Source organism: Haliotis asinina, chromosome 5, assembly GCF_037392515.1.
Source record: "Haliotis asinina isolate JCU_RB_2024 chromosome 5, JCU_Hal_asi_v2, whole genome shotgun sequence".
Taxonomy (NCBI): Eukaryota; Metazoa; Mollusca; class Gastropoda; order Lepetellida; family Haliotidae; genus Haliotis; species Haliotis asinina.
The window spans coordinates 65,532,388-65,676,566 of record NC_090284.1 but is presented as its reverse complement, the minus strand read 5'-3'; the positions used below and the strand labels follow the sequence as shown (position 1 = coordinate 65,676,566).

The window sequence follows — 144,179 nt, the reverse complement described above, 5'->3', positions numbered from 1 at the left end:
CTTATCATAACACATAAATTAATGAAAAACGTCAATGTTGTTTCCAACTTTAAATATGAATTGACCACCAGCTCAAAAGTATGTTCGAAATTATCCAGTTTTTATAGGAATAATGTAATGAACCACCCTATATATATAAAAGCAAAGTATGTGAAGGAACGTGCTTTTTTCAGGATACAGAGGAGGTAAAAATGAACAAACACTGTTCCTCACTGGAACCTAGCAAGATGGAGGAGGTCAGACATATTTCTCTTTACATTAGTTTCTCAACAAAATCCGATATTAATGGAATAGTTAACGTATATTATGAACGTCACATGCAATAGCTGAGGCACTAGTTGGCTTTATCTTTTAACCATTTGCTTCATTACCATCAGAAAGAGCATCGTTGTTTCCAAAACATGTTACATGTGGGTATATGTGACATAAACAATTAGGTAATGAAAGCGAGTCAGCAATCATAATGTCTCGTTTTCATGCACAGCAATGTGAATGCATATTTTTGTCAGTATTGTTGAGGGTAACATTGTAAAAAATGTGTATTTTCAGTGTAAGAGAAAAGTTGAGGAAATATGTCAGGAGAAGAAAGACAAGGCCAACAGTCAGGTAACTGTTTCCATTCTTACCATCAACAAACCTTCTTCTTTCAATAAACTTGTCCAGAAATACAAGTTGCCGTTAGTTCACGTTTGTTGATGGGACAGCAATTAATGCCAAATTAATGCAAAATGATCAACAACGTGCGAAATGAAATGGAATTTGGATAGTTGGGGAAACGCCTACCTGACAATTTAGCCCTTGTTTCTTTTAAGAGTATAAGATGTACACATGTATAATAATATAATTATTGTGTACAGTGCGTGTAGGGCGGGGATTTCCAATAAGACATCTGAACGCGTTCCTTTACAGAGCCCTAAAGCCATCTGTGAAGCCATCAACTTCTGTCAGTCGCCCGAGACCGTGAATAAGAACAAACCCATAAGCAAGGCAAGATAAATACCTAGTGCTTGTTCATAAAATACAGTACTGTTGCCTCGAGATAAAAAAAAAATGTACTGTCGAGATTCTGGACTTGGGTCCAACGACTGTTGATGTTTACAGGCTGTCGTGGCATTGCAGCCGTCCTGGTGTGAGACAATATATACAAATATTTTTATGCAAACTGAGCGAATTGTTAACATATGATGTTTAAACGTTTGGTAAACAGCTGGTGTCTACACCGATTTTTAGTTATCCATGCACAAGATCGTCTCGGCTTGTTTATGTATATTTGTGTCAAACACACAGTTTGGCGGAAAATCTAGGCAGTAGTTTTGATTACACACCTGTATATATAAAAGTAATGGGATTAATATTTCAATTTGCCGTTTCATGTATCTACAGGGTAAGGGAAAACGCCGTTGCAAGGACTGCAAGAACTTTCTCAATGACGTCAAAGAAAAAGAAATGGCCAGTGTTGTAAGTGATTACGTTTTACAAGATTTATTCACTTATATCATAGAGTGGCAAATTTGCACCATTGACCAAATATCTGAAAGCATGCAGCGTGGTTTTGTGTGCATTAGTCGTAGAGAATGAAATAAAGTTATGGCAAAGTCGTGACTATCTCTTTTCAATAACTTTATGACTCTTTATACTCACAGGCTTCTGTAGGTGAGCTGATAGAAAGCCAGTTCTGTGGAAAACTTAGTGAAGATCGCCAGGAGAAGGTATACACAGAGACGTCAATGTTTTGTTTCCGTAATTGCTTCTTGCATTTTCTGTTTTAACGTATTTTCTATTGTAACGTATAAAAGCTCCACCAAGACATCCTTCAACTATCTGAAGCAGACAGTTATGGGATTGGCACTAAGAGCATCGAATGTGATGACATACATGAAGCAAGCCAGTCCCTTTGTACTCTTTGTGACCAATAAAGTCTGTAAAAGTGAAATTGTAATGGTGATAGGGTTGGGGATTGGATGTGTGAGCACGCATGTGTGACTATGTATCCAAATTGATCCTTTTGTATTTGAACTTTCCATGTTTCAGTGTGAAGGCTTCATAGCGACAGCTACCGAAAAGGAAATCGAGCTACTAGATTTGGTAGTAAGTAAATTGGGGGTAAATATTTGATGTAAAAATAGTTATTACCAGTGTGTATATGACTGTGTGACTGATCAAATATAACAACCTATTGTATCAAATTAAAATATACATATTGAAATGACAACTTATCTTGCTTATAGAATGTGGAAAACACGTGCAAGCTCCTCGACATGTGTGGTGGCAACTAATTGTAAGGTGAGTGTATTATTGAACGTGATACGGGCGAGGTAAGTTGAAGGGTAATATTTTCATACCATGACACTGTTCAGTATTGATGCCCCACCTTAACATATTATTCTGGTCAACTGATGATATAGTTAGTGGTTTTGTTTAGTAATATTAAAGCCATTCCAGCCTGTAAACACTGATCCACTTTTCGTCATTTGGTCTTTCTGTGAGGTGCGGCTGTAATGGTTTCCTCATGACGAGTTATACTATGTATATGACCCAGTTAATTTCATTTCCAATCTTTATTTGCAGATGCCAAAGATGCTGCCTGTAGATCCTTCATCCCCAGCAGACAATGTCATATGTAATATTTTGTTAATAAAACTTGCTATCTAACCACATATCTCTTGTTGGACTAATTACTTTAGATAAGATAGGGATAGTAGACGGAATATATCAATGTCATGATTCTCACTGTCGTTTCAACTGCATTTCAGAATTAAGCCAAGATGGTGTAACATATCGATAAGGATCTCTACTGACTTGATGAACATACGGAATTCTTATATCCACAAATGAACTGTTCAGAATCAACATTCTGCAGAAACATCCAATTCACTGTTGCATCTTTGTAAAACCTAGCCTCCTTATGGTCTTTATGTTAAGAACTTCAATGTTGTGTAGACATTACCGAATGAATATTTTCAGGTATTTATCCAAAGATATTACTGATCATTCCTTTCACAGAATGAGTATGAGTTATACAGTGGTTCATTGCAGGCATCACTTTTCAGAGAGATATCCGGTCAGATTTGAACCAAAATGATAGCATGAAAAAATTAAGAGTGTGGTGATGCAGTATGACGATCTGCAAACACACAAGAAAAAGATGCGAGACCAATATTGCTTGTCCTTTGTGAAATAAAGTAACAAGGATTCTTCTGATACGACAGCGGATAATAAGATAAATTACATTAAGCAGCAAAATTAAGGAGATACTTTTGTGGTACGAATGGGTCAACGCTCACCACAAGGTATATTTTTGTATTTCATTGTCGAGAGGACAATCAGTCGAGCTAATAAGGAACGTGTACACATCACTGTTCGTGATATGTTTCTGGGAGTGTAGTGAGTGTTGAGTTCATGTGCATCTACATCAACATTCGATCACCTGTCAGGTGCAGAAAGAATCGCCTTCTTCCAGATTAGTGGATCCATCGATTCCTAAATGGTCCGCCCTACACAGAGCACGTCCAACTCTACGATGTTGAAGAGATGCATCTGATGACCCTTCTGAGAGAACATTGCTATTTAAATGTTATTTAAAGGGACAGTGATATTAGGAGAAAACGATATTTAGACCCTTATTATTCAAGATTGGAAAGGCACAACGACTAAAAATCTATCATGCAAACATTCACTTTTAACTGAAATTATTGAATTGTATAAGGATCTTGCTACTGGCCAATACGAACCGTCTTTTGTTGGTTACCCAGCCATGTTGGCATTTCTGGGAATAGAATGGCCAATCATTCTGCCAATGCAGCACTCAACAAATCTTTGACGCCACTTCTTATTCCATACACTGATTACAAAGCTAGCATTAGAACTCATAGCCATGATCTGATGCAGTGGTACACAGAAGTAGGTGTCAATAAATTACACGCTATAAAACCCTATATCGGTTACACCTACTTGGGTTGTCAGTTCAGAATTGAAGAGGTGATTATGCGATGCATTGGCCACATTAGATATACTCAGGAATATTTCTTGAAAGGCGACGATCCTCCGGATCCTTTCAACACTGTAAAAGAATTAGATTTGAAGAATCATTTGTAAATAGATATTTAACTGTTTCATTATTCGTACTTTAGATTAGTTACTTAGATTGGTGGTGGCGGTACCAACAAAGTTGAAGTACTGTAAAATTATTGTCGCCCTGAGAGGAAATAGTATACAGCAGGTTACGTTGTGGTATGGGATGCATTTCCTCAAACTCACATACAAACCCAAACTCACACTCGAAAACTCACACAGACAAACACAAACTGAGCTTTCGTACCCAAATTATAGTGATTCATAATAACAATGGTGTTGATGATAAAGTCAGAATGGTAGTGCCACAGCCTGTAAGAAAGTGAGAAATATGTTAGGAATAGTGTTACACCAGAGATGTATTGGAAACGGAAAGCAATATCATTACTATTCTATGCTGTATTAACACACAGGAAAACAATATCACAGTAAAATATTTATCCCATTATTACAATGACGTCGAAAATGATGATAAATGCGTTGCTGACTCATTACAAACATTTTCCACATATGACGAGAGAGTTTGCCAAGGAATGTGTTTGCGTCAAAGCACATACGCACACACTCACTCAGTCTGAACCATACGTACAATACATCAATGGTCATGCTTGTGTCAAATGATTAATGAGCAAACAAATCAAATGTATGACACCATTCAGCAGGAATCGAATCCATTTCAGACGGATTGTTTACCAAATCAGATTTTATTTGAAGAGAAAGTGAGAATAGTGAAGCGAATATGTTTTGATTGCGGAGATGTCACAGTGAGACAACTCAAAGAACATTCTCGCTATCAAACAGTCAACGCAGTCCAACTGCGACGTTAAGTCAAGATTACAACGTTAGGCACATAGATCACACCGTCATATATGAATGATTGGTGTTCAATTATTTCTCTTTCAGGATCCTGAGGATGTTTGCACTCTAGCTACTTTATGTCCAGAGAAAAGTGAAGATTTGTTGCTGAGAAAGATCTTTGCCCAACAGGTAGCAATTAAAGATGAAGATGTGAAGTGCCTCAATTCCTAAACTCTGAAGATCAGGGTTAGCGTTGGTCTTCAGTATCCAGTTCTCGTAAGAGGTGCCGCATAGTCAGGTTCGCTGACTTCGTTCACACGTGGCATCGTATCCCACTTGCGTACATCGATGTTCATGCTATTAATTCCTGGATTGTCTATTTACAACCCGTCACCATAGCGCTAGAGTATTGTTGAGTTCGGCGTTGAACAACAACCCACCCAAAATAGCCAACCTAATGCCTAAATGTCATTTTGTTGTATCACCTTGTACAAACCATGGGTGACAACCACTCGTGATACTTGTTTCAGATTATATGCGCAAGTTCTTCAAATGAACATAAGCTTAAAACGCCAGGCGTATGACATGCATTGCGAAGCTGGTAGTTTATACAAATGGTAGTGTGAGAGACAGAGGTCGAGGGCTAGACAAAGCCTACTTAAATCTATGTGAACATCTGCTCATGACATCACTGATTTTTTAATGTGTAGGAGGAATACGGGATTGTAATCCAGATATTGTTGTTACATGTGAGTGCACCTTTATTAATTCCATCATACTTGGTTGTTTCTCGTAATGTCAGTTCTATCCTGGCTCTACATGGCTACACATAATTGCATACAGTCACGAATCAGTGCCAACTGCATGAGTTTGCGCCTCCTCATCTGAACCCTTAAAGTGTCTGGAAGTCTGGTGCTTGTCACTTGTGAAAGTTTTGAACAGAATATAACTCTAAGGAATAGTGAAGATTATTCGCGTGTGTACACTGGCAGTGCTCTGTATTAAGATGAGCCGCTTGCAAGTCCCAGCATACAGTCTTGAAGTAAGCTGGATACTAGAGTTACCTCCGTTTCGATGACTTTGTGGATGCTACAGTAAACGAATAGGGGGATTGCAACTATTCGGCAGTTGGCTGATCTTCGTGGGACTCAATTTATAGTAAATATACAAAATGTACCATACCCGTGATAATTCGGAAAGCGTGGGTAAAGATATCATCTGACGTAACCTGAAATCTCACCATGACACCACGTTTTCTATTGTCTCCTGTGTGACACCCAGCGTATGTAAATGGATCAATAATTCTTCAACACTTCATGCAGTGTTTCTTTATATAACTCTCTGTGGGCATTTCGAGGTGAACGAGAGGGTGCTTACACTGAACGCGTACACTACATACCCAATTAAAGTTCAAGGAAAAGTGGAACTTGTGAAAGTGTAGGTGGATAAAACCTATGAAGGACGTGTTGATAAACAAGATATGTACATGATATGTATACCTTATACGTGCTGTTAAATAAGATTTACTCTGTCATTTGAAGCATCACTCTGAACATACAGCTTGAAAATAACACATCAGCAGACAAAACGGTTTCCTATCAAAGCCTCTACAGTTTGTTTTCAGTTTCAGCACAGTCATCGAGACAATCACATATATATTTGTTATTTGAAATGAAAGCCAGCAACGAAGCAATGAGTGAGTGAGTGTGTGAGTGAGTATGGTGTTGGTAAATTCTGGTAATATCACGGCTCGGGGACACCACAGAAATCGGCTTCACACAGTGAACCCGGTGTAGAATAAAGCCGGGTATGACGAGAGAACATTTTACACACCCCGTCGTATCCCTCATCAACGAATGAGTGAGTGTATGAGTGATCATGGTTTTACACCACTTTTAATAAATTCCAGCAATATCAAGGTGGGGAACACCAGATATGTGCTTCTACATTGCACCCACGAGTGCACTCAAACCCGGGTCTGACGACGGAACGCTTTCAGTATCCCTCATCAACGACAGTTGTCAGACATTGTTATTAGTCTGCCAAAGAAAAATTAATTTGAATTGTCACATCTATGTCCTGGCACCACGTGAGGTCTTCTAATTCGTGCAGCTAACGGTGGTGTAGCTCCATTTTAGTCGAAGTAAGGAAAGAATATCATTTCGAAATATCCCCACCCCACCCCCACCCCATTAAGAACACTTGACGAACATTACTGAGGCATGCCAAGTGTCATTTCCCCCGTTGAGAAAGTTTGCTATGGCATGCGTGGGCGTCAAAGCACATACGCACGCACTCAGTCTCAACCATACGTACATTACATTAATGGTCACGCATTTGTCAAATAGTTACGGAGCAAACAAGAACGATATCCGAGACATGTACACGCATTACAGATAAAATATTGATACAACAACATGACGTTGTCACATGATGATGGTGCAAGTTAAGACGAATATAAGTTACCAGACAAGCAGTCAAAACAAACAGGGTGAATTCTTTAAAGGACAATCAGTGACTACTATACTACTATGTACAGCTTGTTCTTGTAGCTCATCTGCACAGAAACGTATCCCCCGCAGTCGATCTACACGCGGTGATCATACACAATTTGGTTTCGGTAATGTATCTAGATTCAACACGGCTGAACCTATCCATTAGCACGCGAAATTCATGTTGAAGTTGGATGTTGTTTACTTAACTTTTAGGGGATCATAACATCAAACTAAAAGTGCTTTAAGATCATAACATGTTGGGTCTTTTTACTCAAAACAATGCTGACTTGAGGAATTGAATTAAAGCTATGTGTCAGTAGTCATCAGTCAAAGTCAACAAACACTTTGTCGACAGATAATATACTGGGCACCATTTGATCAAATTACATTTTGCGAATGTTGATATAGGTACATTATATTACAGTTGTTACTCATGCCACAGAACTTTTTAATAGTTTATAGCAGCAGACGTTAGTACATATGTAATCCGAAAGTTTCAGTTCTTTGTCTATCCCCAGAAATATTACACTCTTTACACTTCTAGATAGTCCTAAAGGTGTTTGATAGGGTTTTTGTGGGCTCGTTGTAGGTCATGGTGATTTGTCGATACGTTGATCTGTAAATGAGCGATGACTTGCTACTAAGGGTATAATCATTTATCACAGTCTTTTAGGGATACGTAAATCCTAAAGTATCAGTTCTTGGTCTAGTGTTAGAAATACGGCATTTTATACACTCTAAGATGGTCCAAAGGATGTTCGATAGGGTATCCACTGCGGTTCCTTACACATGATGGTAATGTGGCCATACGTTGATCTGTAAATGGGTAATAACGACTTGTGAACGGTCAGGCCAAGCGTTGTCATCCATGATTGTCTATTGACTCGTAAGAAAACGAGTTGTTCTTGGAGATAGCGTTGACCATTGATTGTCAGAGATGCTCTTGTGAGATCCAGTTGGCAGTCATGAGAAACAGCCTACCATCCCGACGCCACCACTGAAGAGACAGTTCTAAACCTTCTTACGACGTCTCTAAGTCTGTGCAACTATGGATGTTGGGTATATATATTGACCGTTTTTCACATCAATGATGCCCGTAGCCATGACGTTGATGACTATTTGTAATTCCAACACTAACTAGGATGCATTAGATCATCCCGCTCATTTGTAGTCTCAGTTCTTGAATGATCCATTTACTTCCATGTGCTTCCTCGAGCCGCTTTATATCTGTGTGGTTAACGTGCATATTAGCATGTTGTTGCGACGGCACATTGCTGCTTTATCAATGCCGACAACTTGCAATGTGGTTTCTTCTCTGTTTCGTTTGTTGTTTGTGAGTTTTTTTCGCATCTGAAGCAGATTCCATTTCTTACTAGTGTCGTTTTCAGCAAGCCAAGCATGTTTTGCACTATATTTTGTCTGGCATTGTGCATGTCTTGAACAATGCTCAAGAAGAACATACGTACATACGCAAGGGATTTCTTGATAAAAAAAGGTTAACTGGCATAAATTAAAATTTAGTAATTACACGTTTGCAGCCGGACTTCATCAACTGTCTACTAATTACAGATATTCAATATTTTCATTATTTACTTTCATTTCAGTATGTATCACCATGTCCCACAGTAGGTGTCTGAAAGGTCCCATCAACACAGCATATGTTGGCAAGATCGTGACAATTAGTTTCCAAACAAGTGAAGGATGCAAACAGAGAATATTTGTTCTGGACAGTAAGCCAAATGAATCATTTTGATATTAATTATGACCCTCCCATTGTGTGTTTTAATTGAAGTTGTCATTAGCTGTAAATTTGGTGGATGGGGACATATATAAAGCTTTACATTTGAACACATTTCAACAGTTTACTTTTACAGTTTCAAGTACAATGAATACCTTCGTCGCATTTGTCGTTGCGGTTGTAGTAAGTCACAGTGAGTGTTTAAATGACCATGCCATTTTCCGTTCTCAGCAAATACGTGAATTTGAATTTTTGGCTCATGAATTTGGCTCATGAATTTGGCGTTCCAACATTTTTTTCAAGCTATTCATGCATCGAAAGACCCGTTTGCCAATTATTTTATTTGAAACTATTTTCTTAAATTTGTCATCAACTCGAATTCATTGTGAATGTTTCTCAATCACTAAAACATTGACGTGACACATTTTCAGCTTTGGCCTTGTCGATACAGGACGGAAGTGACACATGTGCTGATTGCACTGCATTCTTCACTGATCGGCAGGAGATGTCACTCGAGAGGATTGTACGTACATAATACTAATTACTATCGAAGGTTGGAAAAGACAACGTTCTTTAAATCGGGTTCATGCTTTGACGATTCACTCTCTTATCTTATCATAACGCATAAATGAATGAAAAACATCATCGCTTTAATATGTATTGTCCATTAGCTCAAAAACATATCTGAAAGCATCCAGTTTTTATAGGAATAAAGTATTTGTATTTTGAAGGCGGGGTGGGCGAGCTGGGTAAAGCGCTAGGCTAGTGATCCAGAGAGCTTGAGGTGACGGGATCCAGCCCACATGTGACCCGGTGTGAAAACCCTGGAGTCAACTTTGTGTGCAGACTCTTTAAGTGTTGTCTCAACCCGTAGTGCACATTACACACCCCTGTCCACTTACAAGAACCCACGAATCCGTTCATTTATGACCAGGTGGTGGCCACATGAATACATGCAAATATGTGAATGGGTACCTCGCCTCGGAAGGATGGGAATGCCACATTAACTCTGTGCGCCTAGTGGCTGCAAGATTTATATAATCCTCAGGGAGCTGAGATTGATATCTAATGGTGCAGTTTGACATCCAATGATCGAGAGGAAAAGAAAGCACAGGTGATCTGGATATTGGCGCTATATGTAGTAAGAGAAATAAATAGAAATATAATATGTATGTATTGCACCAGCCTCTATATATTGGGCAGTATTCTAACACAGATGTGTTATAAAACCTGTATACATGCCTAAAAAGCATGTGAAACAACATGTGTTTCAGGATAAAGAGGAGGCAGAAATGAACAAACGCTGTTCTTCACTGGAACCTAGCAAGGTGGAGGAGGTCAGATATATTTCTCTTTACATAACAGTTCCTGAAAAATCCGGTATTACTGGCACAGCTAACGCATGGTATGAAACACACATGTAATAGCTAAGACACTACTTGGCTTTATCCTTTAACCATTTGCTCCAATACCATCAGAAATATTAACTAGATACGTGTGGTATACAAAATTAGGTAATGAAAATGCTCTGTCTGTAGCATAATATCACATTCTCATGCTCAGCACTGTGTATGTATGTGTTTGTCAGTACTGTGGAGGGTAACTTTGTGAAAACATCGTGTATTTACAGTGTAAAAGAAGAGTTGAGGAAATATGCCAGGAGAAGAAAGAACAGGCCAATAGCCAGGTAACTGTTACCATTCATATCATCAGCAAACCCTTCGAGGAACTTATCCAGAAATACAAGGTGCCTTTAGAGCACGTTTGTTGGAGGAACAGTAATTATTGCAAAATTAATGCAAAATTAATGCAGAATGGTCAAGAACGTACGGAATGAAAAGGTATTTGGATAGCTAGGGAAAGCGCCTGCCTAACAGTTTTAGCTTTTGTTTAATTTAAGAGAATGCGATATATACATGTATAACAATATCATTATTTTGTACACTGCACAAAAGACTCAATTCCAACATGACATCTGATTGTGTTCCTTTACAGAGTCCTAAAGCCATTTGTGAAGCAATCCACTTCTGCCAGTCGCCTGATTCCGTCAAGATGAAGAAACCTATAAGCAAGGCAAGATAGCTTGTCCTTGTTCATAAATTATAATACTGCTATCGTGGTTCATCGTTTTTGCCAAGTACAGTTAATGTTTACTGGCTGTAGTGACATTGCAGCTGTCTTGGTATAAGACAATATACACACACATTTCTATGCAAACTGAGCGGATTTATTTTCTGATAATCTCGACATTGCTTTTTGATGCATTTAGAAACCTACATACAAACAGCAATGGAATTAATAATAAAATCTGCCGTTTCATGTTTCTGCAGGGTGAGGGGAAACGCCGTTGCAAGGACTGCAAGAACTTTCTCAATGACGTCAAAGAAAAAGAAATGGCCAGTGTTGTGAGTGACAAATATTGAAAAGACTTATACACTCGTGTGTTAGCGTTGAATATTTACACCACTGACCGAAACTCAGAAAGCATGTACCATGGTTTTGCGTGGTCAAGATATTGAGATAAAGTTATTACAAAATTGTCACTATTTCCTTTCAATAACCTCTCTATATCCACAGGCTTCTGTAGGTGAACTGATAGAAACCCAATTCTGTGGAAAACTTAGTGAAGATCGCCAAGAGAAGGTATACAAAGAGATGTCAATATTTTGTTTTTGTAATTGTTTTTCGCATTTTTACCGTTTAGCACATAAACACTCCACCCAGCAACCTTCAAACTATATGAAGGAAAAAATCGAATCTTTATCAGACAATTCAGTGACTGACACTACGACCATCTAATGTGATGACATACATGAAGCAAGCCAATCCTTTCGTACTGTTTGTGACCAATAAAGTCTGTATAACTGGAACTGTGACCAGATTGTTCGCATTGCATTTATCACAATGATCAAATTGACAACATGCTTCAGGTTCACATTAAATGTGTATTGAAATGACAACTCCTCTTGCTTATAGAATGTGGAAAACACCTGTAAGGTTCTTGACATGTGTGGTGGCAACTAACCGTGAGGTGAGTATATTATTGAACGTGATACAGGCGAGTTAAGGTGAGGTGTAATGACGCTGTTTATAACTGATACTCTACCTAGACATGTTTCTGATGCACTGATGCTTTAGTTACTGATTTGGGTATAGTGATACTCAGCCCATTCCCGCCTGTAAACACTGATCCACGTCCATGTGCAGTGCTGATGGAACGCGTTTCTCATAACCAATTATGCTATGTACTTGACCCGGTAAACATGATTTTGTATCTTCATTGCAGATGCCAAACATGCTGCCTGTCTGTCCTTCATTCCCAGCAGACAATGTCATATGTAATACTTTGTCAATAAAAGTTATCATTTAACAAAAAAAACTCGTTTTGTTGGGTTGATCAGATTAGATACGGAGAGTAGACGGAACATATTAATATGAGGATACTCTCTGTTGTTTCAGTGGCTTAATTAAATTAAGCAAAGATGGTAAAAAAAACGATACGGATCTCTACCGACTCGTTAACTGACTGAAAAGTTTAAACACACGAAATTCACAAACGAAACTTGATGACATTCTGAGGAAATATTCAATTCGCTTTTCTCTTGTTTCCATGCTATCTATATAAGCAGTACCCTTATTCCCTGTCTGTTAACAATTTCAGTGTTATATAGATATTTTCGACTGAAGTATTTCAAGCCTTTGTCAAAAGATATTACTTATCACCCAACAACATTCTTCTCACAGAACGGGTATGAGATATAAATTCTCATTTTGAGTATCCGTATATGACACTGGGATATACGACCGAATTAAAAACAATATCAGTGTAAACATCACTGCTGGTGCTAAGTCTCTGGGGTCATAATCAGCTTTGTATACATAAGTCTACGCCCACCATATGATTTTTATAATGTGACCAAGTGAGTGAAAACAGCCATTTTTGAAGCATACACTCCTTATTGGCCACTGCTTGCGTCAATAGCATTTTTCGTATTTTATGAATGTCTCAGAAACATAAAAGGAGTGTTGGGTCCTTTCTCTTTCACCGCCCTTTCACAGGAAGTCAAACATTAACCTGTGTGCTCATTAAGGTGATACCCATAAGGTGATCAGACGCAGTTTTGTTTTTTCGATGAGCTATATAGAATCAAGATGGCTGACTCTATCCTATTTATAGACGAAACGGTGTTCTCGTGATGACTTGGATATTGTTTAAGCATATTTTACAGTATGGTTACATAAGTAGAGTTGGGTTTACACAAACATTCAAATAAAACAAAGTATTTTCACAGTTACTCATTGTCCATATGTCTACATTTTATATGCATATATCCAGAAAAAAAACACACCTACACTTGCTGATCACGCTTATTTTTACCATGCAGTTAGAACATGCATGGCTGACCCTAAACCAGTTGAAAGTCGAAACTGCGTTCCCATGCAGATGGCGCATATTAGTTACTTAACATATTTTAGGGGATCATAACACGTTAGGTGAAGAAGTGAGTGACTTAATATTTAACGACACATCGTCGATATCTCAACCATAACGTGAAGAAAACAAATTATATCAGAAAAATGAAAACATTTACAAGAATATAACCTGTCACGATGAACAGTACAAATACTAGGGTATCACATGTATGGATATAAAACTACCATGGAAAATTAAACATTCTAAGTCGTGATTGAATGAGTTAATATTTAATGTAACATCGGCAACATTTGAGCCAAATCGTGACGAGAATCATTAATATTATGCATAACAAATAGTAAGATATCTGTCAGCGAAGGACAGTAAAACAACTAGATTATCATAGATAGATATTTAAAACTAGTAATTAACTCTAAAACAGTTTAATTATAGAGGACGATAGAATGTGAAACCGGGCTATAGACATCCAACGCCTGAAAGTAGATCACCATACTAGGGACCATGGGGACCTACAATACCTTTTCTACCTGCATGGATCCTAGGATTTACATTATCCCTTCAGCCACTGGCGAGTGTAGGAAATGTCAGCCAAAATTAAAATAACAAGAATTCTATGACTGAAAACTCGGTAGTCTTAAGTTTACATCGAACGTTTTGGGACTTACGTACCCTCTCAGGACAATAATTTTAAAATACTTCAGCCACTAACAATTCTAGTTACTAATCTAAACCAGTCATCAAAATACATCTATCTACAGAAAATGTTTCTCAAAATTCAACAATGAAATCAATTCCCTTTACAAAATAATATTTAAATGAGACCTGTGTTATAAAGATCCTCAACTGTTGTACGGTAACATATTTATCCTTTATGATGAAGAACTCAACACAGTCAAGCAGGATATGCTTGACCGTCACTCTCTCATCACAAGGGATACAAAATGGAGGATCCTCGCCTTATCTGTATGCATGACTATATCTTTTATGACATCGAATCAAATTCTAGATTAGGTGCCTGACTCTGAGGGTGCGGGTTCGAATCCCGGATGGGACTCAACCGAAAAAAAGTACTAGAATTTGTACTTTACTAAGAAAGTGAAATCCCAAATATGACATATGTTGCATTTGACCACTTTCTAAATGGCATCGTGTAATCATAGCTTTCGGCCGTGGGAGTCGTGCCAATTTACACTCATCAGAGGGGTACACAAAGTACGCAGCCTAGACTACCAGTTGTCCGACTTTCATTTTTGTGGAAGTCGCGGTGACTGAGCGGGCTAGGCGGCTGACTTTGTGTGCTGGCGATTAGGTGCCTGACTGAGGGTGCGGGTTCGAATCCCGGATGGGACTCAACCGAAAAAAGTACTAGAATTTGTACTTTACTAAGAAAGTGAAATCCCAAATATGACATATGTTGCATTTGACCACTTTCTAAATGGCATCGTGTAATCATAGCTTTCGGCCGTGGGAGTCGTGCCAATTTACACTCATCAGAGGGGTACACAAAGTACGCAGCCTAGACTACCAGTTGTCCGACTTTCATTTTTGTGGAAGTCGCGGTGGCTGAGCGGGCTAGGCGGCTGACTTTGTGTGCTGGCGATTAGGTGCCTGACTCTGAGGGTGCGGGTTCGAATCCCGGATGGGACTCAACCGAAAAAAGTACTAGAATTTGTACTTTACTAAGAAAGTGAAATCCCAAATATGACATATGTTGCATTTGACCACTTTCTAAATGGCATCGTGTAATCATAGCTTTCGGCCGTGGGAGTCGTGCCAATTTACACTCATCAGAGGGGTACACAAAGTACGCAGCCTAGACTACCAGTTGTCCGACTTTCATTTTTGTGGAAGTCGCGGTGGCTGAGCGGGCTAGGCGGCTGACTTTGTGTGCTGGCGATTAGGTGCCTGACTCTGAGGGTGCGGGTTCGAATCCCGGATGGGACTCAACCGAAAAAAAGTACTAGAATTTGTACTTTATTAAGAAAGTGAAATCCCAAATATGACATATGTTGCATTTGACCACTTTCTAAATGGCATCGTGTAATCACTAGAAATAATGTTTAACTGGTATAATTTAGTAATCACACATTTGCAACATACATTTCACCAACTGTCAGTTAATTACAGATATTAGTACTTTTATTTTTTCATTCATCTCTGTGTGTATCACCATGTTCCACAGTAGGTGTCTGAAAGTTCTAATGAACACATGTTATTTTAAACAACGTCTCGACCAATAGTGTTCCAACAGGTGATGATTGCGAAAAAGAGAATATTTGTTCAGGACAGTGAGCGAAATGAATCTTTTTGATATTAATTAGGACCCCCCTTCAGTGTGATGTGATTGAATTTGTCATTAGCTAAAAACCTGGAGAATTGAAACATATATAAAGTTTTACATTTAAGCACATTTCAACAGTTTACCTTCACGGTTTCAAGTAGAATGAATACTTTCGTCGCATTTGTCGTTGCTGTTGTAGCAAGCCAAAGTGAGTGTTTTAAATGACCATGTCATTTTCAGGTCTCAGTAAATATGATGACTCGTGAATTTGGCACTCCAGCCTATTGTGTAAGAATATCAGTGCGTATAAGGAACCGCTGGCCAAGTATGATAATCGATATTGTTATAAACTGGAATTCAATGTGAATGTTTCATTAATGTTGATGCATTGACGTTACACATTTTCAGCTATGGCCTTGTCGATACAGGATGGAAGCGACACTTGTGCTGATTGCACTGCATTCTTCACTGATCGTAAGGAGATGGCGATCGAGAGGATTGTACGTACATCATGCTAATTCACATTCCTTGATTCGTAACGATCGCGGTTTTACTCTTCTTGCACAATATCTTTGGTGAAGACCGCATTTCGCTAAATTGCGTTCTTTACTGACCGTCAGGAGGTGACGGTAGGAATGACCTGTGTATTCTTAAAATAACGCATATGTATTATTAAACATATGTGAAACAACGTGTGTTTCAGGATAACGAGGAGGCAGAAATGAACAAACGCTGTTCTTCACTGGAACCTAGCAAGGTGGAGGAGGTCAGACACATTTCTCTTCGTATAAGAGTTGTTAAACAAAATCCGATATTAGCGAAATGACAATAAGACATAAGAACTACACAATCAATAACTTGTTGACTTTATCCTTTGTACAAATAAGTGATGCCCAATCTACATCCATTGCACAATACCTTTGTTTCATGCTAACATTGTCAGTATTAATATCATCGAGGGTAACACTGTGAAAACATTATGTATTTTCAGTGTAAGAGAAAAGTTGAGGAAGTATGCCAGAGGAAGAAAGACAAGGCCAACAGCCAGGTAACTGTTACCATTCATATCATCAACAAACTATCTCCCGTCGCTGAACTTATCCAGAAATACAAGATGTCGTCAGCTCACGTTTGTTGAAGGAACAGTAACTAATGCAAATATAATGCAAAATGGTACGGAATAAACGTACGAAATATAAAGCAGTTTTGATACCTGGGAAAACCACCTGCCTGTTGTTTCGTTTTATAGAGTTATAACATAAAAATTATGTACATGTACAACAATATAATTATTTTGTATACTGCACAAAAGACCTAATGGCAGGGTTTTGCAACATGATATCTGAACGTTTCCATTTACAGAGCCCTAAAGCCATGTGTGTAGCAATCCACTTCTGCCAGTCGCCTGATGTCGTCAAGATGAACAAACCTGTAAGCAAGGCAAGATAAATACCTAGTGCTTGTTCAAAAACATCTGGTTTCCACACTTCATGCACAAGATCTTCACAGCTTGTTTTTGTATCTTTGTGTCAAATTGAATTTGATACCATTATCCGATAATCTCGGCATTGCTTTTTACTGCATTTAGAAACCTATATACAAACATTAATGGGATTAATGATTTAATGTGCCATTTCATGTTTCTGCAGGTTGAGGGGAAACGCCGTTGCAAGGACTGCAAGAACTTTCTCAATGACGTCAAAGAAAAAGAAATGGCCAGTGTTGTGAGTGACAAATGTTGACAAGATTTATGCAATCAAATTTGGAATATTTGCACCGTGGACCGAAACTCAGAAAGCATGTAGTATGGTTTTGTGTGGTCAAGACGCAGACATTAAAATAAAGCTGTTGCACAATCGTGACTATCTCCTTTCAATAACTTCTTTATATTCACAGACGTCTGTAGGTGAACTGATAGAAACACGGTTCTGTGGAAAGCTTAGTGAAGATCGCCAGGAGAAGGTATACACAGAGATGTCATTATTTTCTTGTTGTAATTACTCTTCGCATTTTTACCGTTTAACATACAAAAGCCCCACCCAGCACCTTGAAACTATATGAAGGAAAAAATCGACTCTTTAGCAGACAATTCAGTGGTTGACACTACTATATGAGTAATGCTATTTTCCAGGGTATTATTATTTGCAGGAGTGTGAGGTCTTTCATTAACTGCCTAACGAAGCAAGGAGGGTGGTTAAAAAGACCGAGGGTTTCTGCCAATGATAATATGCTGAGAATTAGCATTACCGTTATTACAGATTAAATGGGTGTATTGTTAATAAAATAGGAATATAAGCAACGGCATTAGAAGCTTTCACTGTTAACAACAAACGACGGAGGTCACCCTTTTTACAAATATGGACACGTTGTAGAACAACGACCATGACCTTTGTCCATACTACCAGCCCCCATTGTTTCAGTGTTCAACAACCTTAGACGTCCAGTCGATGTTTTCATTGCTGCATGTTGTAATTCATTGTACAATTATTATGGTTGGCACCGGCAGGAAAGTACGTATCGGAAAAGTTACAGGAGTCAGAAATATCGTCCAGCCAAGTTGAAAAGAGTCGTGGGTGATTGAACTTGAACAGCTGTGATACATATGACGTCAACTAACAACAGGCTTGATAATGGCCCGTCGTCAAGCATGTTGCGTTAATTTTCAAGTTACAGTGGCCCGCTCATTTCTTATAACGTCAGGGCGTTTGTATGGAAAATTCTATCCATTGTAGCTGTAAGATGATCTAGTGCGATGACATACTTGAAACAAGCCAGTCCTTTCGTCCCTTCGTACTCTCTGTCACCAATAAAGTCTGTATAAGTGGAATTGTGAGGGTGATAGGAGTAGGGGATGGGATGTGTAAACATGCATGTGGGACTATGTACCCAGATCGATCGCATTGTATTTGAACTTTCAATGTTTCAGTGTGAAAGCTTCATAGAGACAGCTACCGAAAAGGAAATCGAGCTACTAGATTTGGTAGTAAGTAAATTAAGGGTAAATAAATGATAAAGAAAAAAGAGTCATTAATACATAGTTATTATGTATGTGAGTGTATGACTGTATGAACAACCTATTCTACCAGAGCAAAGTATATCTATTGCAATGACAACTTCTTTTGCTTATAGAATGTGGAAAACACGTGCAAGCTTCTTGATATGTGTGGTGGCAACTAACTGAAAGGTGAGTATATTGAACGTAATACAGGTGAGGTAAGGTGAGGTGTAATGACGCGGGTCTACTAACATACAATGACGCTGTTCAACACTGATATCCCACTAAAGTATTCATTATTCTGTTCAATCGATGGTAACGTTATTGATTTTGTTTAGCAATACTAACACCATTACACACTGAGACACTTTTCGTCATTTGGTCTTCATGTACGGTGTTCATGAAATGCTTTCCTTATGACGAGTTACACTATGTACTTGACCAAGTTATTTATTTTGTATCTTTCCTGTTGCAGATGACAGATATGCTGCCTGTCGATCCTTCATCCCCACCGGACAAAGTCATATGTAATATTTTGTCAATAAAACTTGTAATCTAGCTACAAATCTATTATTGGGTTAATCGCTTTAGATAAGATATAAATAGTAGATGGGACACCGTGTCGTTTCACGTGGATTTCAAAATTAAGTATAAAATAACGATAAAGATCTCAACCGACTTGTTAACAGGCATGATCGATGGACAGACGAAATCTCTAAATCATTCCTGAAACATTCAGAATCAACACTCTGAGGAAATATTTAATTCACTTTCTGTTCCTTGTGTGCAGTCTCTATAAACTTATTCCCTTTATTTTAAGAATTTCAGTTTTTGTAAACATTTTTGAATGCAAGCCTTTTTCAAGAACAAGTATGAGATATGCAGTTGACAATACTGGGCATCACGTTAGGATACTCAGTGAGTGAGTTAATAATTAATAAAACCTTAAATATTGTGACCCAATTACAACTACTGCAGTAATAATAAATAACAGCTCAAATCAGGGAAAATACACTCTCGAAACACATGCATTAAAGGAACAAAATACTACGTTTTGAAGATCTAGTAGCTTTGAAAGTTATTGGGACTTACGTATCATACGACACTGATATATCAAGGCAAATTTCTGAAATTCCTTTCATATGTTACGGTTAAATATTGTCGTGGCAAAAGGTGTAAGAATCAGCAGAATATAGCACAGAAAAGTCTAAGATATTCCATAAAATATTGAGCAAACAATGAGCAAGTTACAATGAATCACAATACAGATTTCTAGTACAATGCAGTCGAGTCACAAATCTAAGGTAATGGATCACAGAATCAAATATTAACCCATTACGTCTTGACATATAGAGTAAGAGCAGAAATACTAAATAAAGCGTCCTTACACAGAGAGCAAACAGGCACGAAGTGTCAATCTTGAATAGAGGTCAGATGATGCTGACAGACAGACGATGATATGCAGTGACACACCGATATACTTCCGCGTGGAAGTCCGTGTGTGCCCGTCAACACAACGACCAGCCTTTATATATACTGACACAGATCCTTGAACATTCCAGCAAAGCACGGCTGTATCAGTATTCTGTCAGATTCTTCCCAATACAAGTCAAAACAGGTGCTTATACAAAAGATTGCCCCAAGAGAGGTGCAGGAAGAATCTCCTTCTAACAGACTGGCGGATCCACAAATTCCAGAAAGGTCGGATACTATACAAAGCCTGTCGAATTCTTCGATCTTGACCAGAAGACATGATACGTTTGATGACCCTCCTGGGGGGACAGTTTTTTTTGTATGTATTTAAAGGAGCAATGGTATTAGGAGAAAACAATTGAGACCTTTCGGATTGAAGATTGGGAATCCACAATGTCCGGATAGTTGCAAAAACGAAATACATAGACAAAACAAATGAGGAGGATGAGAAGAGTATTCTACCTGCTAAACTAGAAACTATATATATATGGAAGATGTGAAATCCAGACAATATGCTGACAACTTATATCAACTACCACGTTTTTGTCTCGCGGCTGCCTCCTTGCACAAAAAAAATACCAAAGTAGAAAAAGAACCAAAAAACAACACTTTATGTTTATTATTGTGACAGGGGATATAAGTTATGTATTTTAGGTCACAATTACGGCACTTCGGTTATTGTTTTGGAGTAAAGTTATAAATACTTGCTATCTGGGGTTAGCGTAAGACACTTTTGAAAGGGCCAAAGAAGTAAGAGATCAAGAAACAAGGGGAGGGTGAGTGAGCGTATGAGTGGAAAACATAGGCAATGTTGGTGAGAGCCAGAAATGAAAGCAGCTAACTTTGAGAGAATGCCCTTGTGCCTGTCCACCCCGACACTAACACCTGAATAACATGAGCTGGATACATGAACATCAACTGGCCTGAAGAGTTCTGACTGAGCTGGAACTGCTACAGACAGCAGCGGTCAGCTGACCCCTGGGAGACCCCACTCCTCCAGCACTGCTTTCCCACCAGGCTACTGCATCGACTTTTGTGAATGTGAACTGGGCAGGGAGTGAGAGGAGCTGACACTGGATACACCACAAGCATGACTCACAGCAGCTTATTTTAAGCCTCTGATACATTCATGACTTTGAATAGATATATGATTGACCCTAGCAGTGACCAACAAGTACACTATGCTCGAAAAGTGACTATAACTTACCCACTTAATCACGTTATGCAAATTGTATGAATGGTGGGTGTCACTGGCCAAAGACAGCTGTTGTAGTCACCGAATTTCAATGATTTATCCGTATTATTTGGCCCTTTAGGGTCTTACTCGAGATCTGGAGTAGGTGCTTTGCAGTCATGGACTCTTTTCATTATTATTTCATTCATCTATTACTTTAATGATTGCTCAGCATGACGAAACCTATTACTTTAATAACTTTCATGACAACTTTAGATCAAAATGCTAAATAGGTAAAAATCAAATAGTTTTGAAATGAGTGGCAATTAATCGAAAAATGACAGTTTATGAATTCAAACAGAGGTTTCTTATGAGGTAGGAGCCAAAAATAAATGAAAATGAAATCATAAATATGCTTTAAAGGCGGGCAAGGTCTTGAACCACCACTAAATCAGTTGGATATCGCACCTGACACCATTTCCTCCACGTAATCTGTCGACCTGTTGAATGCAGTTAAGAGCAAAGGGTTAAAACGTACAGTAAACAGGTTGTCTTCCATCTCGCCGTTCAGATGAAATAGTGATCCATCACTGAACCAGACTAGCCTCCACTTCTAAGGTTGCAGTTCCGGACGTCACCACCACAAGCGCATGCGCCAATGCATTTCTTTCAAAACAGGACATACAACTGGCTTTCCTGGTCGAAGCCCCACTTCACGCAATCGATTTTTGACAGTTTTTCAGAAAGTCTTCATGGTATGTGCTGTGCACTCTCAACAGTTGTTAAAAGATGATGAGCAACTAAGATGTGGCGGTACTGGGTTTGGGTGGTAACTCTTGCACAACCGCTTCTTGAGCGATCTTTGGTAGAACTGGTCTGTAGGAAACGATCCCAAAGGCGCGATGTGGTGCTCTGATGAACGTTGAAATGTCGAACAGCTGCAGACTTCCACTCCCCAGCTTCAAGGCGGCCTGTGGCGTTGGTGACACTCGGACGTGGCATGATTATTTTCTCTTTTCCAGGCACAAACGAGTGACAAAATCAGACACACATGTTTCTTTTTGCAGTGATCGACATGCTATTCCCCTTATCTGCATGTGCATTTTGCTTTTCGTCTTGTCTTGATGAATGTTGCTTCAAATGTTTGTCCCGTAAAATGTTATAATCACACAAAACAAAATAGTACGGAAAAATAGTATATTTTGTTTTGTTTTGGCCGCAACTACACGAGTCCAGTGTTCACAAAATCATTTATGTATTTGTTTTCTATTTTTTTTCTTTTTCCTTTGTTGCAATAATACCAGCAGGTCCAAGACCTCCACTGATCGGGATCTGTCAGATACAGATTGATTATATCAGTTGATATATATGACTTTGGCAACTGGCTTCATTTTGTGATGCTATGCGTGAGAAGTGTGAGAAACGTCTATCCCTTTTCTCAGAATGACACGACCAAGGGAGAGAAAGATGTAAATAGAGCGAACGTGTGGTCATCAAAATCCTACCAATAATACGTACACCTGATAACAATCGATGTTTTCAAATATATACACTATATTTAAATGCTTGAAACGCTTAATAAACAAATGGTCATCAACGAAAATAACTACTGATCATGCCACTTCGAGTAGCCTTAGAAAATACTACATGAAAATGCGTTCTCCGACATTGATCTATACCACCAAAATGCGTTCTCCGACATTGACCTATACCACCGAAATGCGTTCTCCGACATTGACCTATACCACCAAAATGTGTTCTCCGACATTGACCTATACCACCAAAATGCGTTCTCCGCCATTGACCTATACCACCAAAATGCGTTCTCCGCCATTGATCTATACCACCAAAATGCGTTCTCCGCCATTGACCTATACCACCAAAATGCGTTCTCCGACATTGATCTATACCACCAAAATGCGTTCTCCGACATTGATCTATACCACCAAAATGCGTTCTCCGACACTGATCTATACCACCAAAATGCGTTCTCCGCCTTTGATCTATACCACCAAAATGCGTTCTCCGACATTGATCTATACCACCAAAATGCGTTCTCTGCCATTGATCAATACCACCAAAATGCGTTCTCCGACACTGATCTATACCACCAAAATGCGTTCTCCGCCTTTGATCTATACCACCAAAATGCGTTCTCCGACATTGATCTATACCACCAAAATGCCTTCTCCGCCATTGATCAATACCACCAAAATGCGTTCTCCGACACTGATCTATACCACCAAAATGCGTTCTCCGCCATTGATCTATACCACCAAAATGCGTTCTCCGACATTGATCTATACCACCAAAATGCGTTCTCCGCCATTGATCAATACCACCAAAATGCGTTCTCCGACACTGATCTATACCACCAAAATGCGTTCTCCGCCATTGATCTATACCACCAAAATGCATTCTCCGACATTGATCTATACCACCAAAATGCGTTCTCCGACATTGATCTATACCACCAAAATGCGTTCTCCGACATTGACCTATACCACCAAAATGCGTTCTCCGACATTGATCTATACCACCAAAATGCTGTTGCTAATACTGGATTATCAAACAGCTCCAGAAAAAAAAATTCTCCTGTAAATTGTAAAGGTGATACTTTCGTTGCAATTATCTCTATGTGTGACATTATATTGCAAGTGTCGTGTGATATCACATGCCAATTTTAAGTTCGCTGTAATCTTTTCTATTCAGTTCCAGTAAACTGCCACTCTTAGAGAAAGTCAATCAATATTCATCGCTATGGCGTCATGGTCTTGAGGAAGTGGGGATACTGAAATTTCGTGTGTCTATCTATCATGTCAGTTAGAAGTCTTAGTCGTTATTTTATACCACCTTTGCTTAATTTGACAAGCCAGTGAAACGACAGACATTACCCTGACATTTGTATGTCCCGTCCACTGTTCATATCTTATCTAAACGGATTAACCCACCAAGAGATCTGTGGTTAAATGACAAGTTTTATTGACAAAATATTACATCTGACACTCCGCTGAGGAAGAAGGATCGACTAGCAACATACTGGCGTCTGAAATATAGAAGATACAAAATGAAGTCAAACAGATCACGTGCACAGTTTCTTAAACATGATGAAACACAAAACAAAGACCAGCCAGTCCAATGTTAGGACAATAGATCAAGTGATCGGAATAATATGTCTAGGTGGGGTATCAATGTTGAACAGTCTCGTACACTTCACTTTACGTGGACTGTATCGCGTTCAATAATATACTCACCTTACAATTAGTTGCCACCACACATGTCGAGGAGCTTGCAAGTGTTTTCCACATTCTATAAACAAACGAAGTCGGCAATTTAATACATTATCAATTTGATAGAACAGGCTTTGTGTTGATCAGTTCGAATATATACATTGATAAAAACTTTGTTTACATCACTCATTTACCCCTAATTTACTTACTACCAAATCTAGTAGCTCGATTTCCTTTTCGGTAGCTGTCTCTATGAAGCCTTCACACTGAAACAATTCAAAGTTCAAATACAGTGCGATCAGTTTGGATATATAGTCACACATACGTGTTCTCCCACATTATCCCCTACCCTTTTCACCGTCATAATTCTACTTAGAGAGACTTTATTGGCCAAGAAAAGAAAGAAGGGACTAGCTTGGTTCATGTACATGTATGTCACCGTGTTCAGTGCTCATGTTGTCTTTCACATAATTCGATTTTTTCGTCCTATAGTTGGAAGGTTGCTGGGTCGGGCTTTTTATATGTTAAACGTTAAAAATGCAAAACGCAATTGCAACAACCAAATATTGACGTCTCTGCGTATACCTTCTCCTGGCGATCTTCACTAAGCTTTCCACAGAATTGGGTTTCTATCAGTTCACCTATAGATGTCTGTGAATATAAAGAGTCAGTGAGTCAATATTTAACAACACCTCGGCAATATTGCAGCCTTATCGTGGCGAGAGTGAATATAAAGAAGTTAATGAAAGAGAATAATCATGATTTTGCAATTATTTTACTTCAGTGTCCACACACATTTGAACACACAAAACAATGCCAATGTCAATATGTGTCACTCACAACAGTGGCCATTTCCTTTTCTTTGATGTCATTGAGAAAGTTCTTGCAGTCCTTGCAACGGCGTTTCCCCTCACCCTGCAGAAACATAAAATTTAATCAAATTTAATCCCATATCTGTTTTCCAAAGATGAGTTTGTAAACTGAAATCATCACTGAGGAAAAAGAACTACAATCTAGATTAAACACCGGGTGTTTTGGAACCGTTTAAACAAATTCTGTCCCATTATCCGCGTTTCACACAGTTTGCATGGAAAAGTTAGTATTTATTGTCGCACATCAGGACACAAAGACAGCCTGTCATCATCAACAGGCTTGTTCCCAATCCAGAACCAAGATAGCATATTTTCTCATCTTGAGGAAACAGTAATATAATTTACGATCTTGACTGAAAATCGGTGTGGACACCAGCTGTTTACCAAAGGTTTAAACATAATCTGTTAACAATTCGCTCAGTTTGCATAGAAATGTTTGTATATAGTGTCTCACACCAGGACAGCTGCAATGTCACGACAGCCTGCAAACATCAACAGTCGTTGGACCCATGTACATTTTCTGATCTCGAGGAAACAGTATTATATTTTATGAACAAGCAGTAGGTATTTATCTTGCCTTGCTTATTGATCTGCTCATCTCGACGGCATCAAGCAACTGGCAGAATGTGATGGCTTCACAAATGGCTTTAGGGCTCTGTAATGCAACAGATTTAGATGTGCTGTTGTAAAACCCAGGAATAATAAATGCTATTAAGCTGTTATACATGTATTTAGTATGTTACTGAACATTATGCATTAATTGTATTTGCTTGATATTAGTCATGAAAACTTAGTATATCATGGGTTCATTGTTCCAAGTTCACTGAGGGGGAAGGATTTTCCATGTGATGAATGGCAACAGTTACCTGGCTATTGGCCTTGTTTTTCTTCTCCTGGAACATTTCCTTGACTTTTTTCTTACACTAAAAGACACAATGTCAATACACAATCATGACATTATACAATGGATGTAGATTGTTGTCCAGTTTTCATTACCTATATGCTCATACCACATACATGTATATCTAACATGCTTTCGGAACAAAGATGCTCTTTCTAATGATAATGAAGACAAACGTTTAAGGGATAAATCAACTAGTGTCTCAGCTGCTGTGTGCTTTACACAATACGTTACTCCTTCTAGTATTATCTGATTGTGTTGGGAGCTGTTATGTAAAGAGAAATGTGTCTGACCTCTTCCACCCTGCTTGGCTCCAGTGAAGAACAACGTTCGCTCATTTGTGCTTCCTCTTTAGCCTGAAACACACATTCGTTTACGTACTTTGTTTTTTGTGAGTGGACATATGTTTTATAATACATATGTGTTAGAATACTGATAAATATATAGAGGATGGTTCACTACATTTTTCCTCTAAAACCTGGATATTGGCATATAGTTTTTTGAGCTAGTGAAAAGGTGAGATGAAGGTGGAAACAAACAATTTTGTCATCAATTTGTGTATAATGGTACGATAAGGGAGTGAATCATCAGTGTGTCATTAATACAATACTGAACAGAATTCCCTTTTACCATCCATCGCGAGGTAGTATTTAGAATTATGTACTTACAATCCTCTCGAGTGTCATCTCCTTACGATCAGTGAAGAATGCAGTGCAATCAGCACATGTGTCACTTCCATCCCGTATCGACAAGGCCAAAGCTGAAAATGTGTAACGTCAATGCGACAACATTAGTTAATCATTCTTCATGCAAAACAAAGAAATGTATTAGAGCACATGACAAACGGCAACAAAATCGCTATGAACACTTGGCAAACGTTCAGTTACTTTGATACGCGGATATGTTCACACAGTATATTGGTGCGCCAATATGCTGGAGTGCCAAATTCATGAGCCATCGTATTTACTGAGAACTGAAAACAGCATGGTTATTTAAAACACTAACATTGACTTGCTACAACAGCAACGACAAGTGCGAAGAAGGTATTCATTCTGTTCGGAACTATGGAAGTAAAGTGTCGAAATGTTTTGTTTTCAGATGTGAAGCTTTATATATGTTCCCGTCTTCCAAGTTTATAACTAATGACAAATTCAGTCACAACACACTGTGGGGGCTAATAATTAATATCAAACTGACTCATTTCGCTCACTGTCCTGAACAAACATTCACTGCTAGCAACCTTCACCTGTTGGGACACTGGTGGTCGAGATGTTGACAAAATAGCATGTGTTCATTAGAGCTTTCGGACACCTACGGTGGAACACGGTGATGCACACCGAAATGAATTCAAATAATGAAAATATTAAAGATCTATAATTCGTCGACAGCTGGTGAAATGTAGGTTGCAAATGTGTGATTACTAAATTATGCCAGTGAACGGCTATATTTTGTTTAGGAATGTCAAACGAGAAATGTGTATGCCGATCACGTGCGTATTTACTCGTGATCATCTTGAGCATTGTCTAAGAAATGTACAATGTCGGGGTAAATAAAGGCATGTTTAACGAACAAGAACATTTTAATGGTATCGGCATGCGATACGCGGGAGAGGAGATGATCTATGTTACAGTGTTTTGGCGATTTTTCCCTTAGTAAGGCAGGACTAGACTACTGGGGTTCACGACGCAGTAATGTTCTCTCACAAGAACGTGATAACTTGATAACCACACGATTATTAGTCGGCTATTGAGGAACCACGAGGACACCGGTCAAGGAAGGGGTCGTTCAAGAACTAGGACGTCCAATGTCTGTGTCGACTGCAAGGAGCCCTGTTGATAACCCTATTAAACGTCTTTAGGACTATCTGGGATAGACCCTTTATAGCACTTTTTTCGATGTGATTTTTAACTTACATCTCTGCAATTATTCAGAGTGAGTGAGTAACATTTAACGTCACATCGGCAATATTTCAGCCATATTGTGACGAGAACATTTAATTGTTTTATATGGTATTTTATGATAAACTATAAAACGCTGTCAATGAAGGAAAGTAACACTCGACTAGACTATCACAATATCAAGAAATAAAACTATCTCTAAAATAAGACTTCAAATTAGGACAATACAATATTAAAACAGGCTGAGGATCGCCAACAACTGACAGATCACCACCCTAGGGACCACAGGGACTGTACTTTGGCTACCTGCATGAACCCTAGCTGGATGTATATCACCCCTTCGGCCATTGGTGATAATACTGCTAGTTAACCATAATAAAACAACAAATATTCTACGATTTGAAAAGTGTGTAGGGCTAAGAAGACTTTGAAAGTCTTAGGACTTTTCCTCTCAGAAGGACAATATGTACACAGTACTTCTCCCTTCGAGGATACAGCCACTAACAATCAAAATATAACCAATATAACCTACCGATCATTAAAATACATATATGTACAGAACATAATAATCTGAATTCATCAGTGAAATCAGTTTTCTTTACAAAAACAAAAATTAAATAAGACCTAAGAGTGTGAAAAAGTTCGTTAAGTGTTGTACCATAAAACATTTATCCATTGTGATGAAGAATTCAACACAGTCAAGCAGGATACAAAACGGAGGATCTTCACCTTTCAACAAGTATTTGTGAGTGTATCTCGTATGACCAATACGAGATTATCGCATGATGACCCCTCCAAATGCGGACTGACAACCCAATTAGTGGTAACCAATGTAGGGTTTTATTTCATGTAATTTATTGATATCTATTTGAGTGTCCCACATGTTTTGCATCAGATCACAGATGTAAGTTCTAATACAAGCTTTATAGTTGAATGCGTAAATATGAATATGCTTAAAAATAGTTGTCAGATACATGTAGCAGTATTCAAAGTCCTTTCAACAATAATAATCACATTCAGTGTAGAAACAATATTTGATAATTCGTGCTTCCCAGGTGTATTTTACTGTATTAAGTTATGTGGGCATTATTACGACGGTCTTCCGTTAATACTGCAAGACGTATATGTACTTTGTTACAGTACAAAACATTGTTTCCTGTGTTATTCCCATCAGCGATAACCGTCAAAAATAACACAAGCCAGCATCAGAGAAATAGCAAGCACGCACATCCAAAGTGTTTTATAAGTCAGTTCTGTCAACAGTGCAGGTACTGTGAGGCCTCTTCACTTGAAGCCGCGCAATCATTTCATTAAGAACTTTCTCACTTTAGTTTTATATCTAACCAGATGTGACTAATATATTTTACTGATTCGTGATTAAACAGGATAGGTTCATCGTATTATTGTTGATGTATTGTACCACCTGGAGTGTTTGTCTCTCCGTTGGTCATGACGTATGAGCTCACCCTGGAGCACACGTTTGTCACACATTTTCTTTGGGATGGAACCGAACTAAATACGTTGTTTTTCCCTCGTAAAATTGCAAAAGACCACCTGCATGATACAATGTCACGTTTTTGGAATGGGGCTGTCTATCATGCCATAACGTCACGGAATGCAGTCAGACATAGAAATATTTATTCCAAATATTTCCAAACAGCATAAGTCATGCGCAAAAGCATAAACTGAGCATGGATCCTGTGGTTATTCCCACAAACATCTTGTTTCAGCAAAAGGCGAAACGGCGTTAGATATATAAAAGGACTGAATGACAGAAAATCGGTCACAACAAGGAGCAACATGAGTTGCCCGACGTGACTCCCTCTGCAATCGACTGCCTCACGATTTGATATAAGTCCATTCGTGTCAGTATCAATCCATTAGCATGGGAATCATATGAGCTGACGTTGCCGGGAAGACGTTTTCATTGTAACTGAACGCCTACATGGATGTGTTTATCACCTTCTCTTGATCGAGAAGGACACACATGCATCGTTATTATTCGTCGATCGTTTCAGCATAATTGCTTGAACTATTGATGAATACATCGGAATCGTGATCTCAGTTGCGAGTGTTTTGGAAAATAATGTCAAATACATTCTCTTTATCTCGTGTACTCTCTGCTTCTGGACTGCTCGTATGTAGAAAACATATTTTTATGTCTATTTGAAGATGACTGTGCTTGTCATGATACTTACATGGTACAACAGCAATACTCCAAGGCAATACAGAGAAAAGAAAACAATACAAACTAATAATGATGAACTAACTGAAACACACTCTTTATCTCGTGTACTGTCTGTGTGGGAACTGTAACAATATTAAACATGAATGTTTTATGGCTCTGCCTGTCATGATGGTTACGAGGTATAGTCTGGTTCATAATTATTGAGAATTTTTCTTCTTACTTTGAGCTATCCTAACACCTCAACTGATTCACTGATACTTAAAACTAAGTAATGGTATAAGGGAGGTAACTCTTCTTGGCCTACTGAGTGTAGTACAATTAGAGTTACCTCCCCTGAATTTGTAGCAGACGTCATTTTCCATCAGCACTGTCAACAATGTCTGTTGAAGATAAAAGAAGGTTGATTTTTGAGTTGTGTAATCAAGGAATTGATGATGTAAATACATTGGCAGAGAGAACAGGAACTCCTCTTTCTACTGTGTATAGGATTAGGAAGAATTTTAAAGAGGGAAAGGATTTTGGGCACCAGAAAGGAGCAGGGAGACCCAGAAAATTGGACTTCTCAGATCGCGTCCGGCTGGGAATTTTAGCGTCTAAAAAGCAAAGGGCAAGCATCTCCAACATCAAGTATGAAATGATAGAAAGGGGATCAACAGTTGTATCAAAATCTACAGTTAGAAGAAATTTTGATTGATCTTGGATGGGAGAAAAAGACTGGAATTCCTTCTCCTCTCATGAAACAAGAACATAAAGACAGGCGTGTTGAGTCGTGTTTGGCACATGAAAACTTTGACTGGGAAAATGTGTTTTTTACTGATGAAAGCTCAATATGGGTATATCCCAATAATGTGAAAATATGGACAAAGTCTGCGTCAGTACCGTTGTATCAACGACCTAAATACAGCCCAAAGTTTCATGTATGGGGAGGGATATCCTTATTAGGAACGACCCCGCTGTGTGTGTTTGAGGGAAATCTGACAAGTCAACGCTACACTAACATATTAGATAATTTTCTCCTTCCAAGTGCACACGTGTTTCATGGAAATGACTGGATTTTGCAGCAAGATAATGATCCTAAACACACCGCAAAACATGCCAAGCAGTGGTTTCAGGAGAAAAATGTGACTGCATTACCATTTCCTGCATATAGTCCTGACTTAAATCCCATTGAGAACATTTGGGGGATGATGAAGGAATGTGTGAATCAAAAGGGGTTGACAAAAATTGAAGACATGAAGAGAGAAGTGGTTCGATACTGGGACAGCATAACTCACGAGACACTAACCTCTCTGATAGGAAGTATGCCTGCCCGTCTTAGACTGTGCCGTGAAGCTCAAGGAGACTTGATAAAATATTAAATTGTTACCTACACAACATGAAAAGGTCAGTTCACTTTCACAATACATTCAATTTTATCTGATTTGTTCTCGTTTAATAATATGAAATGCTTTAGCTATTCTCAATAATTTTGAACCATACTGTATATACAATTTGTATGTTGCTCTCGAGGGTAATACGATATTAAGTACATATCAGACCGTACTGGCCGGGGTTTAAGCATACAACTTATATATCTAATGAGACAATGCGACAACTAGTATATCACAGTAAGTCATTCAAAACTAGCATGTAACTTTGAATTATATTCTATTCGTGACATTACGGCATAAAAATAGGCTCTAGAAGACCAACATAAGGTAGATCACCATACTATGGACCACAGGAACTTGTAGTACTTGCAGTACACTGGAATGTGCAGCCCTTTTCATGGTCCCGAGTTGGATTTACACCATTCCTTCACCCCCTCGCGATAAAAGGAAACATTAGGCATAATTTAAAATAACACAAACATTACGTTTAAGTTGGTAATAATCAATTTGCTTTGAAAGATCTGGGACATAAGTAACCCCATAGCAGTGCAATAATTTTACAGTAGTTCAACTCCATGCAAGGATACAACCATTACAGAGGGGTGTCAGTCTTAAGGTGCATGGGAAAACTATTTACTAAAAACTATAAAACTATTAAGTCAACGGCTCCAAGCCTACCCTGACAGCATTGGTGTCATAAGCACGGCTCAAGCGAGCTTCAGGAGAAAACTACTGCACCATTTATAACATTTATATCTTAAAGGCATTGACTGACACATACCTTAGTCAAAATAAGAAATTGTATGATGTAATTGTTGGTTTTAGTGAAGCCTTTGATAGTGTGTGTCGCTGTGGCCTTTGGCTGAAATGGTTGATAATGGTATTGCCGGAAAATGTGTTGTAACAAATATGTATCAGCATACAAAATCATGTGTTTTTCATAATGGTAGTGTGATCCAATACTTCCCTTGTAAGACGGGAGTTAGCAGACGAAACTTTTTCTCCGTTTCTGTTTGCCCTATATCTAAATGACTTGGAATATTTTCTGTCAAATAACGTAACTGGTTTGGAATTGTATCAATGTATCGGCATCTCTAATTTCAAATAACATGTGTAAACAGATCAAATCGGTCCAAGCAATAATCTAGAAAATGATATTTTCGCTGAGGCTGAATCAGTGAATGCTTTTCAGTTTGTTTATATGATGAAAGTTGATAACACGATGTCTATTCCATTGGTATATTATTCTGGAGTGTATAGACACGACGAAGGCAAAGGTGATTGAAATGAACATGTTCCAATCCACGACCACAGTATGATCATCGACTCCATTTTGCGTTACATTAATAAGTGACACATTTGTGAAGTCACTGGGATCAACCGTTATGTTATGAAAACATTACCGAGCTAAACATAGAAACACAGTATAAAAGATCACCATCCGATTACCATCAAATCACCACCCATTAACCATCTCTTAGTTGTTTCGTGTTCAGCAACCACCATCATATCTGTGCACGATAATTTGCCCATCCGTTTACATCTCTTTGAGAATATTCAAGAGGAATACATACGTAAGAGGTCATGGTGCAAGCATGCATATTCAGTTCTTTTACCTTTCTACAAAGGGAATGGCAGTTAATAAACAAATTTAATTAATCACGCGGTTGAAACGTAAACTTTAACTATTGCTGACTCATTGCAATGTTGGGTATTTTTCATGTTAGGAATTCATTTCAGAGTATATCACTATGTTCCACAATAGGTGGCTACACTTGATCAACACAGGTTTTCTTTTCAACACTGCAACCCTGATTGTCTCAGCAGGTGACGGTTTCAAACAGAGAATATTTATTTAGGACAGTGAGCAAAATTAATCGGTTTGACAGCAATCAGAACCCCCATTTCAGTGTTGTGATTGCATTTGTTATGAACTGTGAAGGTAAAGGCTGGACCATATATAAAGCTTTACGTTCAAACGGATTTGAACAGTTTACTGTCGCAGCTTCAAGCAAAATGAAGACCTGTCTCGGATTTATAGCCACCGTTGTAGTAAGCCATAGTGAGTGTTGTTATGACCATGCCCTTTCCTATTGGTTCTCACCAAAAAACATTACACCTGACTCTCTCGTGTCAGTTTGTGGATTCATAAGATAATAAATACGATTTTTTTTGTTTCCTTTTTTCCCATTAATCACTTTTTCAGTAATGTTGACGCATTGACACTATGCATTTTCAGCTTTGGCCTTGTCGATAAAGGATGGAAGGGACACGTGTGTTGACTGCATTGCATTCTTCACTGATCGTAAGGAGATGGCACTCGAGAGGATTGTAAGTACACAATACTAATTACTATCCCATAGTGATTCGTAAGTATCACATTTGTCTCCAAATGCGTTCATGTTTAGGATATCATCGTGATGGTTCATAGTCTTATTTTGATATGATACAAGCAGGGGTGAGTGAGTGAGTTAATATTTACCGTCACGTCGGCAATATTTGAGCAGTATCGTGACGAGATAATGTTTGATATTGAAATGAAATATGTATATACAAGTATGGAGGAAATACACCATTCGTTCTTTTTAATTCTAAACGTGAATTTTTATCTTTCACCAACATTAAGCATATCTTCATACATGTACACAAAGAATTACTATTTTGGCTGATACACTTGGCGCACTTCATCGTCTAGTTCTCTCTGTTTATACTACACGCACATATGTCTTTCAGAATGAAGACGAGGAAAAAATGAACGAACGGTGTTCTACTCTCGAACCAAGCAAGGTGGAGGAGGTCAGACAAAATTTGTTCTCATAACCAAATGGATTTCCAGAAAATACAAGATGATACATGCGGCATCAATGAACTACTATTGTATGGAACATTAACTGGACAACTATTCATTATGATATGAAAGCTCGTTAGTTTCTCGAAACCAAGATGCGCCACGTGAAATGAAATCTGAGAAATGACATTCTATATCCACTGCATGATGTTTTCTTCCCTCTGGCACTGTTAGTATAAGTATTTAGTATTAGATAAGGACACATTTTATGGATGAACAACTATTGTTGTAGTATTCTCGAAGCTAATACGGATAAAATGGATATTTGCAGTGTAAAGAAAGGGTCAAGAGAATATCCGCTGAGAAGAAAGACAAAGCTAACAGTCAGGTAACAGTTACCATTCACCTGTTCAATACTCCTGCTCAAAACAATGGAATTTGCATGCAACTCAAGGTGTCGTTAACTCAAATTTACTTCAGTTGTGCTTACAAAAAGTGATTAATCCGAAACGGTTATGCACTCATCAGTCAGGTCAGACACCTGGAGAAAGAGGTGGACACCCCAATATTGGCAATTTTAGCTCATGTTTACTTTATGAGAATGATATATATCATTTCTACTTTCTTTTCTTTACTAGTATTTATATTGTCACAGCTAACGTGCTTATGTATCCGTCTGCATGCTAGACAGCATAAAAGGATCGCCACTGTTGTATGCTCTGGGCTAGAGGTGGTGAGTAAGTATATTGACTGCGTTATACAACATGACACCCCACTGTGTTGACCTTTACAGAGTCCCTCGGCCATTTGTGAAGGCATGAAGTTCTGCCAGTCGCTTGTGACAGCCAACATGAACAAACCTACTAATAAGGTATGGCTTATACAAACTACTTGTTCACTGACTCCTACCTGCTATAGTTTTGTGAACATAACTGATAAGACTCGCAAACAATCAAATAAAATTAACAATGTATACAACAGAGGTGTATACCCTTACGATTTCTCCGTAATTATTACAATTTTACCTTCTAATTACGGCATTACTGTAGTATATAGCAACACTACGATTTTCCGAGTGTCAAAAATTCAAAATTACTTTTTAAAATTGATTACAAATCAAACCTTTAATCTAAAACAATTTGCAACGATCCACGAAGATTTCGTCAGTTACTGCACTTCCTGTCATCAGGCGCAACAATTATTTCAGGAGTGCATCATGACGTAATCATGTTCGTGTAATTCCGATATGTGAATGAAGTACCTCGTGACACCCGGACTTTTCTGATTGGTGGTTAAAGTAGGTCGGGGAACATCGTATATTTCTTGCTATGCACATGAACATTACTGACAAAACTTGTATTTCCCATCACTTATTACTGATGGGGCACTTTTAGGGTAGGCACCTCTGGTAGACAGGTCTCGTTCTGTTTAATGAAGTTAAACAGGGAGATCTTGATTCATTGCACACATTTTGATGCAACGTTTTTTTGTTGCGACGAGATAAATAACGTATGTAGCTCAGTTAGTCAACAAGAAAGGAAATGTTTGAGCCGAGACATTAAAATAAATTTAACTGCCACGACCCTCTCCCAGACTGTTGTAAAAAACGAATATATTTCTTGTATTATCTCTGCTCTTGTACACAACAGGGCACTCTGAACGTTATGTTTGCTCTGTGAGCAGGGCCCCCGTGTGGGATTAGCGCTTTAGAAATTTACTTATTATTTATCACGTAATTCAAAACATGACACTGGAAGTTATGGTCTTTGAACGTGTTGACTGTTTACATGTTGCCATTCAATTGCAGATTAGTAATAACTGCTTAATGGATGGATGATACCAGTGATGCAGGGCATGCCTAAAGCCTATCGCAACTACTTGTTGCCATCACTGATTTTCACTTTTGCATTAACTTTTTCCACGAAGTAGTGGGGGTATATAGCGTTCATTCCGTCCGTCCGTCCGTCCGTCCGTCCGTCCGTCCGTTCCGAAACTTTGTACGGAGTTTATATGCTAGGTTCACCAAACTACGCACATATGTTAATAATTACCCAGCGATATTTCAATAAATTATAACTGAAATCAGTAAATGGAAAAACTACAGTCGAACATGTATAGAACATTTGGTGGAGTCAATGAGAAAGCCTTGTGAGCTGCTGATAATTGTCACCTGATATAAAAAAATGTATATCAAAGTGCCAAGAGAGAGTGAGTGAGTTAATATCTAACGTCACATCGGCGATATTTCAATCATATCATGACGAGTACATTTAACTCTGAAAAGGAATATAATTATGTATATCACAAGAACCTGTCGACGAAGGACAGTCAAACAACTAAAATATGACCATTAGATTTAAAACCAGCATGGAAAGGTAAAACTAATATCACTATTTGGGCAATACAATACAAAACCAGAAAGTAGATCACCCAGACTAGGGACCATGAGAACTTACAGTACCTTTCCTACCTACATGCACCCTGATTGGATCTACACCATCCCTTCCGCTGCTGGCGAGCGTAGAAAATGTTAGTCACAATTAAAGTACAAGAATACTACAAATCTAATTCTTTTTAAAACGAAATAAATGATAACTGACTTTATTAAAAAGATCCTTCATAGTTCGTGATTTCAAATACATATCCCTTGTGATCAAAGTGATCCATTTCTAAGTGTAACATAGAACTTGTTTCGGAGAATGATCACAACTGTTTTCTGTCCCTTTTGACCTTTTTTTGCAGCATTACTGGATTTAATGATTCAATGTGTCATTTCATGTTTATGCAGGTTGAGGGGAAACGCCGTTGCAAGGACTGTAAGAACTTTCTCAATGACGTCAAAGAAAAGGAAATGGCCAGTGTTGTGAGTGACAAATATTGAAAAGACTTATACACCTATTAGTAACCTAATTACATCATTTCACGAAACACAAGAAGCATGTAGAATTGTGAGTAAACTGAACAATTGTTAAAGTAAAGTAATTGTAATATCGTGACTATTTCTTTACAACAAGTGGCTGTACATTCACAGGCTTCTGTAGGTGAACTGATAGAAACCGAATTCTGTGGAAAACTCAACGATGACCGCCAGGAGAAGGTATTCAGAACCGTCTGTATATTGTTGTTGCACTTTCAAAGACACCAGTTCAGTCCTGGGTTTTTTAGGGAGATGTGTGTGTGTTGTGTGTGTGGGGGGGGGGGGGGGGGGGAGGGAAGGGTTGTTGGGTTGTTTTCGGGTTCTCCTTTTTTCGTAGGGGTTGGGAGTGGGGAGTGTTACATACCGATTTGGTTGCATACACCTGTGAATTTATGTTCATATCTATAATATTTCTTTCTTGTCTTTAGTTTCATGATACTTTATGTGTAAACTTAAGACAGAAGACAGGTACTAACATACACACTGTTTTCTACTGATGGTAGATTTGTGTTTTGTTTCAGTGTGAAGCCTTCATAGAGAGAGCAACGGAAAAGGAAATCGAGCTACTAGATTTGGTAGTAAGTAAATTAGGGGTAAATGAGTGATGTAAACATAGTTTTTATCAATGTATCTATTCGAACTGATCAACACAAAGCCTATTCTATCAAACTGATAATGTATTAAATTGCCGACTTCGTTTGCTTATAGAAAGTGGAAAACACCTGCAAGCTCCTCGACATGTGTGGTGAAAACTATTTGTAAGGTGAGTATATTACTGAACGTGATACGTCTAAACGGACTGCTCAGATAATCATGCTAGATGTTTAGTGTTGAAAGAATCGTCTATTCATATCAGTATTTATTAAAGTTAGAAATATTGTTTGGTAACAGAATGTGGAAAAGACGTGCACGCGCCTTGACATGTGTGGTGGAAACTAGTTGTAAGGTGAGTACAATATGGAATTTAGTTTAATGCATCCATCCACCAATCACGATGAGGCTTTTATCTGCATGCTAAATGAACGCTTAACTCTAGTTATGTTGTAAATGGTGAGTGAGTGAGTAAAAAATTATCGTCACATTGACACTATTTCAACCATGTCGAGACGAGAACAATACATTTTACACACAGTAGTTAATTGTAAACTAAAGATACCTGTCAGCGAAGGACAGTAAAATAACTATAGTATCACAGGATCGGAATTTACAACGATTATTTAGATTTAAAACAATTCTACTACAGAAGATTATACAAGGTAAAATCAGGCGATACATTGTCAACAGCTGAGGGTAGATCAGCATATGTTGTACAGATGACGTGGTAATCTTCATCTTGTATTTTTGCTGATGCAGATGCTGAATGTGCTGCCTGTCGATACTTCATCATCAGACAACGTCACATGTAATCATTTGTCAATAAAGCTTGGCATTTACCCAGAGTTATGTTGTTATGTCGAACAGTTTAGGTAATACTTTAATAGTATGTGTTTGATTTCTAAAACACTTCTGTCATAGCAAACCTATGCAAACACCCAGCAGCCATTCCATACAACATGGATATTCACAAACATACCAAATGTCATAGTTCATGGATACTCGAAATTTCTACACAATTTAGCAAAAATAGGATTTTCGTGAAGCAATATCCAGTTAACATTCTGCTGCTTGCACTTATCGTTGACACCTTATCGCTATTGCTTTAAAAGTAAGAATCTTAGAATTGTAAGCTGTTCAAATTCGGGGTGTAAGGACAACAATTCAGTCTACCGTTGAATATACAATTCATATATACTCCCTGAACAACAAACGTTTGGATATGAGATGTAATGATGATATGTTCAAACTATGATACGTGTCAAGTGTCAAGATCTGGACATTTGAGTAAACCTTTTTGGTGTTTCGGTGTCTGGGACAAGTACCTGCCGTAGATTTTGTAATAGTTTTGATCTGCCTCTATGTTTTGTAGAAGTTGGTGACTTGAGATACTTTGGACAACAAAAGTCTTTCTGCGTCTCCACAACAAGTCTTTTTTAATAGGGACCTCTGAGCTCAACGACTATTTTCCTACTTCCTTTCATGTCTGTACCAAAGACATTATCTGTATTGCCCATATCCTTAATATGATGGCCCCTGCTGACAGGTTTTGTAAATTACTATGATTATATTTATTCCTAGTACATAACTTTTTATGGTCACTATAAGGCTCAAACATTGCCTATGTGACGTTATATATTAATTCACTCACTCACATAAAATGATTATATGGTATTACCATTTCGTACATCGCCCACAATCCACATGTTACGCCACTTTTCACCAGGCTAAACTGCTGACGAGAGCATATTTGCCTCCCACCATGGGGTGTCTGCCCGAGGGTAAATGGGGAGGTAATATGTTCTGCTACAACCCACATTGCATGCGACACAAAGTATACCGCATGTGACATATAATACCGTATACATGATATACTGTATAGTCCATGCTACGCAAATGTTTGTTCAGTCTGTTCAGAGTGAGCGAGTGAGTGAGTTTTACTCCGCACTTAGCAATATTCCAACCATATGGCGGTGGTTTCTAAATTATCGAGTCGTAAGCAGACAATCCAGTGATCAACAGCATGAGCATCAATCAGTACAAATGAGAACCGATGACATGTGTCAGCCACGTCAGCGAACTTGACTCACCACCCGATCCCGTTACTCGCCTGTGCCGTCCGTCCCCATGGCAACGAGAAAAACGTGTTACACTCATAATGTAAATGCAGAAACATAATTGCAGGTTTTAAACACAGCGGTATAGGAATTCTTTAGAAAATGCATTCTATGAATAGAATGTACCTTTTTCAGCTAACAATAATGGTAAATATACTAAATAGAATTGTTCAATGTAACTTCGTTCTCGTTTGATATCTAATTCGGACACATGATAAATCTCCACATGAAACTCGCGAACACATGATAACTTCTAATAATATCTAGCCTTAACGGTGCAATATAAAAATGGGCAATAGACTGACAACAATTGAAGGTAGATCACCATAATAAGGACCGTGGGGACATATTTAGCTATTCATTAATAGAACACATATTTTACTATTAAACAGGTGGTAAGTTTAAATTTACTGTACATGTTTTGGCACTTACGTGCCCTCCTAGGCGAACAATACTTTTACGATTCTTTAACTCCCTTTAATGATACACCCACTGACAATCTAAGTTACCAATCTAAACTACCAACCATTGACATACATCTCTCTACAATGACTAAATGAAAATTCACAGTAGTGAAAAGTTCCTTCGTCCTTGTTACTTTGAAACTGTTACCCCTTTTGATGCCAAAAATAAATATTAATCAAGCACGACATGTATTGGCCATGATTCTCTCATCACAAGGGATGCAAAACGGAGCTCACCTTTCAACAGGTATACACGAGGATATCTTCCATGGTCAATGTGACATCGTTGTATCAGGCACCCGTGGCGAGCCACCCCCTCGTGGTTGGGTGCTGGGCAACGCCAAGAGTTCGCCAACACCCAGGTTGTGGACCCGGGGGGATATTTGGTCCACCGACCCGTTTGCCGTAGGTTGCGGCCCTGTGTCGGTGGAGGACGGGAGTTTGGGGGTTGAGAGCACTGGGGACCTGTGACCGCGTTCCCTTTGCTCAACACATCCCTTCGACCCTTACTTCACCTAGACGGGTGGTTGAATGGGCCCGGTTCAATCAATCGGCTGGTCACGCCAAGCCCTGAGTGTTACATTTTGCAATGTAAAAATTTGAAAATTTTATCCTTGTAAGTCTTGGCAAATTTTTGGACCCTCATAATTTCAAATATACACTTTCATGTTTTTGCCTAGAGTCCTATGCCCAGAAGGCGGTGGCTCATGAGCCAATCTGGTGGAATGATTAAACTTTAATTTTTCTGCTGGAGTATATCATCCGGGTATCCTTGGTGCTGCAAGCTGGAGATCCGCTTGTTTTTAGCATTGTCCTTGTGATACTCCGTGGTGGGTGGGGAGCTCGTATGATGAACCAATAAATACTAACCATGGAATACCAAACCCCTACCAAAAAGACAAAACGTCCACTTGACATTGGTCCTGATGATACTGAACACAGATCTACTAAAGCATTTGACTACTGACCACGCTTTATCGTAATTGAGACGCTGGATAAGACACCATTGAAATTGAATTCTTTGCGGTATCCAAGAGAATACAAGGAATTGCGGGTGAAGTCAAAAACATCAGACGCTTGCGTTCAGGTGCTTTACTTGTTGAATGTAGTAAGCGGCAGCAAGCCACGAACCTGATGGCGAACCCGATGGCTACTGTAACATCAATGTGGATACTTACATTCCTAATCCTTTAAGATGCTTTAAATGCCAAAGATACGGCCATGGTGTCAATACATGTAAATCATCTGTTACATGTGCTCACTGTAGCTAAAAAACTGACACGACGGAAGACTGCAACAACACTTTAAAAAAATGTACTAATTGTGAAGGAAATCACTCATCCTTCTCAAAAGAGTGTCCCATTTGGAAACAGCAAATGGAAATCAACAAAATAAAATGTACACAAGACATTAGTTTTGCTGAAGCCAAAAAACAAGTGCAAAACTCTGAAACTTATGCTTCCGTATCTCGATCAACGTCTGATACAGCCAAAATAACCAAAATGTCTATGAGCTGTCAAACCAACTGGACATGGATAAATACTGATTCACCTCAGATTCTGTCACCTGAAATATCCACTCAGACTGCGGAAGTACTTCCAGACTCATCCCGTATTCAGGATGCATCTATATCTAAGGCATCTAAATCCCACTCACAATCTAAATCTGATTCTCAAACAAATGTGAAAGACATTGCAAAACACCCGGTGAAATCAAGAAATGTATCTTCGTCACAAAAATGTCAAAGTGGCAGAGCCTCGAAAGGTTCAACAAACAAAATCCAGCTGTTTAACAAATTTGGATCGTTGGAGGACATGGATGTGTCCGAAAATATCCCCCACAGGGCACATAACTTGTCGACCTCTAGAAAGGCAAGGGGCAGATCTCCAATAAATCCCCCCAAAAGATAGTTTATTCCAATAATATTGTACAGTGGAACTGCAGAGGATTGAGGACTAATTTGCATGAATTACAGCTAATACTCCAAGACTTTACACCTTCAGCGTTATGTCTCCAAGAGACATATTTAAAACAAACAGATACATTTGACCTTCGTCATTTTAATGCATATCATTTTTATTCACCTACGGGTGATAGGGCCACTGGCGGATCATCCATTCTAGTCAAACAAAACGTTGTTCAAAGTCCTGTTCCACTTATTACTAATATGCAGGCTGTTGCAGTGAGAATTACTTTACATGTAGCGTTTACGCTATGCTCTCTCTATATTTCGCCGTCTTCAACATTTGCCAAAACTGATCTTCAAGCTCTATATGACCAACTCCCGAAGCCCTGTATTTTAATGGGAGATTTAAATGGACACAACCCACTCTGGGGTAGTGTAAATATAAACACTAAAGGTAAGTTGTTGGAGGACTTTTGTTCTGACAATGATTTATGTATTTATAATGATGGTTCCAACACATATTTACACCCTGGTACAGGGACCTATTCTGCTCTTGATTTGTCACTCACAAATTCAGAACTACTAAATGAATTCGAATGGTCAGTCCACGATGACCTGTGTGGAAGTGACCATTTTCCTACTATATTAAAATCTGTAACTCCATCTGATGTTCCTCCATCATCAAAGCGGAATTTTAAAAAGGCTAACTGGGCTTTATTTGAAACACTGTGTGCTGAAAAACTTAAACCCGAACGTTTTATTGGCGTTCCTGATGCTATTAAATGCTTTTCTGATCACCTGAACTCCATAGCTGATGAGTGTATACCCAATTCCTCTGTAGTTCCACACATAAGAAAACCATGGTTCAACGATGAGTGCAAACAAGTTAGGAAGGCAAGGAAAAAGGCAGAACATTATTTGCGTCGCCATCCCATGGTGCACAGTTTAAATAAATTTTAAATTTTAAATGCTAAAGCGCGGCGTACTTTTAAACAGAACAAACGCCAATCTTGGCAAAATTATGTATCCAAAATAAATTCTCGGACACCCATGTCCAAGGTATGGAACATGATCCAGAAAATTAAAGGTAAGGGTACTAAATCTACTGTCCATCATCTTAAACATGGAGATCAGTTGCTTACTGATAAATCAGATATTGCGAATAAACTGGGTGAAACCCTTGCTAAACACTCTTCCTCTTCTAATTATGTACCTAAATTCCAGCAGTATCAAAAACAACAAGAAAAGAAAATTATTAATTTCAATTCAGATAATGGGGAAGATTATAGTGAAACATTTTCTATTCATGAACTCCATACTGCTCTTGATCAAGCTCATGACACTACTACAGGAGCTGATAGCATACATTATCAAGTCCTGAAGCACTTACCAGAATCCTGTTTAGAGACGCTATTATAAATTTTTGATGATGTTTGGATTTCAGGTAAATTTCCTTCTTCATGGAGTGACGCCATAGTAGTACCAATACCTAAACGTGGACGTAATCATACGGATCCATCCAATTATCGTCCGATTTCATTAACTAGCTGTATTTGCAAGACCATGGAACGCATGATAAATAATCGACTTGTTTGGTACTTTGACTCCCTAATCTTTGACTCCCATTTAACATTTCTGCCTCATATTAAGTCCCTTAAAACTAAATGCGTGAAGACTCTTGACTTGTTGAAAGTTGTTTCCAACTCAAAGTGGGGAAGGGATCAAGCAACCCTCTTACACCTATATCGATCACTGGTCCGTTCGAAACTCGATTATGGCTCCATCGTATATGGTGGAGCCTGCAAAAGCAACCTTAAACTTCTTGATTCTGTCCACCATCAAGGTCTAAGACTTTGTCTTGGGTCTTTCAGAACTTCACCTATTGATAGTCTCTACGTTGAGGCCGATGAACCATCTCTTACTCAACGTCGTATAAAATTGTCTTAACAATACATTACTAAATTGTACTCTAACGAATCTAACCCTGCCTATAACTGTGTGTTCAATCCGCTTTATGAGGATTTGTATAATAAAAAGTCTTCTCTTGTTCCACCTCTTGGGCACAGAATTAAACCATTTATTTCTTCTGCCGGCATTGAGCTGGAAAGTATATCGCCTTCCCTACTTCTTTCTTCTCCTCCTTGGCAATTGGTTAGGCCACAAGTTGACCTAACATTAACTAAAATCAGAAACAAATAACTTACAATATAAACAAGAATATCATCAATCAAAACATCAATATAGCAATTACAAACTCTTATTTACAGATGGATCCAAGGACGGTGGCGCTGTGGCTTGTGCCACTGTCATTGGATCCAGAACAATATCTTCTAGATTACCAGATAATAGTTCTATTTTTACAGCAGGAGCTAACGCCATATTAACAACTCTTAAATATATCCAAAGACATCCTAAACGTAAACAGTATATAATCTATTCAGACTCTCTTTTTTGCCTTCAGGCTATTAAAAATATTTCTTGTAAACATCCACTTTTAATTGAAATTATTGAATTGTATAATAATCGTGCCACTGGCCAATACGACATCGTCTTTTGTTGGTTGGGCATTTCTGGTAACGCAATGGCCGATCTTGCTGCCAAGGCAGCACTCAACAAATCTATGACACCACTTCTTATTCCATACACTGATTATAAAGCTAACATTAGATCTTATATCCGTGATCTGATGCAGAAGAAGTGGGACACCCAAGTGGGTATAAATCCATTACATGAGATAAAACCTTACATTGGTTATACCCACTTGGGTTGTCAGTCCAGATTTGAAGAGGTTATTTTACGACGATGTCGTATTGGGCACACTAGGTATACTCATTCATACCTGTTAAAAGGTGAGGATCCTCCATTTTGTATCCCTTGTGATGAGAGAGTCACGGTCAAGCATATTCTGCTTGACCGTGTTGAATTCTCCATCACAAGGGATATGTATTTTACAGTTAAAACAATGAAGGATCTTTTTACCAGCGTTAGTTTTCATTTAATTATTGTTTTTTAAAAAGAAATTGATTTTTTGATTGAATTGTGAGCAATATGTTTCTGTAAAAAGATGTATTTTAATAATTGGTAGCTTGGATTCGTAACTAAAATTGTTTGTGGCTGTACCCTCAAAGGGGGTAGAAGTATTGTAAAATTATTGTCCTCCTGAGAGGGTACGTAAGTCCAAAAACATTCATAGTAAATTTAAGTCTACCAGGCTTTTAATCGAAGTATTCCTGTTGTTTTAATTTTGGCTAGCATATTGTACACTCGCCAGCAGCTGAAGGGATGGTGTAAATCCAGCTAGGGTCCATGCAGGTAGCAAAGGTACCGTAAGTCCCCATGGTCCCAAGTATGGTGATCTACCTTCTGTTGTTGGCGATCTATAGCCTGTTTTTATATTGTATTGTCTAAACATTGATATTATTTTTAACTTTCCATGCTAGTTTTAATTCAAATTGTGATACGGTAGTTGTTTTACTGTCCTTTGTCGACAGGTTTTATAACACACATATATTCCTTTTGAGTGTTTTGTTCCCGTCTCGATATGGCTGAAATATTGCCGATGTGACGTTAAATATTAACTCACTCACTCACTCGTTGTATCATGGCCTCTTCAAATATTTACTGATGATTCAAACACGTGTAACCAAGACAGGGTTTTATTTCATGTTAGACAAAACTTTGATGCCCCACGTTTTCTACATCAGATGACGGATGTACGATCTAATCAGAGCTTATATATGAAATACTGACGGCTTTACAGTAAATATAAAGGATCCGAAGTGGTGTCACAGACTTACTGAGCGCTATCGTTAGCAGCAAAATCAGCCAATGTGGTCACAAAAATGTGTACGTGGCTGGGTAACCAACAAAAGACAATGTTGTATTGGCCAATAGCAAAATCATTATATCATTCAATATTTTAAATTTAAAGTGGGTGCTTAGTAATCTAGAAGATATTGGTCTGTATTCAATCACAGTGGCACAAGCAACTACTCCACCATCGTTTGACACATCTGTAAATACGAATTTGCATGCATTATATTTATTTGTTAATTGATTGAATTATTGTTTATTGGTCAAAATCAAGTCAGTCTGGCATGCAGCAGAGGACATTACTGTAGAATGAGTGACTGCAGCGGAATATCTGACAGTTAACTTATTTGAAGGCTGATTACTGTATGTACTTGATGATTTTTCAGTTTTATTTTCAGGATTTGCGACTACTTATGATAGAAAGTGCTGAACTTGTATGATTCAGAATGTGAACCATTAAAGTTTGCACATTAATCCTTCTGTCAGTCAATGGTATTCTCATGGTTGTCACCACAACGGTGACACAACACTAAGTTTCGACAGGACAGCGATGCATAACCTAAATGTTGATATTAGTAACATTGGAGTCCTAATGGTGCTGTTAGTTTCAACTAGTTTTAATTGTAATTGTGGCATTCTAGTTGCTTTACAGTCCTTTGACGACAGTTTTTAATGATATACACGTCTTCCATTCCAATATCAAATGCTGTAAATGCCATTTCATCCTTTCGTTCAATCCCACTACTAAAGAGATAATTTCATCCCCAGCGTCATCATCCCCACGGACTTCCAGACTTACGGAACTGTAGTTGTGCCAGAAGATACAAATATCAGATTATATTTCACTTCAACGTAAATGACACCCCTGGGCACACGAAACTTCTATCTGTATCTCCTGATCTTATACTAGTATGTTTCGCTACTGAGACAGGAATATTCACTCGTACAGTTGCTACCATTATTTCATGTAGTTTACACATACACATATATCAATAATTCATTTAAATGTTAATAAGCATGTTGATCTTACATATTTCATCCTTTTCATTATTTTCACAGATTAAGAAAATGAAATCATTCTAAATTGTCAAGTTATCAGCATTGAAATATATGGTATTTTGTTGAATGTTTAGGAGGTATATAACGAAATTATAATAGCTCTAAATTTGATTTAAAACCGAACGCGTAGAGCTGTTATAATTTTTGTTATATACGTCTGATTTTCCAACACAATGCGTTTATCTCTACTCTACCATAACCGCGTTATTCAGATTTTAAACAAGTAAGTAATGTGTTGGAAAATAAGAGGTATATAACGTGATTATATACCTCTGAATGACTTTGATTAAAATATCACAATCCAGTATTTACTGAAGTAATTTATGATACCCCAAAGGAGACATGTAAAGTAAACAAAGATCCGGAACACATTTCGATATCTCGAGACATTCAAGCCAATAGTGATATAGAAGTATAAGTGTAGAGTTGACAATATACAAGATCATCATTCACGACATCAATGCATCAATGCATCAATGCATCAATGCATCAATACTTTTAAGGATTAATGACCGGAATTATCCCAATTCATCACAAGAGTTTGTTAACCTTGTTAAATCAGATATTCTTCATTCAGGTATCACTTGTGATGAAATCATCTCATCAGTTAAAGAGCTAAAAAGTAGATTTGATAGAAAACGAGTTCTTTACACATTCCCTCGAAGGTTACTTCCCGTGTTGGTTTAGCTCTCTAACTTGATACTGTCATCTTGATATATACCAGAGGATTGGCTAATAGGAATGATTAAACCTTTATACAAGAAAAAGCATGATAACTTAGATCCTAAAGCCACATTAATATTCTCAGTTGTTTTGGTACGCTGTTCAGTATTCTAAACGTGAAAATACCATAATACCATCTCAAGACAATTTCAGACAGGTTTCTTTCACTTATTGAAAATATGTACAAGGATATTAAATCAACGATACTTCTCAACAACAAGAATTAAAAGTACCCCTGGTGTAAGACAAAGAGAAAATCTCTCCCCAATGGTGTTTGCCTTCTCAGTAAATGATCTTGAATCACACTTAGTGAAAATAGTGAAAACTACAGTTTTCTTTACATTTCTATGCAACCCTGTGGCTTCAGCTTGTGATATTACCGTACGCCCTGCCCTGTTCAGTGACGATCCTCAGGATCTTCAAAAAATCTCGCAATTCATTTTGGTGTTACTGTAATGAATGTAAGTTATATCTCAATTTATCCAAAACTAAAGTTGTAGGTCGCTATAAATGGTGGCAGTTGGGCAAATGTCTCTTGAAAATATCGTCTGTATAATTTATGTAACTCAATTAATCTGTTGCGATTTATCAACTCAATTATCTGTTGCGATGCTGTATTACTGTATAGGCTGTATATTTACCTTCTTACCTGGATTCAGTAACCTTGTGAAAAGTCATCAAACTGTTCTCCTCTAAACACACGCCCAGTCTTAAAAAGTTTGCTATGTGCATTAATATAGTATTTAAGCCTTCAAAGATACATTAACTTTTGGCTTGTTTTTGCTTCTATCTTCCAACCTGACATGTATATATTTATACCTATTTAGTAACATTGTATTCTCCTGCACCACCGTTGGTGATGTTTCAAGCAACAAATTGGATTTGACCTTGCATATGTCGCCTTTCTCAAAGCCCGAGTCATTAGATCAAATCGGGTTGTGCATGAGTCTAAAACATAATTTCCTACGTGAGGTTAAATTTGGACTTTCACTTTGCTAAAATGAGGATACTTTATCAAATCATTACTTTCATGTTGGTGTATGGGCTGCATGTTCGTTGTTAGGTGCATATGCAAGAAAATGCCGAAGGTGATTAAAGTGAAAATGTTCGAAAACATTGGTCACACGATGATATCGTTTCTTGTATTAGAGCAATAGGGGATACAATCTTCAAGACACTGAGATCAACACATACTATTTATTGATGTATTCTGTTAAAAATCGATTTTATCAAAATTTATGGAAATGCTCACGCTGCAAAAGAGATGACCGAAAGAATGAATGACAGACCACCTTCAAATCACCATTCGATAACCGTTACTTGGTTGTTTCATTTGCACAAGCCATCTGACAGGATTGTATACAGTGGTTTACATCTGTAAGAAAATACTGAAGCATGATACATCAGCGACTGTTTATATGGTAAGCTTTCTCTCTCTTCATCTTGCTGTGACGGAAATGACAATTTACTGACATATCTAATGAAACTGTCGATTTATTCAAACTATTGAGTAATTGTCAATTTAGGAATTCATTACATTGCGTATCACCATGTTCAACAGTAGGTGGCTAAAAGTTCTAATTAGTACAAGCTATGTTATCAACATCGCAACGGTTAGTGGGTCAACAGGGGTAGGATTCAAACAGAGAATATTTGTTGAGGACATACAGTGAGACAAATGAATCAGTTTGATATTAATTTAGACACTCATGCTGTGTGTTTTGATTGTCGTTTTCACCAGCCATAATTTGTTATAAACTGTAAACGTGAAGGATGGAAACATATATAAAGCTTTACATTTAAACATACTTCAACAGTTTTGCTGTCAAAGTTCCTTGCAAAATGAAGACCTCCCTCGCATTTGTAGTTGCTGCTGTAGCAAGCAGTGGTGAGTGTTGTGCCATGGCATTTAACTTTCCCATTTGCACCATAACATATGGCATCCTGCAGCTGCAATTCTGCTGGAGCAACTAAATGGCCATGATATACTCGCAGCTGTCCAGTTAAGAGATTTCTTATGGATGTGGAAAGGGTCATTTGTGTGGTGATAGCTAGACCTCTGAAGGTCCGTTAATCATGAATACGAATCCTTTTTATCTCCCCTATTCACAACATCTCTTGGTGAATCGTAAAAATCGCAGTTTCCTCAAAAGTGCACATGCTTTTATGTTTAGAGAAATACTGCAATAGTTCGTATTTTTATATAATACAGACATTTGTTATAAACGTCATTCTATATTTCTAATTCAGAATCTGAATTTTCCACTTTCTCTTTTATTCCACATGCCTCCATCCATACAAAACAAAGGTTTGAGATTAAAATATCCATGGTATTGATGGGATATTGCTCACATCGGCGTACAGTGTTCCCAGAAATTATTGAGAAAATCTTTGTTTTTTTTCTAATGATGCTAAGATTGGAAAAGGGGCTTTCACTATGCACTAAGCATAGTAAATAAGGGAGACAGCTCTTGAAGACTTAGAAGGCAGCTCATTACGTCAAGAGTTATCTCCCTTGTCTGAGCAGACGGCTTCCTGTGTTGACATGGCAGAATTTGCAGCAAGAGAGAAAAGAAAGCTCATTCTAGATGATTTTGAAAGGGGTGAGGCTGATGCTACAGTGTTAGCTTGTAGACATGGTATTCCTCTGTCTACAGTATACAGAACTTTGAAGAATATTCAAACAGGAACCGGGATAGAGCGCAAAGCAGGGGCAGGTCGGCCTAGAAAATTCATTCTTGTGGATCGCCGAAGACCTGGGCAGATTGTGAGTAGGGGCAAATTGAAAAGTGTTGAGGACATCAGAAATGAAATGATTAGCAGAGGAAGTCCTCAGGTATGCAATGAAACAGTTAGGCAGGAATTACAGAGACTTAATTGGGTGAAAAAACGTGGAATTCCCTCGCCGTTGATGAAAGATGCACAAAAGGAAAAACGTTGAAACTGGTGTCGGGCTCATGAAAATCAAGATTGGGATAATGTTTTCTTTTCGGATGAAAGTTCTGTTTTTCTTTTCCCTAATTGTGTGAAAATTTGGACCAAAGATACTGTCAAACCTATCTACCAGCGACCAAAACATAGCCCGAAGTTTCACATGTGGGGTGGCATATCGGCTCGCGGAGTGACGCCATTGTGTGTTTTCACGGGAAACTTGACAAAAGAAAGATACGTTGACATTCTAAATGGTCACCTTCTTCCGACAGCACAAACATTGTTTGAAGATGATTGGATTTTCAGCATGATAATGACCCAAAACACACTGCGCGCTACACAAAACAGTGGTTGTCGGGCGAAAATGTTCAAGTTTTAGACTGGCCCAGTTACAGCCCAGACCTAAACCCAATTGAGAATGTGTGGGGAGTCATGAAGGACAGAATAAACCAAAAGGGACTGAGAAATATTGAAGATATGAAGGCCGAGGTGGTCCAGTATTGGGATACCCTGTCACACGATTACCTACAAACTTTGATGGGTAGTGTGCCTAGGCGTATTCAGGCATGCGTTGCTGAGCGAGGAGGTCTAACAAAGTACTAAAACAAGACTGAGACTGTAAAAGGATGATGTTTTAACATGTTTATGTAAGTAAAACGCCAGAAGTTAATAAACGTAATGAGTTACATGAAGCAACATGATTCTAAATAATTTCTGGGAATACTATAAATGAAAACTCTTTCATTCTAATAATCTGCGGGTTTTTCTTTTTCTTTTTTTTTTTGTACAGCGCGTGTCAGGATGAAGAGGAGGAAAGCATGAGTGAACGCTGTTCTACACTTGAAGCCAGCAAGGTGGAAGAGGTCGGACAAATAACTCTTGTCATAACCAAACTTTTTTCCTAAACACGAAGATAAGAAATATTACTAGAATTAGTTACGTGTTGTATGGAGCACGTATTCCACGTAATATTTGGAATTATCAACGATTTAGATTGTTTATTATCGCTGGAGTGAAAACTGTAGTGATAGAGTGTGAAGATCCGGCCTTAAGTAACCCATGCTTGTCATAAAAGGCGTATAATTATCAGGATCTGATGGTTAGGTTCGCCGTCTCACATCTTCAAGGTCAGCATGGAATGGCAATGTGACAATTTCACTGTTGTGGGCTCCGCTGACACCAGTACGGGGCTACGAGAATAGTACTTGGATGAATGATTTAGTGTGCCATTTCATGTTTCTGCAGGTTGAGGGGAAACGTCGCTGCAAGGACTGTAAGAACTTCCTCAATGACGTCAAAGAAAAGGAAATGGCCAGTGTTGTGAGTGACAAATATTGAAAAGATTTGCACACCCATAGGCTCGTGACCTACCTGCATCAGTACCTGCAACACAAACAAAAAGCATGTAGGATTGTGAGTGAATTGAACAAGGTGTTGAAGTATAATATTTGTAAAATCGTGACTATTTCGTTTCAGTAAGTTTCTTTATATTCACAGGCTTCTGTAGGTGAACTGATAGAAACCGAATACTGTGGAAAGCTAAGTAAAGATCGCCAGGAGAAGGTACGTCTGGAGTCGTCCATACATTGTTGTTGTAGTTTCGTTTGGTCTAGCACTTTTAATCTAATATTTAAAAACCCTCCGCGTAATCGCAGCTGCATGAATGTAAATTACCGAATTTGACTAGACAATAAAACAGTTGACATCGGATTCGGTGTCACACATTTACCAAGTCATCATTCCTAACCACCTCGCATCTTCAATGGCTGTGCATCGGTCTGTTTATGAGAGAAAAGAACTAAGTGCTAATAAATATTAATAAGAAATCTCAAAGATTGCTATGTTTGCTTTCCTAAGATATAGTGAGGAAGATAGGAAGGAAAATAGTACATGTACATGGATATATGTTATAGAGAAGAGCTTTCGTGAACTGATCGCATTTAAAGCATTCTGTGTTCTGTTTCAGTGTGAAAGCTTCGTACAGACAACTAACGAAAAGGAAATCGATATACTAGATTTGATAGTAAGTATGTTTGAGGTAAATGTTTGTCATACACCGTTTCATCAGAGTGTCTCACTACACGAATCATAAACCTACATGATTAATACTGAAACAATATGTTCTAGTCATTTAATCACAGAAGTAAGATGGAAACATTGTTTGGTTTTAGAATGTGCAAAAGGTGTGCACGCGGCCTGACTTGTGTGGTGGTAACTAGTTATAAGGTGAGGACAATATTGAACATGACATCGTTCCACTTTTTGAAAATTTTTCTCATGATATGCAGTTTACATACCACAGTTACCGTCATATTTTTATTGCTACGTATTGTGGCAACTAGTTGTAAGGTGAGTACAATATTTAATATGATATGGTTCCACTTTCCTAAAATTTTCCTCATGATATGCAATGTACACACCACAGTTACCGTCATCCTTTCATTTCTCTGCATGATGACAGCTAGTTGTAAGGTGAGTACAATATTGAACATGATATGGTTCCACTTTCTTAAAACTTTCCACATGATTTTGTTGCGGTTAAGAATTTGCCGTGACAAACGATGTAAGAAATCCCCCGTGAACCAGCAAAACAGAACAAAGACAAGTCTAAAACATTCAAATTTCGTATTGTTATGCAACGAGAGCAAGGTATATAAAGTCACAAGTCAATTTCACAATGCCGATTTCAAAAAGAATACATGTGAGACAAAATCTAAAGCAATGGGTCACGAAATATAATAGAGCAAACTCACAAAAGTTTTAGTGCGAGAGAGAAACAGTTATGCAGAATGTAAACACATCGAGCAGTCTGAGCTGTAAACTCCATAAACTCCACACGGCAACTACCCATATGTATAGTATTCCCAGAAATTATTGAGAATCATGTTGCGTCATGTAACTCATTACGTTTATTACCTTCTGGCGTTTTACTTACATAAACATGTTAAAACATCAACCTTTTACAGTCTCAGTCTTGCAACATATGTCATATTTGGGATTTCACTTTCTTAGTAAAGTACAAATTCTAGTACTTTTTTTCGGTTGAGTCCCATCCGGGATTCGAACCCGCACCCTCAGAGTCAGGCACCTAATCGCCAGCACACAAAGTCAGCCGCCTAGCCCGCTCAGTCACCGCGACTTCCACAAAAATGAAAGTCGGACAACTGATAGTCTAGACTGCGTACTTTGTGTACCCCTCTGATGAGTGTAAATTGGCACGGCTCCCACGGCCGAAAGCTATGATTACACGATGCCATTTAGAAAGTGGTCAAATGCAACATATGTCATATTTGGGATTTCACTTTCTTAGTAAAGTACAAATTCTAGTACTTTTTTCGGTTGAGTCCCATCCGGGATTCGAACCCGCACCCTCAGAGTCAGGCACCTAATCGCCAGCACACAAAGTCAGCCGCCTAGCCCGCTCAGTCACCGCGACTTCCACAAAAATGAAAGTCGGACAACTGGTAGTCTAGACTGCGTACTTTGTGTACCCCTCTGATGAGTGTAAATTGGCACGGCTCCCACGGCCGAAAGCTATGATTAGACGATGCCATTTAGAAAGTGGTCAAATGCAACATATGTCATATTTCGGTGGCTGAGCGGGCTGTTTTGTGTAGCGCAGTGTGTTTTGGGTCATTATCATGCTGGAAAATCCAGTCATCTTCATACAATGTTTGTGCTGTCGGAAGAAGGTGACCATTTAGAATGTCAACGTATCTTTCTTTTGTCAAGTTTCCCGTGAAAACACACAATGGCGTCACTCCGCGAGCCGATATGCCACCCCACATGTGAAACTTCGGGCTATGTTTTGGTCGCTGGTAGATAGGTTTGACAGTATCTTTGGTCCAAATTTTCACACAATTAGGGAAAAGAAAAACAGAACTTTCATCCGAAAAGAAAACATTATCCCAATCTTGATTTTCATGAGCCCGACACCAGTTTCAACGTTTTTCCTTTTGTGCATCTTTCATCAACGGCGAGGGAATTCCACGTTTTTTCACCCAATTAAGTCTCTGTAATTCCTGCCTAACTGTTTCATTGCATACCTGAGGACTTCCTCTGCTAATCATTTCATTTCTGATGTCCTCAACACTTTTCAATTTGCCCCTACTCACAATCTGCCCAGGTCTTCGGCGATCCACAAGAATGAATTTTCTAGGCCGACCTGCCCCTGCTTTGCGCTCTATCCCGGTTCCTGTTTGAATATTCTTCAAAGTTCTGTATACTGTAGACAGAGGAATACCATGTCTACAAGCTAACACTTTAGCATCAGCCTCACCCCTTTCAAAATCATCTAGAATGAGCTTTCTTTTCTCTCTTGCTGCAAATTCTGCCATGTCAACACAGGAAGCCGTCTGCTCAGACAAGGGAGATACCTTTTGACGTAATGAGCTGCCTTCTAAGCCTCCAAGAGTTGTCTCCCTTATTTAGTATACTTAGTGCACAGTGAAAGCCCTTTTTCCAATCTTAGCATCATTAGACAAAAAAACACAAAGATTTTCTCAATAATTTCTGGGAACACTGTATGTATGTATGTGTGTGTGTGTGTGTGTGTGTATGTATGTCATTTCCCGTCATTTCCCTGAAGTTCGGGCACATACGACCATCGCCAACACTGTAGAATGCTCTAGCAGTCTCCCGGAAGTAACAAATAGAAAACCAAGGGCAGATAATTTCCGGAAAACCCGCTACCAAAATCTTAAAAATGCTGACCATCTATTATACGAAATGTGTTCCATCATAATTATTATTCAAAACACTAAACGTTGTGACCCAATAACAATTATTACTTAACAACAAAATATACAGACAATACACATTCAACACACACAACAATATGCAGCGTACACACCACAGTTACCGTCATCTTTTCATTGCTCTGTATTGCGACAACTAGTTGTAAGGTGAGTGCCGTATTGAACATGATATGGTTCCACTTTCTTAAAACCTTCCTCATGACATGCAGTTTACACATCGCAGTTACCGCCATCTTTTCGTTGGTCTGTATGGTGACAACTATTTGTAGGGTAAGTACAATATTAAGCGTGGTAGTGAGGTGAAATAAGGTTACATTCCGTCCTGTAGGTAATCTCGTTATCAAGAATAAGCCAATGGCCCATACTCTATGTTTACAATATCTACAATTTATCACCCCATGGTCCCTAGTTATCTACCTTCAGTTATTGGCGATCTCTATCGTACTGTCTGCTCTAATTACTACAATATTTACCCTTCCATGCTAGTTTTATATCCATATCTGTGATGCCTAAGTATTTTTACTCTCCATCGTGAAGGATTATATTCTTCAAAATGTTTTCCTTTTTGTCATACAAACTGTTTTCGTAATGATATGGCTGAGATATTGCCGGCGTGTCGTTAAATATTAATCCACTCACTCACTACAAGGTATTAACCACGTCACTGAACCTGGTCATCCAATCGATGATGTCGCCTTTAACGTCAAGCAATTTGTTACTTGGGGGAACACCTGGTCAGTACCAAGTGCCATAAATACAGTGACCCACGTCTTGGGATTTAAGCTTTATGTGCATGATGTGACTAATTATGCTGCAAACATGACACATATACCTTTATATTATTTTGATGTCAAAAATAGTTTTCTACGTGTGACGATATAGGCTACCTTATTTTAATTCATTTCATGGTAATCTAGTAATTTTAAGGTCCTTCCTTCATAGAGTTTTTTTTATATTATATATATTATGAACTTAGAACTAGTTTTAGTCACGATATGACTGAAATATCGCCGAGGTGTCTTTAAATCTTAACTGACTAACTCTCTCGCTCAATTTCACTGTCTTGCAGATGCTGAATGTGCTGCAGGTCGATACGTCATTGCCAACCTTCTTACTCGTGAAGATTCATCTTAGAATTGGTCGTCAGTAAACAGTGCTTGCTGTAAGAGTGACGGGATCGGGTTGTCAACCTTGGCGACATGGTGGATGTCATCGTATCCGAACAGCGTAGATCGATACACATGGTGTGGATCAAATGGGTGTTACAGATTGCCGCCATATAGCTGGAACTTGCCAGGGTCCTTTGGTGTATAATCCGCCAGATCCTAGTGCAGGATATTTCATTACACATTACATAACGGACACTTTCGACAGTCAAAGGAGCAAGTATCTGTTGTGGAAGTGAGTGATAATGGTTCTGCGCCATTTGTTACAATTTCCCAGGGATATCATGTCGGGAACACTAGAAATGGGCTTCGTGGGAAATTGAACCCGGGTCCTTAGCGTTTTTAGTTCAATGTTGGTGTGACTATACCTGAGCAGTTACTGGATGTAGTCATGCACGGATCACACTAGGTGAACACCTGCCTCTGGTTGACTCGAATACAAGATTACAATACATTATGACAATACAACTGATTCAAACATGACATCATTGCTCAATTACAGTAAAATATCACTTATGAATTTTCCAAAACCTGTTTATGCAAAAAGTGTTTTGTAAAACCCCACAGGGCTATTAAAGCTACACTCAATGTCAAAGTATCTTGTAAGGCCACGAACATCGGTAGCAGCAGTGACGGCAATAAGAATAAAGGGGAGGCCGAATGATGTCTGGAGGAGTGTTTCCAAATATATACATGTGTAGTCAGTCCGGAAAAAATAAACATGAACACGTTATATATCGAGTATTAACGGGTATAAATAAAATGGAAGCACAAGAGACATAAGTGAGTGAGTGAGTTTAGTCTTACGCCACACTCAGCAATATTCCAGCTACACATGGTCTGTAAATAAGCGAGTCTGGACCAGATCTTGTTAGTCACATTTTACGACAAACACCAGTTACTAAAAGTCCACAAATTTCGTAAAGGTTTGGGATTAAAGCTTTTCAAAAGTCAAGTAGTTGCAAAACCTGACGATATAGCATGTTTGTGTCGGCAGTTCATCCATTTCTTGCAACCTCACCAGGTGCAGTTCTTTGAGATGATACTACTGTTGATATGAAATGTCCATGAGCTGTGAACTAACGGCTGTGTATTATAATATCTCATATTCATTGAATCTGTGGTTGAAAAACTTGTGTCACGTCATGAGGGTGTGTGAAAGACCCTTTGAATCACCAGTTTTTCACATGATATATATGTTACAGTCAGAATGTGTCAGGCTAATAATCTAGCGAGGTTGAGGTGTCCGGGTCGAGCCCATCTGTGACTGGGTGTAAATACCTTGGAGTCAACTTTGTGTGCAGACTCTTTCGGTGTTCACAATCCCTAGTGTGCACTTAAAAGAACCCACGAATCCGTTGGTATATGACCAGATGGTGGCCATATTAATACGCGTAACACCTAGTTGAGGGTACAGCAACGTGCAGTAAACTTGGATAGAGTACTGGATATGATCCCGAGGGAGTTGAGATTGATAGTACGATGTGGCGGTGAGATTGTTATCCAATGATCGAGGGAAACAAATACCAGCGCCTTGAGCAAGCACTAGCTACATGGATATGTACACTATAATAGTACCCTATACTAATTTATTGAAAGGTAAAGATCCTCCGTTTTGCATCCGTTATGATGGAAGAATCACAGTCAAGCCTGTCCTCCTTGACTGCATTGATTTCACCACAAGAGATAAACATTTCAATGTCGGTACAGTGCAGGATTTTTTTAACGTCAATTATCATTTAATTAATGCATTTCACAAAGCTAGCTAGATAAATATTTTAATATTTTAATTGAACAGCTATTTGAGCGTCTGTATTATCTGCCGGGGTTGAAGTATTGTTAAATTTATTGTCCACCTGTGGGAGATACATAAGTCTCAACAAGTACGAAGCAAATTAAACTTCACCGACTACTTTAAACGCCGTATCTTTGTGATGATAAAGTATGGCTAATTAACTACAATCACCAACGGCTGAAGGTATAGATTGGGCCCTGGTTTGGGTCCATACAGGTACCAAACGTACCATAAGTACCTATGGTCTCAAGTAAGGTGATGTACCTTTGTTCTGTTATTGTATTGAGTGAGTGAGTGAGTGAGTGAGGTAATGTTTAACACCACATCGGCGATATTTTAACCATACCGTGACGAGAACTTGACACTGAAATGGAAGATGTGTATATTATAAAAAAAACAGCTATCGTCAAGGGACAGTGAAACAACTAGAATATCACTTATGTGGAAAGTTAAAACTAATAGCACTATTTGGTCAAGACAATATAAGAACAGGTTGTAGATTGCCAACAACGGAAAGTAGATCACCATACTAGGGTCCATGGGGACTAATGTTATTGTATTTTCTTGCATGAAAAAAGTTTTAAGTTAGATGCCGGTTATATATCCCTACTACACAAGTAGCTTCACTGCTCATCGTCTAGGGGTTTTTAATTTCTATTTTTATTTTACCATTGATTACAATTATTTTTTTCTCCTCACACAATGGCTGAAGAATTGCCGATGTGACAATGAATATCAACTCATTCACATACGTGTGGGAAAGCCCCTGTCCCTCTTAAACAAGATATCATAAACTAGTGGTTCGAATGTACGAGATGAGTATATTTCAGATGCCCCTACGCCGTGGTGCTTCTGGGATGTTGCTGGAAACCCTTAAAATTGAACCAGTAAACATAAAACCCACTGTTCTATTTCTAATACACGAATAAATAATAAATTATTCATCTCAGCTGCTCGAAAATGATCATTGTTTAACAGGGACTGTCTTTTCCCCTCATACTCAGCACTGTCTCATAGTGCGGATAACTGCCACACACGCTTTCACATACTGACGCATTTTGTTACGGTCAAGAATCCCCCGTGAACCAGGTACACTCTGGAATGTGCATCAGCACAAACATTAACTTTGCCTTTAATGTGTTTGATCACAAGATTGAACCCTTGCAAAGTCAAACTCCACCTCATAAGTCTCTGATTCTTGTTCTTCATTTTGTGAAGAAACGTCTAGGGATTTTGATCAGTAAAAACTTCAGTTGGCAAAGTGATGGTACCAAGGTACACTTCAAAATGCTGTTAAGCTAACAAAAGACCTAATGTTTCTTTCTCAGTGGTTGAATAATTTCTTTGGTGCTTGTCAAATTTCTTTGGAAAATAACAATCTGGATGTTTAATTCCTGAATCATCCTCTTGAATAAGGAACGCACCTGCACCAACATCACTTGCATCTATTTGCAACTTAAATGCTTTTTCAAAATTTCGTGCCTGGAGAATCCATGAGTATGGCACTGACTTTTTCAAATGCAGTCTGACAACTGCCATCCCGCTAAAATTTTACCTTTTCCCCAAAAGTAGGTAAGTGGTGATACAACATCTGAGAACTTTTGATGAAACTTTCTGTAATAGCCAGCCATCCCCAAGAATCTCATAAGTATGTACAATTGCTTCAACTGGTTGTACCTGGCCATGCCCTACAACATGCTCTAAAAATTCAACTTGTGCTTTCCCAAATTCACACTTGGCGAGATTCGTCCTTTTCAGATGGTCATCTCACTCCATGTCGTAATCGATGGCATCACATATGTAAGCCTCGACACAATCAAGGGCTGATGTGACATTGTTGACGAGTCTCTGGAACGTCGCTGGAGCGTTCTTCTGACCAAACGGCATCACTTTGTATTGATACAGTCCATCTGCCGTAGCGAATGCCGATATTTTCTTTGCACGGTCCGTAAGTCTGTACTATCAGCCTTCAGTAAGTCAAACTTACTTATATACTTGACCAATGCGATCAAGGCAATCACCCACTCTCGGTTTAGGATACGAATCAGTTCGTGAGAGTGCACTGACAGCTTTCATGTCAGCACAGCAGCGTGAGCCACCTCCACTTTTCAGCAAAAGAACACATGGTGAACTCCACTGACTGTCACTGGGTTCAGTAATGTCATTGTCCAGCATGTATTTCACCTCTTTCCGCAGAATTTCATGTTTTACTGGATTCATCCGATAAGGGTGTTGTTTTTATCTACGTCTATATCATGGCTAACAACATCGGTTCGACCAGGCACATCAGGAAATAAGTGAGAGAACTCATGAATCAAATCTGATATGTGAACCTTATGCTCAGGGGATAATTGTGACAGTTTCTCATCAAGGTGAGCTAACATATCAGAATTTATCAACTTTGGTGAAACATCATCAAACTTTACATTGCTAACACAATCATCAATGTTGTCGTCATTTTCACAATTGTCTTTAGTACAATCAGTAACTGGGGAGAGTGTAGCAATACAATTGACATATTTGGTTTCTAACATGTCATGATATTTCTTTATCATGTTGACATGACACAATCTCTTTTGTTTACGACGACCAGGCGTCAAGACGACATAGTCTGTGTTGCTAACCTTTTTGTCAACAACATATGGACCTTGATATCTTGCTCTCAGTGACTGACCAGCAATGGGAAGCAAAACTAACACTTTCTCACCACAAGTGAAATTTCTCTCTTTTGACTTTCTGTCATAGTTTAGCTTCATTTTGTCTTGTGAAACTTTGGAGTTGGCCAACTCACTTGCTTTTGATAGTCTGTCCCCAAATGTAGACGCATAGTCTTAGAGAATGATCTCAGGTCTGTCACTGAGTCATTGTTCTCGTGAATGTTTAAGTGGCCCATGCACACTGTGACCAAATACAAGTTCTAAGGGGCTAAACCCTAAACTTTCCTGAACTGACTCTCTGACAGCAAACAGCAACAAATGCACACCCTCATCCTAATCTTTCTCTGCCTCAAAACAATAAGTTTGATCATATTTTTCAAAGTTTGATGAAACCTCTCTAAAGCTTCCTGTGACTCTGGATGATAAGCACTTGACTTAACTTGCTTAATACCTAACTGGTACATAGCTTTGTGAAACACCTTAGACATACAATTTGAGCCCAGGTCGGACTGAACAACATCTCGCAAACCAACTGTTGGGGAAAAACAGGAGCAACAATCCTACAAAGCAGAATTGCTTCAGGATATCTGACAGAAGCACACATGATAGTGAACAAATACTGATTACCAGACTTAGTCTTAGGTAGTGGACCAACACAATCAATAATAACTCTACTGAAAGGTTCCTCAAAAGCCGGTATAGGTTTCAAGGGAGCGGATGGAATTTTCTGATTTGGTTTTCCATCAATTTGGCATGCATGACAGGTCTTACAAAATTCAGCCACATCTTGTCTCAAACTGGGCCAAAAGAAATGTGCTAAAATTCTCTCACAAGTTTTGTTTACACCCAAATGACCTGCCATGGGACTTTCATGTGCCAATGAAAGTACATGTTTTCAAAATAATTTCAGTGCCACAATTTCATAGAACAATTTCCATTCATCAGGAACATCCGGCGGCCAATATTTCCTCATCAGAACTCCATCCCTATTGTAGTAACAAACTGGAACCTTGCTAAACTCCTCAAAAGAAATGGCCTTACTAGCCAACTTCTGCACTTCAACATCCTCACCCTCTGCACTAATGGGCTGCTCTCTGGAAAGAATGTGTTCGCCATCTGACTTATCAGACTTAATCAAGAAGCCTGAAGAGTTACTACTCTTTGAAGATAAGTTATCTGTCTTTACCTCACACAAAGACTGATCCATAAATGTACCTGACAAATCATAAATGGTATCATTCTGCAAAGAAGTCTTGGAAGAAATGCTTTTCGACACTGAACGAGTCACTGCACAAGAAGGGAAAATACCCGAAATTCATCCTCCAACTTTTCTGTACTAACCGAACTCTCCAGGACATCAGTGACAATAGGATCAGCACCAACTTTGGCCTTCATAAGATCATTACCAATCAACAAGTCGACACACGGAAAGTGGGAGAGAGTCAAGAACACCAAATTTCACCTCACCTGAAATCAGATCTGAAGTCAAATTCACACTGGTAGTCTTAGGCTTAGACTGAAAAGTATGTGACTGCTTGCCACTAGGATTTGAACATGTTCTAACACCACTGTAACATGTATGTCCTGAAGTCTTAACCGGGGACTTTGCATTACTTAAAGGAGACTTAAAAGAAGTCAACTTGAAACAATAATCATCTGCCAACATTGCTGCCTTATGTAAGTCATTAACCATTTGTTCATCCAAATAAGTCTTAAGGTCAAAATGAGCAAACTGCTTGAAATCTTCCATCAACACTAACTTGTCTCCAATCATCAAAATCTGTGACTCCTTAGACCCACACCACCTGTCAAACAATGTATCCTTTTCGCTAGCAAACTCTACAAAAGTCTCATTGTCCCTTTTATGAGCATTTCCGAATTTCTGACGATAAGTCTCAGGCACTAACCCATAAGGTTTCAAAAGTGTACTCTTGACAAGATCATAATCTGAGATTTGTTGTACTGAAAAGGCTGAATAAGCATCCTGAGCTTTACCATTCAAAACAGTTTGCAGGAACATAGTCCATGACTCCCTAGGTCACTTGAGATTTTCAGCAACTTTCTCAAAATGTAGACAATATTTGTCTACTTCTTTCTCATTAAAAGGGGGTGCAAGCCTAGCATGTCTTGCAATGTCAAATGAGGAAGAATCTAGGGGCTGAGAACGGTTTTCCAGTTTTTTCAACATAATTTCTCTGTCAATTGCCATTTTTTTCAGTTCTATTTCTCTCGCTATTTCTTTGTCCATCTCAAACTTTTTCAAATCTCAGAGTCAGGGGACAATACAAACTTCTCAAGTTCAAACACCATTTTGCTTTCTCCAGAAAAGGATTGTGGCAAAATTGCAGAAATTTGAAATAAATTTCGCAAATGCTCTCAAATGTCAAATGAATACTATCCCGGACGAGCCCCCAATTTTGTTACGGTTAAGAATTTGTGGTGACAAACGATGTAAGAAACCCTCAGTGAACCAGCAAAACAGAACAAAGACAAGTAAAAAACATTCAAATGTTATTATTAGGTATACAAAGTCATGTGTCAATTTCACAATACCGATTTCACATAAAATACATGTGAGACAAAATCTAAGGCAATGGGTCACAAAATATAACATAGCAAACTCCTCAGAGTCTTAGTGCGAGAGAAAGAGTCATGCAGAATGTATCACAGCGATTGGTCTGACAGCGGTTAATGTACATCCAACGTTGACAGCGACTTATGATGCTACTCCTGTGATGTGTCCGTCTTAACACGGCAACTAGCCTTTCTATATACTTTCAGTCATTTCCCGATAGTTCGAGCAAATACGACCATCGCCACTAACGTGGAGAAATCTAGAATAACCTCCCGGAAGTAACATAAAGAAAGTGAAGGGCAGATAATTTACACTAAATCTGCTGCCAAAATCCTTAAAATGCTGACCTTCTATTATACGAAATGTGATCCATCATAATTATTATTCAAAACACTAAACGTTGTGACCCAACAATGATAATTACTTAATTAATAACAAAATATACAGAAAATACATACTCGTAACAATATTTTCAAAACTGAAATTTAACTACGCTCTTAAAACAATGTCTCATATGACATGGTGAAAATGCCACTACCTGCTTCCTCAGGTCAAGAAAACTAGGGATCATTTCACAGAGTCAGGTTCATGTTTAAAATTTAACATTGTCTTACATGATGAAAACGTGACACAATGAAAGTATGTTTCAAATTATTGACTTTGTTGGTCTTTCTTTTCTTCTCATACAAGCAGGAGACGATCCCCTACTGCGAACGACAGACAGATAATCCCGTGAGTGAAGGCAAAGAGTTAGTGCAAGAGTACAAAGAGTACAGTTACTCTGCAGATCAAGTCCCGGATTCTAAATGTGCAAATGAAACACATTATGAGACTTCAAATACTGAATACCAAATGGCGAATGCGGAATCTGCAAAAGGAAAAAAAGACGAATTTGAGAAAAAAACACATTCAGAACAGGGATACAAATTCCGAATATTAAAAAAAAACATTCAGATTCGCGAGATTCAAATCCCAAAACCCGAATGTTAAAAGAAATAATGAATATTGACATTGTTCGTCTTTCTTCGATCATCATCGAGGGTTGACGCGTGCAACCATGGAAGAGCTTCAGTACCGTGCGACAGTCTCCGATGGTGCAGGGCATCGTTGAGCTCAGATAAGTTTGACAGATGATGGTACAGAATATTTATGTATACCTGAAGTGTGCTTCTCACTATATGTTTAATCATCTCTTGTTTTCCCAGAATAACCGCATTTGAGGTTTCTGTTTTACAGGGACAGGTTATTCTTTTGGCTAGAAAGACCTCTTCCCAGGTTTTACTTTGTGCAAGTATCTTTTTTCACAACTCTGTATGAACATCAACATTCAAGTGATATATGAGTGTTTGAAATCAACTGAAAAATCGTTCAAGATTAAGCTCAAACTTCAACCTTCAACATTGGAAACGCAACTAGCAGATCTGTAGACAGACGTGGACTTAAGTTATCATCTATTTATAGTTTATGCTTCAGGTATTGCTATGTAGCGTCATTAAATGATCATCTGCATTGCAATTATACATCATTGACTTTATATATGTCAGACAAAACACTTTCGGTTTTGGTAGACAATGTAAAACCATCGTGGCCGCCCGTCTGGATCCACAACATAACGATAGAAACAGGACGCCGGTACAACAATCTGGGAGAAAAAAGGCTCTGCAGACTTTGCGATTCTCCGACTGTTGTGGACGAATTCCACCACCTTTTCAGATGTGACGCTCCTCTCCAGCAGCGGACGATGCACGTTTCTATAAATGGCCTAACCTGTTTAAACTTAAACGGTTATTTTCAATAAAGAAAACAAAACATTTGAAAAACTTAGGTAAATTCCTTACTGCCTTGTCAAATGAACTGAAATTGTAAAGGAAGTGTGATAATAAGAATTTATCTACCTGTTTTAGTACCCCTACACATTGATTGTGTATTTAGCTTAAATTGTATTTAATTATATTCTCATGTACCACCGTGGGTGTTTTTTTTAGAGAATAAAATTTACTGTCCAGTCGTTCAGGAGTTCAGTGTAGAATGATCCTCGTGTTTCCCTGTTCATGGTTTTATTATGGCCTTTGCGTTGTGTACTTTTATTGAGTAATTAAAAAGTAAGGAAAATAGGCAAATCAAATAATACTGGAGAAAAGTAGCTCTATCTGTGCAGTATTTCACAGGGAACTTTTCCACTAGCACCGTTTGCCACTAGATTCTTGAATTTTGACTGTCGTTTTTGAAGCTGGTGAATGCTAGTACAGCATACTCTCTCCCTCACTGAAAAAATGTGACAGAGTCACATACTGAATATCTCATGACTTGTCATTTGATTTCTATATCAACAACAGAACGTTTCTAGCCTCATCTAACATGAATTTCAGATGTTGTTGACGAGCTATTGTAAACAACATCAACAGTAGCTATGTTTCTGTTTCGTCATTGGGATGTGTCACCAACAACCGTATATCAGCCCAGGTGCGATATCTTGATGTCCTGATGCAATAATATTTATCAAGGATGCTACCCAAGTTGAACAATATCTAATGACTTATCAGTTGATGTAGGTATAAAGGACACAACGTTTTCATTCTCACCCACCACTGTATTCAGATGTTGTTGACCGGCTGTGTCTTCCCTATTAAACAGCAGATCCGTCCGGGATACTATAGGCCTTCAGCAACCCACGTTTGCCATAAACGACGGCTATGCTTGTCGTAAGAGGCGACTAACGGGATCGGGTGTCAGGCTCGCTGACTTGGCTGGCTGACACATGGTTCCCACTTGCGCAGATAGAAGCTCCTGCTGTTGATCACTGGATTGTCTGGTCCAGACACGATTATTTACAGACCGCAGCCATAGAGCTGGAATATTGCAGCTTTCTGCATTACCCAGAAGTTAATTTCAGAAGGACTGTGAATCCAGGTACCCTCCTGATCTGCAGCCAAACCAAGGGCACCGAAAACAATGAGCAACACACCAGCACAACTGCCAAATGAAAGCAAAGACAAGTCAAGTCCAAATGCCATGCCAATACTATTAGAAAAGGACTCAACAAGAAGAAGATGTTCTTTCAAATTGGCATCTCCTTTGGCACGTGGCTCGATGTCATCCATGTAAAGGAGATGAGTAAGTGACTTTGGGGATCTGTGCGTAGAAGGCCCGAGATGGTAAGTACCTACAAGAAGACTCTTACCCCTCTCGTACGCCATCATTGCCAAGAACCGTGGCAAACCAATCAACCAGCGCGTAATAAAACGCATTTCAAATCATGAAAATGGCGCAACCGTTGAACTTTGAAACCTCGTTAAGGCTAAATAAGTAAGTGAAATGTTTCTCGTACATCGGCGCGTCACTTTTATTTATGCGCGTAACATTTTTTATTGCGCGTAACATAATTTTGACTTGGCCGCGACCCGATCATATGTTTGTCCATCATAATAATGAATGTCTGTAAGAACGAGTGTCACGGAATCTACAACCCACTAGCAAGTGCTAAACCTCCCAAGTTGTATTTCTGAGAGAAAAAAATAAAGCTATGTTCCTGCCTCGTCACTTCTTCTTCAATGAAAAATTATAAATATACACCTACTGCCCTCGTCACTTTTGAAAAAAAATGTCCCCGAGAAATATTTAATTTTTTATGCAGCCTAAGCTATACAAAGCGCAATTTAAACATGAGCTTTCAGCTAAAGGATGAACAACTGTCAACACTGAAACATACATGTATTTGCAACGGGAATGAACGTATTGCTGTTTTGCTCACGGGATGTATGATATTCTAAGAGCCATGTTTAAAAATTTAGAGTTATCTTTTCTTGAAAATAGTACTAGACTATTTTGATCTCCATGACCGTTTGCGCTTACACAGGACCCAGTCGTAAACATGCCGAAATGTCTCAAGCTGAGTAGCCCTGCGAGTCATTAATTACCTGAGTAAATCAAGTAATTGCTGAGGGAGGTCAATACACTGAAGAGACTTCAGAATTGATTCATGGGGGACAGAGTCGTGTGCTTTTTTGGGAGTCAATCCAGCACATGGAGGGGTTGGGTTGACCTGGCACCCTTAACATCCTTTTCTTGCCCCCTTATACACTCTGTAAATGATATCAATGGACGTGAAGGAAGATGACACAGGTTTGTCGAACACCTGGGTGGGGGTGGAGAGGGAGGGTGTGTGTGAGAGAGACAGAGAGATTGCAATCTATTTTTCTATCTTGTTATAGTAAGTATCATAGTTAAAGATGCACACTCATTCTGCTGTATGTACGTTGCCAAGTAAATGCCAAACAAAATTGTTACTACCATCGGTATGGATTGTTTTCAGTTATCTCGGAGGCTATAACATCTTTTCCAGTTTACTGTCAGCTTTCATCCCAAGGCACTCTTACTTGAAACAGTTGACATACTTGTATAATTTCAGAGCCAGGGCAATGGTCAAAGGTAAATAAATACACTTAGTATTTTGCAACATCAGCAAAACGTTTGACCGAATGGGGCACAAAATACTCGTGCTTAAGTTCAAATGTTGCGGAATTGATGGTTCACTATAACAATCGTTCAAAAGTTATTTAGAATATCGATTCCAGAGAGTAGTCATAAATGGCTGTTCCTGGTAAAAGCTGGCGTCCCATGAGGTTCTTTTCTAGGACCACTTCTCTCTTTGTTCTATATAAATAATTGTTGACGGCATGGCAACAATATACGATTATTTGCTGATGATGATTTGCAAATTATTGCCAGTCGTACTGTTCAGTATTACAATTCATTTCTACAGGTCGCTGTAAATTTATGGAATGCTTTACTGCAAAATGTAATAAATCTCGTACATACATCAATGGTTTCGAATCTGCCTGACGTCCCAGAGTTAAACATATTCATTTCGATCCAAATATCAATTCAAGACTTTTTGAAATGCTCCAATGAAGCGATCTCAACGATGACAAGTACAACAGATATATATCACAGAGAGGAGATTGGTTGTGTGGCCACCCTGCTGAAGATGCAGTCATTATTTCTTTTTATGAAGCTTTATGGTTCAACTTCTTTATTATTCAAGGCCACAACGTTTCGAGACAGTTCGTAGTCTCTTCTTCTTCACCTCACCTGAAGAAGAGACTAGGAACTGTCTCGAAACGTTGTGACCTTGTATAATAAAGAATCTGAACTATAACGCATATACCTTCTAAATGCCTTTGAAACAACCAAAATTTCTTTGAAAGTTTCAGATTTGATAAATTTGGTTTTAACAAAGGGTTTTCATTAGAAACAGTCTTATATGGAACATCTTCCATAAACTCATCTATGTATAATTGAAACTGGGCGTTATAACTGAGCAAATCATATACTACAACCTATAATTCTCAGAGCTACACTACTACGGATCCAAATGCCATAGATGTATATAACCATCATAATCTTAATCGTCCGACCACACGTCATAACGTCTATTTTCATTTGATATCATCTTGTCAAGATACTGCTTCATATATCTATGTACATTGGAGCGGTCTTCATACAAGCTATTTTGAGCTTGTTGACCAGTTCAGTTTATGAAAATTCTGTTGTTGCTGAAATAAATATGTTTCAACTTAATGCCGAATACCAAGTGCCCAGTCTGTAAGAGAATACCAACATACAATCCTGTTCGGGATTCCAATTCCGAAACCGAACACAAAATTCAGATTCGGGATTCGAATCTACAAACCATTTCTAACTTCATGTTGCTGGGAAGTATCGCTATGAAGGTTTCTCCTCAGTAGAGGACAAAATGATGATGGTTTACCTGAACAACAGACAGAAATAACTATTTCCATTCTGTTTCTTCTCGTCACTAGGAGCAACCCTAACAGTTAGACAAAATTTATTCGCTCATTTATTGAAGTCTCACATGGAAGAAAACGTGAAATCACTGTCGCTAAGGTGTCATCATGACGTGCATGCCCTGAGTCCATATAAAGCGTCAATGCTCTGTGCAAATTCAGAGGGAGGAAACTCGACCATCAACGCGAGCTCATTCACCATGGCTACTTGGAAGAATGGTACAGCAAAGCCCCGCTCCACGTCCCTCCGTCATGGTAAGAAGAAAGATGAACTGAAAATTGTTGTCTTGGGTGGAGAAGGAGTGGGAAAGACCACACTGATATCTCAGTTTCTTGGTGGTGAGTTTCTTGAAAAATACAAAGGCACTTTTGAAACCATATACTCATGCCAATTAAAAGACAAAGGTATGCGCTACAGTTTGGACATTGTGGACATCACCAAAGGTGACTCCGTCCCTTCTTTGAGACAAATGGCCATTGAGGACGGTGAAGCTTTCATACTGATGTATTCCGTTGTGGACAAAGATTCCTTTGAACAGCTGTACAAACTCAGGGATCTGATTCTGGAGCTGAAGGGTGAGCAGAAAGTTCCAATATTTATTGTTGCCAATAAGCTGGACATGGATGCTGAAAGGAAGACTCCCATATGGCAAGTCGCCGATGCTGTGGCTACCATTGACTGGGAACATAGGTACATGGAATTATCCACGTCAGACAAGGAACAGGTTGACAGCCTATTTCGTCAGCTGATCAGACAGGCACATACTATTTACAAGGACAAATTTAGTCAGCCACCGCGAAGGATGACCTTTCCAATGTCTTTACTGACCAGCATCAAGAAAAAGATGTCAACTAAGTAACACAGGGAATACGTCTCCGAGTTGGAATTGATACCACCTTTAACAGTAGTCCAGTCATATACAACGTCGTGTCATATTGACATTGGGAAAACATGCAGGTCTCGGACGTTTACCATTTTGGTGAAACTCACAAAAACAGGTGTGGGGTTAACAAACCTCGAAACATAATCGTGCTAAACAGAAATTAAACACCTGCCCAACAAAGAGAACTGTTACGCCTTAATCCTTTCGTTCAAATTGCAGTATACGCATATGTCGTCTCTGCTGAACACTTTACGGAAGCAAACAATGGGTTACCAATTCTTGGAACGGGCGCCATGAACATTATTATTCTTGTTATTTGCAGTTTGAATTGCCTGCCCAGGGGTGCAACCCAACACAGAGAACTGTGAAGCCTTAGAACTTTCGACCAAATTACAATAGACGCTTGTGTCTGCTGGCCACTTTATGAAAGTTAAGAAAACATTGAGTCACCAATTCTTTGAATGGACGTCATAATCATGTACCAGCAGTGTGTATTATTGTATAAGGTGGATCCAGGTAGCAGTAGGCTGATTCTTAACGGCTTCCTTACACATACACACAAATATGAAACAGGAAAGAGGGTCGTAAGGTGAGCGTGTTTCGGCAGTTTAGTAATTTTATCTCAAATATTTATGCACCGTTCATAACAAAAGATCTGACTATTTCCGTAACATCGAAATTCAATGACTGTGTGGTGACATAGCCCTGCCTAGCTGAGTGAAGTTACAGTTCTTTACAAGTCGTCCTATTTCCGTGACGTCAGAACATCAAACTGTGAACTGTGGTTGTTGTTAAGGATGTCTCGTCATGTTGTGAAAATACGCTGACGTCACTGTTGTAACAATAAATGCGTTAGATGTATGCCTTGCACCGTCGTATTGTTTGTGCACAATGTGTAATTTCTGTGTATGAATAAACGTATGAAAACACCTTACAATTACCTTACTTGTTCAGTCGAGCTGGAGATCCGCTTGGTTTAAGCAGTGTCCTTGTGATACTCTGTGGTGGATGGGGAGCTCGGGTGATGAACCAATAATTACTAACCATGGAATACCAAACACCTACCAAAAAGACAATACGTTCACTTGACATTGATCCTGATAATACTGAACACAGATCCACTAAATCAATTGACTACTGGCCACGCTTTATCGTAATCGTGGTATCAAAGGGAATACAAGGAACTGCGGGTGAAGTCAAACTCTTGCGTTCAGGTGCTCTACTTGTTATCCCCCAGTCATGTAATGCGGGGGGATATAGTCCACGCCTTGTCCGTCCGTCCGTAATCATTTTGTTTCCGGAGCATAACTCTGAAACCGTTCAATATTTTTAGACCAAACTTGATAGATACAATGATCTCAACCCATAGTTGTGCCTTTTGCTATTTACAGAGTTTTGGCATTTTTATTTTTATTTATTTAATTTTGTTTTTGTTTTTGTTTTTGTTTTTCCATGGAACATTTTGGTTTTAGTCTAATGGTGGGGCGGGCTTCGTTTCCGAAGCAGAACTCAAACACCGTTCAATATTTTTCTGCAAAACTTGGTAGATTTGTGTGGCAGACCCCAAAGTGGTGCCTTTTGCTATTTACAAGTGTTTGTTATGGATTCCATGGAAATGTTTCGGACTTTGTCTCAAAATGGAGGGCTGGGCTTCGTTTCCGGAGCAGAACTTAATAACCAGGTAGATATACCAGTCAGAAGCTGCAATGGTGCCTTTTGCTAGTTACAGGTTTTTATGATTTCTTAGTTTCTCGGTTTCCATGGAAACGATTTAGACTTTGTCTCAAAAGTGAGAGGTGTATTTCGTTTCCGGAGCAGAACTCAAATAATCTGTCAGTGTAACTTGGTATATATGTGTGGTAGACCCCAAAGTGGTGCCTTTTGCTATTTACAGGTTTTGTGATTTATTATTTTCTCAGTTTCCATGGAAACGTTTCGGACTTAGTCTCAAAATGGAGGGATGTGCTTCGTTTCTGGAACAGATCAGAACCTAAAGTGGTGCCTTTTGCTAGTTACAGGTTTTTGTGATTTCTTAGTTTCTCGGTTTCCATGGATGCGTTTTGTACTAAGTCTCAAAAGTGACAGGTGTGTTTTGTTTCCGGAGCAGAACTCAAAAACTTCTTTAATATCTGTCAGTGTTACTGGTTAGATATGTGTGGCAGACCCCAAAGTGGTGAGTTTTGGTATTTACAGGCTTTTGTGATTTATTGTTTTCTCGGTTTCAGTGGAAATGTTTCGGACTTCGTCTCAAAATGGAGGGCTGGGCTTTGTTTCCGGAGCAGAACTCAAAAAGCGTTCAATATTTTTCTGCAAAACTTGGTAGATATATCAGTCAGAACCTGTAGTGGTGCCTTTTTTCTCTCGGTTTCCATGGCAACGTTTTGGACCTAGTCCCAAAAGTGAGAGCTGTGTTTCATTTCCAGAGCAGAACTCAAAGACTTCTTAATATATGTTAGTAAAACATTTTAGATATGTGTGGCAGACCCCAAAGTGGTGCCTTTTGGTTTTTAAAGGTTTTTGTGATGTATTATTTTCTTGATTTCCATGGAAAGGTGTCGGACTATCGTCTCAAAATGGAGGGGTGGGCTTCGTTCCCAGATCACAACTCGAAAACCATTTCATATCTTTCAATAGATCTTGGCAGATATATGAGACAGATCTTGAAATTGTGACCTTGCTGGTTACAGATATATGGCATTTAATTTTTTCATGAATTCCATGGAAACAATTCAAACTTAGTCTAAAAAAATATGAGTAACTGTGAGATGATTTGTCCCTTCAAACATTTGGGGGCCGGGGAGATATGCCATCTTCTGATGACTCTTGTTGCATGTAGTAACCGGCAGCAAGCCACGAACCTGATGGCGGCTGAATCGTTTGTTAACATTCCTGTGTCGGTCTCAGCACACAGAACCTTGAACACCAGTAAAGGAGTAGTGCGGAGCCGTGATCACTTGTTTGCTGACATGACAAAATTCGATATCGTGTCAGAGATGAAGAATCAAAGTGTCACTTGTTTTAAGCGATTCACAACTGGTTGAAAAAATGAAAACCTTCAAACAAATACGTAACTGTTTTCCTTTTCGTGTGCTATTGCTCCAAAATCAATAAAGGCTGTGGATACTTATATTCCTAATCCTTTAAGATGCTTTAAAATGCAAAAGATACGGCCATGGTGTCAATACATGTCAATCTTCTGTTGCATGTGCTCACTGTAGTGAGAAAACTCACACGACGGATGACTGTAACAGCACTTTCAAAAAATGTACCCACTGCGAAGGAAATCACTCATCTTTCTCAAAGGAGTGTCCCATTTGGAAACACCAAGTGGAAATCAACAAAATAGAATTTACACGAAACATTACTTTTGCTGAAGCCAAAAAAATAACAAATCCAAATTTCTGAACTCACGGAAACTTACGCTACCGTATCTCGACCACCATCTGATACAGCCAAACTAATCAAAATGTCTATAAGCTGCCAAACCAACTGGACATGGATAAATACCGATTCCCCTCAGATTCTGTCATCTGAATTGTCCACTCAGACTGCAGAAGTACTTCCAGCGCCAACATTCATCTGTATCTAAGGCATCCTAATCTCACTCACAATCTAAATCTGATTCTCAAACAAATGTGAAAGACATTGCAAAACACCCGGTGAAAACAAGTACTGTGCCTTCACCAAAATGTCAAAGCCTCGAAAGGATCAACAATCAAAAACCGGCTGTTTAACAAATTTGGATCAGTGAAGGACATCGATGTGTCCGAAAACATCCCCCGCAGGGCACGTAGCATGTAGCCCCCTTGAAAGGCAAGGGGTAGATCTCCGATAAATCCCCCGAAGAAATAGTTTCTTCTACCATTCTACAGTGGATAATGTTAGTTATCATTTAATTGTTGCGTTTTTAAAAGAATTAGATTTTAATTATTAAATGAATTGTAAATAATTAAGTATTTTATTATTGGTAGTGTACATTAGTAACTGAGATTGTTAGTAGCTCTATCCTCAAAAGGGGTTGAAGTATTGTAAAATTATTGTCCTCCTGAGAGGGTACGTAAGTCCCGAAACATTCAAAGTAAATTTAAATTTACTAGGCTTTTATATAAACGTAGTATTCTTGTTGTTTTAATATTGACTGACATTTCCCACAATCTCCAGCAGCTGGTGGGATGGTGTAAATCCAGCTAGGGTCCATGTAGGTAGCAACAAAGGTACTGTAAGTCCACATGAAACAATTGCAGCAAACCAGAATTCGAACCCCCAGTCATGGGTTTATGGTATGTCCAGTACTTCAGAAGACCGTTCGTCCCATGATGAGAAGAAGAAGGAAATATGTATTAGGTTCTTGAGAGACAGGTAGAAGTTAGTATTCAGGAATAAGACCAATGTGGGACTGTGGCAACAGCTATGTAGGAGAGGCGGTGTCTTCTCATGAAGTCACCAGTAGGGTGAGCACTATTCGCACGAAGTCTCTAGCGAGTTTGCTTTGAAGTTTCTAATCCAAGCAGGATTAACGGATTAGGGATTAACGGATTAGTCATTTTGCCACTTGAACGACACACGTTAATGAGCTGAAATAGTGTTCACTTCATGTCACTGTAAATTAAATGACATATATTAGTGAACTCTGTTCAACAATTTTACAAGTATGTATAGAGGTTCCGACCACTTTCGTCACAAATCCAACCATGGCAAATGCGCAGCTAGAGGTCAAGATTGTCCTAACTTAGAGAGGCGGCAGTTATCTTTGTACGGGGGGTTTCATGTATAGAGTAAACAAAAGGAAACGTGATGAAACCTTAGTATGGAAGTGTACGACCTAGGATTGCCACATCACCGTGACCACCATCAGTGATATCCTCACCAGACCCTCCCAGAACCACAACCACCCACCAGTGGAGACGTCAAGGTGAGAGAGACCATGGAGACAGTAAAATTCAAGGCCACGATCAGACCTCTGCCACAGCAGTTCACCTGCTTAGTTTGAAAATGAATGCTAATGAAGATGTGTGAAACATATATGTGTCTGTGTATTACAAGTGTGTGATAAAATCCATATGCAGTTCTCAGTTATCCTTGTCAGTTCAAAATTGTATTTCAGACCATTGGAAGTGGTATAAAATGTCTGTCTGTTACTAAATAAAACGGTGTCTGTCGTATCTGTCGTACCCCAGTCACTTAATCTAATCCGGATTAGAAAATTTAATTTTAATGTGTCCAGTAATTGGAATGATTGACTATTTAGCGAAATTCGCACGAAGTCAACCAGTAGGGATTAGCGGTTTTCCAAGCTGGTGACCTTATGAGAATAAACCGGAGAGACATCCCGCTCCATTGGCATTAGACTCAAAGAGCACAAACCTTCGGTAGAGAAGTCAGATCTAAAATCAGCCCTTTATGAACACACTGTGAACAATCCGTCGCATTCCTTTAACTGGCAAACAACTATAATCATAGTACCGATCATCCATGAATGGCGACGACGCGAGAGTCTGTCAGCATCAAGAGGTTAGCACCACAGATGAACAGAGATGAGGATATTGTCTGGAAAATAATTAGGCCTCACTCATCGCCTATTATTCCACTGTAACAGCTGGTTATCTCCCATCTGACACCCACCTGACAGACACTGAACAAGACGGTTAATTAGGGTAAGACCTGCGGGTGTAATGGAACAGCCCACAGTCTAGGCAGTGGAGGACGCTGAGCTTGTATCGGGTTCGTTATGGACAAACTTGGCTTGGTCGTGTGTAAATAAAACTTTGTTGTTTATTTAAATGATAATCAGTTTACTCGAAATTGTTTTTACTATCAATTACTATTAACTAGACTTGTCAAGGTGTTTGTAATGATGTCAGTGTTGATAATCTGTTTACTCTTCTCGAAACTGTTTTTTCGATCAATTACTATTGAATGGACTTGACAAGGTGTTTGTAATGGTGTCAGTCTCATCATACACATTCTCGGATCTTTCACAAGCGTCAGCATGTCCTCTGTACAGACACCACACCAAGACCATGATAACGTTACCTACCACGCTCCTAGAAGTGGATTTGGAAGACCGTTGGACAGAGACAAGTGATGGACGTCGTTTCTTCCTTCTCTCTGCCCATGTGGGGAACCAAACCTGGGTCTTTGGTGTAACATGTGAATACCTTAACCACTTGCCTACTCCAACACCAGGAATCGGTTCATGAAGTAGCACCAGTGTCTCTGCCATTTAAAGGGGCACTGATGCGGAGCAATTTCCGTGGACTGGTGTAAACTTTTGTTATTGTTTTTCTCCCGTGAATACCCGGATGATATCCCAGAATTCGTGACTGGTTTGTGACCTCTGCCGCGCAGTCCGTATGCGCACTTGATAGTTTAATTATAGACAGATCAACTGAGGTGAAGTCATTTTTACTTCATTACAAATGTATTATGAAAACAAATGAAACACTTTGAAGGTTAATCATCTGCCAGTGGTAGAAATGGTAACAAAAACTATTAGGAAGGAAAATAACGAAGCCAATGTACGTGTCTATATTTCCTCTCATAACCCTAATTAGTTTACTGTCACATTTGTATGATTTTGAAAATTAATGAAAGAACACACGATCTGCTTATACTCATAGTAAATTTCTAACATGACAGCAACATATATACATTGTATAGATTGCCAATGTGGATCCTATTTCACACACATACGCGATCTAGTGTGTGTTTTCTGTGATATAGATTCTGCTGAATGCTACAACAAATAAATTAAAACAAAATGCAAATAATGAATGTAAAACAGACTAATTTTATAGCAACAATGTCAGGCTACTACCTCGTTCAGGAATGTATCCATCAATGGCCACGTAAAAGCAATCGTATTCCATTCATCTGCAGCTGGTAAATAATCCTGCTCTGTGTCGCGTGTCTTACACAACTGTCTAATTTGCGAAAAAGTAACACATCGTTTCACGTCTTTCCTTGGTGAAAACCTGATAGCCTTCTGATTGGTCACCCAAGATAGCACACCTGGCAACTAACTGTATGATGTCCGCTATTCTGAGTAATTTAGTTAACCAATAATGAACAATCAATCAATCAACGCAAGGGTGGTTAATTCTTTGAAGGGAGGATGTTGTTTTTACACTCGCACTTTACGAGAGGGTGTAGTCATCTACACACACTGCCTTTTGACAAATCCGCTAGAACATAAAAGTAATTAATCAATCAGTGTGTTATCGGTTAATCCTTTGATCGATGTTTGTTTTTGTAACTCAGCTGATAAACTCTCTTGCATCACTTACATGCACATATTACATAACATGCAATACATTTGCCATTACAGACCTTAATTTATAATGCTGAGTATTTACTCCAGACAGGAGAAATGCCAAAATGGGAACCTTTGTTGAGTAACCCAAGTGGTGTTACTACTAATTATACCTGTTATAAATTCATTAATTGACCATCCAGAGAATGATGACAAATATCACGTGTAGGTTTACACCATCAAACGCGAGTTGCAGCAAGGAAGATGTAATCTCTGTGTCGCATGCAGCCTGAAAACACTTAGGGGCCGAAACTGTTTTGAGGATACCAACGGAATTTCGTTACATAAGGAATACATACAGGCATTTGCTGTATACTTGGGTAAATAGGTGTAATAGGGGGGTTTTTTAACGTAAGAAAATTTTCAGATTTCTCTATCAAAGGCTTAGTCATCGTTTTTTTTGTTTACGAATTCAAATAAATCAACTGTGTGTTTTTATTATCATAAATAATAAACCATTGTAGCTACCATAGCTACCAAAATTTACGTATGAATTTCCTATCACAGCTGAACCAACACTCAAAACTACCTAAATATAAAGCTTTGCAGTGTTTCGGACTGAAACAAATGGCTTGCTACGTGCCTGTAGACATCATATTTTCATGTAACATGATTAAATATAGAGGTTAAAAACACAGAAATAGGATCAAACTGGATCAGTAGCTATACCATCCAAGCATCCGAAAAAAAAACTACACTGCTGGGATATTTTGTTACGATCAGACAAGGAATACCATGGATATTTTTAAATAATGGCATATGATGGGCATCCGGCCTCCTGACTGTTTAGGTAAAGAAATTCTGCTAATCTGGACAGGAGCCCAGTTCCTTTGTCCGTCACGGTCGAGGGAGTGGGCGCTGGCCAATTTGCAGTTTGGTTTCGTAATTAGACCGTTGGCGAGAAACATTATTCGCTCCGCATCAGTGCCCCTTTAATTACCATTCCACATCAGCAGACACTGTTTACCTGACCGAGAATTGAGTCTTCACAAAAAACAACACTGTACACTACTCTGGCTAAGAATCCCCACAAAATATACATTCAAGACTTCACTGAACCTGGAGGAACTCAAGTTCATGTTGGATTAAAATGGCTTCAATATTTTAAACTGTTCTCAAGACAACTTTCTTTGTCATTTTGGGAAGATGGGAGTAGTAAGAAAGAACAACAATATGTGCATGATAACTATTTTTAATACAGTGAGAGTGATATTACAGAAGTTGTTCATCCATATGTTATTATCCTTCCTGTTCTCAAGACATTTGCTGCACATGCTCTGAAGTATCAGACATGTTCAGTGGACCAAAGCATTATGAATACGAATGTTTCATCCAAAAGAAATTACAAAGACCAGTACTTGTAAGACTTAAACATAAACTTACATGATATGCCCTGAAACCATTTTTCTTAAGTAATTCATGTTCCGAGTTACAATTGTTAAACTATTCATGTATGTGCATGCAAATTGTATCTTTGCTACTACAAAAAAAATTAAAAACACTGACTGATCAGTGATTTATGAACTAACCACTGTCTTCTCTGCAAAATCTCTGTTTTGTTAAGTATCTACTACTCATGTGCTCCCCGTTAAAGTGCACAGGCATTACGAGAAAAAACTATTATCTGTTGTTGCAGTTCCGTGCACTTCCTGGGCTATCCTATTACCTAAAAGGGAGATGAGGAGTTGTTCTAACAATGTATGGTAGTATTGAGGTGTGGATGTCTTGTGACAAAACTATGATATGGACCAGTCCATATCAGTCCAACTGCAGTTAACTAATTCTGCATGTTCTGCGAATAATCATGACAGTCCATTCCAAAACCTTTTGGGATGACTCTTAGCATCCTTTACAATAGTAAATTTAAATGTTATGATATGAATTAAACTAATCTGGGCTTACAAGAGAGAACACACATTTACTTGGACTTGAGATTTGAAGTTTAAATCATGGACTTTGATAATACACCCCAATTGATCATGTTGAGCATTTTAAAGATGACAAAAAAATGATGGTATTACCATTCAAAATGGAGAAAAAAAGACAAACATCTTTGTGTGAAATCCATCTCTCCACTGGGCTGTACTGATGAAAACATTAGCCAAGTAAATACAATCATTGCTCACATCTACATTCAAATATAATTGGCATATAATTGCATAATGAATCAATATATTCTTAGTCTGCATATGTAAATATTGCATTATCATTCTGCATTTTATGAAAGTAATAAAACAATATTTCAATTTGACCCAAACTCATCTACTACCTGCCTAACCTCTGACCTGATCCCATTCCCCTGCCCTGTCCCTGACCTCCTCCACCCCCTTGTCCTCCCCCTCCCCCAAAAGCTCCCAATCCAGGAATGCCATTACTGGTGCTCATCTTAGCTACAAAGAACAACACAGCACCAAACAGCAGTCCCTTGACTCCAAGCAGGAGACCAGCCAGGCAGAATCCGACTGACACAATCGGCTCCACAGTCATCTGACCCAAGTTGAACCGAGGAATTCCCGCAGCTAGAAGTCTTTGGTTTAAGGAATCAAATATTGAAACTTGCTGACCATACATCCCTTGTTGAGCATCTTCATCATGGCGAACATAGCCCTGTGGACAGAAATCTAACCATTAAAGTTAGAAAAACAAGATGAAAATGAAACTTTTGTCTTATGAAAACATAATTATCTAAAAGAGGTGTGCCCGGTATTGTGGCCAGAATACCCCAGCTTTCTCCCAAACTTCTGTAAGCAAAATGAGTGGCCAACACAGTGAATCAGTCAAGTCATTTACTAGTATATTATTTTTTTTAGAACTTAGAAGGAAATACAAATGTTGTTCATTTCTTCATTTACTGTCAAGAAAATACTAAAATTTTCTCGTCTAAATGAACAAATTCCGAAAATAAGAAATTGGTCATTTTATGAAACTATGAAATTGGTAAACAATATCACAAAGGGAGACAACAGAAGTGGGCTTCACAGTTGTGGCAAATTGAACCTGGATCTTTGGCATTGCAAGCAAACACTTACCACTGTCCCCACCCCCAAATCCTAAGCGAATCAGCAGCTCTATCATGTCATAAATGTGACACATTTGTGACACTGGGAGAGCAAGAGAGAGAGAGAGAGAGAGAAAGAGAGAGAGAGAGGGGAGAGGGAGAGACTCAGTGGAAATCACAAAAACTTGGTGGTACAATTGGTGGTAATCCGGAGAACTTAGTGAGGTAAATGTGACAATCCATTTAACAAGTTACTTCTTAGGTCCATTCCATCTTTTACAAAGAGAGAAAATCTAAATATTACATCGACATCATTTGAGGATAAAATAGAAACAAACCCTATTCTACTCGTCTTAGATAGGAAGCACTCTGGTATATATTTAGTTTGTACTTCAGCATAATAAGGACATTTCGTCTTCTATAGCTGAGTTACATAATGCACAAATTCTTTGCTTTCTTTCAAGTGATATATTCCATCCTTAATAAATCATTAGTTTTGACAAGCCAAGTCTATATTTGATACATATATATATATTTCTTAGGTTACTATTTGTTAAAACAGATAGATATTTTTCTGGCTCTAATAAAGTTTTAAACATTTTGTACAGATCATAACGTGAACTGTTTTCCAAGTTAAGATTGCCACTGACACTGGGTCAAGGAAAGAAACCTTTCAAATTTTCCCACTAGTGGTCCTGTTTGTACTTCACTGGTCCGAAATAACATTTGCAGATTTTCTTGACTAGCAATACAAAATTCACTGTGACGTCCCTGATGTCATCAGTGATGAGCTTCTACTAGCCATGACGTTTAGCTAGCTGAACTACCTAGCCGGGAACTATATATATCATATATACTATATTATATCATCGTTAAAATTTAGGTGGGTGTTGGGGGATCCAACCGGAAGTCTTTCCATTTCCTTTACCATTATTATAAATATGAACTGTGCTCTTGTCAATGGATCAATCATGTCAATAGAACAAGGAGAAAGACTGGTGCAAAATGCAAACAGCCGTTCGCTCAGTCATTTTAGCCCTTACTCCACCTGTCATGCACTGTCTCAGTATTATGTGAAACAAACAATATACCTGTCTTGGCTGTTGCCTCGGAGAATTTCCTCCCCTGCTCGATGTCTGACTCGCCCTGGGGTCGTCATCAGGGACAATCTCACCATTACTTAAAATGCGAACCATTCCTGTGACGATTTCCGAGTAAGTGTCAATAACCTTTGCTCTAACGGGTTCTTTTGATATTCAGTGTTGGGCATCAAAACAACATCTGTCATTTAGTTACAAAACATATGATGTTCGGGAAACTGTAACGATGCTTTGCCTGACACGTCAGGAAATATTCAATAACGTGGCCATTTTGAAAGAAGTGCTTCCTGCTTCCGGTAATCAAAACGCGGTTTACTATAATCAGGAAAATCTAATTTTTACCACAAATTGTTTGTTTCAGTCGTATGAATATGATTACGACTAAAACATTTTTATTGTCAAAATGGTCAAAAAGACAACACGAAAAAAATCTCTGAATGAAAGCCAGTGTAGAAGTGGGTGGACTCTATCAGTTTCGATTTTCTAGTTAAAAACCTGAGTGCTTGAATTTATTGTAAATGTATGATTTAACATTCATGGTGATATATACATGTATAACTTACTAAATTACATAAATTGGTTGTTGTGGCGTTTTCCTAGTCCTCCTTTGATCTAAACTTTCTTATCACCTTCCAAGTCCCCTTAACTGATATTTTTGGAAGGAAACAGAAATGTCATCATTTTCTGTTGTAAAAATAACAAATGTATCTCTTCAAAGCAAGACAATTCCAACCCTGTAAAATTGTTTATTTTCTTAGATGTAACGGTTTGTGACGCATTTGCCGTCATTATTGACCTCATGTGTTATGGTGCGAAATTTACGGCTATCACTTGAGCTATTTTTTCATGTTTGTCAAAATGATTTAGTGTACATATATTAGGGACCGTTCATAATTTATCACTAGAGGGGCGATGAGGATTTTTATATTTTGTCTGTACAAATCTCGTAGTAAAAGTAACTTTAATGCTCATTAAACTATTATTATTGTAAACTGAAGTACTTTCTAAGCCAGTGTGTAGTTTGTTTTGGGACCGTTTTGACTTCGTCATTTATGTCCATTTTGGGAGCGGGCAAAGCTGGTCATTGTCAACATTTACATTCCACTGCCGTCCGGAGCAACGTCAAGTTAATTTTGGCCCGGCCCGGTTGTTTCCAATCCAAGAGGTTAAGGTTCTGTGTGGGTTGATTGAGCGAGTGGTTGTACAGGTATGGACTAGCTGGGTTATCACTTATTTTCACCACGCCTCTCTACGGCATTGTTTAGACACGTTGTAACCACTACATTCTCATCTATCCTGCTTCAAAACACATATTATTTGCAGCGATTGAATTAGGTAAGTAGAAAATCACACAGCGACATAACCAGCAACTGGAAATCGTGCCGTTCCACTTCCTAATTTGAACATGGCCTTGTGACTTGTCACTATAATGTCAGCGCTTGATCGACAGTCCAGAGTTTATTATTGCAGGTATATATATGAAATTATTAGCTACTATAGATTAAAAAGCTGTTATTTCTAGACAAAGTTTAGATTTATATGAGCGAATTGTTTGGCTAATGAAACTCCGGCCTAATCTTACGTTATGATCTAAGATGATTGTGGCCATGCTCTCGCTTATTAGTAACATCTTAGACACGTTTCACAAACAGTGGATTCTGGAAAAATAACGAAAATATCCAAATTGGTGGTTTGAAGTGCCATGAACTCTAAGGGTATATGCGTTAATGAAAGCGGAAAGAGTTACGCCCCTAATCCCCCCAGGTTGCTGAGTGTATGTTTAGGGTTAGGTATATATCTATATGCATGCATGTCAGTTTGTCATTTTGGCTTTTAATTGGGGTGGGTGTTACAGGCGGAACTCTTACCATGATAGGTTGCTGTTGAACCAAATTCACTATGTGATCAGTAGAGATTTTACACACTCAGGGTGTACCCCTGTATTGTGTTATAGGTGTACTGAGAGTTATATACACTGGACAAATAAGTAAGGGATATTGTTATTTCTATGATTGATATCTTATCATTGTGTCAATAAATACATATATCACTTTTAATTATTTCAAAATTTACATATCCCTATTTATTTTTGTCCAGTATATGAAGGGGTTCAGTTTACATCTGGTTTCATAGCCATTATTTACAATCAGAATCGCTGTTAGCAATGTAGGTCAACATTTTCAATATATGAACTAAAATATCGTTCATTTATATATTTTCTATGTGCATAATATTGTGTATCAATAGCATTTACACTGAAACATCATATCTGTCAAACTAGAGAATTTGTCAATCCATCAAATTCCCTCCTCTTCTGTTCTCTGTAATCACCAGAGTACTATATGAGCACAATAGCCTCCACAAACATTAGGAACTTTTGAATAGTCTAGTGGTTGAAGTGTTTGCCCTTCATATGAAGGGTCAGGTTCAATATCTGTGGTCAATGTGCACAATGTATGAACCTAGTTGTGAGTTCCCTTCTGTGATAACACCCGTGAAGATCTGGGTTAGAATTGGTCCTTGTTAACCCATGTATGTTGTAAAGAGACGACCAGGTGGTCAGGCTTGCTGACTCAGTTGACACATGTCATCGTATCCCAGTTGGGTAGATCAATGTTCGTGGTGTTGATTCCTGGATTGTCTGGTCCAGATCTGATTATTTACAGACCACGGCCATGAAGTTGGAACATTGCTGTGTGTGGCGTAAAACTAACTCATTCATTCACCTAACCCCTTCTCTGATAAATCATGAACATGGCTTGAAATGACATAAACCTAAACTTACTCATTTCACACATGTTTATGTAATATTCTGTTGCCCATCACTTTTGTACATCCTGCAGACTTTACACTCATTTGCTCTAGTTGAACATATTTCCCCCCTGAGCAGAGACTTTGAACCAGCTTGAATCTGAAATTACAAACTGATATCCTTTGTCCATGTTTTACGACTTGATATGAGTTTAGCCTGTTTTGAAGAGAATATATTTAGTTACAATTCAAAACACTTGAAAAATAGGAGTGATATTTCATGTTAAGAAGATATTTTAATGAGTGTTATGTCAATGTCACAGAAACATGTTAAATTTAGCATTAAATATAACACGTGGTGGATAAGAGTGTGATACTTCATTTCAGTCTGTACTGCAAGTAGTACAAGGACAAGCTATGTTATTCCCCAACATCTAAATAATGCCACTCAAAGAAGTATACTGTGAGTATAGTTACCGGTATACGTCAGACATGTAATGTTGTACGTCCATCTGGACACACATATTTTCTGTTTTCATTCTCAACATTTGTGCATACTGGATGTACATTTGCGCATCATGTAAAAACATATTATTTTCTTACATAGTTTCCATTAAGATTCACGAGAAGTCTGTAACATCATGTTTTACAGTGGTTTTGATGATCACTGATGGGGATGTCACCACATTCAGTTATTTAGGGAGCTAAAACAAGTCAATTCCTTTACCATTTCATGTTACATCAATAGATGGGTTTCAATGTATCTTCAGTTTCAAAGTTATAAAAAGAAAAATAAGAATCATAGATATGCCTGAGAAAAACCCAACTGTAAACATATTATTTATTTGTGTTTTTCACTAGGGCAGGGTGGAAAGCCAAGTGAACATACTTTATTCTTCCGAATGTACCAGCTAGTGGCATCTGCCCAATATCCTACACGTCACACTCACTAATGTGTGGTTGTCATGACTGCGGCTGTTTTCAACATTCATCCTACTCCCTGATTCACCAGGATGTTTTGTGTTAGTTAATACATTTGATCCCTGAGTCAGGTTGTAAAAGTGACAGTGTGTCCTGTTTTAACCTGTTCACAGATGCACCTCTTTAATGCAACGTCTTGTAAATGAGACACTTTTTACATTGATAACTTATTAAAGGTTAACAGATCTGTCATTTATGTTATCTTGATAGACGGTTAATATTTGCCCGTGAGTATAGTGCATAATATTTTGAAAATGTGAAAAGAGCAGTCAGACTTAGCAATTCTTGAAGACAAACTGCTTCTGAAAACTCTACCCATTTCGAGGGGCAACTTTCATGGAAAAAATTGCTTAATCTAGAAAATATATATCCATTTATCGTTTGTTTACAATGGTTGTACAATTCATTTGCTGTCAGTAAAGGTTTCACAACACAGTATGGCCATAAATGTCCATTCTGTTTACTATATGTATGTACATCCAAAAAACAAAAGTTGTACTTAAAATCGACCAATCAGAGCGGCCAGATGATTCACTACTCTGCGGCCAGCTTACAAGAACAGGTTGTTGGACAGCAGATTCTGTTATGTTCTGTTATGATTGTTCTCATTCACCTTTAAAATACACCCTTAATATCTGCTATCACAGACACAAAGAACATTCAGTAATTAGCTATGTTTAAACAGTGTTAGATCTAAATGCCACATACAATGTGTGACCTGAATGAAATATAAGCTTTGTTGTAGTACAGGGATCCACAAAGCATTCGGAGAGCTACGACATTCCTAAGCTTTGGTAATAGAGTCATGACCGCTTTGTGTATTGGGAACCCTGGGTAAAAATGCCACAGGACACTAGTCATGTTTTAGGTGTGCCTTTGTGAATATAAGCATGCTGAAACGTTTTGGTGATCCAATTCAACTGAAAACATCACAACAGCTGTGTCATTTCAGTTTATTTTTTGATAAATCATTAAACATTATGTAATCCTGAAAACTTGAAAACTGGAGTTTCTGAACACTATCATGACAGCAAGAAAAATTCAGCTTCATTTGTGTTGGACCCACAAACTAACCACCAGAACACGTTCAACCATCAAAAGGAGATTTCTTCATATGGACACAGACGTTCAATGATAAACAGTTTGATGGGTGCAAAATTAGGCTTTGAATCATGAATTCATCAAATTTATTGCATGTTCTGTTATCTGGGTTATGGTTTAACTTCATTGTGTGGGGCATAGAAACCATTTTGGATAGGACTATTAGGAGGATCAGTATTTTGTGCCTTTCACTAGGTTCAATTGCTACCCTAGGTTCCATGAATTTCTGTGGATAGGATAGGATACAGGATATTTATATATTGCAGATAGCCACGTACTAGTGCATGCTCAAGGTACTGGTATTTTTTCCTCGATCATTGGATGTCAATCTCAACAGCACATTGTATTTCAATTTCAACTCCCTGGGGAGTATACAATTCTTGCTGTACACATGGCACTCTGAGTTAATTGAGGCTCTCTCATCCTAACAAGGTATCCATTAACAGCTGGGTGGACTGGTCACAGTAGTTCACTGCACGTTGCTGTACCCACAACTATACTCAACCAAAAAGGTTTAGCACGCTCATATACAAAATGACATAAATCATATTATACCAAAAATAATTAGTATTTCCAAATCATACTATTGTTGCATTTCATTTATCGGTTAGAAAATCACCAAAAGCCGTGTTCAGTGTTCCAACAACGTCTCCACAGTCCCAAACTCGAGAAAGGGCTCTGAGCACACAAATGTCAGTATCATGTGTGACCTCCATTGGCCTGAATCACAGATGTGCATTGACATCTCATGCTGTCAACAACTGCTCTGAGCTCACCAAAGTTAATGTTACCCCATTCCATACGAGTGCAAGTTCAAGGTCACTGAAGTTATAAATATGTGGGTGAATATTCTTGCCTGCCAAGAATATCCCAAACATGCTCTATGGATGAGAGGCCTGGGTATCTTGCTAGCCACTGCACAGGTGGAACATTGTGATATGAAGAAGGTTCCTGGTTAGCATGGCAATGTGCATCCTCGATATCTCCAGGGTGTACGTTCCGATAACTCACCACTATACCCTGGACGCATTTACGGCTCTGCCCGATAAATTTATTACCTCCCTTGACTGTCTTTTGATCCAGTCAGGTGTCTACGCTGGGAAGTTGAGCGAACCAATCACAAGTCACTTTCGTTTTTTTAATTATCTAACCGATTATACTTGGCAACAGAAACCATGCAGAGGTTCTCTGGAAGAGGTAGAAGGCGTTCTTGCATATGTTGTTTTAAAGTTTCGGACCTGTCAATTTGTTTGTATAATTTCCCTAAAATCTGGGACGCACTGCGAGCAAATCTTTGCAGTTGCGACCGCTACCTTTGTTGACACTAGCAAGCTCAGTTATAACGGCAGCCTACCTGATTGGCTACTGTGAGAAGGCGGAGCCAGCAAAGGGAGGTAATAAATTTATCGGGCAGAGCCGTAGATGCGTCCAGGGTATAGTGGAGACTTATCGGAATGTACACCCTGGAAATATCGAGGATGGGCAATGTGTGGTCTAGTTTTATCCTGCTGAAACGTAAAACCTTGATTTGTTGCAAAAACGGGATATAACAGCTGGTCTGATGATTTCATCACAATATTGTTGTGCATGGAGGCTTCCCCCGACAACAAAAAAGTCCATTTTACCCTGGCATGGATCCCAGCCCAAACCATAATGCTTTCTCTGCCATATCGGTCATGTTCAATGACGTAATTCACTTCATTTCGTTCACCTGCTCGACGCATACCAGACGTCATACCCTCCTGTCAACAAAATCAACGCAGAATCGACGTGATTTGTACATGAATATTGTCCTGTTCCACTGTCCACGTCGCCATTGTTGATGAATGCATGTCCATTGTAAACATGCCTGTCTGTGACGTTGAGTCAAAGGTACCCCAACCACTGGGCGTCAGGCATGCAGTCTGGCGGCATGTAGGCGATTCATGACAGCTTGAGGGTGAACAATAGAACCAACGTGGGCCAACTGTGGTGCACTGGTAAACCTGTGATATCGAGATGACGTCACTAAATCTCAATCTTCCCTGGGCGTTGTTTTACAGGGCCTACCTGAGTGTGGACGATCTCTGACTTGGGTGGTTTCTTGCACACGTGCCTAGAGGCGTGAAATCGTGGTCTTGTGCACACTGAAATGACGCACTGCTTCCTGTAAGGTTTTACCAACCTGCAGTCTCCCAATGGCTTCATGTTGCTGATTTTCAGGCCTGCCTCTTCTACAGCCCATTCAGAATGCATGAAAAATGGAAAAGTTTTTGAATTTTAGACATGTTGGAGCAGGATTATCATTTTAAAGACTCATTTACACCAGGGTGCTAAACAATTTGGGTTCAGCATAGGTGTATGCATGTATTCATGTGGCCACCATCTGGTCATGTACCAATGGATTCATGGGTTCTTTTAAGTGCACAGGGTTGTGTACTGTACACTAGGGGTTGTGACAACACTGAAAGTCTGCTCACAAAGTTGACTCCAGCCACAGATTGGCTTGATCCTGGTGCCTCAACCTTGCTGTATTACTAGCCTGGCGCCTTAACCTCACCCACCTCGCCTCCCTAGATAGGGGCATGATGCATCATGGTTAGTGAAACACATTTTAGTCCACAATACACTTAGGCCTAAATGATAGTTATGGTTCCGATTACCCACCGACCTGTTAATTCTAATGCCCAACCCTATTTTTTCAGCAGTATGAATGAAATAAGCAGTTGAAGTTCCAGGTACCATTATATTTTGTCTGGAACCGACGCTTCGATCATTCTGATAGAGAAAGTCGATTTAAATAGGTGTAATCAAAACCACAGCATTTTATTTATCTTGCCTTTTGGTTTAGGGTTCTTCATAGATTAATATTCACTCTCCTACCCAGAGTTCCATGTGGCGAGCCAGCATTGCATCTCTGCCGCATCCCAGAATGATGTGACGATTCCTCACATCTTATACAGTTCATTCAATATCATGTGCGCATTTCATAACTGTTTTATTGTTTATGAGTCAACACATCTAGGTTGTTTACGTCTGAACCTTGGAAGCATCGGGGGGCATGACTTATGACGCTCTTTTGCAGTGACGATCTTTTCCTAAAAAAAATAATGTATAGCTCCAACAACACCTCATACCTCAACGCCTTCAACAGGGGTGGTCAAAGATGGATAATTATGAAAACTAAAACAGTAGAAACTAAAAACAAAACTCACCGAGACGGGTGCTCCTTCCAGTGACTGCATGTTTTGACGTGTGAGTTTCAGGACGCGACCGACAAATCACGGAACTGAGCTGAGAAATCTCCGCAGATGGCCAATCTTGTTTCAAGTATTGTTTCTGATAGGGGCATTGTGTTTATGTTATTACTGCTAAACTACCGATATCGGTGCGATTGTTTCACGAATGGGCTGCTTTGTTTACATTTGAGATGCAATTCCTTCAAATTTGCCGTAATTCCTTCAGTTACTTAGGGGGGCCTGCTACTGGTACAAGGGGCCATCTCAAAGACATTTTTTGCAGTTTCATGTGTGATGAATGTGTCTCATCGATTGATTAACATCCTATGTTTCATAAAGTTTATGTTGCGATATGTAAAAGAGTATGATACCTGATTTCCACAGAAAATCATTGTAGTAGATGTTTCATAACATATAGGTATCATGACCACCCGAAGATCAACAAGACTGAACATTATTTGTAAACTGTTTAATTCCCCTAAGGGATTATCATGTATTAGCTGATATCTCTATCCCCGAACCCGACACCAACCATCATCTGTTACACCCGTCCTGGTTTTGCTTTTGAGATGACCCCACCTACCTCTGTCTTTTTACAGTGTCAGTGAGACTCCAAGGTATCTACATCCTTAACAGTTTCAGCATGAAAATTATTATTTTTACGTCCACAATAGTTTACTAAGCTAAGTCTTAATTCAAAATGGGCATTTAAAAAGTATCCTTTGTAATACAATATTGTCGAACACTAATTTGCATAAAGCCATGTTCTGTTCAAAATAAGTTGCTTTGGACTTTGCAAAGGTCTGCATTGCTCATTTCTGCACTAATCGCTCCTGAGTAAAGTCCTTTTTTCATGTTTTCTATCTCCCTACCACTGGAACTGTAGTTAGACCGACCTTAGTTAAACAAATATTCACCCCTCCACATATCAATTGCATCAGTTGTAGAGATAAGTGTAAAAAAAACCCAGTTTTTTTCCTATTTCCAACAGTGCTTTACTACTTCTGCATAGATCATACACTAAGACATTCATGTCAAGGTCAAAATTTTTGTGTGTTTGAACAGCTACACTGCAAGACATCAAGCGAGGTTGACTGCTCATGGTTAAACTTCATATTTAATTACAACCTTCACCTCATAACTTTTTAAGCTTTATTTGACAATTTGCAATGGGGGATTATCTCACCTTAGTGACAATTCTTGTTCTGTATTTTTAAGTTAACATATTGAAATCTTAACATATTGTGATATATTGCAACTGTCATGCCTGTCAGAATCATCTGTTGCCCAAGTGCAGCAATACAATACTGGAGCATATTCTGTCCTGCATTCCCTGAACTGTGGACAGTGTTTTGAGGTATTGTGAAGACTATTATGGTTGTCCTCTATATAATCTAGGTATTGTGAAGACTAATATGGTTGTCCTCTATATAATCTAGGTATTGTGAAGACTAATATGGTTGTCCTCTATATAATCTAGGTATTGTGAAGACTATTATGGTTGTCCTCTATATAATCTAGGTATTTTGAAGACTATTATGGTTGTCCTCTATATAATCTAGGTATTGTGAAGACTATTATGGTTGTCCTCTATATAATCTAGGTATTGTGAAGACTAATATGGTTGTCCTCTATATAATCTAGGTATTGTGAAGACTAATATGGTTGTCCTCTATATAATCTAGGTATTGTGAAGACTATTATGGTTGTCCTCTATATAATCTAGGTATTTTGAAGACTAATATGGTTGTCCTCTATATAATCTAGGTATTTTGAAGACTAATATGGTTGTCCTCTATATAATCTAGGTATTTTGAAGACTAATATGGTTGTCCTCTATATAATCTAGGTATTTTGAAGACTAATATGGTTGTCCTCTATATAATCTAGGTATTGTGAAGACTAATATGGTTGTCCTCTATATAATCTAGGTATTTTGAAGACTAATATGGTTGTCCTCTATATAATCTAGGTATTGTGAAGACTATTATGGTTGTCCTCTATATAATCTAGGTATTTTGAAGACTATTATGGTTGTCCTCTATATAATCTAGGTATTTTGAAGACTAATATGGTTGTCCTCTATATAATCTAGGTATTTTGAAGACTAATATGGTTGTCCTCTATATAATCTAGGTATTTTGAAGACTAATATGGTTGTCCTCTATATAATCTAGGTATTGTGAAGACTATTATGGTTGTCCTCTATATAATCTAGGTATTTTGAAGACTAATATGGTTGTCCTCTATATAATCTAGGTATTGTGAAGACTATTATGGTTGTCCTCTATATAATCTAGGTATTTTGAAGACTAATATGGTTGTCCTCTATATAATCTAGGTATTTTGAAGACTAATATGGTTGTCCTCTATATAATCTAGGTATTGTGAAGACTATTATGGTTGTCCTCTATATAATCTAGGTATTTTGAAGACTAATATGGTTGTCCTCTATATAATCTAGGTATTGTGAAGACTAATATGGTTGTCCTCTATATAATCTAGGTATTTTGAAGACTAATATGGTTGTCCTCTATATAATCTAGGTATTTTGAAGACTAATATGGTTGTCCTCTATATAATCTAGGTATTTTGAAGACTAATATGGTTGTCCTCTATATAATCTAGGTATTGTGAAGACTATTATGGTTGTCCTCTATATAATCTAGGTATTTTGAAGACTAATATGGTTGTCCTCTATATAATCTAGGTATTTTGAAGACTAATATGGTTGTCCTCTATATAATCTAGGTATTGTGAAGACTATTATGGTTGTCCTCTATATAATCTAGGTATTTTGAAGACTAATATGGTTGTCCTCTATATAATCTAGGTATTGTGAAGACTATTATGGTTGTCCTCTATATAATCTAGGTATTTTGAAGACTAATATGGTTGTCCTCTATATAATCTAGGTATTGTGAAGACTATTATGGTTGTCCTCTATATAATCTAGGTATTTTGAAGACTAATATGGTTGTCCTCTATATAATCTAGGTATTTTGAAGACTATTATGGTTGTCCTCTATATAATCTAGGTATTTTGAAGACTAATATGGTTGTCCTCTATATAATCTAGGTATTTTGAAGACTAATATGGTTGTCCTCTATATAATCTAGGTATTGTGAAGACTATTATGGTTGTCCTCTATATAATCTAGGTATTGTGAAGACTATTATGGTTGTCCTCTATATAATCTAGGTATTGTGAAGACTAATATGGTTGTCCTCTATATAATCTAGGTATTTTGAAGACTAATATGGTTGTCCTCTATATAATCTAGGTATTTTGAAGACTAATATGGTTGTCCTCTATATAATCTAGGTATTGTGAAGACTATTATGGTTGTCCTCTATATAATCTAGGTATTGTGAAGACTATTATGGTTGTCCTCTATATAATCTAGGTATTTTGAAGACTAATATGGTTGTCCTCTATATAATCTAGGTATTGTGAAGACTAATATGGTTGTCCTCTGTATAATCTTTGTATAATATCATGATTTAAAATATGTTTAGTGTGTTAAAAGTGAAAATAGGGAGCAGTCTTTTATGAGTCGTACATTTGTAAAATATCATTCAATAAATTCACAAATCTGCACAACATTCTATAGCAGTACAGTGACAGTGGTAGTGTAAAGTGCATCAGTATTGGTGATACCTATAAATTCATTTTTGTAATAATAATGATAATCATTTAGATAGACAAGGTCTTGCCTTTGAAATGTATCCCATGTACACTGTCCTCATGCTCCCCATTGTTCTTGGTGTCCTTGGTTTGTTATTTCCTGGTCTCTTGGTGCAGATTAAGAGAATGCCTAGGTTCTCTACTGGGATCACAACCCTTCTGACACTCTGGCTAATGCAGAAGGTTGCATTGTTTGGCAGTCAACATATTCTCCTGAAATTTCATGGTGGGTTTGACTTGGCAGCGCTTCCTGGGAGAAGTCTCATTTGCTGTCTGCACCAGGGCCCTGAGCTGATGATGAACCTTACCAACCTGACTGTGCCAAACCTTCTCTGCTGCATATGTTCTTTAATCTGTGAAATATAACAGCAACAGTGGTCAGACTTCTACAAAGGGCATGCTAGATAGCTAGGATAAAAGTTTTATCTTCACTTCACACTTGAGGATTTGTTGGTTGTTTAAGCACTGAATCATTGATTTTACAGCTATAAGAAGGTGGTCTGTAAGTAATGGAGTCTGGTCCAGATCATCCAGTGGCTGACATAATGAGCATTGATCTGGCCAGTAGGGACATGTATAGCATTTTTGTACCATGCATATATCCTTGTCTAGTCATGTACAAAATGCACAAAAAATCTGAGTATTATTTCCATGGAAAGCCCCTCTGTGAAAAACAAGCCGGTAAATAGCCACATGACTTATCCTATCAGGTACACATTTTCAGATGGGTGAACACAGGCAATTGTGAACAAACTCACTAGCCTAAGGTGAGATCACATGTGCTTCATTGTGGGACATTAGTGAAATCGTTGAAAGTCTCGGGGGGTCAAGCTGTCAAACATCATCACCCATCCAAGGACTGTCCACACTCAACACTGCTTAATTGCAGCTGAAAAGTGACCTTAACTCTATGCACAGGATATGATGACATTCATTAAAAACGTATTTGAATCTGTCTATATGAGTGTATGATGAAGCATACCACATGGTCTGTATGAGATTTAAAATCCCGAGGGTTAGGGTTTTAAGTCTCATGAAAACCTGAGTGTTAATGTTTTATCAAGCTTACAAAATAACTGTAGATACACTTCAGATATAATTTCAATATTTGTGGTGGACTGTTGAAATCAACGGGGATGAGACTGGCAGACGACACCTTGCCTTGCACTTGCAATGCACATTTCCTGCACTACCTGTCTTGTGAAGACACATGTTTCTTGCTGACAGACAATTTCATTCTTCACAGCTATCCTTCACAGCCTTGTTAGATAAAACCCACAAGGTTGTAGGCAAAAGGGTTGCAGGTTCAAAACCAAGTATTGGCCCTATGTGTTGGAAGTTATCAATAATGTGATATTTTATGGTCACCTTCACTGACAGCAAGACCAGGTTGCATCAGTTTTCAAAACAAGTAATAATTCGTAGTCAGTGGATATTTGTGTGACAATCCCAGGGATTATGTGATAATCCCAGGATGATACAGTCCCATGGGATTTATGATGTGTAATGTGATAGACAGTATAGTGGTGTGATGTCACGGTAGGTTTGTAATAAGTATTAAGTCGAGGTAAGGTGGTTCATATGTGGTAAGGTGGTTCATATGTGAAATGTAAAGCGTTCCCCTTAATATTTTTACAGGGCTCTAATTGTTCCTCTTACTTGGAATTAATTTTGCATTTTATGCTTTATGTATTGCTGAATGAGTGTTTTAGGTAAAGCTGTTACAATACTTACATATTCGGTGAATCGAAGAGTAGATAATGACAATGATAATAATTCACTTATATAGTGCCTAGTATCCATCTGACTAGTTGCTCACTGGACGCTGTAATCAGAATCTTATTATCACTACCCCGGATAACCCAAGCTGCCTCTTAGGCGCTAGAAGGTTATAGTCACAGAACTCTATCTGACCGGGTACCCATTTTCTGCTGGGTGAACAGAAGCTAATTTGAACAAACTCACATGCCTATGGTGAGACCACATGTTTCCCATGTACTTCGTTGTGGGGCAGTAGCCCTTCAGTTTGTGGTCACCAGAACAGAATGTGAATGAATATTTACGTTTTTTTCATGGAGCATGTTTTACTTGATCCCTCATGTCCTTTTTTAAAGTGAGATATGCAAGAATGGAATATGTACTAGCAATACAGTAAGTGCAAGTAATGTTAATTTTCAATGGCTGCACATGGTACTGTGGACTGAAGCTATTAAACTGTCACATATCAAATTTGAGTGTCATGGGGCAGACTACAACAAATCCAAAGTCAACATGGAGGTTCCATTTTGTGCATCAATCACTCAACTACAATACTGTATTCGTGAATAATAATTCGTATTCGTTTCCCAATATTCGTGGTGCATAACATATTCGCTACATAGTGTATTCATTGCAGCCCTAATTTTTAGTCACGTTTTCTGACTTTCAGCATCATGGCATTTTTATCTATTCACAGGGCTGATAAAATCAACTGAAGTATGGGGAAGAGTTCAAGTTCTTCCTCTGATTCCTCAGACTATGAGTGGAAGCATCTTCCTAAACATCAGAAGAAGCAGATGAAAAAATGGAAGAAGAAGATGAGGAAGGTCAGACATCAGATATAATCACGGCTATGGAATTGATGGAGACTGAATGTGTTCCTTAAATGAAGTACCAACGTGTATGGAGAATGATTTCCTCATAGGAAAAGAGTTGATCTGTCATGTAATCTCTTGACCCATGAAGATCTGAGTTAGAACTGTTCTTCAGTACGCCATGCTTGTCGTAAAATCAACTAATCACCATGAAAACATTTCTGAGCATGTCCTTGTTTATTTTCCAGGGGAAAATCCCATATGGATCTCCTCCGGTAAGTACACATTAATTCTCATAATGAACCACCTTTATACAATTTTCTGTGATCTTAATTTCTTTGGTATTATGTTTCTTCACATTCTGGTTTCTAAATGGAATGGATGGCCTCATCATATGAGATGTTGCAGTCCAGTGTTTGCTCCATATATGTGTTTAAGAACCTTAAGAACCTTTCCTGAACCTGAGGTATGTTCATGGTTTAAAACTACCTGTGTTAGTTTGGGTTTTCCTCCTGCATGACATGCCATGCCATAACTGGGATACTACTACTGCTACCACTAATAATAATGATACTTTTCAACTTTCATTATGACATAAATACTTGAAACAGTTCTGATCACTAAGTTAAGTCAGATGTGGAGCTTTAGGCACCCTAAAGGGATTGCAAAGAGTCTGACTGGAAATTAATTCCGGTCGGTCTGACTCCTTTTTCTGTGTCATGGTTAATTTGGAACAAAATCCTTGTGCTTGCTGAAATTGATTTTAAAGATGTCAGCACTTTACCTTGCATGTACTGTTGAAAGAACGTTCATTTTCATCTCAGCAACACACTTTGAACTAGTCAGTGAGATCCTCTATGGACACTTATGGAATCTCACCACTTTCAAAGCATCAGAGGTTTTCCGGGTTCGAATCCAAGCATGGATATTATATGTGAAGAAACCCATCGCTCAAAGCTTCAGATGTCCACTATGGATTGCCTGACCCTGACTTCAGTATTTTAAAGGCTAACAAGTTGCAGACAGTTGCATAAAACAACATGCATTCATACAATTCACAAAGTTATGAGATAATATAATGTTTTGTTGTTACCTTCCAGCCGTTCATCATTCCTGGCTATATGGGACCGAACTTCTCAGGTAAACACGGAAAACATGGCAAACATGGCCACGCCTCACATGCAGGATATCCTGCGGGAGCCTACCCCCAACAGGCAGGGTATGCACCAGCTCCCGCAGGATATGCAGTCCCACCTGCAGGCTACGCGGCACCTCCAGCAGGCTATGCAGCGCCTCCTGCAGGGTATGCAGCGCCACCTGCAGGGTATGCCCAACCACCCGGAGGTTACCCCGCGGGGGCTGTACCACCCCCACACGGACCTGTTTACCCTGCAGGACAGTACCCTCCTCAGCCAGGCTATGGGCAAGGTAAGGTGATCTCCATTGCAAAAACTATTGCTTTCTGTTGCTAACATTCACCGGATTAATTACATGTTTATTTCTGGTGTCCCCAACAGTGATATTGATGGAATATTGTTGGAAGTAAAACTCACCCATTCTATCAATCACTTCTGTATGTAACATATAACATATAACATATATGTCATATGACAATTTGATTTTGAAGATTATTTATTTTTTGGAACTGCATGTCCTCAGGGTAAAGTGCCCTTGGTAGATGGACAAATGACTATTTTAATAATTCTATTGAAAATTATGTTTGTTGTTAGATAAAGTATGGGGCTGGTTAAAGAGATCGATAATCAGAATTATTGTCAGTGGGAATCTTTATCAAAATTATTAATGATTGTCAATCTGAAAATATTTTTTATCAATAATATAGTAAATTAACAGTTGTGATAAAATGACTTAAAATTTACTCAGTATGACTCTTTGCTTGTAATCCACTAACAAGTGACATGATTAATTTTGCATCAATGAAGCTGAATTTTTTCTTAAAATAATTTAGGCAATTATATGAGCCAGTAATACTCCTGTGTACTTTCTAATAAAGTGTGAAATATGCAAGAGAAAATACTGTCATGTCTTTTCGGCATTCAAGGGATGCGCTGTTTGTAGAGATTGTAGTTTGTGAAGGTGCGCAGAATGTAACATAGTGCTTAATGTGGCAAGTATGTAAATGTAAGTTTGAGTATATGTATGAAGAGTTCTAATATTTATGTATTATTTTTGCTTTTTTTTCTCCAGTTCCTCCAGGACAGTATCCCCCTGGCCAGTACCCTACAAGTAGGACTCATATCTATATTTTATGTCAGAATAGGGGACTGGGTGGCTGTGTCAGAGGAACAGAGATATTTGTTATATTCACTGCCATTCTCATTAACCGCACAAACCTCTTACTCTTCTTTGGGACCCATGAAGATCCGCGGTAGAATAGGTCTTCCGCAACCCATGCTTGCCACAAAAGGCGACTGCTTGTCATGAGAGGCGACTTACGGGTCCAGGTGGTCAGGCTCGCTGACTTGGTTGACACATACGATCAGATCCCAGTTGCGCAGATCAATGCTCATGCTGTTGATCACTGGATTGTCTGGTCCAGACTCAATTATTTACAGTCCGCCACTGTATAGCTGGAATATTGCTGAGTGTGGCGTAATATTAAATTCACTCACTACTCTTTTATGGTCAGGGCATTTGGTTAAAGTAGTCATGGTTAAAGTATTCACTTGTAATACTAAGTATGTGGAGCCTTTTGGAGTCCCTGAACAATATTGCTGGAATGTTGCTGAGAGTGCTGTAAGACCTTGTCAACAGAGTAACATACAACAATCAAATAAAACAACCCAATGAAATGGACAAGGCTAGCATAAGATTATTTTTGTTACTTGTAGTATTTATTCTTTTTCCAATTAACATTTCTGACAGCAGTCTTGTACGTATTTGAAGATTTGTTGTATATTGTTCACAAATCTGATTTTATTTTACAGATTATCCACCACGCTAAAGACTGATTCAGATTCAGCTGATTCAGAGGAAATATGGGGCAGTGGATATATAATGAACTAACAAATTTCGGTGCTTGTGACTGGAAAGGAAACAGATGTGGAAAATGGACATTTGAATCAAAGATAAAAGGAAATTTATGAATCATGATACTGAGGGGAAGGTGCCTTTTCTGTGTATCCTCTTAATTTTCAACAGCAATAAAATTGATGATTAGTTTTGATGAGAAAGTGTAGTGTAACATTGTGATGTTTTCTAATCATAGGGTAGTGTTTTGATGGTCAATTTTGCTATATACAATGGAACCTTGATAATCTGGACACAATATTTCATGAAGTTTGGCCCACACAATTGAGGCTTACCAATCTAAATTGTCCTTATAATTGAGGTTCCAGGTTAGAAAAGTAGCTCCTGTTTGAAGCAGTTTTATCATTCCAGTACCATTTTATTTTATGTTTAGAATTGTTTTGATCTATTCACATTTAATCCAACCCTACTACATATACTTTAAGCATATAGTTTCAAATCCTGGAGAGTGAAGATATCCAATAACCATGGAACCCATGTTGACAATGAATATCTTCCACTAACTTAAGTATGTGTTTCATGGAAAGTTTTTCTTACTAATAGTGCAATAGATGTTTATCCTACTGACTTCTTGAACTGGTTTCCGTTTTATGGAGATTGCAGTACAATATTCCTGGATAGAGATCAAAATATGAAAATGTCTTGGCTAATGTAACGTTTTTCCTTTAGATAGCGTGCACTGACACTGAAAAGAATCCTTCTTTTTCATTTAAAGATACAATGAATTCCTTTTCTTGCAAGATTTTATAATACTTATTTGAAAAATCAGAAAAATATTTGGCCCAATGATTAATAATATCTTTTTGAACCTTTGGTTCTCATGGATAACGTTTGATGTCTTGTTGATTACATTTTGACATTTTTTCTTGTTAATGTTAAATATATCATTATATTCTTGTTGATTCCATCTGTCTTTCAGATTGTTGGTAACACATTTTTTTACATAATTAGTACCATTGAAAAACATACATTTGATAAGTTCAGCAGGATTTGTCTCAAGATAATTGCAGTAAGTCCCCAAACTTACTAAAGTTTATATCCGTTAATGTCATTGACAACTCTTATTCCTATTTCGCTTTACCGGTATTTCATTACCTGTAGTTCTTGATGTGGAACATAATTAAAATGATTTTAGCCAAATATTTAAATATTATTAATGCAATAACAAAGTATGTAATTTTTATATTTCTTAATGATTAGTGCCTATATTTTGAAAAACTTACATATGGATTAGATAGTTAACTACCATAACTTGTATTGGGTTTTGTAGCCAGGATTTTTATTAAAATTCATATTGTTAGAGAGTTGTAAAAGTCTTTACAGAAAGTATGTTGATATTTTTTTCCCATTCAGTAGTACCTGTGCACGAATCATTGCTGTTGATGATTTATCCTTCTATGTAAAACCTATGAATAGCATGAATAAACTCATATTCAATCTGACTGCAATGTTTTTTTAGTTGTTTTTTGGGGTTGTTTTTATGATAATTCTGAAACGTTCAAAGAGAAACCAAGTTGGTGTAATATGCTGAAACATCTATACAATAAACATCATCTTTACTTTTTGTTCTGGTAATATAGTGATTTAAGATTGATGATATATTTAGTGTTCATATTTTCTGACTAATAGTTTAAAAATTGTTGCAAATTATTTCTACTGTGAATTAAGGAAACAATGGATTTTGATTGGTCAGTCAGTGGTATTAAATCACAGAAATTACACTTGGCATCCCAGTCTGTATAATTATAAATTCATTCTTTTTTGTCTATCATGCAGTTGGGTAGCTTTGAGTGTTTGTCCGGGTTTGATTCCCCACATGGGTGTGAAGCCCTTTTCTAGTGTCCCCACCATGATATTGTTAAAAGCAGGGTGAACCTGAACTAAACTCACTCATAATAGTCATGTATAATTATTGTTTTTAAAAGAAGAGTTTCTTCAGTATTCAGAGTATATGTGGCAGTATATATTTATTTAGCAAAAAACAATAGAATTTGTCTACTTTTCAAGTTTTGCTTAAGTCCATAAACCATACCTAACACATTAACCCATCAGTTCATCAGAGAACATTTTATGCTATAAAGAATGCTCTTGAAATGTTCAGGCTTCAAATTATGAATACACATAGATGCTTATGAAAGCCAGTTTGGTTTTGTTCCATGAAAGCCTTTAAATAAAAGCTCCTGTGAGGAGGAATGTACCGACTCTCAGTGTTCACATCTCTTGTAAACCCCAGTGGGAGTAGTTTCTTCATCTTATCAACCATTGTTATGCGAAATATCTTTTAAAATGATGTATGACGATGAATATCACTAGGCTCCATTGCCTTATAATAGATCTCCATAGGGCAGACAGTATAGAAAGTGTGTTGACATCACATAGCAGTAACCTGTATGATTTTCATGAAAAGCTTGTGCATTCCATGTACTGCATGTGCGCTGCCTGTAGTACCTGTCACTTGAGGAACACATGGTAAATACTGACAAATGATCTCATTGTTCACAGTGAGCATTTGTAGCCTAGTGGACAAAACCGCCACGCTCGATAGCAAAGGTTTGCGGGTTCGAAACCAGATGTTGCCACAATGTATTGGAAGTGTCCATTAATGTGATGTTTTGTGATCGGTGATAGCAAGTTATTTTAAAACCTTGCCTTAGAAATGATCCATGTCACATCCCAGGTATTTGAAGTCACATCCCAGCAATTACAAGTCACACAGCAGGGATTGCCTTGCCACTGGAAGTGGCCGTGGTTAAGGAACTAAACTGTACAAGTAATGTGAATGGTTGAACTGCTAAACATTTTACTCAGCTTCATTCACATCTGTGCTGCACATTTCTATCTTCGATGATAGGAGAGAAATGCTTTTTTGAAGTATCAGTCCCCAAACCATCGTAATGCATAAATGGGTGCATAAATGGCTGTCATCTCTATGCAACCTGCAGGTATTCGTTCACAATAACCAGATGAAGGTCATATGAGTTCAGGATTTTATTCATTCTGAAAAACTGAATTTGAGACAATTCATTTTCTACAAAAGGTTTCAACTCATTCAGCAATTAAAAATAAATCAATATCCTGTGTTGTTCATTTGTCATTGCCGTGTAATGACCACGCTGGAACATTGAGTAATGATTTCACTGTTATAACCTGGTTATTTGCTAGGATTGATTTTCATTGCTGCACAGGGACTGTGAAAAGGTAAGCGTTTTTTCAGTTTTATGTCAACAGTTTTCCTTGTACTGAAAATAAGCAGGTAACACCTCTACTTCAGCTTTGCATGTTGCTCTTATCACAGCATACTTCAGTTATTCCCCTTTGTGATGCCAGGATAGAGTAGATCTCAACTAACCCAGGGTTTATGCAAAGTGATGATAGCTAGGTCATTACAAGGTGTGAGTTACCTGTTGTTCACTGATTGTGGATCGATGCTCGTGTTGTCAATAGCTGGGTGGCCAAAGTACAGCCAGTCAGACATGGTGATCTTGCTGAGCATGGAGTAAGCAGTCTTCTGTCACTCCCTGCTTCAGACACCCATGTTAGTGAGACTGTAACATGGGCATGACAATACTGTACATACTATGATACAAATGTCCTGCCCCACTACCTGCAGAACTATGGTGTCAGAATTTTCCTTTTTCATTCCCTTGTTTTGTTTTTTTTTTGTTTTTTTTTCTTTAATCTTTTTATTTTTGTATTTTCCCTGTGTCTGTTTGTGTGACAGAAAGTCACCTTCTTTGTCATCGTGGGAGACCATTTTGTTTCTTTATTTATAAGGCAGACCCATCCTATTTCACTGTGCTTGCTATGCTTGTTTCACTATTCTTAGTTATTTTTCATTTTTATGGGAAACCCATTTTATTTTAAATGTTTTTTGGGAAGCACAAAGTCTCACTATTTGAAAGTGGAACTGTTTTGTTTCACTTCTTACGACAGGCCCATTTAGTTTCACTGTTCTAGTCCGCATGTCCCTAATATCCTCCAGAGAACCACTGATAGGAATTAAGTTTCAGTGTACTAGTCCGCATGTCCCTAATATCCTCCAGAGTACCACTGATAGGAATTAAGTTTCACTGTACTAGTCCGCATGTCCCTAATATCTTCCAGAGAACCACTGATAGGAATTAAGTGTCACTGTACTAGTCCGCATGTCCCTAATATCCTCCAGAGTACCACTGATAATACCCTTTCACGACTTGTCACCAGCTCTGTTTGTGAATGTGAAAAACATGAGTTATATAACCATGTTGTTTTTCTGATCTCTACGTACTTGAGAAAACACCTAATCTAACTGTCAAGAGCCTGGCATTTGGCTTGCATGGGCGCCAACCCTTATCCTTCAATAGCTTACATGCTGTGATTGAGCTAAAATACTGTTCCAAGTGACGACAAACAACTCTCTCTCATAGTCTGTATAGTTGGCACTCATGGAGGATCAGAAAATGGTTAAAGTGACAGCTTGTGATCCAGTGCATAAAGCTCCGGTCGCAATCAGGTTAAGTTAAGCAGCGATGAGCATGGACAGTGCTTGATGAATGACCTTCAGCTTGACTCCTGAATTCCTAGGACTTCAGTCCTGCCCAACAACAAAGTACATGACACATGTGGTCACCTTAGGCAAATGAGTTTGTTCAAAATTGCCTGTGTTCACCCAGCAGAAAATGGGTACCCGGTGGGATAAGTCCTGTGACTATAACCTTTTAGCGCCTAACAGGCAGCTTGGGTTATCTGAGGTAATAAAATGTCTGCTGTGACAATTAGCGCTATGAGCATTCAACTCGTGAGTGGAGTTTGGCGCAATATAAATATACATATTATGATTAAGTCTTATCTTGTCATTATAACGATTTGTGGCTTTCACATCGACCTGAGTTTGATTCCCCACATGTGTGATGCCCACTTCAGTTCTGCCTGCTGTGATATTGCTGCAATATTGCTAAAAGCAGAGTAAAACTTAACACTCTCTCACTTACTTACTTGATGGTTACATATCAGTCACTGGATTGTCTGATCTAGGGTTGATTGTTCACAGATTGCTGTCACATAGCTGAAATATTTGTCACTACAGCATTAAACAACAAACACACATTGTGTATTCATCAGATATAAACAGTAGAGGACGTGTGTAGAAATAGTCCTCTTCAGTCAGTACTTCAGAACAACCAACCAATGTGAGCATATCCAATAGGGTATTAATACCTCTAGACACTACTGCATTATATTGAAGAATATGTTTGATTTTGCTTGCAGTGTTGTATTGAATTAAGTTGCTTGCGCCATTGTGTCCTGCTTCATTGTTGCTGCCTTTTTTTTTATGCCATGTTTTTATTTTCCTTTATTCTGGAAAAAGAAATATCTATGTATCAGTCTAGTTCGTTCCAGTAATGTGTACATTTCTCATCGACCTCAAAACTGTGTGATACTGATTGTTGATATTGATGTACTAATGTATCAAATATGTCGGCTCCTTCTGATGCACTGGGTTCATATCCTCTGTTCTGTGTTTTGAGGAGTACTATATTATCATAGATAAGCCAGACTTTGAGGACAAGAAAAGCAGTGTGTAGAAGGGGTCAGCTTATCAACATGTTACACTGTCATCAAACATGTTTTATATCCAAGATGATAACTGCCAGTTATCTTTTGTGTCTGAGTTGACCATGATTAGGACCCCATCGCGGTGGTGGACATGTGTACAAAACATAACCATTTTGATACTAGTTTTAAGGGTCAAATTAGGGGGTCGGCTTATCTATCTGTCACCAGTCGGACGTTAGTCCAAAACCATGCTGGAATGAGTAGATCAAAACAGTCGTGAAAAAAATTATGCTAGTTGTATTGGTACCTTTTGTGATGCCTGTGACCTCAAAAATATGTTCCTGTTAAGTCACTTACATATTAAAATGAAAAGCCGAGAAAGTATATGCAAAACATGCAATCTGCTAGCTTAGATTGACAGACTAGATTTGATCATGATTCAAGGTTTGTCAGCTAGTAATGGCTTGTACAGTCCATTTGATTTCATTTGAGACCACTGAATTGCTCACTAAGACAAAATCTAATAATTGCAACAAAATCAAATTTTGCACAGTTGCATGAAATCAACAGACCAACTTGGATGATTTGTCTCATAATTTTGGACATCTGAATAAGAAATATTGCTTAACAAATGATATGGTAGAACAGCCAGGTGTATAAGTTGCTTGTGTAAAATTAAAATTTCACAACAAACGCTTGCTTACCTGTCTGTTCTATGTGCAAAAAGTGACAACAAAATAATGATCATTTGTTAAACTTTTTTATTCGGGTGTCCAAAATTAGATGAAATCAAACGGATTGTAGGTTTCATCAAAATGGTCCATGTCCTGAGTGTTTCATCACTTCAGGTTTCTTCACATATTAAGCTAACATGCCATCATATAACTGCAATACAGTTAATCTCTCTCCAGTATCCAGCCTAATCTAAACTACTCAAAAGAACTTAAGAATCAATGATGCTACTTTAGTAGATTTGTCTTGTAATGCCAGTATTTTATCTGTCAGTTTTATCTTGCCAGGAAGCTCACCCATGATATGATAAACATTTGTACACATACCTGGAAGTAGCTACTTATATGGTCTTGTAGATACGGTGGGGTGGCCTAGTTGCATCCATTTGTCATGCTGAAGTCCTGGGTTTGATTCCTAAATGGGTACAATGTGTATAGCCCATTTTTGGTGTCCCCGCTGTGATATGGTTGGAATATTGATAAAGTGGTGTAAAATTTAATTTACTCACTTTGATTGATGGTTATATATCAGTCACTGGATTGTCTGATCTAGGGTTGATTATTCACTCACTGTATGTCTATTAGACTTGAATACCCAGTCAGTGCTTTCTAGTGTCAGTACATAACAACATTGATGTATATAGAGACTAAAACAAGCTACTCTCAATATATTCTTGTCATTTGTTGAATGGAACTTATTATAGCAGATTTTCTGTGAATTTCGCCTCTGTTCCTTCGCTTGCTGAACCTTTTCATGCAAAGACACACTTTTATAAATGTCAGATTAACATGACCTTGCACTGAGCATGATAGTGATCATAATCTAAATGTTTAACTAGAGTGCCAGACACATAACAACAGTCTCGACTCATAGTAATTGTAACAGTGTATCTTACATTCATGTTGTATATTTCTGTGTTCTCTTAAGTAACTAATTCTACTTGAAATGTTATCCGAAAATCCATAGGTTAAATACTGATGAATGGATTAAACTTAGCAAATTACATGTACTTCACAGTCAAATCTTGATCTTTGTTTATGTACCATATCTCATGGAATAATTTTGTGAACATATTACTGAATAACTGTATTTTGTCCAAGTCATTATAAACAAAAATATCAGTTGAAGATGAAATTATTTTCCTGTCTACTTGAAAGAATAGTTTTGTTTCTTAACATGTTTCTTAACTGTCCATATTTACTGCTTAGTTGAGGCGTAATATTGTAATGATTGATGCTCTTGTCATGCTTGTTTGCAGGTTGTAAGATGTGACATCGTTGTGTTTATTGTGTTTCAGAGGAGGATTGCGAACCTTACCACCCTGGAAACAGTGGAAGTGAGAGCAGCGCTAGTGATGGGGAGCATGAGGTCGCAGAGGGGGCTGAAGGGGAAGCGACAGGTAGGTAATAGAGGAGACAGGTGAACAAGAGGCATAGAGAGACAGACAGGTGCACCCCCCACGTAGGGCTCTGATGGGTACTAATAATCGGACTTGAGTCTCTGGGGGACAAAACCCAACCCGGACTCGAGTACCCGAAAATTTTAGTAATCATAGTGAGAGCTGCGTGTGCCTGTTTTATGTAGTTGCCAATAGACTTTCACACAAGAATGCCGCATTTATAACTTATAACGGCTTTACTGAATTGAAAACACACACATGACGTCTTTCCATAAAACATGTGGCATGGTTTTTTAAGCACAAACCTAATATCTTTGACATATTTGACTAGCATCAGTCTATGCAGAGCCACATTACTCATCTGACCACTGGCAAACAGAACCCAGTTCAGGTGATGTATAGTGTCAAATGTCGCAACACATGGTTATGAATACACAAAACCGCCAAAAAACAGAGTTTGCAAAGCTTTAAGACTGGGGTAGCAATCATCATGAAGTTCAACCCACAAAGAAGAAAAAACACAAGTCATTGTCAAAATCAACATTGATTAAAGCAAATTTTGTTTAGCCAATATCAAATGTAAATTTCTTTGAAAAATCTGCACTTGGAAACCAGGTGAAATTTCTACATCAGCAACTGACAGCATTAACACAGTTGTATGTGTTGATTAACACACATGGTTTGAAAACTAGAAATTCAATAAAGTGATGACAGTTATAACAGAAAACATTGTATTGAACATGAAATAACCAAACTTTCCCCATAATCAGATTCTTTTAACAATTGATATCGATATTGTTTAATTGTCAAAAAATCAATGCTGAACCGGTTTAAATGGGAAGTCATATCTCTTAAGTAACAACGAATAATTAATATAGTGATCAAAACAATTATATAACATGGTGTTCAGTGTGTATGAGTGTCTCGTATGTTTTGGGTCAAGCTTTTTTTCGGTTGTAACCGCCAAAATATTCCTGCATCAGCATTGATTGCTTTTTGACTGGATTTGGGGAAGAATCGTCCACACTGGCGGATTTGTGTTTCATATTAAAATGAGTTCTCATTGAGATTGATGAGCCCCCTGCATAACTGTGCATAATGCCACAAAGGCGAGACATGGTTTTGTGTTTTGAAGTGCTAAGATTAAAATGGGCCCATACATTCGATTTTTCCTCATCCAGGACTGCACACGTCACGTTTAGTTTAGAGTAATCGGATACTAGAATTTAGATCCTACCGTACCCGACCCGTTGCTGGGTACTCGAGTACCTGCCAGAGCCCTACACCAAGGTGTAAGTTATAGTCATTGGGAGGTAAAGGGGAGCTACAGTAGGGGAGATTGGCAGAGTGACAGAGGCTCACACAGGTGTGATAAATAGGCAGATGTGCCAAGGGATGGGAGTGGGGAGCTACAGTAGGAGAGATGTATGGATGGAGGCTGGGAGGCAGGGAGAAGCTTCTCTACACAGGTGTGATAGACAGGCAGATGTGCAAAGGGACAGGAGAACTCACTTACCGGTAGGCAACTTGGCATTGCTGGAATTTACAATCAGTTTGAAATAATGCAGGGAGCACTTTTTAACCTATATTCATGGATTCAAACAACTAATGATAAAATATATTTGCATAAAATGCCTTATCTACACCAGCTGAAAGTGAGTTCTCTCATTTTGCATTGAAGTATACACCCAAAGTCTTCACAGTTGATTTAAAGTCACATACCCACTTCATCCCACCAGTTACCCATTCACAGCTGGTTAACAGGCACATTACAAACAAAATCACTTGCCTAAGGAGACTCAAGTATTGCAAAGTCCTAGAAACAATTATATGTCTAGTTTGCCATCCAAATACACCGCATACCAACTATTTTAAAGGTCACATGCAACCAAAAAATCAAACATAATTAAAACACAGTTATCACTTATTCATGACATCTAATATACATTGCTGCTTGTTAAAAAGCAAATAAACAAAACTATAAGAGTACCGTCGCTATTCAAATGTGCAATATTTTGTACTTGGGCTTACTTCCCTCGAAACTAAGCCCTCAGGAGACCAAACCCAGCCTTAGGGGGTGGCTGTGCACTCAAGGGTAATGACGACTTCCGATTGGCTGGTTCATTTGCTGATATGCTGAGGGCTCATTGTGTGTACAGAAAGATAATCTGTTTGATGGGCCTTTTATAAGTATGGCTAGTCACAAGAAAGTAAGATTCTTTATGGATAACAACTTCTTTTATTGTACTTGATGCATCATTTCAGTATGGATTCATATACCATTGTCAAACAAAATCATTTACACTAGAAGAAGTTGTTATCCCTACAGAATGTATATAGAGATGTTGGGTTTTGTAAATACAAGTTGAGTTCGATCAAATCAAAAATCATCTCAGCAGAGATGGTGAACTACAGCGTGACTGGAAAGTGTCATTCGTCCAAGTACAAAGCAGGACTTGAAAGAGTTTGCACCAGTTTCTGTCAAATCCAGTCATCTGAAACAAATGGATGTAGTTTGTTTGCAACCCACAGACATAAAAACGTGTCGTGTGTACAAGTATCACACCTGCCTAATTACATAATGTGGCAGAGACTGGAGTCGGGTGCCCAAGTCATTAATCAATTTATTTTCTTTATGGTGTATAGCCTGATATGTGTTAAGTTCAAGTTGCATGTGGTCAATGATTGAAGCTGTCTGTTGTATATTGTCTTTAGCAGACAGGCAGGCAGACATACAGGTGTCACTAAACCAGACATTGAGCTTTCCCAGTGACAGAGGCTGCTTACTACAATCAACAAGCTTGTTTACGTAGATTATTTACTTGTTTGTGTACACAACCAAGATTAGACTACTGCTCACGACCTCATACTCCGGGCATGCATACTGTTTCAAGCTCCGCGAACCTATTCACTGTGCATGTCTTATGGGCGCAGCGCAGCTCAGCACAGCTGTTGAAACCAGTTTTCCCCCAGTGCTGGGGGAAATTTAGTGAATCGTTTGAACACCGATTTCGGGGGCTTTTTTTCATCTCGTTTTTTTTTTCAACTTTATAGACTGAATTGGCACATACCGAAAGGTATCAGAATCTGCAAAGTTGTGTTTTACGTTGCATGTGACGTTTAACTCAAGTTCTTAATGAGTGAACAGTCATCATGGCAACCCGCAAGACTTGGAGGTGTTGTGGGGTGTCTAATCTAGTTTGCCATCCAAATACACCACATACCATCTATTTTAACTCAAGTTCTTAATGGGTGAACAGTCATCATGGCAACCCCCAAAACTTGGAGGTGTTGTGGGGTGTCTAGTCTAGTTTGCCATCCAAATACACCACATACCATCTATTTTAACTCAAGTTCTTAATGGGTGAACAGTCATCATGGCAACCCCCAAAACTTGGAGGTGTTGTGGGGTGTCTAGTCTAGTTTGCCATCCAAATACACCACATACCATCTATTTTAACTCAAGTTCTTAATGGGTGAATAGTCATCATGGCAACCCCCAAAACTTGGAGGTGTTGTGGGGTGTCTAGTCTAGTTTGCCATCCAAATACACCACATACCATCTATTTTAACTCAAGTTCTTAATGGGTGAACAGTCATCATGGCAACCCCCAAGACTTGGAGGTGTTGTGGGGTGTCTAGTCTAGTTTGCCATCCAAATACACCACATACCAACTATTTTAACTCAAGTTCTTAATGGGTGAACAGTTATCATGGCAACCCCCAAAACTACGAGGTGTTGTGGGGTGTCTAGTCTAGTTTGCCATCCAAATACACCACATACCAACTATTTTAACTCAAGTTCTTAATGGGTGAACAGTCATCATGGCAACCCCCAAAACTTGGAGGTGTTGTGGGGTGTCTAGTCTAGTTTGCCATCCAAATACACCACATACCATCTATTTTAACTCAAGTTCTTAATGGGTGAATAGTCATCATGGCAACCCCCAAAACTTGGAGGTGTTGTGGGGTGTCTAGTCTAGTTTGCCATCCAAATACACCACATACCAACTATTTTAACTCAAGTTCTTAATGGGTGAACAGTCATCATGGCAACCCCCAAAACTTGGAGGTGTTGTGGGGTGTCTAGTCTAGTTTGCCATCCAAATACACCACATACCATCTATTTTAACTCAAGTTCTTAATGGGTGAATAGTCATCATGGCAACCCCCAAGACTTGGAGGTGTTGTGGGGTGTGGTTGAAGGCTGAAATTTTTATTTTGTTTCTTTGTGAGGTGCTTCAGTACAGGTGCTTTTGACTTCTTTAAGGTGGAGCTCTTGCTCCAGAAAGGTACAGAAGAAAGGTCCTAGCACCTGTACTAAACGTCATATATGAAGAAATAAAGAACTTTAAATCCATCAGTCATTTCTCTCTTCACTTATTCTGTACCTTTTGAAAATATAGTATAATGTCATGTATCATATACCTAGATTAAAAGGTTAAGCGCCACCCAGTATATTTTGCAAAAATATAGCCTGGCACATAGGAAATCTTTCAGAAAAAAGAGCTGTTACAATATGGTTTAGTACTTCTACTACTAGCCATAATGAAAGTTATCTTTTACTTTCAACAGGATACATACGCTATTGGAAAACATACATTTTGTTTTCCTCAAAAAGGTTACCTTCTTTTGATGGTCCCATGATTGTCACTTTTGACAAGGGAACCTAAATTTAATAGTGTTGTATAAGCACAACAGGAACTGCTAGTTTGATTTAAAAAGCAGTGTCATCATATACAAATGATTATGACATCCCGAAAACAGTTACCAGATGAACCTTCTCTAAATATGGATTTGTCTTCCCAATTAGTTCAGTCTAACATTTCCACAGCTCCACATCTTAGTTTTGAAATAGGCTGGTGCTGAGCTTTTTATTCTCGGTATAGTATATCACTTCATGTAAACGATGGTGTGGTCGCTGTTGTTACAGAGGCTGGTGTTCAGTGTGATGACAAGGGATCTGATGGTGATGATGAGGCAGAGGCAGAGACAGAGACTAAACACGATGAAGAGGTGAAGGAAGAACAGGAGGAAGTGAAAGAAGAACACTCTGGTGGAGAGGAAGAGAAAAAAGAAGAGGGAGAAGAAAAGGAAGAGCACAAAAAAAGAAGTAAAACAAGAGGAGGATGAAGAGGAAAAAGAGGAGGAAGAAGAAAAGAAAGAGAAAGATGAAGAGAAAAAAGAGGAAGAAGAAGAAAAGAAAGAGGAAGAAGCAGAGAAAGAAGCTGAGGATGTTGGTGTCGTTTTGGATGGCAATGCTGAAGAGTTCACACCAACTGTTGTTGATGCTGATAGCTTCTCTGCAGAGAAGGATGCAGAGACTCTCAAACAAGCCATGAGAGGTGCAGGTGGGTATTTCCTTCACAGTTTGGAACAGTGGGGTAGCCTCGTGGTTAAAGCGTTTGCTCATCACACTAGACTCTGGTTCAGTTGCGCACTTGAGTACAATATGTGAGTCACATTTATGGTATCCCTTGCTGTGATATTGCTGGAAAATCTAAAATCAGCAATAAACTAAACTTTCTCACTCACTCTGTTACAATTTCTGGCTTCAGTTAACAGTAGTTACCAGTACAAGGCTGCTACATCTTGTATCCGAGAATTCAGAGACCATGCTTCGTCTTATTGTTACCTGGTTACCTCTTACTTCTGTCTTAACTTGTCTCTGTGAGGTATGGATGTATATGTGTGTCTGTTTCTTAATTTACGTCCATCACTGTATCAACACTGTTGTCAGTTATCATTCACATGTCACTATGTAAGAGAATCATGTGAAGTAGTTCTCACTGGACGAATCTGGGGTTTTTTTTAATGCCATGAGATGTAACTGACCACATGTTTCTTGTTTGCCAAGGTACGGATGAGGTCAGTTTGATCAACATAGTTGGTCAGCGGTCAGGTCATCAGAGACGTGAAACAGCTGTTACATACAAAACAATGTTTGGCAAGGTGAGGAACAGGCATCCCATAGGGCAGAAACAATAAACAGAAGGCAAAGCTGATTCTTAAGGTAGCTGTAAAAGATCTGTGTTTGTGGAGAGTGGCCATTTTTAACGTAATCATAAAATGAAAGTTTTACCACAAACATAATCAGATCCAGTTTGTTCTCAGAGACAAGTCTTTTGTATGTTCTGAAACTAGTCCTAATGAATTCAGTGGAGAAACAATTTCACATGAACTACAGGGACTCAAAAAGCATGTGCCTTGGGAAGACATGTTGGTAAGGTCACAACATCCCATGTTTGTACTCAGAGACAACCAAAAGAAGCATATGAACTGGCTTGGTGTATAGGTTGAGGGCATGTCCTTGCACCATAACTGTATGGATCCTTGTTCACAATATCAGTCACTTGATTGTCTATTCCTGACTCCTTATTTGCAGACTGTCATCATACAACCAGAATATTGAGTTGTGGTATTTGGCAATGGCCAACAAAGCATGCATGTAAAGTTTGACTTGTTCCCAGGACCTACAAGAAGACCTGAAGTCTGAGCTGAGCGGAGACCTGAAGGAACTGATGCTGGGGCTCTTCAAGGATCCAGCTTACTATGATGCTTGGTGTCTGAAGGAGGCCATGGAGGTTAGTATCCCACATACACATGTGAGTTTGGAAAATCTAGCCCCGGGTTGTCAGTAGGACAAGTCCAGATGGTCAGTATTCTAGTTCCTGGTATTCCATATGTCAGGTCCTCTAAGTCAATATGTCAAGTTACAGAGGTCATTGTCAGGTCCTGGAGGTTAATGTCAGTTTTTTGGGTACATAAGACTTCATATAAGGTTCTTGAAATAATATTAATATCATGGACACTGAATTTACCTGTGCAGAGGAGCCATCTGCCATCATTATATCTTTTGAATTTAGAGAAAAAATATAAAGTTGTTACCTTGGATTTTACTGAACAAACGACCAGACCAGAATGCTCATCAAATATCTGTGAGGACAACAGTTGGTATTTTCAGAAGTTGGAATCAAGTGTCTGAGTTGGACACAATCGTGTCTATATGCACTATTACATTCCTTTTGCTTTTCAGGGTCCAGGAACTAAAGATCACATCTTGATAGAAATTCTCTGTACTCGAACAAATGACCAGATAACTGCCATTGCAAGCACTTACAAGGAGCGTATGTACTTTTCTTGTTAAGGTTATTGTGTATTATGAAATCAAAAAGTAAAGTGACATCAAAGTCATTCAGAGGAAAATCTCTTAATAGAAAAATTTAGCTGTATATCAAAATATGAATAAAACTGTCACGCTATATCCTCAGTGCTATCAAACCACAGAACTTGCCAGCCCCAAACATGAAATTCAGGCCTCTCACATCACAGTTCATAGACTCATCTAACACCCACAAACATATTTCAATGCTGACAAGTTGAAGTTGTCACAACTGGTATAAGAAGGGAGGTAATCATGTATGATAAGCATTTTCAAAGGGAGGTAATCATTGCAGGCTTCATCACATTCTATGATTTCTTTGCAGACTTTGGAAGAGAACTTGAGCAGGATATCATTGAGGACACTAGTGGTCAGTTTAAACGTTTGATGGTGTCGTGTTGTCAGGTGAGGTGATTTTTTTTTTCTGAAATTCAGGAATTATGTGGTGTTTTTGTATTCTTTGCTAATCTATATTTAGCTTATTTCGGGTCAGCAGCTTGCTTTGAGTAGGTGTGTCTGAAAGAATGATGTCATTCAATTAAATATTTAAAGGTCACATGCAACCAAAAAATCATACATAATCAGAACACAATTATCACTTATTCATTACATATAATATACATTGCTGCTTTTAAAAAATCAAATAAACAAAATTATAAGCGTACAATCGCGATTCAAAAGTGCAATATTTTGTACTTCGGCTTACTTCCCCCGAAACGAAGCCCTCGGGAGACCGAACCCAGTCATAGCGGGTGGATATGCACTCAAGTGTAACGACGGCTTTCGATTGGTTGTTTAATTTGCTGATATGGTGAGGGTTCATTGTGTATACAGAAAATGATCTATTTGATGGGCATTTTACAAATATGGCCAGTCACAAGAAAGTAATTTTCTTTATGGATAACAACTTCTTTTTGTGTACTTGATGCATCATTTCAGTATGGATTCATATACTGTTGTCAAACAAAGAATCATCTACACTGAAAGAAGTTGTTATCCAGGAAGAATCTATATAGAGATGTTCGGTTTTGAAAATACATCTTCTCTGAATCTGCGCTCGATCCAATCAAAAATCATGTCAGTAGAGATGGTAAACTACTGTGTGGCTGGAATCTGTCATTCATCCAAGTACAAAGCAGGACTTGAAACTGACAAGAGTTTGCACCAGTCTCCGTCAGATCCACTCATCCGTCAAAAATGAATGTTTGCAACCCACAGACATAAAAACATGTCATGTGTATCAACCCTGCCTAATTACATAATGTGTCAGAGACGGGACTCGGGTGCATGAGTCATAGATCAATGTATTTTCTTTATGTCGTATAGTCTGATTGGTGTTAAGTTCAAATTGCACATGGTCAATGATTGAAGCTGTGTACTGCATGTTGTCTTTAGCAGACAGGCAGGCAGACATATAGGTGTGAATAAACCAGACAATGAGCTTTCTCTGAGACAGTGACTGCTTACCACAGTCAACAAGTTGTTTTACATAACGAGTAGATTATGTACTTGTTTGTGTACACAACCAAGATTAGACTACTGCTCACGACCTCAGACTCTGGGCATACATACTGTTTCAAGCTCCGCGAACCTATTCACTGCGCATGTGTTATGGACGCAGCGCAGCACAGCTGTTGAAACCAGTTTTCCCCCCAGCGCTGGGGGGAATTTAGTGAAACGTTTGAACTCCGATTTCGCGGGCTTTTTTTTCATCGCATTTTTTCCACTTTATAGGTTGAATTGACATTTTTTATGATTTGTTTCGGTAAGTGCGTACCGAAAGGTACCAGAATCTACAAAGTTGTGTTTTACGTTGCATGTGACCTTTAACAAACCAGCTTCTTCACACAGTGGGTTGGTAATGAGTAGCCTGTACATACTGACTGTGAATTAAAGGCTGCCTTTGACAAAGCAGCAGAAACAGTTTGGACCCAAGATGCGGGCGCATTGTCAGTTGATGTATCCTTATACAATGGTCTTGTAATTAGTTGTCTGTATATACTAACTGGTGGCTATGAGTAAGTATTGCTTGTCAGTGGTGAGGTCTGATGATTAGATGAGTGTCTGGGGCAACCTGTGGTTCTATGCCTTGGACACCCACAATGATAATTGTCGGCAGCATAGCTGGAGACCTTGAGGTCAGTGGGCTTGGGGAGTGTTTTCATTCGTGAATGAAAGGTTTACTCGGGTACTTTGTTGAAGCAGTTGGTGATAGTGAGATTTGAGGGCAGGGACAGTGTTGTGGACTAACTGATTGTTCTGCGTACAGGATGCCTGCAATGAATTGTCAGCAGAATAGCTGGATGCAGTGAAGTCACGACGGCTGGGAGAGTGTTCTAGACTAACTGATTGTTTTGTACACAGGGTGCTCGCAACGAATTGTCAGCAGAGCAGCTGGAGATGGTGGGGTCCGATGGCTGGGAGAGTGTTGTAGACTGGGATCAGGCCAAGGAGGACGCACAAAGACTGTTTGATGCAGGGGAGGACAAATGGGGGACGGATGAGTCTACCTTCCGTCAGATATTAGCCATTCGCAACTACTACCAGCTCCGAGCTGTGTTTGTAGAATATGAGAAGGTAAGCAGCATGCTTTCACTGTTCTGTTTAGTTTTAAGACACGTTCTAATAGTGGCAGTGGTGGTGTGTGATCCTGTGTGTAGGGCTCAGGTCACAGTCAGTTGAAGGGAAGCAGCACTGGGCATGTACAGTCCTCGGATGGGTGCCAGCTTGACTCACAAGAGTTTCTAGAACTTCTGTCCTGCCCTACAACAAAGCACATACCATAGGCAAGTGACTTTGTTCAAAACTGCCTGACCACCTATCTGTAAAATTCAATTCCTGATATGATATGATGGTTGCCTGAAGTTGAACCAAGAGCACCTGTCAGGCCACTTGGTTGCATTCTTCACAGGGAGTTTTCTGTAATTGTTGGCCAGGAGTCATGGGTCAGCACTTTGAGCAAGCAATGTGTATGGATAATGCGCAATATAAACAGACTGTTTATTGTAGTAAATATCTGTAAAGGTAAAAGAAACTTTTTCAAAAACCCTTTTGTAAAAGAGGTACTTTGTTAACATATGTGACTGGAATGTTCTTTGACTTCTTTTGGGAGGATTTTAATAACCCGGACTCCTGATTTTTTGACCTTGGAATCTTTTTTGTATTAGGATTTGTTCTCCTTTCAGGTAGCAGGATGTGATATCTTGGAGTCCATAGCAAGTGAAATGTCTGGCAATTTGGAAAGTGGTTTGAAAGCCTTAGGTATTATTTGTCACATCAAAAGTGGTTTCTGAAATAATAAATAATGAGGTTAGATCTGACCCATGTCATTTTGTTATTAGATCTGTCAGCATGGCAACATAAAATAACTGATTATCTCCTAAGAAACTCAGCACAAAACACAGTCACCTCCCTTTATGGATTACCATCTAAACAGAGCCTCACTTTCTACACGTACAAGACATGAATCTTTAGCATTTGGACTTACAAATGTGTGTTCTTTAACACTACTGAAATGATTGATATGGTCCAAAGTGACCTTATGACTATTTCAACCTTCCTTCAATTATTGTAATAACAGTTTGGCTGCATTTGTGAAATAAGGGGAGTTTCTTTATTTTTTCTTATCCAGACTCATGGTTTATTGCTTATCTCCTCTTCCTGGCGAAGGTAGTGGAAGACCTGGAAACCCTTGAAGTTCCCTTCTAAAAGAAGCGGACGTAAAATACATTCATCCCCCGGAAGTCTCCCTTTTCCTGCATGTACATGAAGAAGGGTCGCAACTAGTCCTGTTTATAATATCTTCACATTCATTTGCATTATTAGATACTAGCAGGACCCTAGTTGATCTAGATATCATCATGTTCCAGTCAACGAAGCCCAACGAAGACAAGTTTGGCTGGATGTGATCCCCTGGAAGAACAGGACTCAATTATTGCCATTACAAGTTCCCGTTAGTAATGGGGGGGGGGGGGAAACTGGACGTAATTTTGACAGTCAGCAGAATCCAACGTGGCCTAAACTACCACCGTTTCTGTCAGATTCTGTAAGCAATTAAACATGAGTCAGGATAAGGAAAAATATGCAATTTTCTAAATAAAATTGATATTTCAAACTTATCCTCACTCATGATGAAAGCCCTCCCAGCCGCCCTTCCCAGGCTCGCTGAATTCCAAAATTCTTGTGTCATGCATTTCATTAGGAGAGAGTGACAAGCATGGTTAGTCATGTGACTGATATGGCGGGAAAAGGGAGGCTTTCAGTGGGTGAGTGTATTTTACGTCCGCTTCTTTTAGAAGGGAACTTCAAGGGATTTCAGGTATTCCACTACCTTCGCCAGGAAGGAGGAGATAAGCAATTAAGCATGAGTCAAGATAAGTGTAAAATATCAGTTTTATTCAGAAAATTACATTAATATATTAGCTTAATTTTCTGGGCTAACAGTTATTGTCTTATTAAGCCCCATTGTGTTGATTGATAACAAGAATTTTCCTTTGTTCAGCATTACTGCAGAGTTTACTTTCTTTCTTTTTAAGTAAAAGCAGCTAGAAACAGACCAGAATATTTTGCCGACAGGCTTCACAAGGCATTGAGTGGACTGGGTACAAAAGATACAACACTTATCCGAATCATCGTATCTCGATCTGAGGTTAGTGTGGTTCCTCATGTGTATTTGGACTTCGTCGGTGTGATGTTATCCTCTCAAAGATTTTTTCTTTAATCTGAAACTGTTCTACACATAGTTTTAAGGGATAATATGATTGATAGTTATAAAGTTTTGACAATTACAGATATTGTCATGGATTTAGGTCGTATTGTTTAGACCATGAAATGTTTTCTTATGAAAACATTTTTATGTATACATTTTGCTATGTCTGTTTATACTGATTTATATGATCTGTTCTGATTTACATGTGTTCTTTTATAAGACACTGCTAAACAAGGTACATTCACCTAGAAGGAACACTTGTATTCATAATGTTTGACAAGAACCACTATTGTTATTATGGAAACCAAAGGATATTTTTTACAGCAAAAATGTAAATAATGTGGCTGATGTATTGCTCAGGTGACGTTAAATTTTAACTCATTCAGTCACTCATTCTTGTAATCTATTTATGCTACTGAAAATGATTACTGTTGTAACTGACCCACGTGACTGTGTTCTCAGATTGACCTGGCGGACATTAAGGAGGTATTTCAGGAGAAGTACGAGAAGTCCCTGTCAGCAGCAGTGGAGTCTGACACATCCGGGGACTACAAGCAGCTATTGCTTGCCGTAATAGGCAGTTAGGTTCCTGCATGTCTGGTGAGGACTGTCTAGGTGGTGGGATATCCTTATCAGCCAGTTCAGGGACCCTATCCACAAAGCTTTGGTAGCACTATGCCATCCTTATGCCAGTGATATAGGACAGAGTTGTTACAGGGCGTAACGTTAAAAATACTTTGTTGATTGAGAATGTATGTTACACCGGTCGTCATTACCTGATTACCTGTCGTCGTCTTTGATTGGTCCATATTGACTGAGTGTAGCTTCTTGTTTCTTTGTCTGGCCAATATATATATACTCTCTGTACCTGCTTTCCCTGCTAGTATTCTGTCTGGGCTATTGGTGGGCATTACGAAACTACCATATGGTTATGGATGTGCAAGGAATATTCTTGTCCCGAGATGGGATTGAGCTCATGTCTTTCTCAGTGTATGGGTTGTTAGGCACCACTGAATGGAGGAATGATATGTTAGATCTGTTATTTTTTTGAGCATGTTACAATCAAATTTGTATTTCTGACAAAGAAGAAACATTTTTTTCATTCGTTTATAGGACTTTATGAACCTGTGATATATGTATGGTTTTGGTTGAACAAAACTCTCTCCAACTTAAATTGGATTTGTACACTTTTTGAGACGTGTTTGTTGAATGATGTTTCTTCAAAGGTACAGTTGTGATGTGTACAATGGGATGTTTATGACTTTCCGTCCACAAGTAGTGATGTTAAAATTAGTGCTAATACGTGTATTTATATCCCATAATAGCATATACAACAAAGTAGTAAATACAGTATTTTATAATTTGTTATTAATCTTTCTAATTATCATTAAAGATATCTAACCATTCTTTGCAACTATTTATGTTTGCATTCAAGCAATTTGCCCTTTCAAAATTCTGAAATAATTTGGATGATATATCTATTAAAGTACATTTCAAATTTACCCCCGATTACTACATAAAATGTAACTAGAAGGTAGCAATATCAGCACATGTTTATGTTTCTTTCAACTTTGGTAGCCTTAGTGTGACAATTAATGAATTATCTCGAGACCTTCAGTACTGGGTGTATTTCCTGGTAGGAAGGGGAACTGGACAGAGTCTCACTAATTGATATGGTGTGTATGATATAGTGTATTTGTTATGCAACCATTCATGGACTACATGCATGTATTTTATATTTATCTTCTATTTATATAAACTGTCAGCATTTTGTTTCTGGATGGGATGGATGGGTTTTATATATAATTTGTTACAACTTTGAAATGAAATATTATCTCAATATTTGTATGTGTATTTGGTGTGACTTATTTTTCATGTTATATACATCTATACTAGTCTTTCAATATGAACGGTATGGATGAACAAATACATTTTGATAGCAGGGACTATTTAATGCATGGTTTTAAGTTCTGATATCAGATTTCCACACATCGGATGGTTTCATAAGGTTGTGAAGTCTCTGGATGTACTGCATTTGCCCCAACTCAAGTTCCCCCGAGACCAAACTGCTCACAGAAAAATGTGCAAGAATTCTTCATATATTGCCCCATATTAAGACCAAACACATGACAGTGTTTTCTTATTAAAGAAACTAGTTCTTGGAAAAGGTATTAATTTGGTTTACACTTATTGTCAAAAATATTTTAGTTCCGTCAATATTTATTAAAGCAAACATAATATCTCTGCATTGTTTTGTACCCAACTTTTCTTTATATTTGTTACTTTGTCACTAAATGCACTTGTGTGGTAATTGGGAATAAACATTATTCTTTCTCCAAGTTTATGTTATTGTGAATTGAAGTGTGAATGAGTTAGAACTGTTTTACAGCGCTTTTAGCAATATTCCAGCAATATCACAAGGGGAACACCAGAAATGGGCTTCACGCATGGGGAATCGAACCCGGGTCTTTGGTGGGGCATGCAAATGATTCTTAAGATATTGTAAATATCAGTTCAAACTTGTCATTGGACTTTGTTATGTTGGCTGGGGCTGGATTACCTCAGCTACTCCTGCACAATTATTGTGATATACAGCCACTCCTGCACAACTATGGTGATATACAGGTACCCCTGCACAATTATGGTGATATACAGGTACCCCTGCACAATTATGGTGATATACAGTTACTCCAGCACAATTATGGTGATATACAGCCACTCCTGCACAACTATGGTGATATACAGGTACCCCTGCACAATTATGGTAAAATACAGGTACCCCTGCACAATTATGGTGATATACAGGTACCCCTGCACAATTATGGTGATATACAGCCACTCCTGCACAACTATGGTGATATACAGGTACCCCTGCACAATTATGGTGATATACAGTTACTCCTGCACAATTATGGTAATATACAAGTACTCCTGCACAATTATGGTAATATACAAGTACTCCTGCACAATTATTGTGATATACAGGTGCTCCTGCACAATTATTGTGATATACAGCTACTCCTGCACAATTATTGTGATATACAGGTACCCCTGCACAATTATGGTGATATACAGTTACTCCAGCACAATTATGGTAATATACAAGTACTCCTGCACAATTATGGTAATATACAAGTACTCCTGCACAATTATTGTGATATACAGGTGCTCCTGCACAATTATGGTGATATACAGGTACCCCTGCACAATTATGGTGATATACAGGTACCCCTGCACAATTATGGTGATATACAGTTACTCCAGCACAATTATGGTGATATACAGCCACTCCTGCACAACTATGGTGATATACAGGTACCCCTGCACAATTATGGTGATATACAGTTACTCCAGCACAATTATGGTAATATACAAGTACTCCTGCACAATTATGGTAATATACAAGTACTCCTGCACAATTATTGTGATATACAGCCACTCCTGCACAACTATGGTGATATACAGGTACCCCTGCACAATTATGGTGATATACAGGTACCCCTGCACAATTATGGTGATATACAGTTACTCCAGCACAATTATGGTGATATACAGCCACTCCTGCACAACTATGGTGATATACAGGTACCCCTGCACAATTATGGTGATATACAGGTACCCCTGCACAATTATGGTGATATACAGGTACCCCTGCACAATTATGGTGATATACAGCCACTCCTGCACAACTATGGTGATATACAGGTACCCCTGCACAATTATGGTGATATACAGTTACTCCTGCACAATTATGGTAATATACAAGTACTCCTGCACAATTATGGTAATATACAAGTACTCCTGCACAATTATTGTGATATACAGGTGCTCCTGCACAATTATTGTGATATACAGCTACTCCTGCACAATTATTGTGATATACAGGTACCCCTGCACAATTATGGTGATATACAGTTACCCCTGCACAATTATGGTAATATACAAGTACTCCTGCACAATTATGGTAATATACAAGTACTCCTGCACAATTATTGTGATATACAGGTGCTCCTGCACAATTATGGTAATATACAAGTACTCCTGCACAATTATGGTAATATACAAGTACTCCTGCACAATTATGGTGATATACAGCCACTCCTGCACAATTATGGTGATATACAGGTACCCCTGCACAATTATGGTAAGATATGTCTGCACTATTTTGTCACTATTTTATGGCATTATGAGAAATATAAACACTACTCACTAAATTAAAGAAACATTTTGCATCACACAAATTTATCCCAACCAACATACATTTAGTTGTTGGCTAAAGTCTGTAAACAGTATAATCAAAAAGATGTAGCCCGCCTTTTATACACTGACATGGAAATACAATTATCATGGGGATGTACAAGTAATAGGGTTTTGTTTTCATAATCTAATGTCCTGTCTTCTTCGTTGACATTTTATTTAAAACAATACGATCCCTAACTTTCATCGACTACCTCACATTTTCACTCATGCCCTCATTCATTGCCACCAGTGCCACTCTCTCCCACCTAATCAAGGTGACTATGTGCATATATACTGAGGGAAACAAATAAGGTAACACAGTAAGTACGAGTGTTTCTTTATTCTTTTCCAAATTTCACCACAAGCCTTGTATTGGATTGTAGGCAAACATTTGAGAATAAACAAAGGAACAACGATTTCAACTGGTGTTTTGTTATTTGTTTCCGTCAGTGTATTAGGTGATGTTCAGTATGTAGGTGGCAGGGATGATCAGGAAGTCTCAGCAGCTGTGATACTGCCAGTTTATTCATACTTCTTAGAACGGTGCATTCTAAGCTTCATCGATTCCATTTATGTCTTGGGTAGTTTACTGCATGTGCTGAAACTGCCCACACGGCTAATCAATGGCACAGCTGTTCCTGCTTTTGTTAAATCTATGTTGCGTTGGTGAATAGTACTTTCTGCTCTCAGTTGATGTTTTCCCCAATTCCAAGTGTTTGAGCATGGGAGTAGACCAGTGGTTAACAGCATGTGCAATGACCTTGTCATCCAACATGCACTTTTCAAAGTTGGGGCTGCCGATGTCGTAAATACTGTAAGGTAAGCGTTATGACCATCTTATCCATATGATCGATTTGTAAAATGAGTGAGTGAGTGAGTTTAGTTTTAGGCTGCACTCGGCAATATTTCAGCTATATGGCGGCGGTCTGTAAATAATCGAGTCTGGACCAAACAATCCAGTGATCAACAACATGAGCATCGATCTCCACAATTGAGAACCGATGACATGTGTCAACCAAGTCACCGAGCCTGACCACCCGATAACGTTGGTCGCGTCTTACGACGATTTGTACAACGGCACCCATGTGTGTCACATGTTTCAAAGGTCTGTGAAGATCCAGTGTACGATAGGTCTTCAGCAACCCATGCTTGCCACAAATGGCCACTATGTTTGCCATAAGAAGCGACTGCGACTAACGACTAACGGGATTAAGTGGTCAGGCTCCTGACTTGGTTCACACGTCATCGGTTCCCAGTTCCGCAGATCGATGCTCATGCTGTTGATCATTGGATTGTCAGATCCAGACTCGATTATTTACAGACTGCCGCCATAGCATAGATATTTTGCTGAGTGTGGCGAAAACTAACAAGTAACGCGAGTATCCCAATTTTACTTCCTCTAAAATCTCTTATAATTACTATATGGTATTTCCACGTGTGTATGAGTGGGGTAGAATAATGAATAAGGCGTCAGCTCGTCATGCCGAAGCCCCAGGTTCAGTTATGGGCAACACATGGATACAATGACATTGTGTGAAGCCCATGTCTGCTGTTCCCCCGCCTTCATATTGCTGAAATATTGCAAAAGCGCGGTGGAAAACTCACTCACTCACACACTCCATGTGTGTAATCCACACTCTGAGTCACCTATAGTGTGAGAGCGCGTGTCTGTACTTCAACCGACCCTGTACAGATATCTGGTGTTGGTGTCAATATGAAGGTTTACAATCCTGAATATGTACCGGTTACATGGACAGCTGATAACGTGAACCCAGCCTTACCTTAGACTGTCACCTGTGTTCAGAGACCTTGAACCTTGGCCAAGATGACCACTGCTCAATCACCATCGTGCTGACTGGAGGAATGGTGACCATACAGTATTTCCTATCATAATGCACATACTTGAGAAAGATTTAGATTTCTGGGCTTGATAAAATGATATTTTCGCAGAAACTACTTCATGGCTCAAAAAGGTTTTCTGTCCTCATCTTGTTCAACTACATAATAAATGGCCATGTAGATATAGGGCCTATGCATTTATCACTTGTATTCGGATGGCAAGTCTCCGATGACCATCGTCCAGCGACGATCAGCTGATCTTCGAAACATCCGCGCACCGGCCCGCACTGAGCGAGTGGGACTGTGCCACTCGTTTTGTGCGCATTTGCCACTGTTCAAAACATCTGAGTTATGGCAGCGTTCGCAAAGTGGCATTTTATTATAGCAGTGACTTTGCTTTATTCGATTGGCAGAGGTCAGTTTTATGCTTATTTCGACACTGAAATCTTTTTCTCAAATGTGCTGTATACTTTATCTCGGGGAACCAGGTATATGTGATTCTTATGTATTCGTACGAGTTTTGACGTTTACTAATAACGTGGGTTGATGGATAGTATTAATGCTGAACTTATTGATAACAAAATCTCGACCCGTGAAGGTCCGGGTTAAAATTGGTCTTCACCAACCCATGCTTGTCGTAAGGGGCGTCGGACGGACAGGCTCGCTGACTGAGTTGACACATGTCACCGTATCCCAATTGCGTAGAACGATGCTCATGGTATCCGGCATCACTGGATTGTCGGGTGTAGACTTGGATACCAACAGAAGACCGCAATATTGCTATATAATGTTGAATGCAGCGTTAAACATGAAACAGAGAAACAAACTTGAGATTTTGTAACTTATGGAAGGATTCTCCCCCAATCGGTTGTTGGTATTTACGAGGAGCATAGCACGGACTTACAATATAACGTCTCAAAGTGAGAGGGACACACAAACTGATTCTATACATTAGTACTACGGTCAAACCACAGGGGACATTGTGCTGGAAAAAAACTTGAAACTTCAGGTGCGACATTAAGACTGGAGCGCACTGTTAGTGAGCATAACGGTGGTGGTGGTGGTTACCATGATGGCCCCTCACCCCAAGGGGTTCGGAACCAAAACTTGTTGACCTGGGTCTCATACTGCGTTGTGTCCCTGGGCAAGGCCACATTGCACTCAGTTCCCTTAGCTGTTTAGAATAGGTACCTGAGAAGCGGATGTATGGAACTTAGTATAATTAGTAGCAGCTTTGAAAGAACAATTCCATCAGGGTAATAATGCAACGTCAGGGAGCAGCATCGCGTTGGATACTAGGCGCAAAAATAGCACTAGTCATTACTAATGGTCTCGGGCACGGCTAACTAAGGGACACAACTCTGCACAGCAAAGAGACAAGCCTTAGTCGACACGGATATCCGCGACGGATTGCATCCTAAAGATAGCACAAGATAAATCTCCGTTTTGGGCACACATAAATAACTGAATGTCCACGTCACCAGCCTAGAACTCAGGATCACGAGGTATATTGACAGATTAACAGCTAGCTATATATAATGCAAGCCACTCTAGCAGGTGACGTCACTCAGCGATTGCATTACATCTTTGCAGGTGAAAGCTACGTCACTGACGTAACGATGATATTACTGTACCTCACTTATCCTGTTGACATTGACCTTCATACGGCGGAGTTATTACCAGTGATCCGATTTACACCTTTCTAATGCGCTACTGATATCGCCACACTGAAGGAGATGGATGTATCAAGCCTCCTGTTAGTTAAGCGAAGATTTCAGAAAACATCACAGATTTCATGTCATATTTATTGAAGGCAATGCTCATACTGTTGATCACTGGACCTTTTTATTGACTTAATTACAGACCCTGAAGCGAATGCCTACTTGCCAAAGTTTATATATAAACATGCTTGTGACTGTTTTTTAAATATTTTTTTTCCTTTTTTTTGTTTCTTGGGTTCTTATGCTTTGTTTTGGAGTTTTTTTTGTTTGTTTGTTGTTGTTTGGGGGGGAGGGGATATGGGGGGGGTGTGTTCTCCAACGTTATTTCACAGGACAATCATAGTAAAACGTGTTGTACCTATTGTGCGGAGCTTGTTACGTATTTCTGTAACATCAGGTGATCACCCCTCGACCATTATCACATATACTGGTCAAGCTCACCGCATGAACTCACTGTCAAAGTGTTCTACTTCAATCACAGTGACACTCTGGCACCGAGCCAGCATGAAAATGTCAATATACCTTCAGGAGCCAGTACACATATTACCATTTCTGGTGTCTCCCGCCGTGATATTGCTAGAATGGTGCCAAAAGCGGCGTAAAACTAAATTCACTCACTAACTCCATTTACGTACTAGACTCGTACTGTACCCTCACATGCTGATTACATCCAGTACACATGTCACGTGTACGGGTTCTTACACTCAACATGCTGGTACTTCACATACCTGCCATTTGGACGATATAACTGATAACGGAATGGCTCATTTGTTCAATATTTTTTTCATTGGCAGTTCAAGGCTGTTGCCCTGTTCTGTATCTTGTGTGGCCTTATGATATTGTGTGTAAACATTTTATTTCATCAACATACTCCGAAATATGCTTCCTACGGAAGTCCAAGGCGGAGAATTCCCCGATAGTAATGATGGAATGGCGATCACATGGGTCATGGGATAGACTATTCCTGAATTCAGCTTTAAACCTTGTAGATAGACAGCTAACTTGCATGAAAGGCTAACCAATGTAACCAATCACCTGAGACCACAGCCTGTCATTAAGCAAACGAAGATGCACAGGTGTTAATGGTGTTGCTAGAAGCAGACAACCATATGCAAATACTCTTTTGTACAAAGTATATAAATAGTTGTCCCCCAGCACCGAGTGGATATATAGCTCACCAGCTCAAGGAAGTAAATACCCGCCCACTTCTAACATGTTGCTAAAAAGGACTCACCAGCCAGTAAAGTGATAGTTCATAGGTATCATTCACTCACACACAAAATCACTCACTGACACCTTCTTCGTATTGGTTCAATGGTAAGGCAGATTCTTGGTGTCCCAGCCGTGACATTGCTAGAATATTGCTAAAAGCGGCATAAAACCATACTCACTCACTCACACTTTGGCGGAGAAGAGCACTATGTCGGCACTATGTTTTCTCTGTGCCATTATGATTTGGATCACAGCAGTCATGAAGACTGACGCCCAGGTGGCGTCAATGGTCACGATTAAACGAGCGAGACATAAATAACTTTGACATGAACATATCATCTTTGGACGGGATGATAACGAGCTATCATAATGCTGCATTATCGACCTGAACATTTGTATTCCAATGTAGGCCCACTGTGTGTAATATGGCGGAGTGTAGCTGACACATGGAGAACGGACACCGGAGCAGTCGCCGAGCGTTTAGTGGTCGTCATGGATACCAAATTGGGCGGAAGGATCCACCGCCGGAAACGAGGCCAGTCTTATCTCCTTTGTGATAATTTTTTTTAACAAAAAAACACTTCTCTGAGTGGCATTTTAGACGTTGGGAAGAATAATATCGCAAACTTTAAGGTGTCGTTGCAGATAATTAAACCGTAGGTAGGTAGGTAGGTAGGTAGGTAGGTAGGTAGGTAGGTAGGTAGGTAGGTAGACAGAAGTGCATGAGATCGGGTGGTCAGGCTCGCTGACGTAATTGACACACCATCGTTTCCAAATTGCATAGATCGATACTCATGGTGTTGATCACTGGATGGTATGGTTCAGACTCGGTTATTTACAGACCGCCGACATATAGCTGGAATATTGCGGAGTGCAGCGTAAAACTAAACTCACTCACTCAATAGCGGACCGCCTTGTTTCAGAGACTCATCTACCCAGCCAAGTAAAATTTTAATCTCACGTGTACATAAAACCATTCTATATAACGCATGTAGCAGGCATGCATAGACGCAAAGTGGTACACATTCTGACTCGGATGATACCAAGAATACGAAAGACAGTGTTGAAGGTGTGACATTACTGTCAGATTGTTCTCGAGTCGGGACCGAGTTTTCTGACCTGCCTAATCGGGTTCGCTAGTTTCCGTGAGATCTCCTGTCCAATGACACGAAGTCAGCAATGTCTGAGAGCATGATTACCCGGTCGACACTACAGCAGTGTCACACAGCTCCTGGACAGTCGAATATGTTGCATGTCCTCTGTGTTACCCACCTGGAATATATCTACAGCTAACAGATCAATCGTAGGTTCGGGTCGGCGGAGTAGCCTAGTTAAAACGCCCCATGTCACGCTAAAGACCGGGTTCGATTCCCCACATGGGTACAATCTGTGAACTCCATTCCTGGTGTCTCCACAGTGATATTGCTGGAATATTGCTAAAAGCGGCGTAAAACTACGCTCACTCACTCAATCGTAGATTCACGGAGATCACCCACACCAGTACATGTACAACTGATCCTGGGCGTGAGCATCCAGTTTGAGTAGAAGCTCTCCAGAAATGGGCTTGACACATCGTCACACTCTAGTCACTGCGCTACCAAACCGACCCTAAGTTAAAAAGATAATATTGTTTTGAATGAATGAGTGGTTACATGGGGTTTGGTTGTCTGTATCTGTCGTTACAAACTAGATACAAATCTATTCATCAAATTATATATTTGCACCACGTGACCTGATGCCCTCCCACCCTTAGCTCTGCGCACAACGTTTACGAGGAGATGCGCGGACGGCAACGACGCAGTGCGATCGGATCCTTTGATAATTTCTACACACAAGAAATGGCACGGTGTGTGCAAACAACAAAACATTTTACTCCTTGTCCATACTTATCGAACATCTGAGATAATTTGCTTTGTCATCTTCGTGAGTCTTCGATTGGTTCCCGATAGTTCATTCATGGATAATACAACTATGGTGTCAGCGCAGACATGTGATGAGTCACGGTGGCGCATGCAGCGTCTAACAACGATGACTACACAGATTTCGGTCTACAAAACACACACAAAAAAAGAGAAGAGACAGTTGCATCTACAACATTGTATATATTGAGAATACTAAATTATGTCCCGTGCAGTACCGTGCAGTACTCGCTTTCGCTCGTTGAATACCAAACCATTCACTCGTTTCATAATTATGAGTGTTACACGCGACATAGTTTAGTACTTTATTTTTCACTCACCTAATATTAGCGAAATAATATCGGGCAAAGTAATTCTTACCTAAGAATTCAAGGAATGTGATGACTCTTAGCTTTCCGCGGGTCAAGCAAGGTCTAAAACTGTTTTGACAGCGTCATTATCATTATCACGTCATAACTGTAAATCACTTTGACGTCATACGTTCGGCATCACGTGACAATGTGTAATAACTTTGTAAAATTATTAAACAGTGATATCTTGCATGTTGAGATAACTGTGTCCGGTGGGAATACAGACTGTTCATTATGATTAATACATACTGTCCTGTGTACTAGTATTTGACTGTAACTTGAGTGGTATATTGCACTGTACCCGTATAATACCATATAGATAATGTATATCGAAGCTATACATATGATTAACTGATATACAATTCATTCAAAATTATTGAATTAAAGTATTGTCATTGTTTTACTCACGCGATTTAGTGAACCAGTGAGTGATACCTGTGAACGCTAATGGCTTATATACAGTATAGTATGTTAATTCTATACAATTCATTCGAAACAATTTTTATTGAACACAATTTCATATGTTCACTAATATAGGTGGGTGAGTGAGTGAGTTGGGTTTAAGCCTACACTGCACAGCATGAGAAAGGAATTGCACAATGGCAAATTATGAAAAAGAACACTTAATATAATTCTAACAATGAAACACAGACAGCTGAATGATTTGAAAATTCCTGTTGATTATAAGCACATCTCGCTTCATGTTCCTTAAATGTTTATACTACAGAGCAAAAGAAAGTTGGGTTGGTCAGTTTAAGAAAAAAACCCAACCAACCAACCAACCAAACAAACAAACAAACAAACAAACAAAAGAATTAAACAATCAAATGTTAATATCTACATTACAAAGGAGACAAAATCGTCTGTAACAAATCTGTAGACCTTGAAAAGGTCTTTATGTCTTAATTAAACTAATTTGTTCTTTTTTCATTATCATTTGACAAATTAGCAGATTTTGATTCCATAACAGAGAACAGAAAAGGATAACATAAGGGAAAATCGAAACAGATTGAATCATATGTAACGATCACAACGTTAGACAGCCCGATCATCAAAAAATTCTTCGCTGTTTTTGTGACAGTGTATTAATACATGGAATGTTAAGAAAAATGTTAACATATAGAACTTTCACTAGTCTTCTAGTAGGCTAACACATATTCTCTGAATACATATAAGTTGGATTGTAACAAATAAACCCACTCAAATTGAAAAGGAGCACATGGGAGATAAAAGGTTTCAACCTAGGGAAATCTAGACGTGCTTCATGTCGGGGTTTAGTATTGTGCAGGGAGGGCTGGGATGTAGGGAAAATAATGTGGCTGGGGGACTGAGTGACATACGTACTGGTCTTCTTCCTACTGCCTACGTCCCAGCACTGACACGGGAGGGTAGGGTTCGTATCAGTGGAAATAATCAAAAACACTTTTTTTTATTTCCGGGCACTGCCAAAGTACATGCAGTCGGTCAGAGGAAAAGAAACGCAGATATTCAAATGTTGGCTAATAGGGAAACTGGATCTCTCTGTTCATATCCAAATATCTGTTTATATATTTAAATACAAGTCAAATTGATTCATTGATTCCGTACGTCCTAAAACTTGGGCACTAAAACAATCTTTCAGCCTCGTGCATTAAATTTAAACTGGTCAGTGTGTATCGGTTCTTGTCAGAAATATATCTGTCATCCAAAACCTGTCTCTCACATTTCAGCTACCGTAACATTTGAATTGCCATAAAGCTATTACATCGTCAGTTAATGACTTCATAATGCTTTGACATCACAAAGAACACTGCTGATAGTGATATGATGTAAAAGCTGATAGACAAAACAATGTTATGACCTCATTGGTATCACTACTCAAGAAGTCTAATGACAGTTATGTGTTCAGGTAAATTTATTCTCTACTGACAACTGATAAAAAATGTTTTTGATGGTAAATAAAATCCCACCCTCGTATCTTTTGATATTAAATATCAAGCCTCGCATATTTGGAGCTTTAATCAATTAGTGTTTATATACATGTATTTCAATACTAGACGACACATGGTGAGATTCTCTATATATACAGCGTAAAAGTATTAAAGATGTACTGTCCTTACAAAGATTAATTTGATTCATCTAATAAATTATGCATTTACATATTTCAGTGAAATCTTTATAAATATTGCCGGGTCGGTTGGTGTCGTTTTTTTCGATAAATCAACCTGCCGGAAACTGTAAATCTATGTAACAATGATCCAATATAGTAGAAACCATATATGGTTTCTGAACATAGTACATGTATATAGAGCGTGTCCTGATGCTCCTAACGTTCCATTCACCTCTGTTCACATCGACTCAGCTTCGGAAAGGCTGCAGTCGAGACGCTGCATTAAGGGTAACTATTTTGAGAAATTTCATTTATTAGGTTTACTCCATTTCCAGTAGAAAAACACGCATACAATAGAATTCCTCGTATCCTGTCTGGCGGGAATAAGTGTCATAACATTGAGATCCTCAGTTCTCTTGTATCCAATCACAACAAGGGAATTCCCACAAATCAACCAATCAAATAACGGTTTACATGTTACTACGGTTCAGAAGCGCGTGACGTTAGCCAAATGGAGTCAGTATGGCTCTATTACAGCGATTATTTCAACCCAGAAAATTTTGTAGGAATTCTTGTTCAAGATGGTCAGGATCTGAGCCAAATGTATCGTAAGTAGCCGAAATCCTGCTGTTATACAACACCCGATCACTATCCTGCGTTGTAATAGTAGGTTCCCGAACTCGCTCGAACAGCCTCGTGGGTAGTCACGAGTTGTTGTGTCACATGCTGTTTGTAAACACTCACTGTCCCATTTACAGTTCGACTAAAATATAAACTGATTAAACTACATGTGATAAAAGGTTGTCTACGTTTTATAATGTAATGTCATATTCGACACGTCGCTTCTCCGTAGTCTCATTCAGTGCTGAAAACAAGTAGTACGAAATCTGTGACTCAGTTGTCTGTTAGAAAGCATATGACATTCACATGACCAAGTTGGGTGCAGTAACCGAGGCCTCGCGAGAGCTCGAGCCAACGTAAGCCAGGTTGGACAATACGTTCACGCCTTCGGCAGGTATTGACAACTTTCACGTGATGGCACAAGGCATGTGACTTCATACTACGTTGTCAAAGTCAAGCTGGGACTGTATATGCAGTCGGTAGAATGAAGTAGCGAGATGAAATCCGAAATGAAGAATTACCTTGGAGAAATATTAGCCTCCACTGCAGTTTTGAAAGAAAATTTTCTTAACGATTTGACATTTGCAAGGAAATTTCGGTGAGCATTATTAATTATTGTATATTTATATTCATTTATCTTTATTTCATTTTGAAGTTTGGTTTATATGACTTTTCCTTATAAACTGGTGGCAAAACAAGCAAAATTGATTTTAATTATGTTTTGGATTTCATTTTACATACATGCAGATATTCAACTTGGTGACTGTATGAGTTGATGATGTACATGGAGAACAGATGTCTCTTTTCTCACAATATGCAAATGAAAGTGAGGATCAATATGTCTAGAAATTTCCTATTCATGATAATTGCATACATTGATATTCTTATAAGCAAATTTTGTTCCATTGTCACGTGCATGCACATTGTTATATGAGTGAAATGTTCTGAAATACAATGTTAAACCTCATTTCACCTTTCTTCCAATGTTAATTTGGTTATTGTAAATTTTTAGGTTAACTAGGATCTCAATGTGGCGCATTTGAATGCTCAGTTTCAACATTCAAATTGACAACCATTGTGTAGCTTGCCCACTCAGTCATCCATTAGTAAATATTCATGTACTTACTCCTGCAATTGTTAGCCATGTTCAATCCTCAGCTTTGTTGCAAGCTATGTAGGAATTCTTAGGACTTTCATTTAGCTTATATTTTATGGAAGGGAGACAAGAAGACAAGTGTCTTATTGACCCATGTTACCCTAAAACTTTAATACCATCACCTGTATCTATTGATAAGTTGCAGAATGTGTACAGAGAGAGTTTTATCTTTGCTCTAGCACTTCTGACAGGCAGTAGTTTTTGATGACGAAGCCTGTGAAGTGGCCAACAAAGCCGTTACCACTGATAATGTTTGTGAATTGTAATGATGTATTGTGAGTAATATTTATTACTATTTTATCATAATCAGTACATCTTTACCATAATCAGTACATCTTTACCATAATTTTATCATATAATAATGGGCTTGATAAGGACATATTTATTATCTAATATCATAATAAATAATAGTGATAAAATATCATACAATTGCAATTTTATTCACATTTTAAATTAACGCTCTGTGGAAAATTCGCTTTTTAGAGTTATTCAGTTTCTCTTGTGGTGTTAATGTATACAATACATAACTACTTTTATCTGTTAATTATTATAACCTGTTTAGCACTGTTGACAAGATCCGTCAATAAAGAGTAAGAGGTTTTTAATACACAGTTTAATGTTATTGCATTGACTTCAGTATCACACTACAGTGTTACATTTTGAAATACCTCTGAGTCTTGAGTTAAAATGGATAAAATATGAAAAAATGTCTGGTTTCTGAGTATCAGGAAGACAGAGGGCGAAGGTATTTAGCTTCATCCAGATATACGACATTTGTTACCTGATGACCTTGTTAATTTCTATTCAGTCATTCACTTCAAACTTTGCCTCAGCCCAAAAGTAGTGGGTTTATCTAAATATAATTTGAAGGTTGAGTTTCTAAAAATTTAGAAATGTCTTTATATCAGTGTATATGTTTTACCTTATCATGAAGTGTATCTTTCAGGTTAATTTGCATTCCTTACTGGTTTAAGTTGATATTCTGTGATTTTGAAGTCTTGGACCATAAGTTGGTGGCAAGACGTAGAAACAATATGCTTGTTTACTTGAATCTGCATATGGTACATTAATATTTAAGTGAGCATCCTTGTTTTGTATGCAGATAACCTGTTGAAACAAAATTTGTATACTTTCAACAATGCAAAAACAGTTTGACGTCAGTGTTCCTAAAGAGCATTGGGTCTAACAATCCAATTACATGGCTACTGAAACTGTTTTCTGTCAAAGCATCTGCAGTCGTTTTTCTGTCTCGAGATCATTGTGTTGAAATGTGATGAAGAATTATCATATGCTCTTAACTCTTGTTCTCGTTGCAGAGGGAATGCCCCGAAACTTGATCGTAGCAAAGTCCGCTTGGTTGTGTACGTCGACCATGACAAGGGAAGGACGCCTATGTTCGATTCAGATTCCATTAAAAAATTAGATGACCCACCTGACCAGGTATTACTTTATTTTGTAGAAGACTTTTTGTCATTTCCAGGTTAGGCCAGACCTCTTGTTTTACGGATCTGCCAGTCATATTTTTTTCAAGAAAAAGGGAAAAATGTAAAAATTGATTTTACCCTCTCAACAAATAAAATCCTAATGTTTTTATGAGCCAAAAATGTGAATTCCAAGAAAATTATTTTAGATTGTTTCTGGCCCCATGTACACTTCATAAACTGCGAAAATTAAAATACTTTTATTATTTAGAAGTAGAATTACTTTGATTAGTAGTGATATTGTTATTTTCTTTGTCTCCTGCCTTTAGGTTTTCTAAGGGCAAAAATGTGAAAAACAAGAAATAAAATTGGCCTGGGCCCTGTTTCACGAAGCTCTCATAAGTCTACGATCTCCTAACCTCCTATACCATGTATACTGTAACATAGGACGTACGAATGCTACGGGAAATTTTACGAGAGCCTTGTGAAATGGGGCCCTGGCCATACATACAAAATATAAAACCAAGGGAGATGAATATGAGACTACTACCTTTACCAGAAACTGGCATTAGCATTAGGATGTCAACCAAATCTTGTGTTGGTTAGGTATGTCTGAGGACTGGCTGATAGCACTTCAGTTATTTTTAGAAAGTTTTTCTTTAAGAGATCTATTACTGTATTATACAGAACTTAAATATTATTAATTAGGATGTCTTTCTTCAATCAGTCATACCATGGGGAATATGGTGACCGCAACACTTCTCAAATTTTATTTTTTGTTCAAGCAGCCATCAAGAAGGCTGTGTGGGAGAGAAGACAGCAGCCATGCAGCACAGAAAAGTGTTCCAAAATATCAGGTATTGTCATGTTTAGTCAAGTCGCTTTTTGTCAGTGTTGTTGAGCTTGTAAGACCTAAGAGCATGAGCCAATTAGCGGTAAATTGCCCTGAAACTTGTGTATCTGTTACTAAATTTAAACTAATGTAAAATTTTCTCTTTGATTAATATTGGTAATATGCCAGTCTGCTAAATAAACTGACAAAGAGGATTAGTATTTAGCTTAATATTGTCTGCTATGAGTTATTGTGTATAATTTTCATTGGCTTGTCATGAAGTAGATTTATCATACTCATATACTCAAGAAGTTGCTATAGTTGAAAGAGAAACAATTTCTTGCTATCAGAAATACAAGTAAATAGGTCTACTGTCCCTGTTTGTATCACTTGTGTTTGTCAAGTAGTATTTACTTTGGTTGAAAGTGTTTGTCATTGGTTGAATTGTGACATGCTGATTCTGACGGTGGACACCAGTCATTAGACGTTGCCATCTTAGGTTGACTCAGACTTATTGTATGCCAATGGCAGACCATCCAGCAAATGATTAATTCAAAAACTAATTTTTTTCCCCAACTTTTTTAAGTGCATTTGAGACTGTTTAACTGTTGTAAGCCCTTGATAAGATGCCTATGGTGACATGATGTTTCATTGTTCAGTTTACTAAGCTTGGCAGTGACAGCAAGGTGTTGGAGGAGATGATGTTTGGTTCTGTGGGAATGGCTTACAAAGGCTCCACACTGAAAGTGCATTTTATCAGGTACAGTTGCCAGTTTGCTTGCAATAAACATGATGAACACTATAGTAATACTGATAATATTTCATGTATATGTACCATGTTCAGCTAGACCTGTAAAGATCTGGGTTAGAATTGCTCTTCAGCTACTGCTTGTCCTCCTACGAACGGGATCAGATGGTCAGACTAGTTGACTTGGTTGAAACATGTCATCCCATCCCATTTGCACAGGTTGATGGTCATGACGTTGATCACTGGAGTGTCTGGTTTAGACTCAGTTATTTACAGACCGAGGCCATATGTCAGAGTTATACCGGTGGTATAAATTTGAAGAGATGTAGAATTATGTTTCATGATAATAAAACGATAACAAGAAATACTTCAAACTGTGAACATTCAATCCTTTGTCAATAAATATGCCTTAGCATGTTTAGAATTATGCTGATGTTGTTGTCATTATCTGTGTTATAGGTCCCCTCCACAAATTATGCTGAGCAAGGTGTTTTACCCTGAAAAACCAAAACGAGAATCTTGGTAAGTTTATCAACAGTTCTTGTAAATAGAATAAGTCATCTTGTTAAATTAAGGCATGTGTAAACTTGATACGCATATGCATGTTTTCTGTTGTATTTTGCCATAAAAACTTGCCTGTGTTGTAGTGAGCTGGACAGTGACTCATGCAGCTACCAGACAGGAGACTTCTCCCTGCCACGAAGCATTTCAAGCAGGACAAGTCCTGGAACCAACATGGGTGAGTCAAATTCTTTTTCGAAAGAGATCCTCCTTGGGGTACTTATAAGCATCAACATGTCTATTTGAAAAACCTACGAAGTTTGATTATATTTTTCAGTAAAATATTTACAGAACAAAAAACTTGTTTTTGACTTGTTTGACCACCTCTTCAGGGCCCTTGGGGACCCAACAGCCAAGATCAGGTAACTCTAGGCATTAATGGGCATGGACAAAATCTAGAATTGAACGCTTTGTTACTCATGATTTGTCACAACTGATTATTGAGGTTTTTTAAGTATTTTGTTTAATATTTATATTTTTGGAAGGATTTATTTTGTAATGTCATTTTTTCATGTGTACATATCATGCTGCTACTAGTTAAGTTCTAATGCATATTGTAATGTTTCAGCTATGAGTATGCCAATGGCAGTTCCGTCCCCACATGACAGTTTTACCGATTCCATTGACGATGACAGTGGCCTTGCATCATGTAAGCGAAATATAACATTTGTATAAACCATGTATGGTTTTCAGGCAGAATAAGCTTATTCATGGATTCCCAATAGTTTGGATAGTTGTTCATGCTACCCCTGGTCTGGATTCTGTTTCAAATTTTAGCATGCTCTATGTGCTTTTGTGACAGCTGGAATACTCTTCACTGTGATGCAAATCAGTACTTACTAAGTCTTTCACATTTGTTAAACATATTTGTCAGGCATATTAACCATGACTTCTTCTGCTATAGACTTTATGTTGGTGTAAAGGGGCAGTGGTTTAGCCTAGTGGTTAAAGCATTCACTCGTCACACTGAAGACATATATTCGATGGTACAATGTGTGCATTTCTGGTGTGCTCCACATGATATTGCTGGAATATTGCTAAAAGAGCTGTATAACAATTCTCACTCACTCACTCATTGATGGTGTGAACTTTGTTACCTATAGCCTAGCTCTGACTAATGTTTGTATCTAAATGTTGAACCACTGTTGTCTCTGTACAGTTACATCAAGTGGAAGTTTCCACACCCCCGTGCCGTCCCCAAGTGGCAACAGCACTAGCAGCTACAACAGCCTACATCGACGGTGGATGCGAACACAGACAACATCACTGCAGAGTTTGAGCAGAAGGACGGCATCCATGGATCAACTGCAAAAACAAGAGGTAGGATACTTGAAGTAGTTTGTCAGTGTGGGACCGGGGATATGGCAAAAAGAGCAAAATGAGTAAGAGAGCTATGATTAATGGTCTGTGGAATATATGTGTATGTATTTTTTGCAGAATTCTCTTCCAAGAAAAAGAAAATGCAAGATTGCTCTCGGAATTCTGTTTGGTTCACATGAAGACGACAAGTGAGTGGAATGAATGCAATAGCAGAGATTTCAAATCAAAACATGCTTTCAGCATTGGTCAAATCACTTTTTAAAAAAGAACATGTACATTGTTGATGCATCTGGAAACTGTTCTTATGTATCTGATGAATGCATATTTAACTCTACGTCTCCCCAGCTAGAGAAACTGATGATACTCAACAAACATCTTATTTAATGAATATATTATTTTTCCTTATCCTGACTCATGCTTAATTGCTTACCTCCTCTTCCTGGCAAAGGTAGTGAAACACCTGAAATGCCTTGAAGTTCCCTTCTAAAAGAAGCAGACTTAAAATTCACACTCATCCATGTATTACCTGCCTTTCCACCACATGGTCAGCTGATCATCCATGATACTTCACTCTCTCACTATCACCTGGCGAGGATGACTGGAGGCACCCGTATACGGCGATAAGTCTTTCATTCTTTTGGTTTTCAACTAAATTTGTGTTGTGTGTGGTATTTGGCTTGTATGTATGTATTATTATTGTATAAAATTATGATTATTGTGTCTCTTTCTAACACCTATTTCATCAACTGAGACATAGTCTCAGTTGATAGAATCGTGTTTTCAGTGTAGATTACAGCTGTCAGCGGTTGACCAGCATTTACATTGCCCGACATGTAAAGCTTTATGTTGTGCTCATACTCGTTGTAAATTTTGTGCAAATTTGTCCGAAGCAGCATTCTTATTATATTTACGGTCTATTCACAGACGTGCTAGAGATAAGCAACGTCGGCTCACATTAGCCATGTCTAAATCTGGTGAATTAAAATCGGGTAATCTGGTCATCTCAGGCCAAGAAATCTTACGTCGTCTAAGTTGAAGTCCTCGCCTTCAAGATCATCGTAGAATCATCCTTCTTTGATGAAGAAATCATTCGGCGAAGTGATCGTCTCGTTAGAAGAATGTCATTTTTTTTATGAGGCTCCATGGATGATACGGAGTGAAGACATCAATCAACGTAATCAATGGGCGTCGGCAACTAGATCGACACCGATGGCATCATCAACGCCTCAGAACCCTTTTCATCTACAGCAGATATTGCAGATGTTGACTGCAACCTTGGGCATCGTAGACAACTAACTCTGCAACACAGTCGTCACTGCATGCATTGCAGGCATTCGATGCAGGCGCCTTAATGCAACAATTCAGAACACAGATGATGAATCTTATGGAGTGACTGTTGGAAGAAGAAAGATGACTGCACTCGTCAGCGATGTCGACTGTGAATGAGCGAGAGCATTATCTAGAACTGCACTTATCTCTGAAGATGAAGAAGAGGTGTATGAGTGCACTCATGGATTGACTCGTCAACGGAGAAGGTCTCCTTCAGTGTCTTCTGTTCAAAGGAGGCGCTGTATGCAGTCATCCTCCCCTCCCGACTTAGACTCATGCAGTCAGGATCGTTGGCGATCTATGAATTCATTTTACTCTTGGAAGAATGAAGTTAAACACCACCGAGAGTTCTCACCGGAAGAAGCCCCCTTCTTCAACTTACAACTGATTAAGAGGTTACAACTGATTTTGGTCGCGCCCGGTAAAGTTGGGAAGATCAACAACACAGATTAAGAGCTCCAGCGTTGGGACCTAAATATTGTACTCCAACATCTTATAAGTGATGCGTATAAACCAATTGATGGGACTTCAATTGAAAAAAAAATGTTGACTCAAGAGGACGCTATTTTTACTTGCCTTGGCTACAGCTACAAGAATGTCAGAAATTCATGCTCTAGACTTGAATCGAATGAAGTTTGATACAAGTCACCAAGAAACAACTAATTGGGGCCTAAGATTTCATCACAAAGAATCAACTGCCAGGTCAACCGGATAGACATTTCCGTATACCTGCCTTATCTTCAATCTTGGGACCTCATGATACACATTATGTCCAGTCAGAGAATTGAAGATATACATTGCACGTACCAAGTCTAGAAGACAACGGTTCAAGCGCCTATTTATCCCTGTATTTACTGAGACATCTACAAAAGTATCCCGCAACACTATCTCAGTGTGGATTAGAGCTATAAAGCAGCAAGTTTAGACCCTCCGCGAGTCAGAGCCCTAGCTTCTACACTAGCATTACGCGGAAATTGCTTGCTCTCTACTATTATGGAAGGCTGTTTGTGGAAGTCAAACACGGTGTTTACCAGCCATTACCTGTGAGACATAGCCATGGAGGACGTTACTGGCATTCATCAGTTTGGGCCACTTGTTTGGGCACCTGAAGGTGCTGATTTAACTCACCCGATTTTATCACGTGACTTGTGGAAGCCAGATGCTCTGGGGAGTATATTGGTGGAAAGTCCATGTGCACGTCTTGAACAGACTAGCATGAGTGATTAGGACCTTGTATTCATTATGAAGATGTTTGTACATGAAGAAAGGTCGCAACTAGTCTCAATTGTGTTATTTTGACAATTAGTTGCATCAGAAACTAGCAGGACGCTAGTTACTTTTGATGTCATCACGTGTCAGTCAACGAAGCCTTCTATGGAATACAAGTTCGACTGGATGTGATTTCCATCCAAATCTACAATGAATATGAGAAGAATAAGACTGAATTATCGCCGTTTCAAGTTCTGGTTGGTGGGGGAAATTATTGAAGGTAATTTAGAACAGCCAGCAGAATTTAGCATTGTCTGACCCACCGCCATTTCCATCAGATTCTGTAAGCAATTAAGCGTGAGACAGGATAAGGAAAACTATGTAATTTTCTGAAAAAAATTAATATTTTATACTTATCCTGACTCATGACGAAAGCCCTCCCAACCGCCCCTCACAGACACGCTGAATTCTCGCATTCTTGTGTTGGGCGATTAAAGGAGAGAGTGAAGTATCATGGCCATCAGCTGACCATGTGTGTGGCAAGGGAGGTAACACATGGGTGAGTGTGAATTTTAAGTTCACTTCTTTTGGAAGGGAACTTCAAGGGATTTCTGGTGTTCCACTACCTTCGCCAGGAAGAAGAGATAAGCAATTATGCATGAGTCAGGATAAGTATAAAATATCAATTTTATAAAAAAAATTACATTATCAGCTCTGAACAAGATGAACTAAATTTTTGTCTTTGACTGACCTTATTCCTTGACTCAAACGTCCATTCCAATTTTCAGACTGTTCCAAAACTTCTTTTTCTCGCACATCACGTTGTTCGAGGGTCATGTTGAAAGGTTAGCAGCACTGGTGGAGAGATCGTATTTCAATCGACAGAAATTCATTCCCATGGTGATGGAGGTAGGAAAGGTTTTGTTCTTGCTTGTTTAACACAGCTCTCAGCTAAATTACAGTATATGGCTGTACAATAGTGTATGTTCTGTAAATATTTTGATCTTGACCAGACTGTTCAGTGTTTGATATTTTGAGGTAGTTGTTATTGCAGCATGGTGAGATTCCATCAAAATCTGTGAAATCTGTGACGTTGATGTCAACAAATGTTGTATTTTCAGGCCCTAGATGTGTTTCGGAATGACGTGCATGACCTGTACACAGCTCCTAGACTGCCTGATCCAGTATGGTTGAATATGATGTCATTCAGTAACCATCGATATGTATTCTGTGAAAAATTCATCAATGAATTCATGTCATTGGCTGCCAAGTTTGACAACAAGTCAACCAATTTGTAAGTTTGTTTTGATTCATGGCAATACTGCAAGGGAAGGGGGACAACTCTTGATGGTCATTAATTATTGCACAAATAGTACCTTTCAGTCTTTGGACTTGTAAGCTTGTAATTCAGAGTTTTGTTTGAGATGTTACCACAGTGCCTGTACTTTTCATAATCATTTTTTCAGTATTGTTGGGAAAACCTTTCAAGTAATATTTCTCGGCTGTATTTGTATTTACTTTAACTTAAATCTAACTATAGTTGGGTGTGGTTCAAAATTATTTTTTCTTAATGCACTGAATACAAGTAAAGCAGTTGCCTAAGTAGTACCATGTAACAGTTTTGCAGTCTTATAATAATATTTAGAAAAATTTGCCCATTGCTGCTGTCCTCTGCCGTGGTATAGCTGGAATATTGCTAAATCATATTTGGTCAGACCGTTACTCACTCACTGAATAATTTGCCTTTGCTTTAGTTGATGGGATAGTATCATTGAGTGACTGATGAAAGATAAATACTAAAAATATGTCCAGTTAAGTCTGTTATATATGTTGTGGCTTCATATGTTATGGCATCCTCGATATCTCCAGGGTATACGTTCCGATAAGTCTCCACTATACCCTGGACGCATCTACGGCTCTGCCCGATAAATGTATTACCTCCCTCGACTGTCTTTTGATCTAGTCAGGTGTCTACGCTGGGAAGTTAAGCGAACCAATCACAACTCACTTTCGTTTTTTGAAGTATCTAACCGATTATACTTGGCAACAGAAACCATGCAGAGGTTCTCTGGAAGAGGTAGAAGGCGTTCTTGCATATGTTGTTTTAAAGTTTCGGACCTGTCAATTTGTTTGTATGATTTCTCTAAAATGTGGGACGCACTGCAAGCAAACCTTCGCAGTTGCGACCGCTGCCTTTGTTGACACTAGCAAGCTCGGTTATAACGGAGGCCTAGCTGATTGGCTACTGTGAGAAGGCGGAGCCAGCAAAGGGAGATAATAAATTTATCAGGCAGAGCCGTAGATGCGTCCAGGGGTATAGTGGAGACTTATCGGAACGTATACCCAGGAGATATCGAGGATGATGTTATGGGGACTAACATTATTAATGTATGATGCAATGAATGTACAGATGATGATGATGATTATGATGA

General features: G+C 38.6%; 6 protein-coding genes and 2 long non-coding RNA genes across 11 annotated transcripts in view; 6 read left to right on the top strand and 2 right to left on the bottom strand.

Annotated features, from left to right (window-relative positions):
- Positions 1-10,376: 10,376 nt before the first annotated feature.
- On the top strand, positions 10,377-10,771 carry LOC137285094 (uncharacterized). Its single transcript, XR_010956946.1, has 2 exons — positions 10,377-10,439; positions 10,733-10,771. It is a non-coding gene; the product is annotated as an uncharacterized lncRNA (long non-coding RNA).
- Positions 10,772-15,985: 5,214 nt separating this feature from the next.
- Positions 15,986-19,365, top strand: LOC137285090 (uncharacterized). Its single transcript, XM_067817298.1, has 9 exons — positions 15,986-16,026; positions 16,227-16,318; positions 16,522-16,584; positions 16,810-16,866; positions 17,468-17,542; positions 17,715-17,780; positions 18,745-18,801; positions 18,948-19,002; positions 19,289-19,365. The coding sequence occupies exons 2-8, from the start codon at positions 16,229-16,231 to the stop codon at positions 18,993-18,995; spliced, it is 456 nt and encodes a 151-aa protein (XP_067673399.1). The 5' UTR covers positions 15,986-16,026; positions 16,227-16,228; the 3' UTR covers positions 18,996-19,002; positions 19,289-19,365.
- A 5,347-nt stretch (positions 19,366-24,712) lies between these two features.
- LOC137283198 (uncharacterized) lies at positions 24,713-25,600 on the bottom strand. The gene is made up of 4 exons (XR_010956853.1): positions 25,531-25,600; positions 25,276-25,341; positions 24,900-24,956; positions 24,713-24,769 (listed from the first exon to the last, which is right to left on the bottom strand). It is a non-coding gene; the product is annotated as an uncharacterized lncRNA (long non-coding RNA).
- A 7,541-nt stretch (positions 25,601-33,141) lies between these two features.
- On the top strand, positions 33,142-69,310 carry LOC137283975 (uncharacterized protein PF3D7_1120000-like). The gene is made up of 15 exons (XM_067815642.1): positions 33,142-33,196; positions 34,159-34,250; positions 34,653-34,715; positions 35,039-35,095; positions 35,501-35,578; positions 37,496-37,570; positions 37,739-37,804; positions 38,146-38,202; positions 38,333-38,382; positions 52,022-52,094; positions 52,477-52,551; positions 52,729-52,794; positions 53,198-53,254; positions 68,590-68,609; positions 69,226-69,310. The coding sequence occupies exons 1-15, from the start codon at positions 33,142-33,144 to the stop codon at positions 69,308-69,310; spliced, it is 969 nt and encodes a 322-aa protein (XP_067671743.1).
- Positions 69,311-70,188: 878 nt separating this feature from the next.
- On the top strand, positions 70,189-70,848 carry LOC137283974 (ras-related protein Rap-2b-like). Its single transcript, XM_067815641.1, has one exon. It carries the CDS (start codon positions 70,189-70,191, stop codon positions 70,846-70,848), a length of 660 nt encoding a protein of 219 aa, XP_067671742.1.
- Positions 70,849-79,360: 8,512 nt separating this feature from the next.
- Positions 79,361-82,601, bottom strand: LOC137283781 (protein FAM241B-like). Its single transcript, XM_067815463.1, has 2 exons — positions 82,274-82,601; positions 79,361-80,791 (listed from the first exon to the last, which is right to left on the bottom strand). The coding sequence occupies exons 1-2, from the start codon at positions 82,376-82,378 to the stop codon at positions 80,450-80,452; spliced, it is 447 nt and encodes a 148-aa protein (XP_067671564.1). The 5' UTR covers positions 82,379-82,601; the 3' UTR covers positions 79,361-80,449.
- An 825-nt stretch (positions 82,602-83,426) lies between these two features.
- On the top strand, positions 83,427-121,518 carry LOC137285077 (annexin-B12-like). The gene is made up of 15 exons (XM_067817284.1): positions 83,427-83,489; positions 96,477-96,606; positions 96,843-96,869; positions 97,695-97,734; positions 107,210-107,311; positions 112,245-112,424; positions 112,456-112,662; positions 113,169-113,263; positions 113,782-113,895; positions 114,348-114,438; positions 114,799-114,878; positions 116,838-117,050; positions 117,659-117,734; positions 119,009-119,121; positions 119,644-121,518. Exons 2-15 carry the CDS (start codon positions 96,499-96,501, stop codon positions 119,764-119,766), a joined length of 1,569 nt encoding a protein of 522 aa, XP_067673385.1. The 5' UTR covers positions 83,427-83,489; positions 96,477-96,498; the 3' UTR covers positions 119,767-121,518.
- An 11,506-nt stretch (positions 121,519-133,024) lies between these two features.
- The window catches only part of LOC137285072 (folliculin-interacting protein 1-like), a 20,558-nt gene continuing 9,403 nt past the window's right edge, over positions 133,025-144,179 (top strand). The window contains exons 1-11 of one of the 4 annotated variants that reach the window (XM_067817276.1): positions 133,025-133,158; positions 135,644-135,767; positions 136,534-136,605; positions 137,240-137,340; positions 137,788-137,850; positions 137,976-138,067; positions 138,458-138,538; positions 139,049-139,209; positions 139,327-139,397; positions 142,536-142,656; positions 142,869-143,041. In XM_067817276.1, coding sequence (XP_067673377.1) covers positions 133,073-133,158; positions 135,644-135,767; positions 136,534-136,605; positions 137,240-137,340; positions 137,788-137,850; positions 137,976-138,067; positions 138,458-138,538; positions 139,049-139,209; positions 139,327-139,397; positions 142,536-142,656; positions 142,869-143,041 — 1,145 coding nt within the window. In that variant the 5' untranslated portion in view covers positions 133,025-133,072. Of the gene's footprint in view, positions 133,159-133,512; positions 133,770-135,643; positions 135,768-136,533; positions 136,606-137,239; positions 137,341-137,787; positions 137,851-137,975; positions 138,068-138,457; positions 138,539-139,048; positions 139,210-139,326; positions 139,398-142,535; positions 142,657-142,868; positions 143,042-144,179 lie in introns of those variants that run through there. The other 3 variants (XM_067817278.1, XM_067817277.1, XM_067817275.1) reach the window with 3 other exon arrangements.

Bases quoted from the DNA above. Each gene is read 5' to 3' on its own strand.
- LOC137283975 (XM_067815642.1), top strand. From the start codon at position 33,142: ATGTCTATTCCATTGGTATATTATTCTGGAGTGTATAGACACGACGAA. The intron at 35,579-37,495 runs GTATGGCTTATA...ATGTTTATGCAG, and splicing joins TGAACAAACCTACTAATAAG to GTTGAGGGGAAACGCCGTTG. The intron at 53,255-68,589 runs GTAAGTATGTTT...GTATAATTTCAG, and splicing joins TCGATATACTAGATTTGATA to AGCCAGGGCAATGGTCAAAG.
- LOC137285090 (XM_067817298.1), top strand. From the start codon at position 16,229: ATGGCCTTGTCGATACAGGATGGAAGCGACACTTGTGCTGATTGCACT. The intron at 16,867-17,467 runs GTAACTGTTACC...ATGTTTCTGCAG, and splicing joins AAGACAAGGCCAACAGCCAG to GTTGAGGGGAAACGCCGTTG. The intron at 18,802-18,947 runs GTAAGTAAATTA...TTTTGCTTATAG, and splicing joins TCGAGCTACTAGATTTGGTA to AATGTGGAAAACACGTGCAA.
- LOC137285077 (XM_067817284.1), top strand. From the start codon at position 96,499: ATGGGGAAGAGTTCAAGTTCTTCCTCTGATTCCTCAGACTATGAGTGG. The intron at 107,312-112,244 runs GTAGGTAATAGA...CTGTTGTTACAG, and splicing joins GGCTGAAGGGGAAGCGACAG to AGGCTGGTGTTCAGTGTGAT. The intron at 114,439-114,798 runs GTATGTACTTTT...ATTTCTTTGCAG, and splicing joins TGCAAGCACTTACAAGGAGC to ACTTTGGAAGAGAACTTGAG.
- LOC137283781 (XM_067815463.1), bottom strand. From the start codon at position 82,378: ATGGTTCGCATTTTAAGTAATGGTGAGATTGTCCCTGATGACGACCCC. The intron at 80,792-82,273 runs GTATATTGTTTG...TTCTGTCCACAG, and splicing joins CGAGGCAACAGCCAAGACAG to GGCTATGTTCGCCATGATGA.
- LOC137283974 (XM_067815641.1), top strand. From the start codon at position 70,189: ATGGCTACTTGGAAGAATGGTACAGCAAAGCCCCGCTCCACGTCCCTC.